This window comes from Perca fluviatilis, chromosome 14, assembly GCF_010015445.1.
Source record: "Perca fluviatilis chromosome 14, GENO_Pfluv_1.0, whole genome shotgun sequence".
Classification (NCBI taxonomy): Eukaryota; Metazoa; Chordata; class Actinopteri; order Perciformes; family Percidae; genus Perca; species Perca fluviatilis.
In genome coordinates, this window is record NC_053125.1 from 8,562,691 (window position 1) to 8,702,965 (window position 140,275).

General features: G+C 40.1%; 8 protein-coding genes, 3 long non-coding RNA genes and 2 pseudogenes across 12 annotated transcripts; 11 read left to right on the forward strand and 2 right to left on the reverse strand.

Moving 5' to 3' along the window:
• Nucleotides 1-1,149: 1,149 nt before the first annotated feature.
• Nucleotides 1,150-3,667, reverse strand: LOC120572413. Its single transcript, XR_005641446.1, has 3 exons — nt 3,326-3,667; nt 2,652-2,796; nt 1,150-1,528 (listed from the first exon to the last, which is right to left on the reverse strand). It is a non-coding gene; the product is annotated as an uncharacterized LOC120572413 (long non-coding RNA).
• Nucleotides 3,668-7,387: 3,720 nt separating this feature from the next.
• Nucleotides 7,388-8,801, forward strand: LOC120573551 (WW domain-binding protein 11-like). Its single transcript, XM_039823340.1, has 5 exons — nt 7,388-7,438; nt 7,571-8,248; nt 8,323-8,385; nt 8,487-8,540; nt 8,625-8,801. The coding sequence occupies exons 2-5, from the start codon at nt 7,571-7,573 to the stop codon at nt 8,799-8,801; spliced, it is 972 nt and encodes a 323-aa protein (XP_039679274.1). The 5' UTR covers nt 7,388-7,438.
• A 25,186-nt stretch (nt 8,802-33,987) lies between these two features.
• Nucleotides 33,988-38,898, reverse strand: LOC120572407. The gene is made up of 3 exons (XR_005641440.1): nt 38,867-38,898; nt 35,504-35,662; nt 33,988-34,295 (listed from the first exon to the last, which is right to left on the reverse strand). It is a non-coding gene; the product is annotated as an uncharacterized LOC120572407 (long non-coding RNA).
• A 5,376-nt stretch (nt 38,899-44,274) lies between these two features.
• Nucleotides 44,275-48,509, forward strand: LOC120572362 (signal-regulatory protein beta-2-like). Its single transcript, XM_039821645.1, has 6 exons — nt 44,275-44,639; nt 44,724-45,059; nt 45,149-45,484; nt 46,238-46,369; nt 46,473-46,504; nt 48,172-48,509. The coding sequence occupies exons 1-6, from the start codon at nt 44,597-44,599 to the stop codon at nt 48,331-48,333; spliced, it is 1,041 nt and encodes a 346-aa protein (XP_039677579.1). The 5' UTR covers nt 44,275-44,596; the 3' UTR covers nt 48,334-48,509.
• Nucleotides 48,510-51,599: 3,090 nt separating this feature from the next.
• On the forward strand, nt 51,600-53,501 carry LOC120572401. The gene is made up of 5 exons (XM_039821705.1): nt 51,600-51,780; nt 51,919-52,608; nt 52,840-52,962; nt 53,052-53,095; nt 53,202-53,501. Exons 1-5 carry the CDS (start codon nt 51,726-51,728, stop codon nt 53,319-53,321), a joined length of 1,032 nt encoding a protein of 343 aa, XP_039677639.1. The 5' UTR covers nt 51,600-51,725; the 3' UTR covers nt 53,322-53,501.
• Nucleotides 53,502-57,156: 3,655 nt separating this feature from the next.
• On the forward strand, nt 57,157-60,962 carry LOC120572364 (annotated as a pseudogene).
• A 9,127-nt stretch (nt 60,963-70,089) lies between these two features.
• On the forward strand, nt 70,090-73,620 carry LOC120572378. The gene is made up of 6 exons (XM_039821676.1): nt 70,090-70,226; nt 70,393-70,734; nt 70,880-70,921; nt 71,012-71,128; nt 71,231-71,265; nt 73,378-73,620. The coding sequence occupies exons 1-6, from the start codon at nt 70,181-70,183 to the stop codon at nt 73,498-73,500; spliced, it is 705 nt and encodes a 234-aa protein (XP_039677610.1). The 5' UTR covers nt 70,090-70,180; the 3' UTR covers nt 73,501-73,620.
• An 8,330-nt stretch (nt 73,621-81,950) lies between these two features.
• LOC120572393 lies at nt 81,951-83,609 on the forward strand (annotated as a pseudogene).
• A 2,924-nt stretch (nt 83,610-86,533) lies between these two features.
• On the forward strand, nt 86,534-88,576 carry LOC120572371. Its single transcript, XM_039821665.1, has 5 exons — nt 86,534-86,589; nt 86,756-87,097; nt 87,347-87,472; nt 87,574-87,608; nt 87,982-88,576. Exons 1-5 carry the CDS (start codon nt 86,544-86,546, stop codon nt 88,159-88,161), a joined length of 729 nt encoding a protein of 242 aa, XP_039677599.1. The 5' UTR covers nt 86,534-86,543; the 3' UTR covers nt 88,162-88,576.
• An 8,466-nt stretch (nt 88,577-97,042) lies between these two features.
• On the forward strand, nt 97,043-99,715 carry LOC120572373. 2 transcript variants are annotated; one of them, XM_039821670.1, is made up of 7 exons: nt 97,043-97,263; nt 97,384-97,731; nt 97,874-97,915; nt 98,182-98,226; nt 98,316-98,423; nt 99,231-99,265; nt 99,370-99,715. In XM_039821670.1, the coding sequence occupies exons 1-7, from the start codon at nt 97,221-97,223 to the stop codon at nt 99,472-99,474; spliced, it is 726 nt and encodes a 241-aa protein (XP_039677604.1). In that variant the 5' UTR covers nt 97,043-97,220; the 3' UTR covers nt 99,475-99,715. The 2 variants fall into 2 exon arrangements, with proteins under 2 accessions (XP_039677604.1, XP_039677605.1); XM_039821671.1 differs by lacking the exon at nt 97,874-97,915 and having other exon boundaries at nt 98,313-98,423.
• Nucleotides 99,716-102,811: 3,096 nt separating this feature from the next.
• LOC120572399 lies at nt 102,812-112,617 on the forward strand. The gene is made up of 5 exons (XM_039821701.1): nt 102,812-102,857; nt 103,039-103,380; nt 111,783-111,893; nt 112,058-112,092; nt 112,198-112,617. The coding sequence occupies exons 1-5, from the start codon at nt 102,812-102,814 to the stop codon at nt 112,300-112,302; spliced, it is 639 nt and encodes a 212-aa protein (XP_039677635.1). The 3' UTR covers nt 112,303-112,617.
• A 10,041-nt stretch (nt 112,618-122,658) lies between these two features.
• On the forward strand, nt 122,659-124,525 carry LOC120572398. Its single transcript, XM_039821700.1, has 5 exons — nt 122,659-122,704; nt 122,867-123,208; nt 123,449-123,550; nt 123,646-123,705; nt 124,104-124,525. The coding sequence occupies exons 1-5, from the start codon at nt 122,659-122,661 to the stop codon at nt 124,211-124,213; spliced, it is 660 nt and encodes a 219-aa protein (XP_039677634.1). The 3' UTR covers nt 124,214-124,525.
• A 1,751-nt stretch (nt 124,526-126,276) lies between these two features.
• Nucleotides 126,277-126,988, forward strand: LOC120572403. Its single transcript, XR_005641435.1, has 3 exons — nt 126,277-126,479; nt 126,570-126,604; nt 126,753-126,988. It is a non-coding gene; the product is annotated as an uncharacterized LOC120572403 (long non-coding RNA).
• Nucleotides 126,989-140,275: the final 13,287 nt, after the last annotated feature.

A 140,275-nucleotide genomic window follows, 5' to 3' on the forward strand; every position in this document is an offset into this window, starting at 1 on the left:
ACCCGAGTATACAGATGAAGAACTAGCCTCAAGAGTTGGAAAGAACGAGACAAACAGAGGGGCAACAGGCAGATGAACTTGCTGCTCCAAGCGCAAGCTAACGCTAGCCTTCAGTAACTGGAAGACATAGCCACACCACCGCCGCTCCATGGATTGTTATTGGGATGATTATCACAGAAGCCTGGCTGACTACACTCACCACCCGACAGCTAACGGCTAACGGCTAGCGGGGCAAGCTAGCTACCGGCAGGATCGAGACAGGGACCAGGGTAGGTGAATTTAAACAATGTCGGAAGAAGCCATGAAGAAGAAGATAGTATTATTATTATTACAGTTTATTTAGTGTTATTTATTTGAAACTAATGAAACTTTCCGCTCGTCTACTACACTGTTTAGCTTGTGTTTCCGGTGATTCTGCCGTCCGTCATGGCGTCGTCACGTGGTCGTGGTCACGTGTTTGCAAAGGGTCTATAAACATGGCAGCGGGATCTGCAAGACCTTCCCAGTTAGAGCCTGAATTTAAATACTCAAGTTCAGAGGATTCAGGCGAAGAGGACCAATTCATTTCTTTTAGAAGAGGTCAGCAAGATGTTTCAGAGTGGTAAGTTGATTGTGTTTCTTCAGTGATGTGGCTATTCGGGGCTAAGGCTAACGTATGGTGGCTGTGTATTTTGGCGTCTTTTGGGTTTTAAACCTTTGAAAGTCACAGAAACCACTTAGAGTGAATGATGTGTTTTCATGTTATTATATACTGTCGGTGATGTGTCTATGTTTATGTTCCGGTGCACGGCACATAGCGTTACCTAACACACGCCCACCTACTGTTATCCCCGGCTCTCTGTGCACCGCTGTTGCCTGGAAAAGGCAACGGTGTCAGCAGCATGGAGGTCCCCTGCCACCGCCGGTAGACAATATAGTACAACCTTATTTGTAGTTTCATAAAATGTACCAGAATTTACGAATATAAAAGGAAATTACTACAGATATTAATGTTGTTACCTCGGTCTTCACAATGTCGTTCATATGTAATGTTCAAACATAACGTTCATATACATTCTCCAGTCAGTACTAAATATTTGAAAACACCCAGATCAAGTATTAAAGTGAATTTTTGTTTACAATTGCATTCAAATTGTTTTCAGTGAATTAAACCAATTGACGTGCTTTTCCTGTTTCATGCTTCAGTTGATGTTTAGTGTTACTACAGGTGACGTGTGAGGGCCACAGCAGAGAAACAATTGGCAACAGAAGATTACAAATGTTCAATTCAATTTTATTTAAAGAGACCCAACAATTCCCCCAAAAGGAAGCATTTGGTGTGACAGTGGCGAGGAAAAACTTCCTTTTAACAGGCAGAAACCTGGGACAGAACCTACTGTTCAGTAGTGATATGAACTGTAGTAGAAATAGTCTGATAATAACAGTTGCAACAACCTGAGCTCTGACTGGCTCAGCGCTAAGATCCTCTGGAATGGTGATCTTCTGCAGCTCTTCAGTAAAAGGTGCTGGGTCAGGGACAACACATAGCCTGTGGAATGAAATATATTTATTTATTAACATGTAATGTTTAATAGCAATTTACTAAATGTATGTGTGACCCAGTGTGTTGTACAAGACAGACAAATATTAGCCCCCGTTTTAATAATTGAACTGATTAGAACCCAAGGACTCAAAACATAAATAAACTATTTTATTACTTCTCTGTATCTCTGTCTGGTCACAGGGTCATTTGAGTACATGTGATTGAATGGGTGAGGTTGTTCCTGCTAAGCTCAGCATGTCAGCAGAGGGTGCTCTAGGCTTTACAATACACTCGGCATCAGTAGCTAATGCTGACAGTAGAAGTAATCGCCAGTACGTGATCAACGAGTTTAAGTGTGTACGCTACAGAGAGCGATCCTGACCTGAACTGTATCTGTATTTTTACAGAAATAAATGTTTAATGTAAAATCATTTTAAGTGTAACATATGAATTAATTATTTTGCAGAGAGAAACTTTCATCAACAAGAAAGGAAGAGATAATAATATAAATATGACTAATAAAAACAATATCAATACGACGCAAGATTTGGCATTAACGAGGTAACTTCAGGTTCAACCCAGGGTTTTGTGTATCACGACTGTGGATCAGTTGTTATGAAAGATATAGATTTTCAGCGGAGGTAATTACGTACAGGGCTATTTGTCGGCTTCTTGAGCCGTGTGTTGCGGTTTGAATTATGTTGTTATATAATTTATTTGCTCTCACGATATCTTACCACTGTTGGGGTTGCAACTAAAATAATAGTCTAAAGCAGTTTATGGAAAGCACAGTGTAAATATTGTTCAGATCTTGGTCCTGACTGATGGAGAAGTGATATTAATAAGCGTTGTGATTTGCGTGTTTACAGCATCTGCTGTTTTTTTGCCAGCTGTCCTCCTGTTTTAGGAAAAAGCGACTGTATTGTGTTTTGCCTGTAAAACCATGTCTGTGTTCTTCATATTTATGTAGAATTATAGTTCTTCTGATGTAAAATATGCGGCTCTGGCAGATGTGTGTGATTGTACCTGCTCTACATGAAGTGCCCTGAGAAAACATCTGTTACGATTTGACACTATCAATAAAATAAAATTTAATTAATGTTGCATGTTGTTGTGATAATTTACTTACAGAATGTCGGCTCAATTTTCCCTCATTTGAGGCTGTATCCCCCTTTCTTTGCTTTAGGGAAGGCCAGTTTAAAGGCAGGATCTCCCAGAGCACTTGTTGACTGTGGCCGGTTGGCATTCTCATTTAAGTGGGATGCTGAGAGAGTCTGCAACAACAACAATGCAAATTATGTAATGGGTGTGTATTTTATTACTCCAATACATTGTACAAAGAAAGAGAAGTCTACATACTGTGCTAAGCTACCTGAGGAAATGGCACAGATCAAAACTTATTTTTGTAGTTTTTTTAAATAATCTGGTCAGATAATATGTAGACTGTGGCTCATTTGAAATAGCAGTAATAACAAACATAAAATACTATCATGATCCATAAATACATATCATGTAGTGCATAGGACAATATATATGTATACAGTCTCTAAGATCAATGTTATATGTCTGCCCACATTATGTACTGTCTCATTGATAAGGTTCCCATATTTGTTTCCTCTTTTTTTTCCTCTCTTTCAACTGCAATGGGAATATACTGTAAGGTCCATAGATATATAATTTGGGAATAACTATTACCAGTAATCATTCAAATGATTACTTTTGACTTATCAGCTTATAAATACAAATGTAAATAAAATACAACAACAGGTAAACTAACATTTACAAAAATTCAATTTCACAAACCTCTGCTTCTGACGAGAGTCTTAGTGTCCTTGGATAGTTGGGTTCCAACAGATCTTTTAGGAAGGGGGTCAGTCAGGCAGAGGTACTGGCCTGGGAAACAGGTGCAATAAATTCAGATATGTTAGGAAATGGGAAGGAGACAGTGTCAGTGATAGTATTGCAAGTCATAAGATATTTCATTGTTCATTGTAGGCATACAACAAAAAGTGTGGTAACTCAGAGACCAGCAGCAATAGAACACAAGAAAAAAACATATATGATGAGGTAGCGTCCTCTATCTACTATAACATAAATGACAAATAAAGGCACTTGCATGAGGCAAATAACACTAAACAGTGGCAGTGAACACAGTGCAGTATAAGAAGGTATTTAACAAGTTAGATGCAATACATATATATGTGAATATAATAAATAATAGGTAACTACCTAGGTTAATCACACGTAGAGCTTATAACATATATTGCAATATATACTGTGTAACCTCATCTGTCTGTCAAGGAAGACAGAAGGGAGAGAGAAATGAAAATCAAAAGGGTTGGCAAGCAGGGGACGCATTGCACAGAATCGGTCATGTATATCAATAAGGTAATCATTTATTTATATCGTTTATAACATATTATTAGTGTACTTTCTTGCCAGATTCCCCCGCCAAGAAAATACTGTATATCAGACGCTGCAAATGGCGAGCCGCGGCGCGTCCCGTCTCACAGCAGGGTGGAGCAAAAAAAGCTGCTGGCGCCTCCAGGGGAATTCGGGGCGCTTTTACCCCTAAAAAACGGACTTGAACCCGGCGAGAGCACCACGCTGAGGATACGCGCTCCGCCAGCTTGCTAAAAGACGATGCGATGCACTCACACAATCAGTCCCAGACTATCTCTAGTTTCCTCTTGGCCCGAGATTAACAATATTACAAACAAACTATAATAGTAGGCGACATCACTGTTGTTTGCTGTAGCAAACGTTACTATACAGTTAACTTAGCTACAGTACTAACTTTAGTTAGTTCAGTAGCCAACTAGGTTATATAGTTATAATGTGCACAGTCACCACCCCCCCCCCACACACACACAGGGATAAACCGTATGTTAGCTAGCGGTGCCAAAGCCCGCTAGCTAACCAGCCAGCTAGCGTCACTGTGTCCACGTTCGGACACCACTTGCTGCTATTGGCCATATCCGGACACTTCCGACGTGACGCACTTTCCAGTCTTTTCGCGGTACTTTGAATTTGCGATCATCGCCCAAAAATGTATGTATAATTGATTTATACCCATCAAACAATCTATGTATGAAATTTCGTATATATGTACACGGACATTTACATGTCTATTTAGTATATGAAAGTGACTTTGATGAGGGAAAGTAGTAAAAACGCTTGGGCGACGATCTTTCGCTCTACAAAGTTTATTATTTTTACTGTACTGCTGATATGATTTAGCGTTAGCATGAGTATGCATTTTTTTGCTAGCTTTAACACGACTGTCTAGGCAGTACGCTTGTTCATAAGCCCAGCAACATCACGTTTATTCATGTATTAGCTATCATCTAACTGCATGTGAGTGAGAGAGAGGGGATATTGTGTTAAAAGCCAGTAGTGGCTCTTGCTATTGGTAAATGTGGTTATAACGTTATAGCTAGATTAACCTCCAATACAATGCATTTATTAGCTAGCTAGGTTGACAAAGATTGAATGTGTTTTGGCTCTCAACGTTTGTAACTTTGTTATTCTTGTGTGGTTTATGTGCTTGACTGAAAAGATAACGAAAGTGAGTCAGAAAAGAATAAGGAATAAGAGAGACAGAAGCAGAGAAGATAAAAAAGAGGAACAGTAGAAAACAAGGTAGGCAGTGTGTATGTGTGTGTGTGTGTGTGTGTGTGTGTGTGTGTGTCTCTCTGTGTGTGTGTGTGTGTGTGTGTGTGTCTCTCTCTGTGTTTATTTGTTTATTTAAAAGGATCCCCATTAGCTGCCGCCGAGACGACAGCTAGTCTTCCTGGGGTCCAAACAATACATACAAAACGTGTATGTGAGTAATTACAATCACAATTACTCACAAAAATATCATATAATAATAGACATAAAAGAACAAGAAAAAATAACAATACAAAAAGTACTGATTAGAATAATAGTAAAATAATACAAAACAACATAGCACATGATACAACCTCTCTCAGCCAATCCAGACGATATTACGATGTTGAAAACAAATACAGTCTTAGTCTTTTTAAAAACCAATTTTTCCTTAATTTCCACCCCAACTGGAAGATTGTTCCAAAACACAATTGACCTATAAAACACGGTCCTCTTCATAGAGTCAGATTTAGGTAGGGGTAAAGAAATCTGTCGACTATTGCCCCTCTTGTGTAATGTGAATGCATATCTGAATAGTAAATTATATTGTGTAGAAATTTTGGAATCAGTGTTAATAATTCTATGAAAATATTAAATATTAGCAGATAGTCTATGTTGACCACCAGCCAAGCAAGACGTTCATGCATCTCTGCAACACTAGTTCTCAAAGAACAACCAAGAACCAGTCTTGCAGCCTTATTTTGAGCCACTTGTAATTTCTTTAAATGACTGCATGATGCAGCAGACCATACAACAGACAGTTCAATGACACAAAACCAATGTACAAACAACACGACTAAACAACTGTGAATTTAAAATTGTGCACATTTACGCATTACTGCAACAGCTCTGCCCATTTTAGCAACAACTTTGTTGATGTGATCAGACCATGACAATGTAGAATCGAGCCAAAGTCCAAGAAGCTTCACCTTTTTACTTGCTGTACATTTTGACCATTAACTTGTATATTAATTTTAGGTTGACAGATAATCTATACTTAGAACCAAATATTATACTCATAGTTTTGAATATTTAGTACAAGTTTATTTGTTTTGATCAATTATACAATTTGCTAATCTCACAAGACAAACCTTTAAGCTCTGTTGTAGGGGCTGCATAATAAAGAGTAGAATCATCGCAAACATAGTATTAGCCTTACTAAGTATATCGCATATATTTGTGAAATTATACAAAGGTCGAGCAACTTCCTGGACACCACAATCCAGACTTCTACAAGATAATGCACCATTAAAATAACTCTTGCGACCTCTCCACTAGCTTTCCACTGTGAGGGTACTAACTAATAAGTTTAGATAAATGTGATTCAATCACATGAAGGCAGCACAAGTGTAGTAGTGTACCCACCAGCATTGAGTATAATTTGTAAGCCAGCTATCCACATTTGTGTATTGCAGTGAGGTGAATACCATACCTATAACTTGCATAGTGGTAAGTGTTGTTAGTAAAGTAATCTTGCACTTGCTCAATACATCTTTCAATAATTATTAATAGAAAATGCTATAGGCCTACTATTTGGGCCACAAATTTTTTGTGTTTTGTAAGATTATCTTACCCTCCTTCAAATTTTCACACACCACTAACCACTATTAATGTCAGTTGTTTAGAGATATGTCAGTGTAACTTCCACCCTATCAATTGTTTACCACACCCCCAACATCAATTCACAACATTCCACCTTAACAACATTAACCTGAAATTCAAACTACACATTTATCTTCTTACACCTCAGCGGTACATGTATTCTTTTACTTATTAACAAATTCATTAAATAATGCATTTGTTAATAACTCCATTCAATTCACAAATACAAGTAATTTTTTCCCCATATTTCTTATACATCATTTTACTACTGTACCACTTCTTCAATTCTTCTAAAATATTTTTCTTTTTCACTCTGTCTCCTTGTACCTATTTAATAAATAACATTTCTTTCCAAGAGTTAGAAAGAACCGCACTTTTTGCCTCTCCTTCAGCATTATGTCTTTAACCAGTATAACCCAAGACACTTTGGCTTTACTGTAAATTTTTAATGGCTATTGTTAACATTTAATTTCATATCATAAAAATATATTTCAGGTCTAGGTGTGTGTGTGTGTGTGTGTGTGTGTGTGTGTGTGTGTGTGTGTGTGTGTGTGTGTGTGTGTGTGTGTGTGTGTGTGTGTGTGTGTGTGAGAGAATTGTATTTCCTTTACGGCATCAAGCCCAAAGAAAAAGTGGATATAGAAATTGCCACTTTGGTTGAAGGTAAGTATTTTTGTGTCCATGTAATGTGGCAATTTATAGATTTTGTCAACCTTATTAAACAAGACATGACATGCCTAACCTAATTTTGAATTTTAATGTATTTCTAACAAGAAAATGTATGTGCATTTGCAGATGCCCAACATCAGGCAGATGAGGAAGAGGAAGACCAAAAAATGGACCCAAGAGGCAATGGACCAGGCCAAGCAGGAGGTGGAAGCAGGCAGGCTCTCTCTACGGCAGGCAGCCATGAGGTTTGGGGTCCCTAAGTCAAGCCTGAGTGACCCAGTCAGCGGAAGAGTGGCCTCCGATTTTTCCATCTGTTGGAGGTCACTCCTCACCCATGCAGACGAAGACTCCCTGGTGGAGTACTGTCTGTACTCTGCTCTGCATGGGTTTCCGCTCCTGGCCGAAATAAACTACAACAAAAGCACTGGCAAGGTCAGGAGGAATGTCACCAAGGCCAGGATACTGACAGCCCAGGAGATGTCCGACACCATCGAGGAGGTGGAGGACCGTGCTGCAAGGCAGGAGGCCCAAGCTCTGGCCAGAAGAGACCGAGAGCAGCAGCGGGCCAGAGACACCAGCCCGGCAGCCACTTCCTCTACCCTGCCTAGCGGCTCCCGCCCCAGCCACAGAAAACTTGGCCCCTCGGGGCTGCGCCAGCAACCAGCTCCGGCATTTCCATCGCCGGTCCCTCAGCACCCTCTGCCCCCTCTTGTGCCTCCCACGATCCCCAGCTGCCTGCCACCAGCGGCAGACCATCCGGGACAAGCCTGCCTGCAGAGGGACACCACCATCCTCCATCTCCTGGTCAGCAAATTATATCAATCAGTCAAAATACTTGTATTAAACCCTGTTATAATAATAAAATATTATTCTTTTAGAGCCTTCCACATCGGGCGCAGGATTGGGCCGCCGAGGGTCCACTTCTTCCTCTCCCTCCCACTGTAAATAGTTAATATAATCTGTTAAATACAAGCAACATTTATATTTAGGTTAGTGACATTAGCCATGGTGAAAAGTAAACAAAACATTTTTATTTATACAGCAGAAAGAACCAGCTCCTCCTCCTCCCTGTCTGTTGGGCCCACGACATCCACCGGTAGTGTACTCAATGTTAAGTCTTTGCATGCCAATTATTATTATATTATATATATTCTTAAAACACTTTTCTTTTTGTGAGTAGGTCACACCGCTGCAAAGAGGAGACTGGAGCCGACAGTCTGGTGGCCGGTGCAGGGAACCCGAACCTCCAGAGGCTCCAGAGGGATTGGTGTCGTGGTTTCACACCACTTGTGTCAGCTGGGAGGAGGATGAGCTGAGCAACAATGAATTTTGGTGTTTTTGGTGCTCAGATGTTTAATTTATTTGTATTTATTTATTTATTTTTTTTAAATGTTTTGTCTGTTTTTTTGTTATTAAATATAATTTTTGAACAATTATGAACACTTTTTTTTTACTATAAATCTTAGTATAATAATAGTATTTTATTGCATATATATATATATATATATATGTATGTATGTTGCTTATTTTCATGCAATAGTTGTAAGATATCAAAAATGAGAATTGGTAGTTTAACAAAACATCCAGTAGGTGGTGCTATAGGCTAAAAATGGAAATTAAGATGCTTTTATTGCACAATTCAGAGTTGTAAATTTATTGTGAAGGACGGAAGTATCATCCCGGAAGTTTTGACAGCACTGCAGCAACTTAAAACCTCCGAAAACCCAGCAGCGCCCATTGTTTACAGCGAGGAGATATGGGTGTCCGGTTATGGCCAAGGGTAGCGTACGGCTAATTCAGCGGTGTTAGCGGACTTTAGCCAACTCTTATGAATTAAAAGCTTAAGTAAATTGTTAAAACAATATACCGTTAGAAAGGTAAGAACTTACACTTTAGTTTAACACCATTAAATTAACTGAAAACATTAATAGATCATTTATATTCGTATCATAACAGATATTGTGATAGAACGTTAGCCAAAAAGTGTCCGAACGTGGACACAGTGACACTAAACAACCATTAGGAAAAACGAAATTATCAACTCTGTTAGTAATCTACGTTATGAAATAGTTTTTTACTCACCATTTCAATGCTTGGGAGAGGGTCCTGAATAGTGGGAATGGATCCTTTCATCAACAGTAGTTTTGATACGACATCATATAGCCCCTGATTCAGTAGGACTGCGGTGAGAAATGTGCAGTTCAGTAGCTAGGTAGCTACATACAGTAGCTAGCCAAAAAGCCTGACTCGGCACAGGTTGAGGCAAGTCTCCAAAAAAAAAAATCCATCCACCTGTCAGCGACATCTTTTACTTTTGGAAGGCAGTGCAGTGATGTATTTGATACTCCCACCCTGGAATGATGCATTTCTCATGGCCGGTTTTCTGGGAAGACATGACTCCCGCATCTTCTCGGATTCTTCTCAGAAGCACGAAGCGAACGTTAGAAAAGGGGGCGGGTCTAAGTCGATTTTGGAACACGACACCCATTGGTTACCCGGTTTCTACGTAGCAAATACATGAAATTCTAACTGGCCCATTCAGCTGGGAGGCGGTCTAGTTCTGTGGGGGGTGGAGAAATGGCGGCAGTGAGCGATTTCACATTTTCACAGCTTTTAATTTACACCCCCGAGCCTATATGACACACAGAATCCCATAAAAAAACATTTTCACCATATGGGACCTTTAACTTAAGGGGCCGTGTTTATTTAACGGAATTCTTCCGTGGACCATCACGGAATTTTCGGTGATCTGTGTTCATTTCACAGAATTAGCCTTTCGCCAAGCCCCGCCCCCCTTAGTTACTGTTGCTACGTCCGACAAACAAATGGTCAAACACAACCAGCGCGACAGATTGCCATGACGGGAAGAGGTATTCCCGTGCGTGTCAGTGACCTTTTTTGGAGCAATACCTCCGCGATATCCTCCAGATCGAGGCAAAAGGGGTTACAGTATGCAGTGGAGGGATATATTCAAATGTTCGACTTTGTTGTAAACTGACGAAAAATAAAGTTGGGGAGCTCAAAGACCCAACACAACAGCAGCTAATGTAGCAATGATATCCATGGTAATCATAACTTTGGTCCAATTTGTGTTCTTGCCTCTAGTTAGTAGATCTAGACAACACAGTAACTAGTTAGCTGTTAGCCTTACCTTTGAGCAGACGTATTTATGCTTCGTAATGTTCAACACATTTAACTGGGAGCGGGGCCGTCCACACTGTTTTATCCACTGTAGGCACCGCTCACGTTGGCCCTCATTTATGAAACGTTTTCTCTTGAACGTGAACAATTTATTTGTACCATTGACCGAGTTATTTCGGCTTGTTTTTCCAGCCCCTCTGCTGTCAGGAGACAGGGTCCAGCACGGGGGGGCGGAGGACACGAGCTCTCCCTCAGCTGTTGCCTCGTTCTGACTCATGAAAAAAACATGAGTAAAATAAAAGACACTGCATAAACTCAGCTACTGTGTGTTTATTTAAATATAAGTACACCTACATGTAGGCCTAAGAGATTGCAATAAAAGCCTGTATATTACTATTTGGACTATAGAATATATGTGTCAAGGATGTAAGCTATAAACTTCAGCTGGAGTCCGATTTACTACGGAAACACTGTTGACTGCATGATCTCTTTTCATTCCGCATTCTTTCTACAGCCTTTAATACCAGTTTTCAGGCTGCCAAATAGTAAACACGTTAGTGCAAATGAATCCTCCAGACAATCGGGGTATCTAGTGTCCGATTTACAAACGCCGTGTGCGCACCGCTTCACCATCTTGCTTGGAGTCAGTGTTTGTCGGACCTGCTCACATAGTAACGGTTGCTACGATGTGTGATTGGACAATTGCCGTTTTGGGGGAGGGGCCGGCGAGAGGTCAATTTTCTGTGTGCCCATCACGGAATGTTTTGCGATTCCGTGAAACTGCCAAAGATTTTGAGTTAAGGGGCCATGTTCATTTCACAGAATTCTGTGAGATCTAGTTGTTGCTATGGATACTTCCATGGATTATATCGGTTTGCATGGAAAGGTAGGATGCCTGTGTATTTAATTATTGGTTTTCGGCGGGACATTCGAAAACCCTTTACGTGAAAAAGTTTAATGTGGTTTAATGTACCTAAACAATGATCAATCATCACCATATTTCTCATGACCATATCTTGTCATGAACACTTAAGCCTGTCAATAAAACTAAACCAAAATCCAACGATTATTGAAGTTATCTCACATTAACGTTTTCCTCTTCATTGGTGCCTATGGCAAGGAAAAATCTTAACGTGGTGTTGGGACCATCAGAAAGTAAGAGTTATTATTTTCTGTGAATGTACTCCGATCACGATACGGTTGGTATATGTTGTGCTTGACTAATGCAGCCTGGTCAAAACTGTAAATGCTACATTGCTTTTCTCCCGCTGGGAAGAGGTTAGGTACTGTACTTAATGAGAGGGTGATCACGGTCAGAACCCACAGAGATCAAGACTCAAGGAGCCTTTTCTTTATTCCAAGTGTGTTTTCCCTTCATTTCCTCTCTCTCTCTCTCTCTCTCTCTCTCTCTTTACACCCACACCCACACACACACACACACACCTGCGTTGAATATCTACACAGCTAGCACATGGCGAAGTAGCAGGCTAACGTCTTACAGACTAAAGGAACACACTTATTTGGTCTGTAAGACGTTAGCCTGAAAGCTAACCTGCTAGCCCTAGCTACCCGGCTCTACACCTAGCACCACTACCGCCCTCGTGAGGCTAAATAGTTTTGTGCAGCTCACAGGAGTAGCCATTTTTTGTAGTCTTTGGGCTAGACTACATCTCAAATACCTTGAATACCCATATTCATAACTTTATTAATATTGATAAAACATCTTTGATTTACTAATAATTGGATCTGTACCCTACGAATTCCCAACAGTGGTTGAATGTACCTAAACAATGATCAATCATCACCATATTTCTCTCTCATATTGCTCCTCATAACCACTGAAAACTGTCAAAAAATCTAACCCTAAGTCCAATTATTATGGGCGTTATGTGACATTAAAGCCCATTTTGCAGGATTTATTTTCTAACAAATTTGCTTGTTGGTAATAAACATTTAAACTGTTACCCAACAACATCAAATACAAAGGATATCACAAAATGGAATAAAATACGAAAAAGTACTATTTTACAGTGGTTTGCAATTTTTCTCCTTTCCCCCACAATGCATTGCATAACGTCACCTTGGGGAGACGACAGACGAAAGCCCTGTCTCGGTTTATATCTATGGTCACGGTCTGTGCCACTGGTCTAGTGTTAATTTCGTCAGACGAGACGAGACTAAATGTTAGTCAACGACCTTTTTTTCCATAACTAAGACGAGACGATGACGAGACTGCGCCAATGTCCAAAAACGCTGACTAAGACTAAATTAACATGCATTATTGTTGACGAAAAAAGAAGAGACTAAAATGTTTTGCATAAAATAAAAACTAAGATAAAATCTCTCTTCATTTTCGTCTACAATCGTCTCTACTTTTTCATCATGAGATAGAATATTCAGCTGTTACCGAGACCCGGTGCTACAGCACCGACAGGTGCCCTAACGACCGTTATCTACCGGACCGAATAGCAACGCAGATTTTGGTGCCACTTAAATGCCTGCGCTTCTCTCTGATGCTCCTAAACGGACGTTAGAGTCAACCGAAACATCGCTGCATGGGGCGCTAGTTAACACTACATTTGGCAGCAGGTAACGTTAGCATACAGTTAGCTAGCAGTTGGAGTAAACACGGTTACAATCATTGACATATATAAAAGGGTTACAATGCTGACAGCTAAACGGTGTAAAGGGTTGTCTCTATTTCACTATGTAGGATTCCAACACGAGACGTACGACAGTCTGTAGCTGCCGTTGTCTTAAAACACATATGTTGCGTTCACTTGAAATACGCCTCGCCAGTTTCGTGCTGCATTTATTTTATTGTAAAATATCCTTTTCCAATGCAGTGGTTGTTTTTTTCGTTTACTGGTGAAATAAGGAAGAGGCTCAATATTTATATAACTTTATATGATTTATTTATTTTTATAACTATTTGACTGAAATGGTTATCAGAAATAATTTATTTAAAAAAAAGACTAAAATGTTTTGACTAAAACTTGACTAAAATGGCGAGACTTTTAGTCGACTAAAACTCGACTAAGATACCTTGAGTTCTCTTTTGACTAAAACTAGACTAAAATGACGAGACTTTTAGTCGACTAAAACTTGACTAACAAAAATGTTTGGCACAAGACAGACTAAAGTAAAAATAGGTGACAAAATTAACACTACACTGGTCTTGCAAAATATGGCTTTTGGTCTCGACCGAGTCCATGTGTCTTTATTATGTTTATAATAATATTGGAGGGAAAGTGAAACACAGCTTAGACGGGGATGCTGTTCGTTTTTTAGATCGGCTAGCTAGGCCGACGTTTGCATAGTTAGCGCAACAGCGTTAGCCTAGACTGCTAGGTAAATATTACAACTGCATTCAGAGTTTCCTATATCTACGTCCACATCGTCAACATAAGACATGTGACGTTAGTGCTCCTTTTGTACCATAATTTTATTGAATGAAATGTTAAGCTTAGCTCCTACGAGATAGGTGTTTTTTGTTACGTTACACACAAAGCTAACTGGCTATAGACCCTTTGCACATGACGTCACGCTCTACTCGCACAAATTATGAACGCCATGACGGATGGTGGAAGAACTATGCTGTTACTGTAGAAAGATGTCAAGTCAAACGTGTACGTATTCACTCATATAATGAAATGGTTATTTCTTGTTGTGCGGTGGGCTTCTGTAGGCTTTGTGTTATGTCTGGTTTGAGTCATTGTGTTAACAATGGGAACACACTTCTAAGGTTCCTTCAATATTTAAAGCGTAACTCTCGCCAAAATGCATCCTAGTGTATTTTTGTGAATGTACGTGAGTCAAACTTTAGTTTAAAAGCATATTTAGGACCAAATCGCCACTTTTAAGATTCACCATATTCTCGTTTTTGGGTCATATGGCCTTTTGAAAGGGAGAGCTAGGGGCACTCTCATGCTAGTCTCAAAATAGCTATTTTCGAAATACTAAGAAGGCTCGTCATAACATGAAACTTTGCTTCAAGTATCACCAGGAGCTCTACACCTGAACGCAAGCATTGACAACATTCTTTGTGTACACAGATTTACTAAAAAGAAAGCAACTCACTGCAGCTGTTGTTGTTTCCGGCCACTACCACCTCGGCAGTCAAAACGAGTCGATATCCGAATGCGAATGAACAGACTCCATATAAGGCTCCTTTTTCAACTACAAGGTCAATATTGTTTTTCAATAACGACAAGACAACGACTTATCCGTGCATTTATATGGAACTAAGCTTTAGGAGCTTTCCGTCTTCACTCTCCTCCCTGTTAACGTTGCATTCGGAAATCGATTATTTTTGACTGATAAAATGGCTGCGGCCGGAAACAAGAGCTACGGTGAGTTGTTCAAAACCTCTCTTTTTAGTAAACTCTGGGTATACAAACAATGTTGTCAATGCTTTTGTTAAGGTGTAGAGCCCCTGGTGATACTTGGAGCATAGTTTCATGTTGTGTCGAGCCTTCTTAGTGTTTTAAAAATAGCTATGTTGATCATCACTCCCATTCAAAAGGCCATTTGACCGAAAAACGAAAATACGGTAAATCTTAAAAGTGGCGCTTCCGTCCTAAATATGCTTTTAAACAAAAGTTTGACTCAGGTACATTCACAAAAAGACCCTAGGTTGCATTTTGGCGAGAGTTACGCTTTAATGTATCACAAACTGGCCCATATTAAATCACTCTTAACGTAGAGCTAGCTAACTATTAGCCACGTAATGCTAGCATGTTAGCCTGCCTAAACCGCTTCTATTTAGTTCGGTTAGTTAAGTTTAATTAACTTAAAGTGATAACAACAGACCACACCAACTCTGTTTGTCTTCGTATTTGAATGGTGCACAACTTCCCTTCAGTTTTACTTTATGTGGCTCTTTTGGGAGTTTGTCTTTGCTGCTGGCTGCAGACTTTGCATGGAGCTCAACAGGTGATTGCTAGCTAACGTTAGCTTCCAGGATAACTTGTGACTCTGGAAATACACTAGCCTGTTCAGAGGTTGCCTTTAATACGAAGGGAAATTCAAATGTTAGTACAAGGTATTTACATTTACAGTTTGATCGTGATCTGTCGGGTGAGTCAAAGCTGTGTTATACAGTAGTTGGCTCGGTTCAGAGGGCAGCTAAGTGGCTCGGTATTATGAAACGCCATAATCCTCGATGTGTTTAAAGCTTTGAGATCAGCACCAGTGTATGGGGATACCCCATTTACCACATAGTGGTACAGATCGTGTGGACTGAAGTTGGGCAGATTCGGCGATTTAATGAGGTACCTGAAAATGGAGGGAGGAAGAAGGTAAGGGTCGGTATCCAATCCTGCGATCTCCAACTTCTTGAAATACCTTTGTGAGCACCTATCAGATGCCCTACCTCGACTGATAACGTCACAGCAACTTGTTGTTCAATAGAAGCACTCATAAAGAAGAAGATAGTATTATTATTACAGTTTATTAATTGTTATTTATTTTAAACTGATTGAAACTAATGAAACTTTCCGCTCGTCTACTACACGGTTTAGCTTGTGCTTCCGGTGATTCTGCCGTCCGTCATGGCGTTGTCACATGTGGTGTGTCTCAAATCGCGCACTTCTGTACTTATACTAACTATTTGAGTACACTCAAAATGTCACTCGTCGAAGTGTGGTAAATGCAGTGCACTACAAGTACCCGGATGGTGCACTCATAACGGTAAAAAGTTGAGTGTGGATCGATGGACACTTTCCACACTCAACGGTCGCCATCTTGGCTACATAAAAGCGAAAAAAAGAAAAGGCGGAGCTAACAAAAGGTGAAAAACTTTCGATAATGGCGGCCGAATACGCGACAGCGAGACCCAAATGTAAATTCAACATTAGTCTTTTTGCTATACTTGTTTAACATGTACGCAACCTGTTTATGTATGTGTGGTTAATTTTGCAGTCAGTGATGATTTTTTTACCGCGAATTATAATGTTTATTTGTACCGTAATTTGACGTGCTATTAAGCTAGCTTTAGCTAACCTTAGCTAGCTAACAGCGGCGAAGTTACCGGTACTTCTCTACTCTTTGGTTTAACCACTGGCAAATAAGTTATAACCTAGCTAACGTTACATGTGTTGTGGTATACGGTTGTTGTTTTTAAACTATCGTCCTCACTGTAGACGATTTTAGCGTTAGATGTGTGATCTGGTGAATATACATTAAGCTGCGAGCGTTAGTAGTAATGTTACAGTACGTTAATGTATGCTATGTTATATCGTATTAACAGTGCTGTTTCTGTCCTGATCTGACTTATATAATCGTTAGGGATACGGACAATGCTGCCAACTTGAGGGAAGTCCTCGTCTGCTGGAAGGCGAACGACCTGGGGGAGGAGAGAGAGGATTTCCCTGCTTGATTTCTTGTGGACAGCACAGTGCACTGTCAGTGTGCAAAGGCTCTGGCTAAACCGATCACGATGGATACCGCTGGCGAGCCAAAAGAGGAAGACAAGGGCCTCGATGACGGGTCCTACGCCGTACCGAGGATGTACCGTTAAAGGATCCCCCTGGAGAGTCTGAAGTCCACCCTCATATCACTTTCCCCATCAAAATACAGGGCCAGCAATGAATAGAACAATAGGATCTATTTAAATGTCTATTGGATTGCCTCTGCTTTCACTCTTGTATTGTCACTGTAATTGATAGCTATTGCAATAAACACCCTTTATATAAACATATAATATGACTATTTTCTATATTAACATTATGTCAGTTGGACACCATTTTAATTGCTCCAATTTCTTTTTTACAATGAATTAAGAGCAAAAGTATGAATATCATCATACCTGGATGTTTACGGTTGCATAAAACAGAGGGCAAAAACAAGCAACAATAAAAACCATCACATTCATTTTGATGAACAAGGCAGAAATGTGTGGTGAGAATGCTCTGCCCTGGGTATAATTCACAATTTCACAGAAGAAGAAGGAGGAGGACTGAGATGTTTTGATCGTCACTTCCGGTAAGTACATATATGGGATTAGTTTTGTGACTTTAATTCCAATCAAAACTTCTCAAGTATCAAACAAAAAACACTAACTCAAGCAAAAAAATTGTCACCTCAAAGGTAAAACTTAAAACTTGCAAACAAAACATTTGTGCAGTTGTAAACTATTGGTCTTTTATTTGTTTGATATTATGTCGTTTTGTTTACAGTTCCCTATGCTTCTTTCTCAATGATCAGTCTTTTGCTCTCTCCATCACGTTTGCAGTCATGCTCCCAGCTTTCTTCTTTGCGCTCCCTGACTTTTTGCTTGCGATTCTGACACAAACATCTCGCATTGGGTGGGTCTTACAGGGGTGCGTCCCCATTGGCTAATGAGTGTTAAGGGGAAAGTTTGAGTGACAGCTCAGCCTCAGTGCAGGTAAACTAACGTTAGAGACTCAGAGTCTGGTCTGGAGGACACACAAGCCATTCCACAGGAGATTACTACAAGATTAATAAAGTGCAAGTATTATTAATATATATATTATGTGATCTATGTTGCAAGCATGGTTACTAGACATTTGTTGTTTTGTTGTGTTAAGTTACTAGCTAGCTAGCTAGCTAGTAAAGCTTTTTTAAGTTAGCATTTAACGTTAGCTATACTGCTAACGTTATCTAAAACTTGTAGCCACCGGCTACCTTACTGAGCTAATTTACCATGGGAATCATGTATTCTTCGTGAGGCCTTATTCAATGGAGCTGTATTAATTATCGTCTTCTCTCTGTAGAGACCTGCAGGACCCGAGCAGAGCTACGATGCTCTCCCAGGTAACCTTAGGTTATAACGTAGCTATATTATGGTCTATTAGGAAAAATTATTATCCAGCTAACTACTAATTGTTGTGGTTGTTTGGCCTGATAATACACAATGCTAGGGTATTGGTTAAGTTGTACAATGTAGAAGCTGTGAATGTAATGTATTATATCTAGAGGTCGACACATACTGTACAGTACAAATGCAGTGTTAGCACTGCTTAACTGGTTCATCTTTATAGTTTTGTGCTCATCTGTACTTTCCTAGTTATGACAAAGACTGGCTATCCTAACTCTAATTACATGTCTTCTGTTGCATTTGCAAGCAGGTCAGCATAAGGAAAATGTTCAGTGTTTTTAAAGGCTACACATTTGCTAATGGCTACTTAAAAGCAAGTTATTTTAATTGTAAATCACACAAACTTGGAAGCCTCAGTTATCAGTAAGAACTTTACCATTTGATTTGTGTAAGAAACTTTGTTATAATTTTCTATCACAGCTCACATCAGGCAGCAGGCAGACCAACCAGGAGGATGTGGGAGCAGCAGAGGGAGAGGAGCCTTCAGTCTCTCTGTGGAGGAAACACTGTGTGCGAAGGCTTCAAACAGCCAGGGTATAGACCAGTAGCGTATGTATTGATCATATTTTGCTCAGATACTCAATTAACACTTACAATAACCTTTTTCTTAAGTTTTCATTGGTGTACTTGTAGTTTCTTAGTCCATTGTATGTCAATATCTCCTACTACAGTATACTGTCCTGTAATTTAATTTGTGTTTACATTGTCTTACTGTAATTATATTTTAAAATGCACATAATATATTAAAACATTTTTTTACATTCACCCTTGTCTGTTTGGTTCATTATATAAAACAGGAAATAAGGTTGAGACTATTATAATGCTTTATTTTTAGTCCAATATAAAACTTCACATACATAATGGATATTTGAACATATTTTGCTGGGGCCCTGGTGGTAGAAGAAGCTGGAACTCAGTGTCAGTCATTATTTGCAGTACATCACAGGTCAGGGTCAGTTTTTCATCACCAACAATACACAAACATACTGAGTAATTGGGTTATGTATATATTTCACATATTCAGTTTCACCTAAGGCAAGCTGTATTTCTCTGCTGACTTGTGTCTGCAACAACACATCTGAGGGTGGTGCAGGAATATCACACAACTCCTGGACGCCTGGGATCATCTGAGCTCACTGATGGCCCACCGCTCCAGTCTGGACGACAGCCTTTTCTGCAGGACAGTTCTCTGAAGGGCTGGGATGTGGCTGTAGTCCTTCACTTCCTTGACTTCTTATTGTAAAGCTTGAAGTACCTTATTGGATGATAAAAAAGTGTTTGAAATTAGCTCAATAATAAATAATTGTAATAAAGCCTGCACTCTAGAAACATTTTTCTAGGTTTTCTGAACACTACTGTAACACTTATTTCTGGAATAATTATTGATCACACTTTCTAGATTCCTACCTCCACATTGACTACATGTGTAAAGTAAGATATGGCCAGCCACCAGGACACATGCACATCACATCAAACCATAAGGATCACTAAGCAAAGTATTTGTCAAGGGCCTGGTGTGTTAGTTAAAGTACATAGTTTGGACAGTAGTAACGCTATGCATTAATTCTAAATATTGTTGACATTTACAGCGCTAAAAAATACAAAAAAATACGTCCGTTATCTGCCATCTTAAGGTAGTGCAAAGAAAGAAGAAACAGTGTGTACAGATGGAACATTATCTAATGTATGTGTCGAACTCTATATATATTACATTCACAGCTTCTACATTGTACAACTTAACCAATACCCTAGCATTGTGTATTATCAGGCCAATCAACCACAACAATTAGTAGTTAGCTGGATAATAATTTTTCCTAATAGACCATAATATAGCTACGTTATAACCTAAGGTTACCTGGGAGAGCATCGTAGCTCTGCTCGGGTCCTGCAGGTCTCTACAGAGAGAAGACGATAATTAATACAGCTCCATTGAGTAAGGCCTCACGAAGAATACATGATTCCCATGGTAAATTAGCTCAGAAGGTAGCTGGTGGCTACAAGTTTTAGATAACGTTAGCAGTATAGCTAACGTTAAATGCTAACTTAAAAAAGCTTTACTAGCTAGCTAGCTAGTAACTTAACACAACAAAACAACAAATGTCTAGTAACCATGCTTGCAACGTAGATCACAGATAATATATATATGATCAATACTTAACACTTTATTAATCTTGTAGTAATCTCCTGTGGAGTGGCTTGTGTGTCCTCCAGACCAGACTCTGAGTCTCTAACGTTAGTTTACCTGCGCTGAGGCTGAGCTGTCACTCAAACTTTCCCCTTAACACTCATTAGGCAATGGGGACGCACCCCTGTAAGACCCACCCAATGCGAGATGTTTGTGTCAGAATCGCAAGCAAAAACTCAGGGAGCGCAAAGAAGAAAGCTGGGAGCATGACTGCAAACGTGATGGAGAGAGCAAAAGACTGATCATTGAGAAAGAAGCAGAGGGAACTGTAAACAAAAGGACATCATATCAAACAAATAAAAGACCAATAGTTTACAACTACACAAATGTTTTGTTTGCAAGTTTTAAGTTTTACCTTTGAGGTGACAATTTTTTTGCTTGAGTTAGTGTTTTTTGTTTGATACTTGAGAAGTTTTGCTTGGAATTGAAGTCACAAAACTAATCCCATATACATAAGGCAGTGCGCGATTTGAGACAATACTCCCCCGTCAAATTTTACGCACTATGCAAGTAAGTACATAGTGTACGAAGTGCACTTCCCTTAGTGCACTACGGGAAGTGCGCGATTTGAGACACACGAATGGTTTTGGTCACGTGTTTGCAAAGGGTCTATTAGTCTATACATATGCTAGCGGAATTAGCTAAAGTTGCGTAGCCAGCCAGCAACTTTGGCAATCGGCAGTAGTTTCGGCGAGCTAACCACGACAGTATTTTTGCCCACAATCAACCTCTGCTGCTAAAAGCAGTCAATCTGCAGTGATGTTTGAAATGGAAACACGTGGATGGGTTAGGTGTCGTGGTTAGCTCACCAAAACTACTGCCGAAGCTGCTGGCTGGCTACGCAACGTTAGCTAATTCCACTAGCATACGTACAGTCTAACTATAGCCAGTTAGCTTTGTGTGTAACGTAACAAAAACCCATCCATCTCGTTGGAGTGAAGCTTAACATTTCATTCAATAAAATTATGGTACAAACGCCACAGTTCTTATGTTGACAACGTGGACGCAGATATAGGAAACTCCGAAGGCAGTCGTAATATTTACCTAGCAGTCTAGGCTAACGCTGTTGCACTAACATTAGCAAAACATCGGCATAGCGTTATCTAGCTGTCTAAATTTGTGAAAAGCTGAACAGCATCCCATCCAAGTAATAAATAAACACTAGGCAAATATGTTGTTACTGGAGCTAGGCTACCATCAAAACGTGAGATATCTAATCGAAAATGTGTTTTACAACCGTTGGGGGATTTCACAGGTGGGACTGGCAAACATAGCCCATAGCTAGCATGATGCCTTCTATTTTCTAGATCTAGATCGTTTACACCCTTATCTAAATAAACGATGGATGGTATTTAGACAACCAAGGAGATGTAATCATTATGTCGTGCTACTAGCTAGCTACTAGCTAGCGCTAGCTACTAAGGTTAGCCTGCAGTTTTGTGAACAGAGCTTCTCTCCATGGCTTCATCTCTCATCCACGTTATAGGCTTTACAGCATACAGCCCTCGGATGTATCATAAGATAATAAGGGTGTGACGAGATCTCGTTTTACGAGATCTCGCGAGATCCCGCGTGACGAGATTTCTCGTCGAGGTGAAAAGAGTGAAAGAGTGACAGACAAGACGAACACAATATGTAAACATTGTAAGAAAGAAATGCCGTACTACTAACTACTGCACCCGGGAGTCGCGGGTGCAGTAGTTAGTAGAGAGCTGTGGTGGTGCTGTAAGTGTTTTTGCATAGTGCTCGTGTTAGCCGCGGTATACGGCATTTTTTTCTTACAATGTTTACATATTGTGTTCGTCTTGTCTGTCACTCTTCGTGTTATTATTTCCGCAGGAAAACCAAAATGTTGCCACACAAATGATTTAAAAGTGGCAGGGGGATTTTCAATAGTAATTCCACGCTCCATCATGCTGACATCACATCGCCTCACGAGACAACTTTTCACCGCGACGAGAAATCTCGTCTCGTTCTCATGAACCCAATCTCGTGATGTGTTTCGTCTCGTGGAGTAAGCGTCTCGTCACACACCTAGCTTGTAACCTTGGTTCTCTGAGTAAAGACTATTTTTCCCAGTCATATTTCTTAACTGAAGTTTTCTTTAAATTAGTGTTAAAATCGCGTCTCGCTCTCGTGACCCCAATCTCGTGTCTCGTCTTGTCTCGTGAGCGAGTGTCTCGTCACACCCCTATAAGATAATACCATGGATGTATTAATAGAACACATGGTGAATTACAACCATTAGCTATATCAATTATTACAGCTACAGGACCTCGGGAGAACAGTCATGAGCATGCGCAGTGCAGGCAGGCGCAGTCCCACGGGTCTGCTCGCATCCATTATGCACGTTCATCATGCCTAGTTTAATAACTCTGGATTCGGCAACTAGTAAATGTTAAAAATGTTAAAAACTTGATGTTTTAAGTGTTCAGGCTGGTAACTTGATGTACCCCAAAAAAAAAATTTGCCGCTGAAATACAGAAGTTTCTTTCGCCATGCAAAGTCTACGGGAAGTCTTTCTGGGCCAAAGCAACCTGGTCTCACAGAATTCCATGAAATGAACACGGTCCCTTAACTCAAAATCTGTGGCAGTTTAACGGAATCGCTGAAAATTCCGTGACGGGCCCACGGATGCAATGCCCATGTAAGTCAATGACAGACATCATCCATGGTCTACGCACAGATTCCATGAACGAAATTCCAGCATGTTTCTTTCTGCCAGTCAGGCTGCCGCAAAGAAGCTGTATAGCTTTGCTATTATTGGTATTTTTAGCCCAATAACTGCTGTTTTAGTCAACATTTATTCACCAGATCTTATCATGGTTTATTTGTATTTCTTTTAATATTATTTCGGTCTATTTCGGCTAGGGAAGCTGGATTGCTTTGTTGTTTGATATTTTTAAAACGATAACGCTACATCTAGCAATATATATTTAGATATAGTATGCATTTCTTTATTTTAATAATATTTTGGTCTTATTATCGGTGAAATATTACAAGCCAGTATCGCTTCAATGTACATATATAATCAGTGGTTTAGTCACCAGCAACAACACATTGCTCGGTTTTGTTATATTAAGTTATGCACCGTAATAACGTTTAAAACAATCAGCTGAAGACTCCGGAAGTGACAAGGTAATTAATTAATTATTTTTTGATCCCGTTTGAATTGAGCCATGGATTACAAATATGATGCACCACTGTTAGAAATTTAGGAGTTATCTTTGATCAGGATATATCCTTTAATGCCAATCTAAAACAAACCTCAAGAACAGCCTTTTTTCATCTTCGTAACATTGCCAAAATTAGGAATATCCTGTCTCAAAACGACGCTGAAAAACTAGTCCATGCATTTGTTACTTCCAGGCTGGACTATTGTAATTCCCTACTGTCAGGTTGCTCAAATAAGTCCCTTAAGACTCTCCAGCTGATCCAGAATGCTGCAGCGCGTGTTCTCACAAGAACTAAGAAAAGAGATCATATTTCTCCTGTATTAGCTTCTCTGCATTGGCTTCCTGTTGAATCCAGGATTGAGTTTAAAGTCCTTCTCTTGACCTACAAAGCTCTAAATGGTCTAGCACCATCATATCTAGAAGAGCTCCTAATACCCTATTGTCCCACTAGAACACTGCGCTCCCAGAATGCAGAGTTACTGGTGGTACCTAGAGTCTCTAAAAGTAGAATGGGAGCTAGAGCCTTCAGTTATCAGGCTCCTCTCCTATGGAACCAGCTCCCGATCTGGGTTCGGGGGGCAGAAACTGTCACCTCATTCAAGAATGAACTTAAAACTCTCCTATTTGATAAAGCTTATAGTTAGGGAGTGAGGAGTTGCAGTGTTCACCTAACTGGCCCAACTGCTTCTCTTCATAATTGTTAGATTAATAATACATAACAAAGTAGAGGGAGGCAGGCCAGCCAAGCCAGATCCGGCAGGGGGAGAGTTCTAAGCCCGAAAAAGCTACCTCTCCTTATGACCTGTCTGTCTTAGTTACCTGTTATAGTTACGCTGTTATAGTCCTAGACTGCCGGGGGACTTCCTTCCTTTGACACACTGAGCTGCTCTCTCCTCTCCCTTTCTATTACTGTTTCTATTACTGTTACTATTACTATTACTATTTGTGTGCAGCCCGTCCCAGAAATGCTTGTTACTAATCCTAGCTTCTGGGGAGTTTACTCCCCGGAGTCCTTATGCTTTTTTTTCCCCCAGCGTATTTCCTTGGAGAACGTTGGCACCAAGACCCTGGTTGCAGCTGTCGCCGTGGTCCTGCTGCACTCCCTGCTGAGCTCAGCGATGCCCTGCAATGTCATGCTGCGTCCTGCTGAACCCTGCAGCTTCCCGCTACATCCAGTCACTGTTCCATTATTAATGTGACTACTATCGCCACTGTTCATCACACCCCCAACCGGCTCGTCAGACACCGCCCACCAAGAGCCTGGGTCTGTCCGAGGTTTCTTCCCAAGAGGGAGTTTTTCCTCGCCACTGTCGCACTGCTTGCTCTTGAGGGAATTACTGGAATTGTTGGAATTGTTGGGGCTTTGTAAATTATAGAGTGTGGTCTAGACCTACTCTATCTGTAAAGTGTCTCGAGATAACTTATGTTATGATTTGATACTATAAATAAAATTGAATTGAATTGAATTGAATTGAATTGAATGTTCGTCAATTTAAAACATAATTTTTCAACCGAAGAAAGTCTCAGTTTATTGTTAAACTGTTTAAGTATAAGACTAAGAAAATACGTAATTAGAAAGACTACAAACTTAATGGATGACGTCTCGCTGAAGCTACGATGTCTGTGTGTATCGTACCGGGAATGTAACGTGACTCAAATGAGCAGAGGATCTTGCTTGTTCTTTTACTTATCTGCTGAGAACACTTGAATGGATAAAACACAGCAGTTAAGATAACGTTACATGTGTTGTGGAACAGAGCTAAGCTAGCTAGCTAGCGAGCAAGCCGAGCATCAAGCTAGTTGAGGTAGGTTGTGTGAGACGGGAGATGTAGTCCACTGAGCGGTTTCACACAAAACTAAGTGGTACTATGACAAACCTACGGCTAACAGACTTTCTTCGGTTGAAAAATTCTCTTTTAAATTGACGACCATCATATTTGTAATCCATGGCTCAATTCAAACGGGATCAAAAAATAATTTGCTTCTCCCCGTTCACTAACGTTCATATTTTTTCTGAGTTTAGGTCCCATGAGGTCCACCGGAAGGGGCGGGACTTCGGCTCTCTATAGCCTACGTGAGAATTTGTACAATAAATATACCAATAATGAAAAAAATAGTGTTTTATGCTTATGTTTGACTTATTTGCATTTGACTTGTTCTGTTGTTAAAAACTAAAAATAAACTACTTACAAAGAGAAGCATTTTTTTTTATCTTGTTTTCCATGCATCGTTATTTAAAAACGCAATTTACTAACTTTGTGGTTGATGAATGTTAATAGCAAAGACTAAAGGGAAAAAAGACATGAGCATATGTATGTATGGGACTTAGTTTGATTTAACATCACACTGCATTATTAGTCGTTTTAAATGAATGACTTTTTTTTAGTTCAATTTTTTATTAGCACCATTTATCATTCAGACATACAGAACATATTCCACAATTTGAACCTGGTAATATTGGATGGTGCACAGAACAGAGAAACACAAAATGAGCAAATAACTGACTTTTTTGAAATATCAATTTATGGAAGGCCTAACATATTAATTATTATATTCAGAAGATGATCCTCCTATCAATCACCGTGGTTACAGCTTGTAGCCAATTAAGAAGGGACTAGTTTAAGGAAGCATTTCAGGAAATTAAAAGGATAAGCAGATTGTTGCTGAGGTTTTTGTTCACAGAGATGTATATAGCTTTGTTTGGGTATGTGTACACATACAAAATGTGTTTTGGCATTTTTTTCACAAACTGAGGAGTTGGTTGTGACATGGGTCAGAGGGTATCAGAGATCATAAATGATGAACCAATCAATCGGCTCTGCTCCTATAGGCACCTTGGTGTTCATGTGGACAACACCTGGCTGGAAGGCCCGTGTTCAAAGTGTGTGTTATCATTTAAAGCAGACACGGTGAATCAGAGGGTTTATGTTATACAAGGCTGCATTACAGAGCATATTCATATGTCAGAAACCATGGCAATACCTAAAAACATCTCATTTAAAGTTTGGTTGTTAGGTGACTGTCATGAAGGTTGTGGAGAGGAATAGAAACCAGTCTCTCCAGGCAAGCACAGAGAATATGGTCTAATCTTTATTCTCCATGCCAAGTAGCTCTTATCCTCTGCTGGCACCCCAATGCAAACTAAATATGTCTAAACTATAGGCCTAATTTGGACCTACATTTAAATAATGTTACTTAAGGCTGGTTGTGGAATAGCTTCATGATATAATGCATATAGGGTTGTGTGTTGGTCTTGTCACTGTTTGTGAAAGATGAGCAGACAGGGTTCATACGTTTTGAAAAAAAACTGGAAAAGTAATGGAATTTGAAAAATGCAAATTCCAGGCCTGGAAAGGTTTTGGAAAAATACAAAGACCCAGAAAGTTAGTGGAGTCAAGTCATGGAATTTGTTAGCCTGGATGCCAGCCGAACTTAGCCTCGCCCACAAAATTCGAGGTCGGGAAGTTCGGTTTGGAGTCGCTCCGTTGAGAAGCAATTATTGCCCGAACAGGATCTGTTCGGACCAATCAGATTGTCGGACAGATGATCAACAGTAACAGAATCAACCACGTCACCAAAGAACGCTTGGGTTGAATTTGTTGAGATGTGTAGATTCCACCATCGCGTCTGTTACAGAAGATATCGACAGCGCATTCATTTTAAAATCCTCAGCAGAGGAGCCTCAACAACTGCCCGAAAGCACAGTAGCGTTATATGGTGGAGCGAGAGATAGAGAGAGACTGAAGAGAGAGAGCGTTATATGGTGGAGAGACATAGAGAGAGACTGAAGAGAGGGAGCGCCCAGCGGCGCTAGAACAAAGCCGTGAATCAGAGAAATAAAACGTGTTTTCGCCGATTCATCTCTAGAAATGCGACTGTAGCGAGCATGTCACTATCACTAACAAGTGAACAACAAGCGGGATCTCCGATCGTAATCACTCCTTCACTGACCAATCAGCATTCATTAGCAGAATGCTAGCGTGTTATGGGCTACAACGACTCACCCTGTAAGAAATCAAAAGGACATAAGTACTCGTTCATTCAACTTTCGACCTATAACCCATGTTGAACTTGCAAAAACTAGAATCAAATCTGAGGTTTCTCAACGACAATCAGGGGAAAGAGACAAATTTAGCCGTCTAGCTCCATAGAGTCCCATTCATTTTGCAGTGGACCGCGATCACCCACAGTGAAACTCGGGTGGAACTGCAACCAAAATCCGGTACAATGAGGCTGGATAGGGAGTGGAATGGCTTTCCGTAGACCGGCTTTGGTTCCGTTGACAGTTGAGTTGAGTTCCGTTGCTCTGATTGGATGTAGGTCTATCCAATGAATGCAGAGGCATTTTCTTTCCTGGTTCGGTTGGAACACGCCCCATAATCACAGCCCAATGGAGCGGTTTCAGACTCATATTCTGACTAGAATCTGAGTATGACCACGTCAGGCTAGGAATTTGTATTAACACAGCATAATAATATGCGTTTAATTTATAAATCCCACTATGAACCACATACATTATCATTAATGTTATAGTTAAACCTCTGAGGGTAAACTTTAACACAGATTTGTATTCTTATTGTATAATGTCGACTGACATTTTCAGGAACACAGTCATGGACATTTGCCAAAAAGTCATGGAAAAGTCATGAAAAAGTCATGGAAAGGTATTGGTTAAAATACGTATGAACCCTGAATAGATTGTGGCTGATAATGTGCTTCAGTCTGGCTGCATATCACTTTGTTTAGTTTTTTTTTTATTGTAAGTACAGGTCAGCTGTATGATGAAACAATATGTCAAGTGTTACGTGTGAGGAATTTGAAATCAAGGCAGATATTCCTCTGGGGACAATAAAGTATCATCTGCAAAGTGGTCTCCATGATATGTAAAAATTAAAACGTCGTAGTAGCAAAGACATCATGGGAAACTTCTCAACCTGGAGAGTAACAAATGTCAGTCTGAAGAGGATACATTACTCCTGCTTTGAAATATTGACCTCTGAACCTTGTCTGCTGTGAATGGGCTTCATTCCATTTCAGATTGCTGCCGCCGGCCGAGCACTCAATACATGAGACAAATACATGAAACTGTATTATTATTATTAATATCTTCATTGTTTACATCCTCAAATACAACATTAGACAAAAATGTCAATATCACAAATATTATGCTTTACTGCTCTGCGGATAAGAAGATTTTTTTAAACAGTATTACAGTGCATAACCTACTGGAACAAAGCTGAGCAATGTGTTGTTGCTGGTGACTAAACCACTGATTATATATATGTACATTGAAGCGATACTGGCGTTAAAGACCAGCTGATCATTGTCTGATGCTCTGAAATGAATGCCCGCATTGCATTGTGGGAAATCGGCTTTGCCCAGCTCGGATCATATCGTGTTCTGTCTTACAGCATACTGTAATATTTCACTGGCAATAATACCAAAATATAATTATTAAAATAAAGAAATGTATACATGATAACATCTAAATAAATGTTGATAGATGTAGTGTTAGTTTTAAAAATATCAATAAAAAACAAAGTAATCCAGCTTCCCTGGCCGAAATAGACCGAAATAACAACATTAAAAGAAATACAAATTAACCATGATAAGATCTGGTGAATAAATGTTGATTTAAACAGCGGTTATTGGGCTAAAAATACCAATAATAGCAAAGCTCTACAGCTTCTCTGCGGCAGCCCGACTGGCAGAAAGAAACGTGCTGTGATCAGGGAATCTGTGCGTAGACCATGGATGATGCCGGTCATTGACTTACATAGGCATCGCATCCGTGGGCCCGTCACGGAATTTTCGGCGATTCCGTGAAACTGCCACAGATTTTGAGTTAAGGTGCTGTGTTCATTTCATGGAATTCTGTGAGACCAGGTTGGCCAGAGGGTGCAATTCCACCCTTATCCGCCAAGCCCATGGTGGCTTTAAGACATGGCGCTCTTCCTGGGGGCTCCGCCCAGAGTCGTAGAGAGTGCTGGCTCCGCTTATCTAGAATGCCGTTAGTGAATATTAGTAACTCCTCTAGCCAAAGCATACTGATGTCTATTGTTATTTGCATAACAGCTCTAGGAATTTACTTTTTGGCCCGTACCAAAGACCACCACGATATTATGTTACTTTGTTGAGAATTGCTCTCTAAACAAGGGTTAATACAGCACCTTAGTTCTTGTTTGTACAGCATTTTGGTCAGCTTAAACTGTGTTTAAATGTGTTCTAAATAAACTTTACTTACTTACTTTACAAGAAACCGGGTTTAGAGAGCAATTCTCAACAAAGTAAACGGAAGTACATAATCCTTGTGTTGTCCTTCGGGTCACTGGGACCCGAAGGACAACACAAGGGTTAACACACTGTCAGCAGCACAGACCTTCACTTGTATAATTCATAGCAGCGTGGAGCTTCAGTTTATTCAGTAGCCTTCCTATTGCATTGAGGTTAGTTCTTACTCTAAATCCAACAGCCTTTTTGAAGGCTATTTAATCAATCTTTTATAGCAGCTTATTTTATAGAATAGCCTAGTATAGTATAAGGCCTATATAATTACAGGTAAAGGGGTGATAGAATGCAAAACCGATTTTACCTTGTCATAGTTGAATAATGACAGTTCAGTGGGTAACTAGGACATACATAGAACCTCAAAATCCCATTGACCCCTCTTTCCTCTGCAAATCTCACAATTTGAAACTGCCTCTGAAAACGGGCAAATCTCAACGAGTCGCCTAGTTGACGTCAACTCGGCGGCTCCTCCTCATTCGGCTCTAGTCTCTCTCTTTGACACGCCCCAACATTTACATAGGCTACACAACTGACCTGAGATCAGCTTAGTCTTCTGAATCTAGGTTGTGCAGATCTCAGAAATTGTATACATTGGTCATCTGCTATTTTACCATTAAATTCACTTCTGAGACTTTTTTTATGCGAGAAATCAACTATGTAGAGGTCAAATATGGGCTGTTTTACGAAATTGTATGTCTAATTGCAAATTTTGGCCGACTTGGGGTAGAGGTTATATAAGTGGCGTGACGAAATTCAAACTGTAAATATAGCTACTCTAGTTATGCCGGCAGCTGGCAGCCAGCCAGCCCCGAGTATTCCAGTAGTCCAGTACCACAGACTGTGTGGAGCTCCTAGCTAAAGTCCGACACGTCTTACCAAATTTGCAATTAGCCATCAATTTTCGTAAAACGGCCCATATTTGAGCTTTATATAGTTGATTTCTTGCTTAAAAAAGTCTCAGAAGTAATTAATAACGAAATAGCCCGACAAACAATGTATAACTTTGCAGTGTCTGAAATATGAGACCTGCTGTCGAGTCTCCAATGTGTTTCTATGTGGTTCGCTCAAACCAATCAGCGCGCAGCCAGGGCATGAAATTAACACCCTCCAAATGCGGGTGAATTTTGCAATTGGCGGGTAACACTGTCAATCTACCTGCCACTTTGGCAGGTAGCCAATGAGAATTTAGTGATTCAGATGCGTAACTATCGGTAAGCAGGGTACGCGGTCGCTTACGGGCCTGATCCAATCAGGGGCCCGCATCGCTGGAAGACATTGATTGACAGCCGGGGCTCCCTATCGCATTTTCATTACTAACACAATCCCGGCAGTCCCACGTGCAGCCACTGACCAAGCGGGAGTGAGAACGGGTAAAATTAATTTCCTTGTTTCTGTTATGAAGACGAGACGTGTGGGACTCGAACATCTCACATTTACCAAAAAAACGTACAACGAAAGACCGTGCAAAACATTTCAGACCGTCCTGCCAACATGTATACAACGATTTTTCACTCTAAAGTTGCTGCTGTTTCAATCTTGTCAGCTGTCTGCAGCGGGCAGGGCTGTTGCTCCGTTTCCCCCGCAACTGACAAGCACCCACACACACCCCACACACACACACACACACACACCCACCCACCCACCCACACGGTGGCTGCAGGAAAAAACGGAGAGGAGACCTACAGGATGACCTAAATTGAGGACAGCTACGCTCGTTATTGTAAGTGCAATGATAAGTTAAAGTCCAATAAGTACTTTATTAAACCGTATGAATGTGTGTCCCAGCCCAGGATAGGAAATTAACCAACAATGTAAAGATCAATAAGCCACTGACAGATATCTTCATATTTGATTCATTCAATAAATTATTATTTTGTGTCTTAAATCCACCAGCCATTTTCATATTACACCAACATCATCATCCTGAGCCTTTTTGGTAAGGTTTCTAGAAAATCTCAGCCCAGAGTAATTAATTAATAGTAATAATTATTATTCTCCCCAAAACAAGTTTCCTTTATTTATTTTTTTTTAAGAACTATACAAAAAAAGTTGCAACCTTTTGGCAACAACTCATGTGTTATGGTCCACATTCACCAGTGTTTTGTTGTTGTTGTGGTGCGCGTAGGCTACTCCTGATTTTGTCAGTCATCTCATCTCTTATATGCAGTGGCATAACGAGCCAACACCAGACCCCTATGCAGTATTATCAAGGCGGGACCCCCTACTACAGCACGTGATGACGACGCAATGTCCATGAGTAAGCTACCATGAATAGGACAGGATAGGATCATAGAGACACAGCAAGTCCTGTTTTTCACCTTTATGAGGCAAAAAAAAAAGTGGCTGGTAAAAAGTCACTTTGGCAGGTGGATTTAAAAATCCACCCGCCAAAGTGGCTGATGGTCAAAAAAGTTAACTTCATGCTCTGTGTGCAGCTCATCTAAATATTCATGAGCATACCATATTTGGAAGAAAAGCTCTTGTTCCAAATAGAGCCATATTCACAGGGTACACTGTAAAACTTTTTACTGTAAATTTACAGTAATATACTGGCAGCAGCTTCGCCAGTAAACTACTGTTTATTTACAGTAAGCATACTGTATTTTAAAACTACAGTACTTAACTGTAAACAGGTATACAGTTAAGTACTGTATTATATGAATTTACAGTAATATACTGGCAGCAGCTTCGCCAGTAAATTACTGTTTATTTACAGTAGGCATACTGTATTTTAAAACTACAGTACTTAACTGTAAACAGGAATACAGTTACTAACTGTATTTGAATTTACAGTAATATACTGGCAGCAGCTTCGCCAGTAAACTACTGTTTATTTACAGTAGGCATACTGTATTTTAAATTTAAGGTATTTTACTGTAAATAGACATACAGTTTCTTACTGTATTATTTTAATTTACTAGTATTTTACTGGCAGCTACTTCGCCAATATTACACTGTAAATCTAAAATATCCTTTTATGTTCATGTCTTTTTTTATTTACTGTAAATAAATATATTATTTAATTTGTTTTACATGTATACACTTGTGTTGGCAGCATAAAGTAATACTATTATAAAAATCTCAGAATACTGATGCAGAAAAAGAAATTCTGCAGCTTTAAATTCTACCTTAGGGAAGACTGCAATAAATAATCAGTCCTAAATAACAATGAAAAAAGGCAAGATTCAAAATCTAATTAACTCTTTATTTATACTGTATAGTAAATATCATGTGAGTATACAGCACGTTTAAAGAAAGGTACAGCAGTTTGCAGTTTTGTGAACTGTATCAATGCCGTAGCAGAAAAAGTTAACACCCGTTTTGGCGTGTGTTTGTGACATCCAACATACGCCTCGTCTGCATACAATAGAAAATGTGTCTATCATTAGCAATCTAAATCATCCGAGGCAGACTGACCCCCGGCTAGCACAAGGTTGTAAAAGCAGAGGTCCGTATGAAATCAAACTTGCATTAAGAAAAACATGTTTTATGTGTGATCTTATGGAGAGAAATTACACTACCCACAATCCTAAGTGTAACAGTAATGTCTCTGATTGGCCCAACTCGTTACCATAGACACGTTTACCGTATCCACAAAACGCGTGAACGGCTAGAGCGCGAGCCTCTACCATTGAACATCTATGATAGTTTCTCTACACAGTATTGTAACTTGTTTTCAAAATGTTTTTAGTGCTGAATCAAATGTTTTATAATCACCAAAACTAGTAACTCATCTTGTAGCTGGTTGGCTCAGTTTCAGGGTTAAACCTATATATGAGCAATTTTTGAAATGTCAATGAAACACTTCTGGAACCACCGTAAAAAAAAAAAAAGTGAGAAGTCCCTGTTGAGCTCCATGGAGTCACACACCATTATATAGCCAGTCACGCATCCCAATAAACGCACAGGGAAACTGGCCAATACAATAATACAGCTCTATCAGCTGCAATAACTAAACTAAACAACACAAAATCGATCAGTATTTATCGGCATATATTGTTCATTGATAATTGACAAATGGTATCTGCACCTAAACAATACAATGCTATGAGAGAAGATCAAACAAAGTCCCACTTGAAGTCGTTGAGCTTCCTGATTAGGGTGCAGACATGCAGGTTCACTGTTGGTGGTTTCTTCTGGACCATCTTTCCAGTTTTTCTGCTGGGTGCCTGTCCACTGTATGCCTTTGATCCTCTCTCAGGATTAATCCCCATGCAGATTCTAAATGACAATGTAACACAAATGCTATAGGTTAGTGAAGAAACGGTTAATTTTGGAGAACATATAGTCTTTCAGTGTTAAAGGAGCTACAGCTTAATTTGTGTTTTCTTATACAAGTAGTATTCAGCTACTGTTTAAAAACAGTATAATATTTATACCAATGTATAAGTACACATTCCAAAGGAAATAAATACAGTTACCAATAATTAAGAAATCTCCATAAGTATGTCATTTCTGCGAAAAAACATATTTTAAAGCCTAATACAATTATTAAGTAGACTTTTTTCCTCCTGCATTTGTGGAGAATATTTCATGAACATTAGAGCTGTGTTTTTACAGTATTATTTTAGAAAACTTGAATGAGGAAAAAACATTCTATTATTTTGAAATGTCACAAAATGTAACAATGCTGCTTAATGGTAGGTAGTTACTAGAGATGCACCGATTACAACTTTCTAGGCCGATTCTAATTTTTCATTGAGTTTGATCTGCCGATACCAATTTTAGGCGTATCCGATAAAACTAATTCTAACCACTTTAAAGCACACGCAAATATTTATTTTCTATCTTTTTCTTTTATAGAACATGTTTTGAACAGATAATGGATCACTATAAAATAGAACTATATAATTACTCCTGGTGTGGGGTAATCCACACACATCTAAAGTTAGTAAATGTTAGAACCATTTCCTTCTTTTCACATCCAATATTCAACTAAAAATATGTGATTTATTAGCAGGGAAAACAGGTAATGGCTATACAATAATATATAAATAACAAAGAGAGTGAGAGTGCATGTCGGAGAATAGAGGCGACACGCGCTTCAACAACCGCGAACCGGCGGACACGCGCGTAATCGCCCAATTCGGCAGGTCACCAGCCGGTCAATCGGTGCATCTCTAGTACAGAGCTGCTGCTACAGCGTGACGGGTGACGATAGGTACTTACAGCCTATTGTGTGCTGCACATTGTACACCAAATGAGCTGTGCACAAGCAGACCTATAGTTTTGGTTTGGTTTCACCCGATCCAGATTTGGTGTCGCGAAATGACGTCAAACCCCTAAGTATTTTTATTATTTTTTTACATTTTAGTAAATGTATTTGCTTGTAGTACATCAGCAGCTTTAGCTACTGAAATTCTAATCTCGGAGAACTTAATCAATAAAAAGTCAATCCAGGTGTGTAATATGTGTGGGAAATCTCCTACCTCTGAATGAACTCCAACGACCATGCAGCATAGTCCTGGTATTGCAGGTTAAAGTTGTAGAAAGTTGACATTAGACCAGCAAGCCCCAGCACAAAGGACACTCCATCACTGACAACCTAGCCCTCCACGCTCACAAACCACCGCTGAGCAAAGCTGGACCTGAAAAAAATATGAATAGTTAATCGAAATGGCAACAATATGATTTCACTGTTCAAATTAATTTGATCTGAATTTATTTATATCCACACAATTTGATTGTATGTCTTCATATGTATGGCCAGGGGTTAAATTGCGATTTGTTATGTGAGGGTGCTCTCACTAGGGGGGTCCGGGGGTATGCCGAGAAATTGAGTCTTACATGATATGTGCAAAACTGTAATGTTAAAGCCCATGTTGCAAGTTTAATTTTCCAACGAATTTGTGGTAATTGCTTGTTGGTAATAAACATTTAAACTGGTATTCATGTATTTGATGTTGTTAGGTATCACAAAACAGAATATAACACGAAAAAAGTAGGTACTATTTTACAGCGGTTTGTCTTTCCCCACCAAATGCATTGCATGACGTCACGTTGGGGAGACGATATGCGAAAAGCCCCGTCTCGGTTCACTGTCCCGGTCACGGTTGCTGCCACTGATCTGGCAAAATATGGCTTTTGGTCTCGACCGAGTCAATGTGTCTTTATTATGTGAATATTAAGTGAAGGGGACGGGGATGCTATTCGGCTTTTCACTAGTTTAAACAGCTAGCTAACGATACGCCGACGTTTTGCGTTAACGCAGCACAACAGCGTTAGCTTAGACTGCTAGTTAAATACCGGTATTACAGCTGCTGAGCGCGTCCACGTTGTCAACCGCAGACGTGGGGCGTTAGTGCTCCTTTTGTATCATACTTTTATTGAATGAAATATTAAGCTTCGCCCTACGAAATAGGTGGTTTTTTGTAACATTACAAACAAAGCTAACTGGCTATAGTTAGCCTGTACGTATATACGCGGGATTAGCTAACGTTATGCAGCGCCAGCCAGCAACCTCGGCAATCGGCAGTAGTTTCGGGGAGCTAACCGCGACAGTATGTTGCCCACAATCAACCTCTGCTGTTAAAAGCAGTCAATCTGCAGCGATGTTTGAAATGGAGACACATGGATGTGTTAGCTGTCGAGGTTAGCTCGCCGAAGCTGCTTGCTGGCTATGCAACGTTAGCTAATGTCCGCTAGCATACGTACAGGCTAACTATAGCCAGTTAGCTTTGTGTGTAACTAACTAACTAACAAAAACCATCTCGTAGGAGCGAAGTTTAACGTTTCATTCAATAAAGTTATGGTACAAAAGGAGCACTAACGCCACAAGTCTTATGTTGACAACGTGGACGCAGATATAGGAAACTCCGAAGGCAGTCGTAATATTTACCTAGCCGAGCTAATGCTGTTGCGCTTAACGTTAGCGGTACCGGGCGTGAAGCGCGTAGCTGTCTAAACTTGTGAGAAGCTGAACAGCATCCCCGTCCAAGTAATAAATAAACACCAGGCAAATATGTTGCTAGTAGGCTACCATCAAAACGTGAGATATGTAATCATGATATCAATCATATCTATGTGTTTACAACCATCGGGGGGATTTCACAGGTGGGACTGGCAAGTTAGCACATAGCTAGCATGATGCCTTGTATTTTCTAGATCTAGATAAGTTTAGCGGTACTTATCTGAACTAACGACATGATCACTGTCACTAGATATAAATAAAACATTGACTTTCACTTGGTGCTATTCACGGACAGTAAAAAACCCTCTTCCTCATCCCAGTCAGTCCCCATAGTTCTAGTACTAGGCTGATACACGCCTCCCAACGTGACGCTATCACCGAATTGCGAAAAAACACTTAATACCAAAAACGACAAAACCTGCACAAAAATGGCCTTTAACACTATTTGGAGACATTTTTAACAATGATATACATATATTGAGTGCTATATGTACCTATTAATCAACAGTGGTGGTTAACTTGCAACATGGGCTTTAAGAGCCTATACTATACTCTGCATTGTTGTAGTATCAACAGGTATTAGGGCATTTAGCATTTACATTACTGTTAATCAGTCATCACTAATGATTACACACTGTATTACCTTGTTATGATATAAGAAGTGACCCATACAATGTGCCAAACATAATGTGCCACATGAAGAGACAGTGCAGCTTATGACAGTAGCAACAGCTGAGAAAAAAGGAGAAGGCATTTTATCTGTTAATCCTACCAACGTAGACACGTTGGCGTTATGTAGTTGACCCGCAGTGGTGAATTGTCTGCAGTTCTGGGCAGCAATATCATGTTGTCAAAAGCATCACTTTCATCAAATTGTATGTGACATATTTAGATGGTATGTGCCGCGGCTGAGCCCCGGATCCCCGGCCCAATGTAAACCCCTGCGTATGGCTATGGTAGAATTAGACTTTGGTGACTAGAAATATAAAACAAAATATTAGGCATTGTGGCTTTATCCAACAAATACAAAAAAAGAAGAAAAAAATGCCTGTTAACTAAAGTTAGTTTTAGATGGGAAAAGGAGCAAATATGAAGCCACTGAGTTTACAATAGAACAGTTTCAAATGTTCGTTAACAAAAAAAGTCCGCCAAATGTGTTTTTGAAAAAAAATTACAAATATGAAGCCACAAAATTGACAATAAAACCGTTTGAGAATAGATAACACGTCAATATTATATCTTCGTTTGCACAAAAAAAGTCTGTAATCTAAAGTTATAGCTAGTTTTAGAAGTAAAACTAAGCAAATATGACTAAACAATGTTCATTAGCAAAAAAAGTCCGCCTAAAGTATAAAAAAAATTACAAAGATGAAGCCACAAAATTGACAATGAAACCGTCCGAAAATAGATAGAGACACGTCAATATTATAACGTTCTCTTCTTTTGCACAAAAAGTCCGTTATCTAGCTAAAGTTATAGTTTTAGGAGTAAATATGAGAACACAAAAAAGTCTGTAAGGTTACAGTAAATTTAGTTTAAGAAGAAAAAAAAGAGCAAATATGAGATTCAGCAGTGTTGAGGATTTTTTTGTTTTATTTTTAAAGATCACGCTCCAAAATGTCTGTACAGTCTAACGTTAGGCTCCTTGAGGAAATCTTCTAACGATAACTAATTGTGTTAGCTAGTGGTAACGTTAGTGACCGTGACCTGTCAGCTAACGTTAGCCAACATTAACTGATGCTTAACTTTACTAGCTAGCTAGCTAGCTTAACGTTAATGTTACTGAGTGATCTGCTGCCATATCTGACAACAAATAAATCGATAAAACTATCCTTAATAACATTTCAAGGCATGCAGGCAAATAAAAGATTTTGAAACTTACATGAATGTTGAAAAATCGCGTCCTCTTGATGCGAGCTGCTACTGTCCATGCGTTTTCCTTCAGAGACTGAATGATGATACGCATCACCGAACCGAGTCCGAGCCAGTCACCGTGGAGAAAAGTTCTTCCCCCCCCCTCCCACACGAATACACATACAAATAATAGACACACTCTTTGCTATAAGATATAGTCCTGTTATACTAAATATTTTCTCACTAATTATTAGCTGCTAATCACACTTTTTTCCCTTAAAGCATAATTTGGAAAGAGTAGCAACAGTGAAATGTGCTGCATGTCTTAAAATAGACTGGTCAGAAAAATAAATATGTTCAAATTCAAAGTGTAATTCCCGCTTTTTTCTTCATTATTTTCTCCCAGAATGCATTGCCACTTACAGTATGATCCTGTATAACATTAAAACAGTAAGATACTGTGAGATTTTAGCTGTAAATTTACATCAAAGGGTTACAGTGTAGTTAAGGGCCTAATAAAATAGCATTCGGGCAATTTTCAGCCCAACCAATGTCACATACCCTATTAGGAGACCTTAAGGAACAGTGTAAAATTCCCTATATAATCATTCTATCATCCCTTTAAGCCTATAGGCTACTGTATCAAAAAACACAAACCTTTTACTTTTATACTCAACTTTTATACAATACTCCTTAATTTAAGGGGTGATAGAATGATTATATACGGCATTTCAGACTGTTCCTTAAGGTCTCCTAATAGGGTATGTAACATTGGTTGGGCTGAAAATGGCCAAAGTGCTTTTCTGTGGGCCATTAACTACCCTGTGAATATGGCCCTATTTTGAACAAGAGCTTTTCTTCCAAACATGGTAAGCTCATAAATATTTAGATCAGCTGCACGCTGATTGGTTGAGCAACCCACATACACATACATTGGAGATGAGACAGCAGACCTCATATTTCAGACACTGCAGTAGTTTATAATATACATTGTCTGGTATTTTGTTATTAAATTCACTTATGAGACTTTTGACTGAAACGCTTTTACAGCAGAATGAGAATAAACCCAAAGTTATATTTATTCCAAAGCATAAAACCTATCTGCTTTATTTTGTCTTGTGAAGTAGTTTTAATCAGGCAGTCCTGCATTATTTCCTGACTCTTAATTTTCTGTGTTTGACCTGGAGAAAGTTAGCAGTCTATTGACTCTCTATTAATTGATATTCTAATGTCACCTTAAAAAAAAAAAAAAATACTTGTTGGCTTTTCATTGTGTCAAACATGTTCTTAAGCCTTACTGTAAGTATTCTGCTGTTTGTGACATACATACTGTATGTTTTCTCATTCAGTTCAATTTTATTTATAGTATCAAATCATAACCAGAGTTATCTCAAGGCACTTTACAGATAGCAGTATATAGATATAGTATATATAGATATAGCATCTATCATATCAGCATCTAGAGGGATTGAAATTATACTATGGATATTGATACATATTTGAAGTTTTGTTGTTGTTTGCAGTTCAATGTATTAAATATTAGAAAATTAAAAAACTAATTCAATACAATATCAACTGATGTTTGTTTTTTGAATGACATTCTATAGTTCCACCCCATTTTGAAAAATACAATTCGAAATACAATTCTTGCAAAGAACTTTAGAAAATGGAAAACAAGGGGCGTGTCATGAGCGGGGGGCGTGGCGTGAGCGGCTACAGGCCACAGCTGGACCATATTGGTTTACAGACCTATTTTACCCATAATGCAACTCAGTTCATTGTTACCAAGGCAACAGCTGTTTACAGACTTATGTTTCCCATTATGCAACTCAGTTCCTTGTCACCAATGCAACAGGTTGCATCATAGAAACAGAATGCAGTGATGTCACATCCTGTGCATGTGCCTTTCATATCAACATTGTAAGTGAAACATTCTACCTTTACCAGGATCAGAGTTATGTGTCAGAAGGTTGGTTGACAGGCGATCACTCACTGAGTACTGAGAATCTAATCACTGTTTTACTGTGATACTGCGCAGATTAGCATCTCTTCAACACCGACAATACAGCTTGCTTCTATATTTCTGTGCTAAACAGAGAAGTAATTTTCATCGACAAGCTTTAAGAGAGCAGAACATAAGTTGGAAACCAAAACATTGTCCTTCCTCTGGAGTCCTTTAAGAACGACACCATGGCCCTCCGCCAGGAACCGGCAGTTATGGGTAGCAACCAGGATGAAATGAGGGTGAGCCTACAGGCCATCACCCAACAGCTGAAGACCCTGCGCCACCAAATTCACAAGCGCCAGAGACAGTTCGACGGCTGGGAAAATTTGGAGGAAATGTTCACCGCAGGGAAGGCAGAGGAAAACGCTGCAAAGAAGAAATGTGACTACCTTCTAAAAGAAGTGAGGGAGCTCAGCGACAAGGTCCAAAATTACAGCACTATTGAGGCTTTGTATAAAGAAACCAAAGCTTCAAATGTGGCGATGGACCTGCAGCGTCAAACTCTGCAACAAACAGTAGGTGATCTCAAAAACCGGCTCAACAACTTTGATGAAGTGAAAGAAGAATATGAGGCCGTGAGGCAAGAGCACGAGGAGCTGCAGAGTGAGATTCACTACCTACAGGATAAACTCCAAAATGAGACTAGTGTGGACATAATGTGTGCTGCATTAAAACGGCAGACAGAGGCGATGAGCCAGCAAAATGCCGCCCTGCAAAGACAACTCCTGGAGCTCAAGGAGAGGCATCAGCAATCCTACAACGATGCAAAAGCCGAGAAAGAGGCGATTAGCCAGCAGAATGAGGCTTTGAGACATCAGATTCAGGAGATGCATGAAGAGATTGAGAATGATAACGATTTGGAGGAAGAGATCGAGGCCGTGAAGACATTAAATCAACACATGAGCTGTGAAAACGACTCCTTGCTGCAGGAACTCCAGGCTCTCAAAAATAAATCGGACAATTTAAACATCTGGCGTGACATGTACAAGGAAACCTTGGACCGCATGGACGTTTTGAAGAAAGACAATGACAATTTGAATCAGCAAATCCAAGTCGTAAACGACCAGCTCATGATTAAAAGACATTTAAAGGACAATTACGTAGAACTGGAAGATGAAGAGAAGGTTCTGCAGGCACAAAACAGAGCCCTGGGTAAAACCCATTCTGATGTTTTTAAGAAGCTTCTGAATGAAGAAGACTGGAAGCACAAATACGACGTTCTGAAACAACAGACAGACGCCTTGACGCTCCAGAACAACATAGCCACGGAGGAAATCCAAAATTTCAATGAAAACCTCACAGTTTTGAATGCCTTTAAGGTGAATTACAAAGCACTGAAGGCAGAGAAAAAAGTTCTCACGAACCAGAACAACACTCTGCAGAAAGAACTTCAGAAGCTGGAGAAAAAGTTCTCCAAAGAAGAAACTCTGGAGGAAAGAACCAACGAGTTGAAGTCAGAGAACGAAGCTGTGAGCCAAGAGAACAGCGCTCTGCAGCTTAAAGTTCAGGAGCTCGGTGACACACTCCGAGGTGAGAGCGTTTGGGCCAACACATACGACTCCCTGAAAGTGGAAAAAAACACCTTGAACCGGCTGAATAAAAACCTTCATAAAGAACTAGAGAAGGTTACTAAAAAGGCCGACAAAGAAAAAGCTCTGGAGGGGAAGTGTACGGCGATGAGGTGGAAGACAGAGAACAAACGCAGACAACAGGACTCCCTGACAGAACAAATCAGCACCCAGATGTGATACTGTGGTGTCATATTTTAGTAGCATGGAGTCCCCCACCTCATACACACTTTCTTAATTTGGCAAATATTCCATGCAGTGATTGCATGGATTTACTCCAAGTCCTCTGGTTCCCTCCCACACAAAAAAACTTTCCTAAAGTGGCCTCCATTCCTAAAAAGTTTATCAATTCCTGCAGTGACTGCGTGGGTTTACACCCAGTTTCCTCCCTCAACAATTTTCTTAATTTGGCAAATACTCCATGCAGTGATTGCATGTCCAAGTCCATTGGTATTTCAATTCCTGCAGTGACTGCATGGGTTTAGACCCAGTTTGTTCCCTCAACAATCTTCTTAATTTGGCTATTTATGATAATAAAAAAAAAATGTAAAAATCAATATACAGTTGTTGTGTCATGTGTAAATATAAATTAAGTTTCTTAAGTTTTGATCTGTCTCTCCTTATGTACTGTCAGAGGTCGACTTTAACAGCTCAGAAACACACTTTACATTGTTTTATCATCTTCATACTTTGTGACTGTCTTCTGTTTGGGGTTTTCTAGTCCCCAGCTGTAAAAATTAAATAAAAATTAAATGAATACATAAAAAGTCTAATTGCATTAACGGTATTGGGGTTTTACGACAGTATGTTTTCACATAGGTCAGAAGAAAATAGACCTAACCACAACCAAAGGCTGTTTTCTCAAAATGTTTTGTTTCTCATAATCATATGAGCGAGAAGTCTACTTTAGTAGCACTAACATATGATGCTGCTAGCCTGGTTGACACCACCAGACCCTCCAACATAGCCTAAAAACCTTTGACTAATGTGTCAACAACATGAAACAAGAATTCATCCAATGATCACATTGTGGTTTTTGAAATTTATGCAAATGATCACATATTTAATTAGACAATGCTTAATGTGCATATTAAAGACTACAATTTCAAAAAACTTGTTATAATAAAAATGTTATTAATGCAAGTAATCAACTGGGAAAGTTGAATGGTGATATGTAATTATCTTTACCCTATTCTTGTGTAGTGCCTTGCCTTATGGAGGTTCTAAAAACCCTGACAATAAAGTAAAATAGTACAGGTCATATAGACAAGAGAGTGGTATTAATCTTCTCAATTAATTGTCAACAAAAAAGCAAATACACATCTTTTTCAAATTTTCCACGTTTCTTCAAGCAGTCTGTTATCAGAAATTGCATTTATTAGGAGTGAGTCCACACAAATTACAAATGGTATCTACCATGTAGATGAATAGATGTGTCCCAGTTTTGCAATATTACTGTCTTGAGATTTATGCCTTCCCCGCAATGCAATAAGGGGGAAAAAGAATAATTTATAAAAAAAAAAAAAAATCAGCAGATGTATTTAAAAAAATTGTTCCTGTTACAGGTTTAAGTGTAAGTAATTTGTACTGAAAAATAGTCCCTCTAAAAGAACTAAGGTCACAGTTTCTGGTAAAAAAGAGATGCAGCGGGGGGTTTTCTAAAAGGTTTTATTTCTCCCCTTGTCTCACCACATTCAGGTCAGTGCAGCCAAGTACTATGGTACAGCCACTGTTACATAAGTATAAGATATCTTGATCTGTTACATTTTCTTTCTTACCAGCCTTTTGCATGTAGACACACTTTCAGTTCCCTCCATTCTTCTGGAAAGTATGTATCTAAATTGCAGTTTCCATTTTGCCAACCTCATTGTGGTTTACCTGCTTTCATTTAATATCAAAACAGGCCATGCCTTATTGTCTCTATAGACAGAGCAAGCAGACTGTAGAGACAGTGTGCCAACACATCTTGATGTAAAACAGGCCATGATGGTGATGATTTTTTTGTTTTTGCTTTGATGTGAACTAGCAAATCCTGTTCCGTAAGGTGAGGATGATGAACCAATCAGACCTGACGGAGGTGGCAGAATGTAGGACAAGTGGTGAATCTGGTAAGTGTGCTGCTGCTCTTGCTTCAGTCAGTCAGAACTGCTGAGGAGGAGAAGCCGGACCAGTGAAGCCGACGAAGATGAGGCTTTACTTTGTGAATGTTCTCCTGCTCTGGCCTTTGTGTAAGTAACAGACATCCACCTGTGTAATCTTTTCCTGAGCGTCCACACACAGACACACACTTATATCCTGTCTGTATATTTCAGGTGCGGTAGAAATTTCTCAGCCTGTTCCTTTCCAAACAGTGAAGCTCGGAGACTCGGCTACTATTGAATGTCACATAAAGAGTGACCTGTACAAAAGAGTGTGGTACAAATTCACCACAGGGAAGGGACTGCAGCTTGTGGCAGCATTCAATCATTTCTTTAATCGGAGTATATTTCCTGACGATTCTCAGCGCCATTATTCAGTCAAATTTGACATAATCAACAGCCATCTGAGCATTTCTACAACAACATGGGAAGACGTTGGAACATACTTCTGTGGAGTCATGCAGTTAAACGAGATTCAGTTTGGATCGGGAACCTTTTTGATGCTAAAAGGTATTCCTTCTCTCTCCTGACAGCACCATGATTTCAGCTGAATGTGAACATAATGCTGATGATGTTAGTTCTTTGATTTCTTCCCCAAGGTGCGAACCCGATCAGTGACTCTGGCGTCCAGCAGCGGGAGTCTGAACCCGTCCAGCCAGGAGACTCTGTGACTCTCAGCTGTTCTGTTCACACTGGCCGCTGTGCAGCAGAACACATTAGTGTCACGTGGCTGAAAAACTCTCATCACTCTGCTTCGCAAATGATCTACTACTCTGGAAATAAGAGCTGCTGGAGGACTGAGAGTGGAGAGACTAGCTGTGTGTACGAGCTTCTCCTGAGGAACCTCAGCTCTGATGATGCTGGAACCTTCTACTGTGTCCTGACTTCATGTGGACAGACGCTGTTTGGAAACGGGACCAGGATTATTGTTCACAGTAAGACAGGAACCCTCAATATACATGTAGAGTTGTAGTCCAAAGTACTTCCAATTCCTAGCAAATAATATTAATCATAAACACAGAAGAAATGTACGTCAATATGGAGTCCAAAGCCAGCTAGAGTTGAAATAATTGGCCGATTGTCGATCCTTAAAATCGATCGACAGAATAATAATCAGCAACTTTTTTGATAATCGATTCATTGTTGGTCATTTTTCAAGCACAAATACGAAACATTTGTCAACACTATTTCCTGATATTTAATTGACCAAATGATTAATCCAGAAAATAATCAGCAGATTAATCAATGATGAAAAGTGTTTTTATGGTATGGTTAAGGTTCGGGAAAAATTGGGGTTATGGCAAATACACTATGGGTAATGAATGGTCAGGGTAAGGCAACAATAACACAGTTAAATTGAAATATTCAAGATTACTTATAAAAAAAAACATAAGTCTCTTGTGACGGAATGCAATCTTTTGGAATACTATGCTGCTGTATTGACATGAGGTGAAAGCTATCCTAAATAAACCAAAACCTTTTTTTATGGCTATATACCATATGTTTAGGGGAATGTTTTCTGCACTTTGGGTAAACTGACCCTTTATATATTGAATACTGCAGGATATTGTCAACAGTAAGTGACCTAAAGAGAATATGTAACTCAAATGTCAAATTTCTTTAAATGGAGAATATTGCACTGCTAGTTATTTGTGTTCAAACTAAGCACTGTTTATTTTCTTCTGCAGAAAATGCTGTCACCAAACTATCTGAACTGAGTCCCACTGTGATTGCTCTGATGCTGTCAAACATCATTCTGGGGACTGTGACACTCCTCCTTAAATGGAAACTTTGCAAGAGTCAGAGGAAAGATTCCACAGGTATTTCAAACCGTACTGATGAGCTGTATCTCTGCAGCAGAATCACAAACTCATTCGGTTACATTCTGCAGTAACTGAAATTTACTTCTCTTTGTTTCTTCAGAGGCAACGGATGGATCTTCTGAAGGCAATCAGGTAATTCATCAGCTGTGTGTAACCTTTGTGTTTGATCAAGCCTTCCTCACTCCCAACTCCTCAAATACTGACGCCTGGGCAGTGGCCCTCAGAGTCAGATACCGATGCACAATTCCCGTATGAGGCGGAGGCCCGTTCATTCCTATGAGAGTTGCTCAGTGGCGCATAAAGCCTTCATCGAGTCCAAAATTAACGGGATGATCGGCGCCACTTTCACACTGTGTGGACTATAGAGCAGGTGCACTAGAGACCTCCACCGGCAGAGTCAGCTACTTCTGGTTTAGCACTACGCTAACTTGAATGAGGATTAAATCATTTAATGATGCGGCTCTTATAGACATTACAAATGCTATCAGACCAAATGGATCAAATTAATAATCAATAATAGTGATACGAGTCACTTCGTTGGGGTTATGACGCTCCAAAAAAAAAAAAAAAAAAAATGGATCTTCTGATTTACAGATGCATCTGTTGCCAAGTATCAGTGAAAACACACTGGAGCGTCTGTGGATTTCTTGCCTGAGACGCCAGCGTATGTGTCAAGCCAGGCAGGTAATCACACACAGGAAGACCACAGTACAGCCGGATACTTTACAACTAATTTACATTTAAATTAAAACACCTAGGTTCATGGTGATTTTGGCTGTCTTGACTTCTCACAGCAAGACACACGATCAGGCACACAGGCTACAATTACCACAGTTTTCCCCAAAACATCCTGTCTCTTTTCTATCAGAGAGAGCGAGAGAAAGAGAGAGAGAGAGAGAGAGAGAGAGAGAGGAATCGCTTTGTGACGGTTTGAATGGCCAGGCGTGCGATCAGGCACGAATGTATGCCAAAAATATTTTTTGGCCTCATGTGACAGACCAGAGTTGCAATTCCACCGTTGGTCCACTATTGTTCAATTTGCTTCAAAGCCCAGCACACTTCCTGGGGGCCTCAGGCATAGCAGCATCTTGACCGCAGTGACTTAAGATGATGTAGGATGAGAGCGCCAATGATAGGGGGTAGTTTTAAATACTTCAAAATCTGCACAGTTGGGGTATAGATCAAACAACATAGGGACCTTCACCCAGGTGACCGGGGTTCTTGTCCCTACTTGTCCCACGTGTTACTTCAAATTACACGTTTTAACCCAAACAAACACAGGAGACTGGGGTTCGTTTCCCGTTCTTGTCTCTTAAACGTAGATGTTTTAACCTAAACAAACACAGGACTATCACAGAGGAGACTGGGGTTCTTGTCCCTACTGGTCCTACGTGCCACTTTAAAGTACATGTTTTAACCCAAACAACACAGGACTATCACCCAGGAGACTGGGGTTCGTGTCCCATTCTTATCTTGCGTGTCCTTAAACCAACATGTTTTAACCCCACCCACGACCTTTACTTACCCTAAGTGGCTTTACCCTGCACGTCAACAAGTGACGCCAAGGAGTCCAGACCCAGAGAGTTCAAAAGCTATGCCAAAAGTTCTTGTCCAAGCGCTTTGAAAAATGACAGCAAGGGGTTCTGACGAAGCGCATTGAAAAATGATGCCAAAGGGCTTCTCAGAAAGTGAAATAGTAATGCCAAGAATGATTTGGGATCGAGAAAATGTTGGTTTGATTTGCACCACGTCTTTCTATGACCAGTCTCAAGTGTTTTTCTTTTTTTTTTTTCCCACAGACTACTGATACAGTAACCTATGCAGCTGTGTGTTCGGCCCCTAGATGCCTCCCCACCAGACAAGCTAGAGGGAACTACTGTGGAGACTCTGTAGTTTATTCTAACATCAGATACTGTCAACAGAACCGACAGGTGGGAAGACAGACAAACCAGGGAGAATGAAGACTGAAGGAGTAGGAATGCCTAAATGTATATATTTACACAAGTTCGAAATATGACCAAAGACCACTTTATCTGTATGAAATATAAAGTAGTCTGCCACTGGAGCTTCTTCATGACTATAGTTAATGCTGCACTCAGCCCAGAGCCGGCGCAGGTGGGGTGCGCGTGGTGCGAGGCCCTGTTCGAACTTAACGTGCGAGGCCCTACTTGTTGACATATACCATGCATGCACAAGAATCACTGTCAACCCACACGGGAACAACCCATAATTACAGCTATATAGTCATATCCTGTGTGTGTGTGTGTGTGTGTGTGTGTGTGTGTGTGTGTGTGTGTGTTCCCATGTGCCTTGCTGTGTTAAATGTGGACGTACGTCCTCTGTCCATGGTGCTGAAATAAGTACCAAAATAGATGAAAGGCATTGTCAAAGATAGTTGTATTTGTATTCTGGTGTTAAGAGAGATTCCAGACTATTTAGCTGTCAAAATAATAAGCCGTCTGATCTATGGAATGGCAGCCCAGCTACAGGTCACTTCATGTTCTTTCTACAGCTTTATATAGCGTCCGACGTACCATGCTGGATTTGCAGCACTTATGATACAGGATCACGGGACGTTTCGTTTAGTTTCACCAGAGTAGCTAAATATTTCCAATAAATATTGCCCTCATTAGCAAGTTATTGTTTTTTATGTGTTTTTTTCTTAACACCCGATCATGTTTGCAAAATCTGTCTTTTTCCTGCTCGCGCACTCGCTGGGTTGATATAACCATGTTACCATGGTTGATAATAAATTCATAAATGAAAAAGATTTGAAAACGGCATAAAAAATTATTGAATGTACAAACAAATCTTCATGATTGCATACCAGGGAGACACAAGGCCCCCAGGGGCATGCTTTCCCTGAAGAAATAACTAAATCAATTGCAGAAGCCAAATTTGTCAGGCAGGAATATGGAATGAAAGCTGTACTGTATTGTAATAAAGAAAATTATTTGGGCTTTAATGACTTTTTAATCAACCATCAGCACGTTCATGAAACTTTCCATAGAGACAATTTTTAGTGTAAAAAAAGTTCCAATAAAGTTGTTAACAACTAGATCTGTGGAATAACAAAACTAATGTTTCAAAGCTTTTAGCAACACAAAAAAAATTATATTTCCCCTTCACATGTAGGATCGACGGTGGCACCATGAATCATAGATCCGTGTAATTTAAAGTCCAAGCAGATAAAACCCAAACTACATTGCATACTGTTGGGGTGGCTGGAAGAATATGTGATTGTAATTTAAGCAAGCTGGCCCTTTAATGTAGCATAGCATAGTATAAACAGAAGTAGACAAAAGACGACAGAAGGGAACATGTTCGATTATTCCAGCACCCCTTGCACTCTGCTCTATTGCACAACAGTCTTACAAATGCCATTGTTGTATGTAAGGCAACCTTTGTCCAGCTTTGGTCTTATTTTATGTACATTCAAAGCAGCGAAAATCATATTCCTTGTATGTATACACATAGGTCATACCAATAAATCTGATTCTGACTGTGACAGCTTTTTTTTAAATATTAGTGCTTCACTGAATAAGTGAGGACGTCACCAGGGGCGAGTTTGTCTAAAGAAAGACAAAAGTAAACAGTTACTATTTATGCTAGCAACAGAATAAAGTAAGTGAGAAGTTGCAAAGTCACTTTGCTCGACATTACTCTGGAGTTAGAGAGCCTTTCATTCACCCACTGGAAGCTTCTCAAAAGACATCAAACAGAAAGAGCAGAGCTTACAACACAAAAGAATCAAACTACAGTACTGTATGTGAAGAAAAAAAGAGGTTCAGCTGGACACTTTGGTGTCAAACGTGCAGTCTAGGCTGCAAAAGGAATTGAGTGTGTGCCAAAAGAAAAGCAAACAAACTGTAATACACAGCATTGCAGACACAGGTAGAACATGCTCAGAAATCCCCTCTGGTCTATTTATACCCTTAAGCGGAGGGTGCAACCTTTAAAGTTGCCAGCTCTCTGCATTTGACTGTTGTTCTGACTCCTGTGGTGCATCATGTTTGAACTAGTGAGAACAGGTTTCCGCTGGTGGAAACTTCAGTCCTATACTTGAACACAGGAAGAGCGGCCTGTGGCCAGCGGGCCACAGCGTGTAGCGGCTCAGACAGAAGCCAAGAGCCAACGAGAATTCAGCTGTGTGAAATGAGACTCGTGTCTTAAATGCAGATAATCACACAAAGAAAAGAGGGAGTGGTTCACGCTGCAATGATGCAATGGGAAGTAAAATAGCAGAGTAGCATCTTATGTTAACTTGTACTCCCCCTGAGAGTGAAGCTTTCCTTAATTCATTGCCTGCAGGAGTTCACACCTAAAAAAAAGACACACATATGTGTAGCGTACTTCCTTAACTGTCAACGGTCAGCCAATCAGCAATGTCTCTGTGTGGTTACTTACATAGTCACCAAGGAAGACATTGCAAACAAGTTGGGATGAACATTATGCACCTTTATGTACATTGCTTAGTTTATTATTTTATACATTTATTTCTTCTTGTTTCTTTTGGGGTTATTTTTCTTTTTGTCAGTTTTGATTTATTTATTTTGCGGATTTTACATTTTCAACTATATGTTGCCAAATCACAAAAGTGATCCTTTCTTCTACGGGTTGCGGTGTGGATTGGATCTCATAACGGGTTGGGTGAGAGGGGTAAAGAACTTAACTGATAAACTACCCGTGCGCATCACTAGTATGTACCTATCTATGTGAACACACTTCCACGTGTCAAACCCTGCATGCTGTACATTTTTAGTAGACTCCAATGTAGAATATTGAACAGTCATCGTCTATTTCTAGTTGTAAATGACCGGTAAGCCTTTCATTTGTTGCTAAATGGTCTCTTCCAACACCAGTGATTACTGACTTTGGGTTTGGACCATGGAAAAAGCCACTACCTGTGGATCAAACAGCAGAATGTCAGAGGAATAACATTTGAAATATGGGGTAAATGTTCTTGAATAACTTGAAAATTGTTCCCTCCAATGCTGTATGCCTATGTTTATGTGGCAAGTAGTTACCAGTAAGCAATGATAAGCAATTACGTAACGGTACCGTAGTATGTCCCCCAGGAGAAATCAGTCACAATATCTTTAAATGCTAGTAGACATGGGCCTCATTGTATATACACAGTATGTGATTTATGTTTCAATGATCAAGGTCAGGTTCAAGCATCATGTTGTCATTACTGTTGTTGTGGATGAGAACACCATTGCCAATGTGGGGGGGGGCCAATGAACTTGTGTTCACTGTTTCCAAATCTAATTGGCCAATCAAACACCGCCTTCTCTGTGAAGAGTGGAGAACGTACAGAGTTCAAGTCATTCCGCACAGCATTTGAAGCACGATGACACCTCCGAACTTTGCTTTGTATTTCACATGTCTGTTCGTGGCGAATATGGGTAAGTTGTTTTTCTATTGCCTGTGGTTTACTTTAAACTATAACCATATGTTTCCATGCATTCTGCAATACAGATCACAACAGCATTACATTTCAAATGAACTTGTGTATTTGCTTTGTCTCATTTTCTCTCGCTCAGCACTGACAACTTCCAAACCATCTTCATTACATTTTTACTCACCTAATGCTGGGGAAAGTGTGAATTTGTCATGCGTCTGTGACAATGATGCAATGGCAGTGATGTATCACTGGTATAAGCAAACTCTGGGACAGAAACCAAAGCTGATGTCTACATTCTATAGGCATAACGATATTGGAACCTTTCAAGATGAATTCAACAACAGTACACGCTTCTCACTGGCCAAAGTAAAGGATAAATATCACTTGAAGATTTCAGATCTGCAAATTTCAGACTCAGCGACTTACTACTGCGTTGGGAGCAACTTATATGACTTTGAATTTTGTGAGGGTACTACAGTCAGCGTAAAAGGTTCAGGTTTAAACGTCCCAGCTACGGTCCATCAGTCTTCATCTGAGAGCATCCAGCCAGGAGGCTCTGTGACTCTCAACTGTACAGTACACACTGGGACCTGTGATGGAGAACACAGTGTTTACTGGTTCAAGAACTCTGAAGAATCTCAGCCAGGACTCATTTACACCCATGGAGGCAGGACTGATCAGTGTGAGAGGAAACCCAACACACAAACACACACCTGTGTCTACAACCTGCCGATGAAGAGTCTGAATCTTTCTCATGAGACTTACTACTGTGCGGTTGCCTCATGTGGACACATTCTGTTTGGACACAGGACCAAGCTGGACTTAGAAGGTAAGGAACTTTCTATTTTTTTTTTTTTTTTTTTTTTTTTTTTTTTTTTTTTTTTTTTTTTTTTTTTTTTTTTTTTTTTTTTTTTTTTTTTTTTTAATTTTTTTTTAAAAAAAAAAATTAAAAAAAATGCAAGCAAGGTTATCTATTTTAAAAAATGCACACCTATCCTATAGTCAACTTTGAGAAGACATCTAAAAGCTCTAATATCTCCTGGTGTCCGTCTCTCTACAGATGAGGTGGACTCTCCTGTCTGGGTTTATTTATTGAGTGCAGCTTTAGCATTCACCACCATCCTGAGTGTTTTGCTGGCTTTCTCAGTGTACAAGGTGAACAAAAGAAGCTGCCAATGTACAGGTAACTGTTACTCTTTAAATCTGACTGCAAGTATTGGAGTGCATATTTCATTTAAATAACATGGCTTTCATTTTGTGTATCACAACCAGAATGTAATGTCACATTTTCAGCGACTTCTACTCCCAACATAGCGGTAAGTATCATTTTCTATCCATTCATGACACCTGCCGTGTTTCACACATCCCTCTTGGGCTGTATCTTTAATAATAGTGATGAACCATTTTATATTTTGTCACCAGTTACGCGAAGACGCAGACAACCTTCATTACGCTGCTTTAAGGGATCACAGCGGCAACACATCAAGAAGACAGAGGGACAGCACCATGACTGAATGCGTGTACTCCAGTGTAAAGCAGTAGAGCTGGACACGTGTCTGTACTTTGTTTCTGTGTACCAAGACATTTGACAAAAGGGTCATTTGAATTTTCCCGAAACTTTAAAGCTTATGATTTCAGCAAATTAAATAATTATAAAGCCTTGCCTTGAAAAAGCTCAGCTCTTCCACTGAAAAAAATGAAAATAAAACACTTGTCTTCTGACTGCCGGAGAGATTCACTGATTTCCACTGTCATACCACTTGTTGCACAACTTGAAAGAACTACACTCACACCTCTGCTGTGCTGCTTGGCTTAGCTACTCTGAGACTTTCCATTATTCTAACCAGCCCTGCACCTTTGACATCACATGTCCAGTACATACAGAAGGCCAAAGTTACCACAGAACATTCTTTGTAGGTTGTTGTTTTTTTCGTACATGCTGCCACAAACCCCAGAGATGTAAGAAGCTCTCTGCAGGTAACGGTAAAGAGAGATGTCAGGCGTCTGTGCGGTTTCAGGCAGGATGTCTTTACATCAGTACTTCTCAGTTCGCACCTACAGTATAGACTAAGGTGTGTTTGCTCCACTAGTGCAGTGCCCCGGCCGATTGCTTGGCCTCCTGTATTGCTGCTTGCAGCTTTCTCCAGAGCCACTGTACCCTGAAATAACTCACACAAGGCGCTCATAGCACGTAATATGCAACTCACCTACTCAGATCCTTTACTTATGTAAAAAGTACTAATACCACACTGTAAAAAATACTTTGATACAAGTAAAAGTCCTGCATTGAAAATGTTACTTAAGTAAAAGTATGCGAGTATCATCAGGAAAATGTACCTAAAGTACTCAATGCAGAAAAATCCTCCCAATTTAGAAACTGGAAACAATCCAAACTGTTCTGTGTTTAATCAGCTAATTATTTCAGCTGGACTTGTAGGCTGTTATATTGTTGGGTAGTTTAATTCATAAGATTTTATAAACTACATGTGTTTTGTGTGCAAAATCCTAATTTGTAAAGTAACTAAAGCTGTCAGGTTAATGTAGTGGAGTCAAAAGTACAATATTTATCTCTGAAATGTAGCGCAGTAGAAGTAGAAAGTGGTTTGAAAAGAAAAGTTGAGTAAAGTACCTCAACATTTGTACTTAAGTACAGTATTTGAGTCAATGCACTGTACTACTAATGACTTACTTTGTACTTGTACTTTAGAAGAGAACATTTTACTACTATGTAAGTTTACCTGGCAGAGAAATGTTACTGGTTACATTGATTTACAGATTTTACTCAGAAAATATTACATTTTCAAATATGATGCATTATTATTTATGAAACTATCTAGCATTCTATTAGACTTGAAAGCTTCACCTTGAACAGCCTTTAAGTAAATGTCCTTAAACATTTAAATCACCGTTGAGGGAAGGAAGAAAAGTCGTAATACAACTTAAATATGTAATCGGCACCTCTCCCTGCAGCTTAAAGCTGCAAGCTTCTTGTGCCATCACTTAGTTTCATTCATATTTATTAATATTCAACGCTGTCCAAACTGCTCCAAATTCCAAACAACAAGTTCCTTTGGGTACCCAGCAATATACCCTCCAAGTATAAAGTAGATTGGATGAACGGTGGACACACACACACACACACACACACACACACACACACACACACACACACACACACACACACACACACACACACACACACACAAAAAACACACACACACACCCTTTGCTTTCCAGCGGTTTCATAGACGCATACTTAAACAATTTATGCAATATGAAAATACTCTATAATAGTTAGAACACAAGCCCTGCTCCATAATGTGATCATGTTGTCTCCTGCCCTGACATAATATAACATGATGGAAATGTTCAGAAAATAACGCAGTTCAGATTAGGTCAGTCCAAAAAGGAAAACATCAGGTTGAGGAGCAGTGTAAACACAGATGGAATTTGGCCGAGGGTAGAACATGAGGGCTAATGCACATTAACAGAAGAGGCAGTAGAATATGAGAAGCCAAGAAAGTTGCAAGAGATGAGACTTATCTTGACTTGGGTAGGTCCAACCGAATCAAGGAAGTCCACGATCCCATCTGGAGATTTCATCCAAACCCGCTTCAAAGGATCAGCACACTTCCAGCACCACATTGTTGCCCAGGAAAAGTCTGATAAATCCAGCCGGTTCTTGGAATATCTGCCACTCCATTTATAAACTATGTCATTGTTTTTCCTTTTCTTCTTCTTTTTTTCAGAAAAAATATCCAAAACTGGATTCAACTTTTAGTGATTTCATTCTTTTGCCACTCTCATTCCTCTGTCTGTTCTCCTCCATGCTTCCCCCAGCTCACAGGTGTGTCTCATTAATCACTTTCCCCACCTTCATTTCCTGTTAAGGTTGAAAAGGGCTATTTCGTACTTTTTCTTTCTCCCCTTTCTACTACAGCCGTCCTACGCCACGCGTGCTGGGTCACATTTTATTTAAGCAACACCCAACTGTGACCCACAGTGTAATTTCAAACTTTGAGTCTATTTTCTTCTACTTTTATTGTCTTATGGCTCCTACACTGCCAATGTGCAGGTGACCCACACTCAAAACTGTGTCTGAATGCACCGTTTGCAACACTTACAGCTTGAAGCTGCTGCTGACACATTTAAACATTCTTTTTATTTCCCAATTCCTGACACACTTGTCACCTCTGCATTGTATATTTGGTTGTTTCGGTCACAAGGACCTTTCCCAAGATAAGACAGTGGTTTATTTATTGCCTTTAGTTGACAGTAGTGCAGACGTAGGCAGGAAACAAGGGCAGAGATGGATGTGACATGCAACAAAGGTCCCCGGCTTGAATCAAACTGTGGCTTGGTAACCATACAGCTACTAAAGGGCTCCAACTAGAGAGAGAATATCTGCTACATTTGATCTACGTTCTCCATCTTTGGACTGCAGGCCAGACCAGTAACACTTACAATTATCTCCAGTCCATGACAAAATAATAAGGAACATCACGATTACTGTAAGCAGCAGGGGGACCAGCTAGATGTCTGCACAGCAGGGGTGGAGCTAGAAGGGGGGCACCGCCCCCCCCACCTTAAATATGACTGATTATTGGTCCCCACTGTGCCACCCCAATTTTAAAAACAATTCTGGAATCGCCCTTGGTACACAGGTCCAATCAGTTTTAAGGAAGACTTGATCCAGGACCTGAGTCAGACTGGGACTAAATTATAGTCTACTAGTCTAGTCTTGTTTCACTACCACAGGTCTCAGGTCTGTGTGTAAAAATGTCTAATACCCGAATCGATCCAGGTATTAGACATATAACTTGGTATGTCATGATTACTGCTGGAGAAAATCAGAAGCCTAATGCTGCTGCCACAGTTGTTACAGTCATTATCCTCATGTCTATCCAGATCTGTAAAGATGTCTCACAGAGACAGACTTTTCAAGTAGACTGATGATGGACAGGTGCTTTTTTTTTAAAATAGATGTAGTATGAAAAGGATGTGGTTGTATAGTAACCTTCTGTTCTTCCTGTTTCAGGACATATGAGAAGAAAAGCAGCTGAACTTACTACAGCAACAGCACTGGGGCAAAGCAACTGTTTTCTCTTATTTAATATTATTGTATTTCCTAATTTTGTCACTTAAATTGTATGGATTACCTTTCCTCGTTTATGGATACGAATGGAGATAGATAGATACAGTAAACAGACAGATAGATTACATTTTGATTTTGAGCACAGCTAAAGATGACACTAAAATAAAAAAATATGAATGGTTACTGCTATATTGATGACATGAATCTAATGTCTAGTGGAGCTTTTACCGCTGCTTTGTGACCAACCTTATTTGATTTCCCAAGCAGCCAATCAGGTGAATGTAGATGAATCTATTGAACCAATCAGACAACAGTCAGCAGCGTATGTTCCTGCATGGTGAGAGTGTTGACACTGCTGGTACTTTGTCAGACCTGATGTGTGAAGGATGGGGATGCAAGCTGAGAAGATGACCGTGTGCCTTCTACATATTTCCCTGCTCTGGTCTGTGTGTAAGTAACTCAAATTCCACCTGTTGGGTCTTTTTCTAATGAGGATTTCCATACATCAAAGTGACTTGAGTTGCTTTTCTGTATCTTTCAGGTGAAGCACGGCTTGACGTCTCTCAGCCGGATACTTTCCAAGCAGTAGAGCTAGGACACACAGTTACTTTTACATGTAACATTAAAAGCGCTGCAAGAACCAGGGTGTGGTACACACTAAACACTGAGAGGAGACTTCAGCTGCTGGCCTCCACGGATACTTTATATAATCTGACAATATTTAAAGAGAAATCACACCGTTATGAAGTCCAATCGGACCACATCAGCAGTTTTCTGACTATCCCGAGGACAACGTGGCAAGACGTTGGCACATATTACTGTGGAGTGATGGACTTAAGAGACATTCAGTTTGGACAAGGAACGTTTTTGATGATAACAGGTATTTATTCTCCACAGTTTAAGATTAAAACATTTTTTGATAAGTTTAGCTGAATGCAGTGGTGGAATGTAACTCAGTACATTCACTGAAGTCCTTGTACTTTATTTGAGTCCTTCCTTTTCATGCCACTTTCTACTGCTACTCCACTACATTTCAGAGGGAAATAATGTACTTTTTACTCCACTACATTCATTTGAAAGCTTTAGTTACTTTACAAATTGAAACAGGAAGTTTTTCCGCCCCGCACAAAATGCTTACTGCGGGAATTGTTGAGTCTTTGTAAAATGATAGTGGTCTATACCTACTCTATCTGTAAAGTTTCTAAAATGTGAGGATTTTTCTGCATTGAGTACTTTTACTTTTAATACCTTAATAACATTTTCCTGATGTCACATAGTTTTACAACAGCAACATTTACATTAGTACTTTTACTTAAGTAAAGGATCTGAATACGTCTTCCACCACTGGCTGAATGTGAGCTAAATGGTTCTTTGATTTCTTCCCCAAGGTACGAACCCGATCAGTGACTCTGGCGTCCAGCAGCGGGAGTCTGAACCCGGTCCAGCCAGGAGACTCTGTGACTCTCAGCTGTTCTGTTCACACTGGCCGCGCGCAGCAGAACACATTAGTGTCGCGGGCGCTGAAAAATCTCTCATCACTCTGCTCCGCAAATGATCTACTACTCTGGAAATAAGAGCTGCCGGAGGACTGAGAGTGGAGAGACTAGCTGTGTGTACGAAGCTTCTCCTGAGGAACCTCAGCTCTGATGATGCTGGAACCTTCTACTGTGTCCTGACTTCATGTGGACAGACGCTGTTTGGAAACGGGACCAGGATTATTGTTCACAGTAAGACAGGAAGTAATAAAAAAATAATTAATTAATTTCAACACCCTACTATACATGTAGCTTTGTATTGGCAAAAGAAAATGTTAGGTCCATATTGAACAATGCTGTAAAACCCCAAATTAAGTCCAAAGCCAGCTAGATCTGAAAGGAAGAACGATTCCTTCAATTGATCGACAGAAATATAATGAGCAACTATTTTGATAATCGATTCATTGTTGGTCCTTTTCCAAGCAAACATACTAAACATTTGTCACCATTTCCTGATATTGTATAGATCAAATTAATTAAAAATCTCAGTACTCAGCAGAAAATAATTGCTACTGGCTGTCCTAAAGCTAATGTTTTCAAGTTTTAGTTTACGATGACTAGGTTCGAGAAATATTGTGGTTAGAAGTTGAAGAAAATGGAAGGTTTCAGTCCAAGAAAATCTTGCTCTTATGAATGTTGTCATTTAAGAAAGTAAGATTTGTGTTCATGTTTGCAGCCATTTATAGAGGCTATTATTGAATACTGTTAATTCTCATATGTTTCAAAGGAGACGTTGCCTTCACCGAAACAGTTGATCTGAGTCCAACTGTTATTGCACTGATGCTGTCAAACACCGTTCTTGGGATTGGGACACTTGTGCTTGTATGGACACTTTGCAAAAACCACAAGAAAGATCCCACAGGTATGAACAACTATGTATTCTATGAAATATCTAAAGCAAAAGCAGATATGTTCTGTTATATTCTGCAGTAGCAGTGACAGAAGTCATCTTTGTTTTAGCTGCATCCGGATCCAGGGATGGATCTCTTGAAGCCAATCAGGTAATCAATTTTTTCAATGCATTCTCATCAACGGGTTTGTATGATATTGTACAAAAAAATACAGTGACATCTGGCTGGTCACATGTCGACCGGTCACGACTGTTAAGTTAAGCAGTCTTACGGTTAAATTTAGCCGAGAAAAGGTTACTGGTAGTTGGATACGGGGTACCAGGAGATGACGGTTCTTGCAGGGGCCGTTGCAGTTGAGTTTAACTGACAAAAGGTGACTGTCCTGCAGCGACAACAAAAGGTGGCTGTTGTGTGACAACTAGTCTTTATCAAAGACGTTCCACTCCTGGGATTGATCTGGTGCCGCCCGAAATTCCGCCGGATGTCCCTAATCTTCCTCATTCTTTGTGCTGGCATTCTAAACCCCGGTGGATTTATGAGGACTATCGTTAACTGCTCCTCAGATCTCTGCAGGGTAAATACAGACAACTAGCTAGACTATCTGTCCAATCTGAGTTTTCTGTTGCAAAACAGCCTTCCGAGACTATTTTGCAGAGGCACCATGGCTCCGTCCGGTGCTTAGCACCGCCCAAGATGATTGTGATTGGTTTAAAGAAATGCCAATAAACCAGAGCACATTTTTCTCCCATCCCAAAATTCTGCTTGGACTAGCCAGACTAGCTCCTACACAGCGCTGTGAAGGGAGGTCTGGCAATTCAAGACTAGATGTGACAACAGTTAAGTTTCGACACCAAATGACTAGTTAAGATTAGATAAAAGATCGTGGTTTGGGTTTAAACATAAACACACGTATCCTGGGTGAAAGTCTTGGTTTCATCCCAGGACATAAACTGCGCTCCCCGGCTTGAAAGTGCTGTGTTTTATGACCGAACCGTCCACCCCGACCTCCTCTACGCGGAGAACGGCAGTCTTACACAGCAGCAGTTACTGTGGTACATACAGCAATAAATGCGTGTAATAAATACAATTTATAGGAAATTATTTTCCGTAGCTATACCTACAAATGGTTCATGAGAACAGCATGATTTCTTCTAGCTCAGTTTCTGGTTACAATTTCAGTTGTATGCCTTTAAAAGGTTCCAATGTGGTAAATACAGTATTTCTCAGTCACTGTTAAATGGCAACTTAATGCGGTCTAAGTCTCCTCTCCTAAATCTGAGTCCAAATGTTCAGAACTATTCAGAACACTGTCATTGTCTTTCAGCCTGGAGATGCAGTGATGTACGCAGCAGTGTGTTCTGCTCCCAGAGGCTCCTCCTGCAGAACAGCTCCAGTGGAATACAGTAGCGACGCCGTAGTTTATTCTCATGTGAAGTACTCTCAACAGGACTGACAGACTTGCAAGTAAAAGGAAAAACAGGAAGCATTACAACTGGACTTGTGATCTGGCAGGGATATATACAGTGAGGACCTGCATGGGACATTAAACAGGCAAGCCAAGCAGGCTGCATGGGAGATACGTATTCTCCCCCCCTGGTGAGAATACGTGAGAATCCATTGGGCTACAGTGCTGTCAATCTGACAATTATTATTTTTTAATTGGATCAGAGTATTGTCACTTGGCTAACTGTTCTGCCAATCTTCCCAGCCCTTGCCACATGACCAAATCATGTTTCCATGATGACCATCCAAAATTCTGATGGAACCAGCACTGGAATTGTTTTTTTTTTTTAAGTGGCAGACTGAGCCTATAGGAAATGTGTATTGTATTTGGATCATAGAAATAAAATGGATAGAAAGGCCATTGACCTTTTTCCTGTTAGTATACATTGTATATACAACAACATAATTGTTAACATGCGTCAGTAGGGCTGTAAACTGTGTCACAGCTCGCTGGGAGGAGAGCCGCCTGATGCAGCTCAGGATACGTTCTCGGAGTTGCAGGGTGTGAGGAGGGACAGTTAGAGCCAGCGGCAGTGGGTCAGCAGACCGCTAACGTTAGACCCAGCCTGCTGTTCAGCTCATTCTAATAATATATTTAATTTATATAGCGCTTTTCACAAACCTAACGTCGCTTTACAGGGCAGGTAGATAATAAAAACAATGCACAACAAAGCAAAGCAAAACAAAACAAGATTTAGGCACAGATGAAAAGGGAGGGGGCGTGGGGCTATGGATAGGCAGAGGTGAAGAGATTGGTCTTGAAGCTGGACTGGACGATGGTGAGGGACTCAGAGGTGCGGATCTCTAAGGAGAGGGAGTTCCAGAGCCTGGGAGCTGTCCTGGAGAAGGCTCTTTCCCCAAAACTGTGGAGGTTGGACTTGTGGATGCAGAGGAGACCGGCTGAGGTGGAGCTGAGGGACCGTGAGGGTTGGTACGGGGAGAGGTCAGTGAGGTGTGAGGGGGCCAGATGGTGGAGGGCTTTGTAGGTGAGGACCAGGATTTTGTAGGCTATCCGGTGGAAGATAGGAAGCCAGTGGAGTTGTTTTAGGACTGGAGTGACGTGGTACCAGGATTTGGAGTGGGTGATGAGGCGGGCGGCTGCGTTCTGGACCAGTTGGAGTCGGTTGATGTTGGTAGAACTGATGCCAAGGAGAAGTGAGTTGCAATAGTCCAGTCAGGAGGAGATGAAGGCGTGAGTGAGACTTTCAGCAGCAGGGGGTGTGAGAGAGGGTCTGATTTTGGTGATGTTGCGGAGGTGAAAGAAGGAGATTTTAATGACATGACGGATGTGGGGCTCAAGGGAGAGGGTGGAATCAAAGATCACACCAAGGTTGCGGGCCTGGGGAGATGGGGAGACAATGGTGCCATTGATGGAGTGGGGTTATTGATTTTGCTGAGTGTAGATTTGGAGCCTATAATGAGGAATTCTGTTTTATCGCTGTTGAGTTTGAGGAAATTGTGATGCATCCAGGTTTTAATAGCTGACAGACAGGAGTTGATGTGGGAGAGGGGAGGATTGTGGGTGGATTTGGTGCTGACGTATATCTTGGTGTCATCGGCGTAACACTGGAAGTCCAAGTTGAAATGGCGGAGTATCTGACCAGGGGGGAGGACGTAGATGATGAAGAGGAGGGAGCCGAGTACAGAGCCTTGGGGAGTCCATGTGGATGTTTAAGAGATGAGGCTAATGTGAGGAGTTCAGTCAAATCAGAGAGGATGGAGGGATTTGGTTTAGGTGGCCGGTAAATGAGGATGACAGTCATGGAGTTGGAGTTGGTGTTGCATTCTCTGTAACCGATGCAGCATAAAAGTACGGCGGAACCAGCAAGTCAGCCAGCCGACGTTAGTTGGCTAACGTTAGCTTGTTAACTCCTGCTTAACATTACCCCCTTGACACAGAAATAGTGTGGTCGTCAGTAATAGAAGAGAACTTTCTATACATATGTAGAGTTTGCTCATGTGCCTATTTAAGAGCCGGTGCTCTCTCTGTGTCTGTATGTTGGTGGTTTCAAGCAGGATGTCCTCATTCTGTTGCAAGGAACCCATGTAACTCCACCACTGAGACTTTCAGGGGATCACAGGAACCTATTTTTGTGATCAAACTGTGTGTTTAGAAGCAGAAGTTCATTGATGTCTTTCTGTGCGGGTAAACCGCACACAGCTCATGAGCAAAACAAATCACAGAAGTTATGTAGCGATGTGGTTAGAAAAACACAAACAAAGGTTATGGGTTGATCAGACAATACATTCAAAGTATTCTCACTGCTTTACCAGTTGGCTTTAATTATATCTCCACAAAAAATAGCTTTGTCAAAGTTTATGGTAACACTTTATAATAATGGTACATGAATTGTCATTAATTCACGTATGACTTCATGCATGAAAGGGCATGCATTAATTAATGTAGTACTTCATGAACTATCAGTAATACCAAAACTGGCAAGACATTTCTGGTCTTCAGACACTTACAGAAGTTAGTAAAAAGTATATTATATATATCCTACTTGGCTGAGCATTGTTCTTAGACATAACTCTTTAAGTGCCTTATGTTGTTGTGAATAAAGCAACTATAAAAATCTGCAGTATACTGTATTTTGTGTAAATGTAGTAACCTCAGTATCATTTTGCCAACCCACTCCTCCACTGCTTTAATTCTTAATACAATTAATTGTATGCCAACATTAATCATATGTTATTTTATCAATGTTAGAGATGGACCAGGTCAGCACTTTATTTGAAGGGCCACAAACATGATGAAGTAATGTAGTAGTAATGTTTAGTTAACAATAATTAGATTTTTTGTAGAATACATTTACACTCAAAAATCAATAAAATGTGTTAAACATTAAAAAAAACAGTACGGCCAAGATTTGAACTGCTTTTTGTTCAGAATTTTTTTTTCAGTTTTTCCTGGCAAAAATCAATAAAATATGTTAAACACAGAATACATTTACACTGATGACTGGTCAGTTTTTTTGAAGAACACATGAACATCATTAAAGTGATGGTTCGGAGTCATTCACCCTAGGGTCCTTTGCACCATGACCTCGAGCCAAACACCCCCCCAGAAGCTTTTTTCACCTGGGTCTAACATTGGACGAGTTAGCGTAGAGTAGCGTTATCAGCTGAATAGCTTAGCGCAGGGGCTAACGGACCCACGTTTGTATCTCTTAAATGACCCCACTAATAATGCCCGAAATGATACCAAAGGTCTACACTAGTATATATAGGTTATGCACTCATAAAACGATGGATTGGAAAGTTTGTAAGTACACCAGAAGTTTATGTAAATAACACTTGCCTGCTGGCTTCTGCTCTCTGCTGTTGTTGTTGCTGCTGTGAGACGAGTGCTTAGGGACATCTACAAATTACAACACGGAAAAGAGATGCAACAAAAATATTTTTTAATTTAACTTATTTTTTAAAGTAAGTGCTGTAATATAACTAGCAGGAGACAAGTAATAATTGAGGTAAGTTTGGAGACATTACCTTATTTAATCATTAAATTAATACATATTTTTATTGTATCTCTTTTCGGTGTAGTAATTTATAGACGGCCCTAAGCACTCGTCTAACTGCAGGTAGCAGCAGCAGCAGCAGCAGCAACAGCAACAGAGAGCAGAAGAGAGCAGGCAAGTGTTCATAAACTTCTGGTGTACTTACAAACTTTCCAATCCATCATTTTATGAGAGCATAACCTATATAGTGTAGACCTTTGGTATCATTTCGGGCATTATTAGTGGGGTCATTTAAGAGATACAAACGTGGGTCCATTAGCCCCGCGCTAAGCTACTCAGTGGCTAACGCTACTCTACGCTAACTCACCCAATGTTCGACCCAGGTGAAAAAAGCTTCTGGGGGGGTGTTTGGCTCGAGGTCATGGTGCAAAGGACCCTAGGGTAAATTACTCCGAACCATCACTTTAATAAATCAGAAATCATGATGAATGAAATCCCTTAATTGATGCATTAATTAACGTATTGTTCCTGCTCCAGTATGTCCAAAACTCTGCCGCCAGGGTCCTCATCCACAGTAAGACCTGGCAGCACATCACCCCAACCCTCATCCACCTTCACTGGCTCCCAATTAAGTCCCGCATCACATAAAAAATCCTCCTTCTCACCTACAAATCCCTACATTCCATGACATGTAATGTCATGTAATGTAATGTAATGAAGTCAATGGTCGCAGCGCTGCGTTGAAGTCGACGTTGGGGGCTTAAAACACCATCAAGCTCCTTAGACGCTGGCCTGTTCTCCATTCCCCCCACCAGACTCTGTACCTTCGGAGACAGAGCCTTTGGCGTTGCAGCCCCATTCCTCTAGCAGACATCCGAAATGCTACATCCCTGGACATTTTTAAAAAACTCCTGAAAGACCACCTGTTTACCACAGCCTACAACCTCCCTTAGCTTAGCCACAGTAATTCTGTAAAGTGTGCATCAATGAATTCATGCTTTTTCATGCATGAAGTCATGTACCATTATTATAGTGTGTTACCAAGTTTATTTTATTGAGAAAAGTGTTATACAGCCAAACAACAAAATGATATGTATCTAACATGCATTCTTTTTGTGATAACATACTTTAACTGTAACAGAGATTCTAAGTAGTGATGTGCGATACCACTTAATTCCTATTCGATCCGATACCAAGTAATACACAGGCTGGTATTGCCAATACCGATACCAATACTTTTTACATATTTTATTTGTAGTGTGATGTGACAACTAGTTTAAAGTAAAAATAGCTGCATAATGACAAGACAATAAACTACTCTCATATTGTTTAATTATAAAGAAAATCTCAGAGACTTGTACAGTAAAACAGGTTGAAAATTACACACAAATAAAACATTTTTGACTCTTAACCTTGTCTCTTAACAGACGTGAATAACTTTCCCACAGTCAGTGATAACGCGACTATCACGCTATCTCCCTGTACCGCGATACCTTTTCCCCTGCTGCAACACTGACTCACTGATTGAAGTCTGTCTTGCCGTAGCACCTTGCGTCTTCTCGCCCTGGACCTCCTCCTCAGACCGCGCTTCATCATATCATCATATTCACTCTTATGACTTAACCTCAGATGTTTAGCGAGGTTTCTAGTGTTAACTGTATTTCACTGTCTTTCCACACACATCACACACAGCGTCACTGCTGTCTTTACAGCTAAAATACAGCCAGACATGAATCCTTTTGCAGTCAGCCATAGTCACTCTGCAGCCTGCAGTCTTTGTAGCGGGAAATTAAAGAAGGGCTGCAGCAGCGGCCGGCTCCATCACAGAGCCGCAGTGCACACACAACTGACCGGCGGAAGGAGAAGTAGTTCCTTCCCCTAACCGGATATAATTAGACTTTTCTGGTGACAACAAGTTACTTATGATAACATAAACACTCACTCCAAATTACTGAGTTTAAATATCGATCTTTTTATACGAGAATCGATACTAGAGCAGGAGACGTTGGGATCGTAAATATCGATACTTTAGTAAGAACATTTTGAGCGGGGGCTTTCTCTGCGTAGTTATTGAACTGGTTTTGGGGAAATGAGCCCAGCACAAGCAGGAGTTTTTGTGGACTACTCAACCATGGCTCACCAAAAATGATTGATTTGAATTATATATTATAGTATTGATTAAAGAAACCGACCGGATCTTACACGATCCGACACGGCACCTCCGATAAATATTTATATTATTTAATGAAAGTTTAATCGATTTTCTTACCGTTTTTTCAGCCGAAAGCTAACGAGTTAGCCATCACGGCCGTGTCTTTGGTGTCTTTGTAGCCTTTACAGAAGGTTTTATATCCAGCCTGGAAGTTGTGCCTCTTTACGGAGTTGTTCAGCAATAAATCCACACTCTTACATCCAAGATTTATCCACTTGATGTCCGTAATTTATCTCGTTTTCGGTCAGTTTTTCCGCTAGCTGTTAGCCGATTTCAACAGCTAATAGCTAATAAGCTAATGATCACAGTCATGTCTTTTCTGTCTTCGTAGCCTTTACAGAAGGTTTTATATCCAGCCTGGAGCTCGTGCGTCTTTTCGGAGTTGTTCAGCAATAAATCCAAACGGTTACATCCAAGATTTATCCACTCGATGTCCATAATTTCTCACGTTTTCGGTCATTTCATCAGCTAGGTCTATGTTGCCGTCTAATATAAATCTCCCATGATGCTTTGCAAGTGTGTTTACGTTTTTCATCAATGGGAATCCATGTCCGTCCGTCACACAAAGTGGAAAGGTGTGTTCAAAGACCGCAGGAAATGCGAAAACCAAGCGAGAACAAACAGTAAAGTGAAAAAGAGAGATAATGGCGTCACTGTTTAGATATTTGGGATACATTTGGGCCTTTTTTTGAAGAAATGTAAATAGTTTGTCATTTATATGAGTTATAACGTTCATACTGTTTATTTTTGCACTGGATGACTCCAAATATATAGGAGAACTGTTTTAGACAACACAAATTCTTGTGTACCATTTCTCTGTGTGTGATATCAATACATTTGAACATTATTATTTTGATTATTGGCAAAAGCGTCTGGACTTTTTTTGAAAAAATGTATATATTTTGTCAACTTTATAAGTTATAATGTTTATTTCTTCACAGTTTGACACCCAAGACATATGGGAACTGATTTAGACAGGAGATTGGCTTAGCTTTTATTGTTCTGTGTGTGATATCAATAAATATCTGTGAGATTCATTTTCCGTTTTATTTATTTATTTGTTTTTAAGGTCATACAACCTTTTTTACATTCAATTGACCTCACTACAGCACAAATATTCTAAAAGCCCAGTTTTTCCTGAAAAAAATGATGTACATTGATTGAATGTGGACAACAGGGTTGATGTTTTACAAGCTTTTTTAGAAAATAAAACCAGACGGAAAAGTAATTGTAAAAATGGCCTTAGGTTCCTGAGGGTTAATATAACATTATATTGAGCCATTTACCTTTGAGGAAGTTAGAGAAATTTGTAAAACCCACATATGGACATAAAGGTTGAGCAATAGCACTGATTTATGAAAACAAATTAAAATGACAATACGGACATACAAGGTTTCTGCCCGACAGCGACGATATCAAAACTGATAAGCTTCATGAACAAAGTGATGAGTGTTGATTGGAGAGTTCATATGCCTAAAACTATCACTTGCTATATAACCTCTGGGCATATTTACTTAAACTCACTCTAAGCAAATGAACCCTGGTGATTTTGCTAATTTTTAACGTGATCATCATTATTTGCAATGAAAATCTCCAACAACATCTGCATTTCTTTGGAAGTCAAAACCAAAGAAAAAGAGAAGCACAATACCTTTGACACTTAGAGAGACCCCCCTCTCCAAACTCCACCATGTTGGAGTGTGAGCTTCTTCAGAAGTACGCAGCCCAATCTGAAAAGTAGACGTCAGAGATGTGTAAATGATTCATCGGTTCCTTCCTCTGCACAGAAAAACGAGGGTTCTTCTCCATCCAGTGGAACACTTTGGATGCTGAATCATACTTGTAAACAGAAGAGAGCAGCTCAGGTCCCCCTCCTAAGGTCTGTCGGTAGCAGGAGAATTGCAGCGCCACTTGGCTGTCGTAGAAGCAATGTAAAGTCCCATTGTCCCCAACACTGGCCGAGATAACCCCAGTGTCCCGTCAGGCTGCTGCCTCCTGGATCACTGCTGGCAGATGGACTAGGTCAAGAAGAGACAATGTTAGAGAAACACAAGCTGAGATTTCATTATTCCACTGAAAATATCTCATATCAATACAATTACATACTCCACAGAGGATCATATACAGGTGCATCGTCTCGGCTGTTTTTAGAACTGAACGCTTTGAGCAATAGAGCTGACACCAGGTTAAAAATGAGGTTACATTTGATTGGTTGCTAAGAGGGTCAAACTGTGGGATGCTTTAAACATCCGTCTTTGCCTTCAGTCTGACAATCCCACTGTGTGTTTTACAAATATGGCAGCAGATTAGAATCTGCTGAAGAACTAACGCGTTCTTTTCCTGCCATGTGGTTTCAAAAAGCTTCATTATGAACTTGTTTAACTTCCTTATAGAACAGAGATACCACGAACACAGGACAGACCGCGGGCTTGAAAACGTACCCAAACATTGGGGAAGAGTTATAAATAAAAGGACAGGGCGTTTACGGTAAGAGGGCTTTATAGAGTGTATGTTAAGGCTTACTTAATCAGTTTGCTTTCGTTACAATTATCTTACGTGTTTATAATTTATTTCTTATGATTTTTATGTTTTGTTCATTACTGGATACTAATCCCCTTTAGACATGTTTTATGATATATACTGTAAAAATAATTTTCTCTGAAAAAAAAATGTGTCTGATATGTTTTTTGTCCAACAAAAAAACATTCAATACCTTTAGTTTAAAGGACTAAAGTTGCATCTAGTTGCTATGAATGTGCCGATATTTTACATTTTAAAAAGGTGTAACTGCTGGACACAGGATGTCTCCTACTTCACTGAAAAGTCCATACAGTGTACATACGTATGATGCATATGATCCATCATACTGGATCATGATTGGCTTCCAAACTGTGATGTCACAATACCCTGCTCGCACATACACGTTTAACAGTAAACTGAAAGAGAGATTTAAGGTCAGTGCAGAGAAACTTTCCTCCCTCAGTAAATGAATGTGAAAACAACCTCTAGTATCAACAGTGAAGCTCAAACATCAAACTCAGGTAACAATAACCCCCCCCAAAAAAATGACCACATTGGCTCCTAGAGGGGGCAAGTGGAACATATGTGGTTGGCAGGAGTCAACTGATTATACGAGATTAGGGAGAATGGCGGTGTGTGCATGCACACTGGATCTCTGATCTGATAAAAGAAGCGCTGGGGAACTTAAAGTGTCACACTTTGTTCTACATACTGTATGTGGTCAACGCCCCGCACTGTCAGTTTGGGGAAATACATCTCGGCTCTGTCAACGCTGACTACTTTTCACACCCAGCAGCTTCAGAAATGTCAAAAAGTCAGCCAACGACGCAGTAATGGTAGACTGACTCTTAATGTGGACTGGACAAAAGACATGGCCGTGGGCTGCAGGATGGGTCAGATACATTTGCTTTACTGTGCACCTTGGCGTTTAACTGCATTCTTCAATATGCATGGATCACAACGTGCATGTCTGACCATCTGAGCTGCTGTATCCGACTGTGACAGATGAGGTGATTCCTTCCACAAAAACAAAGAGCATCAGAAGAATAGTAACTTATGCCATCTGAAATTATTTGAGGCATGCTTTGACTGATATTGTCTCTGGTACAGATATCAGGTGGGGAAAGATTTGAGCTTCCTTGCATGAACTAATACTCCGCCCCTTAACAATAAAAGCCCCTTTACACTGATTTAGAGCGCCATTGCTGTTGCAGCGTTATACGCACAATGAGGAGCTTCACCTTAATATCAGCTTTACTTCTCTGCAGCCTCAGTAAGTCCTGGTAATGAATTTTTCTGAGCAGCAAATATAATTCTAATCTGTCTTTTATCCAGTAACCCACCATTATTTTTAACACTCAGATGACTTAGTATTGTACACATTTAGAAGTGTCTTTATTGAGGAGTAAAGCTCTTTCTGTCTCTGCTGTTTGTTTCAGGCTGGATCTCTGTCTCAGCTTCTGAGTCTCACACTGTGGAGGTCCAGTCTGGTGGAGACGTCACTCTGATGTGCTCCAACATTTCCAGCGTTCCAACTACAACAGAATGGTTCAGAGTGATCAACAGAACAAAGCCCAGCTGCATCTCCTCTATGTACGGGTCTGATGGCAAACCTTCGTTCTGTGATGGATTTCAAAATGGATTTGAGATGAGCTCCAACATCTCTACGGTCTTTCTTAAAATCAAGAGAGTGGATTTATCTGACTCTGGACTGTATTTCTGTGGATTTTACATAGAAGGACATACAGTCATCGCTGGTGCAACATATTTAAAAGTTCAAGGTAAGATTGTAGTTAAGCCTCAGAGATCTGTTTCCATCATATTTACAGTTTATCTCACATTTATTGTCACAGTCATATGAAAACAGCATAAAGACAAACAAGAAACCAATATGTTTCAAATTATTTCATTTTTGTCTTTTTAAAGGTAACAGTGAATCTGATTTTGGAGTGGATTTAAATACTGAAAGTAAGGTTCTCCTTTTTCACTGTGCAAGTTTCCACAGAGCCAGTCATTTAAATCTTAACCATCTTAAAAACTCTTTCATTTGTCTTGTAGAGGAGTCTGATGGAATGACAAACGTGATGATTGTGATCCTTGGTTCTCTGACTGTTCTGACTGTTCTCACTATAGTGGTCATTGTTCTGACTGTTAAAATCAGGAAACTTCAGACAGGTACAGCTGATCTATAATTTGATGCACATGATGGATAAATCCAAAGCAAAATATATGGTCAATAGTAATAAACTAATAAAACTTGATGATTTTTCCATTTAGCTGTGATTGAAGAACCGCAGCCAGAAAGAAACAAGGTGAACCCAGCATTAACTTATATAAACTGTGTGTGTGTGTGTGTGTGTGTGTGTGTGTGTGTGTGTGTGTGTGTGTTGTTTTTTTTTTTTTTTTTTTTTTTTTTTTTTTTTTTTTTTTTTTTTTTTTTTTTAAAAATGCTTTCAAATACATAACAAATCTGTTAATGGTCTGTGTTCGAGCTGCTGCAAACAGCGTAAATTCAGGCATGCAGGAAGTCATCATATTCAAAGTAAAATGATCTTCAATAATTCCTAATGTTAAACTCTAATTTCAGCTGTGATCTTTAAAGTGACAGTTTAGGTTCTTTAAGCCAAATTACTGGTTTTGCCAGCATTTGCTAGACCAGCTGAACCCAGCCCCTCCTCACCCAGAAAAAGATAGTATAGGTTGATTATGCAAGCAGCTCATAACGACCCACAGTTAGGTTTCTTGTTAGGCGGCCACCTCATGGCTGAAGTAACTATCACCAGAGCAAACGAGGAAGTAAGGTTACAAAGTATAGGAGCGCAAAATTCTGTGTGAGTACGAGGCAGCCTGGGGGGGTGGATGGGTCGAACAAACACAGTCCCGTGTGAAACCAAAAGCTGTCATTTTGAAATTAACAGAGTTTTAGTCCTTTGCGCAATGAAATCCGTGTTATGTCACATTGTTATTTTAGTAGTTTTAAGTGACTTATTTTAAACCAATCCCTGATATTCTACTAACCCTAACTAAGTATTTGCGCTGCCTATTAACTACATATAACTACTCACTTTTCACAATGTTTACTATGTGTTTAAAACTGCACCTGTTACAGTAAAGACCTCATATTATGCTCAGTTTTAAGGCTCATCATTGTATTTACAGGTTGTACCAGAATAGGTTTACATGGTTTAATAAAATAAAAACACCATATATTTGTTGTACTACACATTGCTGCAGCTCCTCTTTTCACCCTGTGTGTTGAGCTCTCTGTTTTAGCTACAGAGTGAGGCATCTCACTTCTGTTCCATCTTTGTTGGGAGTCAAACATTCACCGTAGCTAAGTAAGGACTACTAGCCAGTCAGAAGCAGAGTAGGGCGGGGCCTGACAAGCAAGCTAGCTTGGTTTGAGGGCGTGCCACGCTAGGAGCTAGCCAAGCATTATAACTTGTGTTACAAAGTGACGCAAAATGATGCGTGTTCATCACTGGACTACAATAGAGCTGTTTGGAGCAGTTGGTGAACAGTGTTTTCTGTTGGAGATGGTAAGTCCCTTTGGGGTGGACTTTGGACTTTTTCACTTTGTAAACCTATAACATGCACAAAAAAGATATATAACACAATAAAGGAAAGGGGAAAAGCCAAAAAGCATAATATGAGCACTATAAATAGAACAGTCACATGATTAATCCGCCACTGTGCGGCAGTAAATAGAACGGTTCTACTGTATGTGTCGTTTTGGGAGTCTTTGGCAATCTACCTTTTCTGTTTGAGGACGTGTAGTCCGAAACAAATGAAAATACCCCATCAGCTCAATCTGAAGATATTTTGTAAAGAAGGAGAACGTATGGCCTTTTTGCCAAGCAAGTTGCATGAATTACAATCAACCAACTGTTACAAAATCAAGTCAAAACTATTTTGAAATTAAAATATAACCACTGTAAGGTGTAGCAATTTTAGATCTGTGACCTATGTCCTATGAGTTTCAACAATCAGTTTTTTTTAGTTTCAATTTAAAGAGTCCCTATTATGCTTTTTTTGGATTTTTCCTGTCTTTTAGTGTGTTAGATAGTTTTTTGTGTATGTAATAGATGTATAAAATACCAAAAAACACGTCACTCTAAATAGAGCTTTCTCTTCCACAGACAGCACTTTTTCTCAACTGCCTTAAACGCCTCGACCACATTCCCGTTTGTAATTCCTCAATAAGTGATGTCACAGATTGAGAATGCCAGCCCAGTTTGTGCTGCCCATAGGTGCTGCCGGAGCAAGCACAGCACACCCAGTGGCTTGTGAATTTGGTTGACCAATCACAACAGAGAGGGCCAGCTGACCAATCAGATTCCTTTGTTGTACTACAAAAAACTTGGCTAACTCAGCTACAGAGTGTGTGTGATTCATTGTGTTACTCTGAATATTCTGATTTACAGGATCTGGGCTCAGATGAACTGAACTACGCAGCTCTAAATTTCCAGGTGAAACCCAAAAGAAGCCGCAGGCCTGCATCAGAGAGAGAGATGGAGACACATGTTGTGTATGCTGCCACCAGATAGACTCAGGAAACATCTGGAACTGCAGCTCAGAGTGGAACCAATGCTTCATTATGTTAATCTGCTGATGTGTTTTTATATGTGGGAGGAGTCTACTGCCAAAAAATAAATTTGGGGAATTTACGGTCTCATGTGTCTCTCTCTAGGTCAAAGTGTCCGTCTTTCTTATTTGTCTGAGAGGAAACAGAGCATGCTTAATGTGTGATGGAGGAAAAGGCAGAAAAGACACTGATGGCTGCTACTAGACTTATTGTTTGACAGGAAGAGACAGCGAGGTGTGGTCTGAACACAACTGAGGTGAAGACCGTGAGGTGTCTGAGGTCAAAGCTCTGTGCAAAGTAAAAAAAAAGAAGAAATGAAACTAGCCTACTTGTTTTGCAAAATGAAACTGCTGTACAGGACTGCGGTTCTCACAGAACACGATGAATGTTCCCTTAAAACATATCAATCACTCATCACCTTACACAAACTCACTTAACTACTTTACCTTCGTACGCTACGTCAACATTTGCATTCAAAACTGAACAGAAAGGCCTGATGCAGCTGCTTCATTTTCTATTTTGCACATGCTCATCTATCAGGTTCCTGATTTTGAGAGCTGTTAACTGAAATAGTTTCACTAGAGTGCAGGGAAGTACGCTGGAATTAGTAAGTGGTATTCTCATCATCAAGAGCACAACCAGCAGCATAAAGGAGAATGGTAATAATATCAAACAATACTACGAGTCCACAGCCATGTTAGTGTCTCTGTGAGGCTATATTTAGACTCTGAGATGCTTTAAGTTACTGTAAGTACATTAGCATGCTAACATGGTCAAAGCATCAATGATAGGGGACATAACTAAGTCCCTTAAGACTCTCCAGCTGCTCCAGCGTGTTCTGACAAGAACTAAGAAAAGAGATCATATTTCTCCTGTATGAGCTTCTCTGCATTGGCTTCCTGTAAAATCTAGGATTGAATTTAAAATCCTTCTCCTGACCTACAAAGCTCTAAATGGTCAAGCGCCATCATATGTTGAGAGAGTACCTTATTGTCCCACTAGAGCACTATGCTCCTAGCCTGGGTAAACCCTGACGGACTTCAGGCAAATTTGAGATTTGCTCTGCAAGTCAGTCTGGCCAAGAGCCCATTCAAACACATTTCCAATGTCCCCAAAATCAAGGCACCAATCACAACCGTTGAGGCAGGCTTTACACGATGACAATAGTACAGCAACAGCAAGCAGTTTTTTTGTTTACATTCAACATGATGGCCACCAAAGCGCAGCAACCCATTGATGCCGCTGTCGCTGCTACGTCACCCGGATCATTGGTCTGATTGTTTGAAGGACTATCCAATTGCGCCCAGAGGCATTTGAGCAGCGTCCGTTGGTGACGCCCCTTTGGAAATGAGCTGTGAACAAGCCTTTCCCAGACCCACTCTCAGCTACAACTGAGAAGGGTCTGGTGTCAACCAGGCTACTACGCTCCCAGAATGCAGAGTTACTTGTGGTTCCTAGAGTCTCTAAAAGTAAAATGCTATCAGGCTCCTCTCCGGTGCAACCAGCCCCCGGTCTGGGTTCGGGGGGGCAGGCACAATCACCACATTTAAGAGTAAACTTAAAACTCTCCTCTTTGATAAAGCTTATAGTTCGGGAGTGAGGAGTTGCAGCGTTCGCCTAAGCCGGCGGGGGAGGGTGTGTACAATCACGGCGCACCCCCTCCCTATCTCTGCTTCTCTGTAGCTCTTAGCTATGCGGTTATAGTTTTAGACTGCCAGGGGACTTCCTTTGACACACTGAGCTCCTCTCTGCTCTCTCTTTCCATCTGTGTGCATCCATGTCCCAGAAATGCTTTTTACTAACCTAGCTCTGGGGAGCTTATTCTGCGGAGTCCTTACGTTTTTTTTATCGCCCAGGATGTTTCCTTGGATTAGGGTGGCACCGAAATCATGGTTGCAGCTGTCGCCGTGGTCCTACTGCACTCCCTGCTACACTCTGCGATGCCCTGCTACGTCCTGTAATGCCCTGCAGTGCCCTGCTATGCCATGAACTACTACCACTACTGTTATTGCCACTGTTCATCACACCCCCAACCGGCACTGTCAGACACTGCCTACCAAGAGCCTGGGTCTGTCTGAGGTTTTTTCCTAAAAAGAGAGTTTTTCCTTGCCACTGTCTGCTTGCTCTTGGGGGAATTACTGGAATTGTTGGTTCTTTGTAAATTATAGTGTGTGGTCTAGACCTACTCTGTCAAGTGTCTTGAGATAACTCTTGTTATGATTTGATACTATAAATAAAATTGAATTGAATTGAAATCACATATCACAGAAATCCATCTACTAACAATGGCTAACCTGGCTAGCGCTAACCCACAATGATAATCCACCTTGTAAAGTCCCATTATGCACTATAAATAGTCCACAGCCATGTTAGTGACTCTGTGTTGCCGTACGTTAGCATGCTAACATGGTCACAGTATCCATGTTAGCGGACATCACATTTCATAGCAATCCATCCAACAGTTGCTGAGATATCTCAGTTAAAACCACATATGTCAACCTCACAGTGGTGCTGGAGGAAGAGTCAGGGGATCTCTAAAGTCATTAGGCTTCATCCTCTGAGGACCATGAATATCTGTACAAGATGTCACGACACTCCATATTTCATGATATACTGTAGTCTAGACCCAAGAGGTGGACCTTTGACTGACTGACTGGCATTGCCATCGCTCTAGTGGAAAAAAGAAAATGTGAATTGGATGCCCTGGTGACCTAGTGGTAGAGCGCACGCCCATGCATAGAGGCTCAGTTCTTGACACAGAGAATGTGGGTTTGATTTCGACCTTTCCGACCTGCATGTCATTCCCCCCCTCTCTCCCCTTTCATGTGGAAGCTGTCACAAAAAGGCCTAAATGAAAAAAAAAAAGTTTAATTAATGCACATCTTCAGTTACTATTGTGAATATTAAGAATTGGTTCATGGAGAGTTGGTGCTGCAAATTCTCTAGTCGGGTGCCATTAAATCATTGCAGATGATGTCATTATAAAGAGTGACGATCAAATCGTGGGAAACAATATATTAAACATGAAATATTACATTTATGTTTATTTCAGGTATTAATTGGGGGAGATGTTTTCATCTGCCGCCGTAGCGAAGCGTAAAAACTTTTTGCGATATCAAAATATTTTAAGTTTCCACAATTGCTTTTCATGTACTGTAAATAGAAGTGGAGAATGGTACTGAAATCTAAAAAAGGCAACTTGATACATGACAACCTTTAGAATGAACCCAAACACTGTATCCAGAGATTGCAGCATCAAAATATGATTCCACAGGTCCCTCGCTTTTATTCTTGTCATATTTTAAATGTCATACCAGACTGTTCTGGGTTAGGTGAGGGTTTTCAGTGATGGCTGTATAAACCTCCAGGAGTCACTGAGGAGTTCTTCTTCATGTATCCACAATTCTTAGTGATGTTTGTCTCAAATTGGATCTGACACAAATATAAAATGTTATCATCAGATGTTGAGTCTCCAAGAACAAAACGTTTCTGAGCTTAACTATGTGCAAAAAGTCGCTGTGAGCGGCAAGATAAAAATCTAAAAACACCCCGCCTCTCTAAACTCCTTTATAAGAGCTCAGCGGTAGAAACTATTCTTGCAGTGAAACGATTAAACACAGAATGAGGAACTTCACCTTGATAACAGCTTTGCTTCTCTGCAGCATCAGTAAGTACTGACACTTGGTTATTCTCAGCACCAAATCATGTGGCAAATAACCCACAAATAAGAACAGAATTGTTGTTGTTGTTGTTGTTGTTGTTGCCTTAATACAGTAACTGCTGCATTATACACTGAGACATTATACACTCTGTCTCTGCGGTTTGTTTCAGGCTGGGTCTCTGTGTACGGGTCTACTAGCAATGCTTCCTTCTGTGATGGATTTCAAAATAGAATTGAGATGAGCTCCAACATCTCTACTGTCTTTTTTAAAATCAAGATACTGAATTCCTCTGACTTTGGACTGTATATCTGTGGATTTAATCAAAGCAACCATACAGTCCTTGTCAATGCAAAATATCCACAAATCCAAGGTAAGATTGTAGTTAATCCTCATATCTGTGTTTCTCATCATATTTACAGTTTCTCACATTTATTTTCACAGTAGTATAAAAAACAGCATGAAGACAAATAAGAAACAAATGTGTCAAATTATGTAATTTATATATGTTTTAAAGGTGACGGTGTATCTGATATTGGAGTGAATTCAAAGACTGAAAGTAAAGTTCTCCTTTTTCACTGTGCGAGTTTCCACACAGCCAGTAATTTCAGTCTCAACCATGTCTTCTAAAAACAGACTCTAATTCTGTCATTTGTCTTGTAGAGGAGTCTGACCAAATGACAAACGTCAAGAGTTTTATCCTGGGTGCTCTGACTGTTCTGACTATTTTCCTCACAATAGTCATCATTGTTCTGGCTGTTAAAATCAGGAAACTTCAGACAGGTACAGCTGATCTATAATATGATGCACATGATGGATAAATCCAAAGCAAAGTATAAGGTTATTAATAATTAACTGATTCAACTTTTATCTTTTTTTCCCCTTTAGCTGTGAATGAAGAACTGCAGCCAGAAAGAAACAAGGTGGTGTTTGAACAACCTAGGTTTAATTTTTGTAGCTTTATTCATAGTTTTAATTTAAATTGTGCTACGCAGCTGGGATTCTATTCAAGATGATTTTTGTTCTTAGCTAAACTACAACTACTAAAAAAAGGTTCCTTTGTAGAACTACCAACAAATCCACCAATTTTACAGATTTTTTGCTAACTCATCAACAGTATGTGTGTGATTCAGTGTGCGACTCTGATTTACAGGATCTGGGTTCAGATGAACTGAACTACGCAGCTCTAAATTTCCAGGCAAAACCCAAAAGAAGCCGCAGGCCTGCATCAGAGAGAGAGCTGGAGACACATGTTGTGTATGCTGCCACCAGATAAGACTCAGGAAATATCTGGAACTGCAGCTCAGAGTGGAACCGATGCTTCATTATGTTAATCTGCTGATGTGTGTTTGTGTGTGGATAATGTGTGGGAGGAGTCTACTGGCAAAAAATAAATTTAGAATGTTTCTGTCGGTCAGAGTGTTCGTCTTATTTTGTCTGAGAGGAAAAAGAGCATGTTCAATGTGTGATGAGGAAGAGAACTAAAGGACACTGATGGCTGCCAAAGTTATTTTAGGGCGAGTGAAATGGTGTGATGGTGTGTGGAGGAAGGAGGGAGTGATACACATCATTTGTTTGACAGGAAGAGACAGCACAGTGTGGTCTGACAACAACTGAGGTAAAGATCATGAGGTGTCTGAGGTCAACACTCTGTGGAAAGTATAAAAGTATAAAAAGTAAGCAGCTTACTGGTTAATGACAACATGAAACAATTGCTATTCTCACAGAACACGGACAATGCTCCCTCAAAACATGTATATCAATCTCTGACACTGTTAAATCACTCCACTCATCATCACTTCACATTTACTCACTTAAATAGTTTACCTTCATACATTATGTCGACATTTGCATTCAAAACTAAACAGAGAGGCCTGATGCAACAGCTTCATTTTCCATTTCTTTTCTTCATTTTGAACATACTCAGCCATAGGGCGTTTTCACACATGAAAGTCCGAACCAAGGTCCGGACCAAGGTTCATGTTTTTGTTACATTGTATACATTTGATCTGGTAAGTTTTGGTTTCACACTGCAGTTTTGCAAGCGCGCTAAAGATCTCTACGTGACAAAACTACGTCCTGTCGTCATCACATACGTGAGCTGCGTCTCCAGATAATTATAATTGATTGGTTTGTAGGCGGGCATCCCCGTCCCTCTCTCTGTGTCGGAGTTTTTTCCAACTGACTGCTGCTCTCCCCTTTTGTTGTGATGTTGAGATGCAAGATACGGGAACTTTCTTTCTGGAGCATTTATTCAGAGACAAACTGAAACCTACACTGTACATTTACTACCACTTAACAAATAAACTGCTGATGTATTCTCTGCTCTGATAGCTGACAGCTGTCTGCTCTGAGCGCATTCACCGTCTCTCTCTCTCTCTCTCTCTCTCTCTAAGCACCGAGCTGTTCCTTAAGGGAGCTTCCCCGGTCTTGTAACACAAGGGGAGCCTGCCAGAGCTTCTTGTATTTGGTCCGAAAGTCCGAACCATCCAAAAAATTCTTTCACACTACAAACGAACCGGACCATGGTTCAGTTTGGTCCGGACCGAGACCACCTCTTTTTATCGGACCAAAATTTGGTCTTTTGATCCGGACCATGGTCCGGGGGAGGTTTCACACCTGTAATTTTGGTTCGGATCAAACTAAAAAGTCTGAAAGTCCGGACCAAACGAGGTATGTGTGAAAACGCCCATAGTCTACACTATCAGGTTCCTGATGTTGAGAGCTGTTCACTGAAATAGTTTCACTAGAGTGCAGGAAAGTGAGCTGGAATACCTATTCTCATAATCAAGAACTCAAACAGCAGCATAAAGCAGAATGGGGATGTTAAACTAGATTATATGGTATTTTTCCATTACATGGTACCTGCTCGACTCGCCTCGACTCCACTCGTCTTTTTTGGTTTTCCATTATGAAATAAAGTACCTGGTACTAGCTGACAGGTACTTTTTTTTAGTATCCCCTCCGTCGAGGTTCCAAGCGGGCTGAGGCGATACCAAAAGGTGACGTGAAAACCTGCTGACTACTGATTGGTCGGAGAGAATCGTCACTAATCACTGCATCATCATTGTTAGCGACAGATGGGGGTGTCCTGAACAAACCCGCCAGCGGTGTTTTTTTTGCTGCCTCCAGCTTCTTTTGAAACAAAATGTGTCTTCTGGCAGTGGCAAACAGCAGAGAAAAACACACCTACGACATTCTGTGTGTCGCGTTAGGTCACGGCAGTTTCCTGCCACGTCGCTATGACGACCAGCCACGCTCGCTTCAAGCATGAGGCGGTACTGAATCTGCAATGGAAAATGGAGGACGGGGCACCGCGGCCGAGACGAGTAGAGCTAGTACTAGCAGTGGGTAAGCGCCAATAGTGCGTCCGGAAGTCGGATTTTCCAAGGTCAAAGTCGGAAACACACCCCCTGACCTCATATTTCCAAGCTCGGAACTCAGACAATCTTGCAATACCCTGAGCACAAAATCCAACATGGCTGCTCTGTGCATCAACAGTTGTGAAAGCTGTAGTAACATGAGGTTGTTAGCACTTCTGTCTTATTTGTGTCTCACTAAATCAGGCGTACACACATTCCTGTCCAACTTCTATCTGTGGACATGTTGTTACGCTTTTTGCATGCACCAAAAACAGTGTTATCCATTGTTAACTGTTGGTATTACTAACAATGGTTAACCTGACTAGAGCTAACACACAATGATAAATCTGCTTTGTAAAGTACCATTATACACTATGAAGAGTCCACAGCCATGTTAGTGACTCTGTGTGGCTGTATTTAGACTCTAAGATGCTTTGAGCTATAGCATGCTAACATGGTCACAGTATTCATGTTAGCAGACATCACATTGTATAGCAATCCATCCAACAGTGGCTAAGATATCTCACTTAAAACCAAGAAAGTCAACCTTACAGTGGTGCTAGAGAAGAGTCTCTACAGTCACAAGTCTTCATCCTCTGGGGACCACGAATATCTGTACAAAATATCATGACAATAATAGTTGAGATATTTCAGTCTGGACTCAAGGTAATGGACATTGCTTCGGTGGAGAAAAAAAATGTCCATCCAAATGTAGCTCAAATTTCCAAAACAAAAAATGCAAATTTATGCAAATTCCCATCCATCTATTGTTAGGTACATATTAAGAGTTGGTTCATGGAGAGTTGGTGCTGCAAATTGTCCAGTTGTTTGCCATTAAATCATTGCAGATGATGTAATTAAATCATTGCCAATCAAATCTCAGAGAATGGAAAACATGAAATATTGTGTTTATGTTTATTTCAGGTATTAATGTGGGAAACCTTACAGTCTCATTGATCAGTACATATCTGATGTTTTCATCTGCCACCACAGCCAAGCGTAAAAACATTTTTGCAGTATTTCGACTTCTTTCAAGTTTCAACATATTATTTTTATGTAAATTGAAAAAAAGGAAATGGCTTCAATAGAGGTGGAGAATGGTTCAGAAATCTGTAAAGGCATGTTGGTGGTCATGAAGGTGTCTTAAAATGATGGCTGTATATAACTGCAGGAGTCAATGAAATTGTTTGTGAAAACTTATCTCATATTGGATCTGACAGATATAAAATGTTAAAATAAGATGTTCCAAGAACCAAATGTTCCAGAACTTGAAAAAGGCATTGCATTGGTAGTTCGCTATGAGCGGCAAGATGAAAAAAAGACAGCCCGCCTCTCTAAACTCCTTTATAAGAGCTCAGCGGTACAAACTATCCTTGCAGTGACACGTTTAAATGCACAATGAGGAACTTCACCTTTGTAACAGCTTTACTTCTCTGCAGCCTCAGTAAGTACTGATACTCGGTTATTCTCAGCATTGAGATATTGTTGTCATTGCAGTAGGCTAAGTGCTGCATGATACACTCAGGGGTAACTCTCTTTCTGTCTCTGCTGTTTGTTTCAGGCTGGATCTCTGGCTCAGCTTCTGAGTCTCACACTGTGGAGGTCCAGTCTGGTGGAGACGTCACTCTGATGTGCTCCAACAATTCTAGCACTCCAACTCTGACAGAATGGTTCAGACTGATCAACAGAACCAAGCTCAGCTGCATCTCCTCTATGTACCCTGATAAAAATGCTTCGTTGTGTGATGGATTTCAAAATAGATTTGAGATGAGCACCTACGACTCTGCTGTCTTTCTTAAAATCAAGAGAGTGGATTTATCTGACTCTGGACTGTATTTCTGTGGAATTTACAGGAAAAAACATAGTCATTTCCAATGCAATACATTTAAAAGTTGAAGGTAAGATATAAGTTAAGTATTAGAGATCTATTTTTCTCATCATATTCACAGTACACATCTCACATTTATTGTCGCAGTTGTATGAAAACAGCATGAAGACAAAAAAGAAACCAATATGTGTCAAATTATGTCATTTATTTATTTATTTATTTATTTTTCAGTTTTAAAGGTGATGGTGAATCTGATATTGAAAGAAAGCCTGAAAGTAAGGTTTCCACTTTTCCACTGTGCAAGTAACCACAGAGCCAGTCATTTAAATCTTAACCATCTCTTTTAAAAACTGACTCTAATTCTGTCATTTGTCTTGTAGAGGAGTATGATGGAATGACAAACGTCATGATTGTGATCCTGGGTGCTCTGACTGTTTTGACTGTTTTCCTCACAATAGTCGTCACTGTTCTGGCTGTTAAAAACAGGAAACTTCAGACAGGTACAGTTGATCTAATTCCATGCACATGATGGATAAATCCAAAGCAAAGTATATAATTAACTGATGAAACTTTTGTCTTTTTTTCCCTTTAGCTGTGAATGAAGAACAGCAGCCAGAAAGAAACAAGGTGAACCCAGCATTAACTTATATAAACTGTGTGTTATGGTTTTAAAGATGCTCAACCAGAAGACATCTTGTCAGGAAAGAGAACGTGTAGCCTTCCTGTTAGTTACAATTGTTATTTAAAACTAAAATATAACCTGTATGATGCAGTAATTTGAGTTATGTCATACAATGTGGCCTATGTCAAAATGGTGTTTGAACAACCTAGGTTTAATTTTTGTAGGTTTTTCATAGTTTTGTTCTTCGCTAAACTAAAACTGCTAAAAAACTCTCTCTCTGTGAAACTACCAACAAATCCACCAATTTCACAGATTTTTTGCTAACTCAGCTACAGAGTGTGTGTGATTCAGTGTGTGACTCTGAATACTCTGATTTACAGGATCTGGGCTCAGATGAACTGAACTACGCAGCTCTAAATGTCCAGGCAAAACCCAAAAGAACCCGCAGGCCTGCATCAGAGAGAGAGCTGGAGCCACATGTTGTGTATGCTGCCACCAGATAGACTCAGGAAACATCTGGAACTGCAGCTCAGAGTGGCCCTGATGCTTCTTTAGCCTATGTTAATCTGCTGATGTGTTTTTGTGTGTGGGTGGCAGGTGGAAGGATTCATTGGCATTAAATAAATTTGACATCGGTTTTTACTGGCTCATGTGTCTCTCTCGGTAAAATTGTGTATTTTTTTTATTTTCTATGAGAGGAAGAAGGGCATGCTAAATGTGTGATGGAGGAAGACACAGACAGGACACAGACGGCTGCCAGACTAATTTATAGGGCGAGTGAAATGGTGTGGTGGTCTGTGGAGGGAGGAGTGAGTGATCACTTGTTTGACAGGAAGAGACAGCACAGTGTGGTCTGAGAACAACTGAGGTAAAGTTCATGAGGTGTCTGAAGTCAACACTCTGTGGAAAGTATCAAAGGAAGCATTGATACTAGCTTACATATTTATGATAAAATTAAACTGCTATATTTAGACTTCAACATCTGCAAAGAGGCCTGATGCAATTGCTTAATTTTTGCCAGAGTACACTGCTCTCCATTTTATCCATACTCAGCTATAATCTCAGGTTACACTCTCAACTATCAGGTTCCTGACATGTGTGCACTGAAACAGTTTCACTAGAGTACAGGGAAGTAAGCTGGAAAAAGAAAGTCATTTAGGCAATTATTTGTGCTAGGTCGTTCAGCACGCTAACATGGTCACAGTATCTATGTTAGGGCTCATACAATTTAATTGCGATCCATCCAGCAGCTGCTGTGATATTGGGATTCATCCTCTGGGCACTATTATCACTAATTTTGACCAGGCACGCCTACGCCACGAATGGCGCCAGCCATCTCGGCCATTCAAGATAATGCTCATTATGGTACGTGTCCATATAGGCGTTTTTTTTTTTTACAGAAGGTATCACCCACACTTTCCAGCATTGCATGCTAGTGGGCTTGCCATTAGCAGTTTATCTTCAATGACCACTGACAAGCAAAGAAAACAGGCCACACCCTCCTACAACCGCGATGGCTGCACCTGATTGGACAAACGCTTCATGCTGGACTGTCTGCTTCTGAATTTTACAACACACCATAGTGGCGGCTCGTTTGGAAAACTATTGATTATTTTACGAAAATAGTTCTCTGAAATGTGTTTCTGTAAACAGTTTATGCGAAAAATAGACTATGCAGTTGATGAATCTGACTTCATTTCAGATCGACAACAGTTAGTTTGAAAAGATCTTCATGACTTTTTGAGAGGCATTTGCATAAAGTAGCCTGGATTCAATTTTATACAAATGAGGAGTGGGCAACTCCACACCCCGCTTCTTCAAAGTCCCCGCGACGTTACCAGAATGCATTGCATGGCTGCTCCCATTAAAAATGAATGGGAAGCGGGAAAAGGTCGCATGACAGTGGATATGTACTATTATTCCACCAACCACGAGGCAGCACATTCAAGGAGTGAGAAGAGGCTCTCCACTCCGCTAAAAATATACACCATGTCTATTCTTCATGCTAGGCGCTGGCTGTTCAACAGTCGGGCCAAGAAGTGAAAGGATGAGAGCAGTCGAGTTACCAAAAGAAATCCCAATATCGTATATGTCTCCTCTACAACACCGTGGATGACAAGAGATTCATCTTGGAGGTGGAAAAACACATATTAACGTTATACGACACCACAGATCCTTTTTAAGGACAACACCGGAAAAGATAAGGCATAGACTTTAAATGTAGGAGTGTTTGGAGTGGAAGGTAGATACTAGCTTAATAAACGTATGATTGTTCTTTCAAGTACTTGTAGAGCCTTTCAGTGAGTCGGGCAGCAAGACCCTCCACTTCTGAAACACTCCTGGGGTGGTTTGGTGCGTGGAGGAGGACGGAACAAAACCGTGTCGCAGCCAGAACACGTCACTTCTGCACTAGTGGAATTTCGCGGTTAGAGTAGCACTCAATTTAATAGTTGATGGGATCAGGCTGTTCTCATTAACTATTTGTACATATAGCCATGAAAAGTAATGTACTGTAATTTATATGTATTCCACGTATTTATTACTGTTTGCACCACATTCACTGCTAATGTATAAGGGTGCTTTGGTCTGCATAGGGAGGTCAGAGTGTAGGGGTCATAAAACACAGGGCTTTTAAGCAGGGCACAGAGGGGAACGTGTGTGTGTGTCTCTGTGTGTGTGTGTGTATGTGTGTGTGTGTGTGTGTGTGTGTTGTGCGTGCTAAGCTCAACCAATCAGCGTGCAGCTCATCTAAATATTCATGAGCAGACCATATAAGGCAGAAAAGCTCTCATTTCAGTCCAGTCCCATTTAACAGGGTAGCATTAGGGCCAAAAAACAGCAAAAGAGACATTTTCAGCCCAACCAATGTTACATACCTTATTAGGAGACCTTAAGGAACAGCGTGAAATACCGTATATAATCATTCTATCACCCCTATAAGTCACATACTTGCACGTGATGATTCATTAGCCGAGTTGATTTCCAGTGGACTAAGTGGCATTTTGTTATTATTGATACAGCATCTTTTTCCATTTCAGCCAAGCATAAAAACTTTTCATTTCATGTTTCAACAATTGCTATCATGTTAATCAACTGAAAGGTTTCAATGTATGTGGAGAATGTTACAGAAATCTAAGAAAAAGGCACGTTGGACAGATATGTGCATCAACAGAAAAACTCCATTTAAACACAAAGATGCAGAGTGAATGAATCCTTTACCAACATTCTTATATATTCTTTATATAGGAGCAGGTCTCTGGTAGAAGATCATAACTTGACCAATGGAAACCTTTAGAATGAACCCAAACACTATCCAGAGATTGCAGCATGCACCAAATGACAAAGATATGTGTTATCATAAGAGACTTTGAGAACCAAACGTTCTGAGCCTAAATATGTGCAAAGGCATCGCATTGCATTGAGAGGTCGCTGTGAGCAACAAGATGAAAAGAAAAAGACAGCCCGCCTCTCTAAACTCCTTTATAAGAGCTCAGCGCTACAAACTATCTTTGCAGTGACACAATTAAACGCAGAATGAGGAACTTCATCTTGATAACAGCTTTACTTCTCTGTAGCCTCAGTAAGTACTGACAGTTGGTTATTCTCAGCACCAAATCATGTGACTCCGCACCAGCATTTCAACTTACAAAAAAGAACCAAATTATTGTTGTTGTTGCCTTAATACAGTAAGTGCTGCATGATACGCTCAGGGATGAATCTCTTCCTGTCTCTGCTGTTTGTTTCAGGCTGGATCTCTGTCTCACCTTCTGAGTCTCACACTGTGGAGGTCCAGTCTGGTGGAGACGTCACTCTGATGTGCGCCAACATTTCCAGAGTTATAACTACAACAGAATGGTTCAGAGTGATCAACAGAAAGAAGCCCAGCTGTGTCTCCTTTATGAACCCAAATGATAGCAATGCTTCCTTCTGTGGTGAATTTCAAAATAGATTTGAGATGAGTTCCAACATCTCTACGGTCTTTCTTAAAATCAAGAGAGTGGATCTATCTGACTCTGGACTGTATTTCTGTGGATTTTACATAGAAAGACATACAGTCATCGTCAATGCAACATATCTAAAAGTTCAAGGTAAGATTGTAGATCTCCTTTTCTCATTATATTAACAGTGTATCTCACATGTATTGTCACAGTTGTATGAAAACAGCATTAAGACGAACAAGAAATCAATGTGTCAAATTATTTCCTTTATACTGTATGTTTTAAAGATAACAGTTATGTAACAGATCTGATGGAAAATACTGAAAGTAAGGTTCTCTTTTTTCGCTGTGCAAGTAACCACAGAGTCATTTCAATCTCAACAATCTCTTTTAAAAACAGACAGCCATTCTACCATTAACCTAGAGGAGTCTGATGGAATAACAAACGTCATGATTGTGATCCTGGGTGTTTTCCTCAATATAGTCATCATTGTTCTGGCTGTTAAAATCAGGACACTCCAGACAGGTACAGCTGATCTATAATTTGATGCATATGATGGATAAATCCAAAGCAAAGTATATGGTCAGTAATAATAAACTGATGAGACTTGTTGTTTTTCCATTTAGCTGCGAATGAAGAACTGAAGCCAGAAAGAAACCAGGTAAACCCAGCATTAACTTATATAAACTGTGTTATAGTTTTAAAGAACATAAAGCCTTCCTACCAGTTAGAAAATGGTTTTAAAACAAAAGAGAACCACTATTGAGGCCATTTGAGTTTGTCATATAATGTGGCCTACAGTATGTCCTAAAGTAGTTTGAATAACCTCGGCATATTCATTTAACTGAGTTTTTCTTAGTTTTAATTTAAATTGTGCAACACAGCTGGGATTTTACTCCTAAGCATGTTTGTTCTTAGCTAAGCTAACACTCAATTTAGTTTAAACAATTCCTTTGTGAAACTACAAAGACATTTTACGGATTTTTGGCGAACTCAGCTACAGTGTGTGTGACTCTGAATATTCTGATTTACAGGATCTGGGCTCAGATGAACTGAACTACACAGCTCTAAATTTCCAGGCAAAACCCAAAAGAAGCGGCAGGCCTGCATCAGAGAGAGAGCTGGAGCCACATGTTGTGTATGCTGCCACCAGAAAGACTCAGGAAACATCTGGAACTGCAGCTCAGACTGGAACCGATGCTTCATTATGTTAATCTGCTGATGTGTTTTTATGTGGATAGTGTGTGGGAGGAGTCTACTGCCAAAAAATAAATTTAGAATAATGTTTCTCTATTTGCTGTTTGTTGTTTCTTTCTGTCTCTCTTTCGTCAGTGTCCATCTGTCTTATTTTGTCTGAGAGAAAAAGAGCATGCTTAATGTGTGATGGAGGAAGAGGCAGAAAGGACACTGATGACTGCCAGATTTATTTACAGGGTGAGTGAAATGGTGTGATGGTTTGTGAAGGGAGGAGGGAGTGATAAACATAACTTGTTTGACAGGAAGAGACAGCACAGTGTGGTCTGAGAAGAACTGAGGTAAAGATCATGACGTGTCTGAGGTCAATGCTCTGTGGAAAGTGTAAAAATAAAGCTGTGAAACTAGCCTACTTGTTTTATGTAAACAATTAAACTAGCTGTACAATTAATAAAATTGCTCATCCCTTCAAATAAACTCCCTTAACTACTTTATCTTTGTAAATTATGTCATCATTTGCATTCAAAACTGTACAGTATTCTGTAGGCAAGTACACTGGAATAAGTAAGTGGAAGTCTCTTAATCTAAATCTCTCCGAGCTAGGTACGTTAGCATGCTAACATGGTCACAGTATCAATGTTAGCGGACATCACATTGCATAGCAATCCATCCAACAGTTGCTGAGATATTGGACTTAAAACCACGAATGTCAACCTCACAGTGGTGCTGGAGGAAGAGTCAGGGGATCTCTAAAGTCATTAGGCTACTTCCTCTGGGGACCATGAATATCTCTACAAGATGTCATGACAATAATAGTTGTTGAGATATTTCAGTCTAGACCCAGGAGGTGGACTGCTTGACCGGCTGACTGGCCTTGCCATCACTCATGTCATGTCACCAGAGGCCTATACTACGAATTAACATGCCCTGGATTTATTTGAGTTACCACAGCTTCACCAAACCTAACCACCACGGTCCCGCACAAGCTGTGTCACGACAGTGGTTAACAACTAGTTCAATCAACCCAGGGTTTCCCAATCCAGCGACCCACGCGTTCACATAAAAGAGGCGGTGTTTACCATAATTACACTTCTATCTAGTCACGTTAGTCTAGACTCTCCCCGTTACTAATATCTGTGCCAAAGCACCGACTAAGTGAGTATCTACTGCGCATGGGCGACTCCCAACAAAGATGGTACAGAAATGAGATGACTCACTCTGTAGCTAAAACAGAGACCTGAACACAGGGTGAAAAGAGGAGCTGCAGCAATGTGCAGTACAACACAAATATGGTGTTTTTTGAAAATTGAACCACATAAACCTATTCTGGTACAACCTCTAAATACAATTATGAACCTGAAAATGAGCATAATATGGGCACTTTAACAACATTATATGGGAGCCGGTCCTTGGTAGAAGATCTTGTCATATTTCATGTCATACCAGACTGTTATGGATTAGGTAAGGCTGCTTTAACGTGTATGACATAAGATCCAAGAACCAAATGTTTCTGAGCTTAAATATGTGCCAAGGCATTGCATTGGCAGGTCGCTGTGCGGAAAAAAAAGAAACCCCGCCTCTCTAAACTCTTTTATAAGAGATCAGCGGTACAAACAATAAGGATCTTTACCTTGATAACAGCTTTACTTCTCTGCAGCTTCAGTAAGTACTGACACTTGGTTATTCTCAGCACCAAATAATGTCACAAATAACCCGCCAGAATTCAACTTTCAAATAAGAACTGAATTATTGTTGTCATTGCATTAATACATTAAGTGCTGCATTATACGCTCAAGGATAACTCTCTTTCTGTCTCTGCTGTTTGTTTCAGGCTGGATCTCTGTCTCAGCTTCTGAGTCTCACACTGTGGAGGTCCATCTCTTTCCAACATATTTACAGAATCTCACATTTATTGTCACAGTGGTATGAAAACAGCATAAAGAAAAAACAGTAAATCAATGTGTGTCAAATTTCGTCACTTTGTTTTTTCAAAGCTACCGGTGAATCTCATTTTGGAGTGGATTTAAAGACTGAACGTAAGGTTCTGCTTTTTCACTGTGCAAGTGTCCACAGAGCCAGTCATTTCAATCTCAAACATCTCTTTTAAAAACAGACTCTAATTCTGTCTTTTCTCTTGTAGAGGAGTCTGATGGAATAATTGTGATCCTGGGTGTTCAGACGGTTTTCTTCATGATAGCTGTCATTGTTCTGTCTGTTAAAAACAGGAAACTTCAGAAAGGTACAGGTACGTGTTGCACATTCAGTTGTATTAAGTTTTAACAGACAAATCCACTGCTAAGTATTTGGTCAGTTAACTAATCAGGCTTATGTTTTGTCACATAGCTGCTAAAGAAGAACGGCATCCTGAAATCAATCAACGTTTTTATTCCAGACTCAAGGTCCATTCAAAAGACACAGACATGACATACAACATACCTTAAAAAAAAATAAAAACATATACAAAAAAAAATAAAAGCCAGAAGAAACAACAATACTACATTTCTATAAAAGACACTTATATCAGTGTTTCCATAGTGATGATTGGTATCGTATGGCACTAAACCTAGGATTTACTAATAGCATAAAAATGCTATTTTGGGAGACGTTCAGGCGACAAATAAATTTGTAGATGAGACAATGCCTGGAAGGTGCTGACCCCCGCTTTACAGAACAGGTCACTTGCACTAGAGCACCTGGGTTTTTTGAGCAGTATCCTCATACAGTCATTATAAGCAACCTTGAGCTTCTGTATGCTTGCCTTTTTGAACTTAGTCCATAAGGGAGCAGTATACAGAGGAGTACAATAAGCTTTAAACAGACTCATTTTGACGTCATCCGTGCACATGTGGAATTTTCTTACCAACATGTTAGCTTGGGCATATAATATGACATATAATACATTGAGAATAATAAGATCTTTATTTTTAAATTTCAATTGTACAGCACCAGTCAACCCCAGTCCTGATGACATTTATCACTAAGTCTAGCTTCTTGTGCCATAGGACAGCCACACCCCCTGATATCAGTCCTCTCACTATACCCATAGTAAGGTCCGCTGTGGATTCCCCAGCTCCATGGAAACTGTCATTAAAAAAAGTTCAATTTTCCTAGATCCTGCTTAGATAAAAAAGTTTCTTGCAGATGTGGTGTAATCGGTAGCGATGCTGTAATGCTATGTGGAGAGGAATCCGCTGACACTGTTTCTTGATCATAAAGGTTTATTTACATCCAAGAAATCAGCATCATGTACAAGCTCTGCAGAGCTCGGAGAGGACCTGTTTTCCCAATTCTCCAGTGGTCCTCTGGCTTTCTTTGTTTGAACATGGTATATATTCTATAACATATGTAACATAGATGGGGGAGGAAACAATACTTTGACCAATGACTACAAGCCAACTGGCTCTATCTCGGAAGGCCATTGATAATGCATCCCAGATGTTTCCAAAGAGGTGTCTTCTGAAAGTAAAGTTCATACGAGGTCTCCTGTCGAATCTTAGATACCAGTCCTAAATGTTCAGATAAAGCTCAAATACATGTAGCCGGGTGGTGAATTTGAACACCATCACATTTATTTCTGGTTTGTTTCAATATGTATTTTGCGTTCAAAAAAAATGAAAGAAATGTGCATTTGTTTGTTTGTTGGCAGAGGATACATTTTTAGTTAGTTATTCCAGCCACTAGGTGGCGGTGTCACACGCCAAGAGTTGCGCGGTGCCTCTTGGTCGCTCTCTTTTTCCTTTCGGGCCGATCAGGAAACAACCGCGGTGGAGAATCCTGAGTACATTGTGTGAAATAAAAGGGTAAATATTGCGTTGAAAACATGTATGTACAAAAGGCTAAAATGATATCTGTATTCATCTTTTAACTGGATGATATGTTATAGATGAGATTGACTTTGGATGGATGTCGATGGATTTTGTGTGTAGCTGCCAACGCCAGTGTTTCCATGTGTTAGCGAGGTATTGTTAGCATGCATTAAGCCTCACCTATGCTAGTTTATATGGTTATTGGTAAAGTATTAGTGTATTTAGACATCAGAGTGACAAGTGTGTGACGTTGTGCGCTCCCTGGTGAAGCCCGTTTTTCAGAGTCTGTATTCTGGGAAATGTAAGTGCTTTCTAAGTCAAACTGTACATTTAAGAATCAACTGGAGTTTATTTTGAAGGTATATTAATATTGTTTTATTTTTGGTTTCTGTCAGTGTCCTTAGCCACTGCCGTATGTTTCGGGTAATTTTGTGTTAATTATTTTATTTATTTTTTGGTTTAGGCCTTTCTGCCAAATTGAAAATACTGCCAATGTTGCAGAAATAAACTAACCCCGAAGAAGTTATTGTGTCCTGTGTGGGTCTTAGTTCAGCAGGCTACATACATGTTATATAGAATGATCAGATAAAATAGGATGAAAATACACCTCACAGACGTACAATGTCGCATTTTTGCAGCAGGTTATCCACAACCATACGCCGAACCATATCTCCAGCAGTATTGCCAACACGCAGCCCACGACAGTTATAGGATGCAACACGCTTGTTTGTAGATTAAGATAGCGGGGCCGCAGCTCCAACGGGCCCCATTGCAACCGGTGTAGAGATGGTCGTGTTGGACCCTTTAACTCTCGCTGTGCGTGGCTCATAATATCGCCGCACAATAGAGCCTTCAGGCCATAGCTCCGGATTATACACCGTCGCAACATCCTCACACTCAACAGTCACAATGAACATCCCGGCTGAGTTTTTCTTTAAGATATGTACACAGCACCTCTGCATGAAGATCCAGTGAGAATTTTGTAGCAAACACACTAACCTGTTTTGTTCGCACCACTTTTATGTTACTTTGCGCACTCGTGCCAATAACAGGCTTTGGCCTCTTGCGCGCAGGTTTGTCAGTGCGCTGCTTTACCGGGGCAGACCGGTTCTCAACCCTGTTTTCGGGCTTGCTTCACCACAAGGCTCCATTTAGGTGAGTTTGACGTAGCACCAGTCTCTTTGCTTCCATTCGCCTCCGCACACATCCCAGCGCCGACTACCCCAGCTGCCTCCATAGAGACTGCTGGAGCCGAGACATCGGACGTGGAATGTCCTGTATCAGGAGACCCAAGGGTGCTTACATCCGCATACAACTCCCCGCCTGAGAAGTCCACAGAAGAAGCCCCAACCATTAGGCCTACATTGGCACTGGAGATTCCAACTGCACTCAACATATCCTGGGTATGCTTCTTACTAACACACGGCACCAGATGCCGCTCCATTTTAGCTACTCTGCGATTAATAATGGAGGTGACAGACCGCAGATCCTCGCCAACATCAGCCTGGAATTTTACTGAATGCCTCAGCGCGCAGATCTCACTGCGCAGACGCTCCATCTAGCAGAGTAGATTGGAAACAGATTCGACCCAGGAAACCCGAGGAAAAAAGAGAGAGGAGGCGGCAAAAACAGAAAAAAAATGAAGAACCGGACCAAAGGCAGGGAGCAGAGAGAAGAGAGAGATGATGGGAAGAGCAAAAACAGGACGAGGGGGAGGCGTGTGTGTGTGTGTGTGTGTGTGTGTGTGTGTGTGTGTGTGTGGTGGGGGGTGGCAACAGTTGGGAGTCCATGTTGTTAAACGTCACGGGGCAATTCATCCAGGTAATGGGAAACACCGTGGGATGTTTTCCACACACTCGTTAATACTTTAAGGCAACTTTTGATGTTGTTTACATCCTTCTGGTTACCTTTTAAAAGTCACTACGTTGCTTCGCGTGTTTGGACAAAGTTCAAACAACACTTTCTTTGAGGACTCAATCCACTCAGATTCAAAGTTGTTTGACGCTAGAAGGACTAGTTCATCCTGACTCAAAGTCTTTATTTTAACCGCGAGGAAGTTAAGAAACTCATCCTCTACGATAGTTTTCCCATCAACAGTCTCATAGATCAACAGTTTTATTCGAGGCTGACTAACACCATGATCAGCAGAAGGAGCAGCTGCCCCTCTGCTGTTACCTTCCGCCATCTTTGTGAAAGAAACAAGGTGAAGTATTACAGTAGTTAATAATATATGTTGGTATATTTAAGGTTTAAATCATTAACCAGGGCCAGTACAGATTCTGCACTGCCTTCTGAAAAAAGTAGTTCCAGTGTGTGAGATATGTGATACTAAATACTGTATTGATCTACAGAATGTGGGCTCTGATGATCTGAACTCTGCAGCTCTGAGGTTCCTTCCAAACACAATAAGGAACAGGAGGCCTGATCAGAGAGAGAAGTGGAGACTCAGGTTCTTTATAGCAGATAGACACAAGCAGCAATAGGACTGCAACTCTCAGTGGAACTGATGCTCTATATTCATCTGCTGCCAGAGTCAATGGCAACATTCTTTTATTAAATAAAGTTCCTATACTCATGGTCAGTTTGCATTTCCTTCCTTGTGTTTCTTTCCGTCTCTCTCTCAGCAAAAAGTCTGTCTTTCTTATTGTGTCTGCCTCCGATCTTTATCTGAGAGGAACAGCAACATATCTGATGTTTGATGAGGAGGAGCCAGAAAGACACCGATGATGATGATGATGATAAAGTCAAACTTGCATCTCTTCACAGGAAGAGACAGCACAGTGTGGTCTGAGCACACCTGACATCATAGTGACGAGGCCAGGCTAGCAAAGTATAAAATGAAACAAAATCATAACAGCTTCTGTCTTTTGTACAGATTGGAAGTATAGGAAATAAATAAATTGACATAGCGATAGAATGAACCAGCGCCCTGCAGTAACAAACATGTTCTGTATGAGTTCCATCACAGGAAGTCTTCAGCCATGACCACAAACACCAAATGACTAATGCTGCTTCGAAGCCATGTAGTACAGTTTACTGTTACCTTGTTTTAGAGTAACCCCTGGATTCTATGCCAACATGTTGTGTAGTCTGCATTCGACTTTAGCTTAAAGGATCCTTACTGATCCTCTCTTTGTATTTGTATAAATACCCAGTGTATTAAGCATAGGGCATTAAGATCACTTTTTTTTAAATCTAACTGTGGAAAGAAATTAAATATTAAAGTAAATATATTATTCTTCCAACTGTTTGGATTCAATTCTCACATGCATCTTTCTCTCAGTCTTTGTCTTTTGTTTATTATCTTTGTATTCTCCTTGATTGTAATCTGAAGATGAAAATAAAACATATTTGAGGTTTTGTGGAGGAGGAGCCAGTGAAGGAAACTGATCTCTGTCAAATGTCCTTATAGGGAGAGTCTGCAGGGAGGTACACTGTACTGTTTCTCTATTTGGATTTACTGACTTTTATTTTTTAATTGTCTCTATTGTACAGTATGCTGACATAGTGAATGTGTATATGAAAAATATTAAGGGGTAGCTTCCTGACCTGGCTGTGTTTGCATGCACATACAGTATGGGCAACAACAAGTGTTGTGCCCCCACCTCGTTATTTTCCACTGTGGTTTTAACACTTTGTGTATCGGTTAAAGCGAAAGCAAAAGGAAGACTGGCCTTCAGCTCTCTGCAATAAAACCACAAGCATCAAAAGTTGTACTACTTCTCACACAAAAGCTTTACTGCTTTCATTCAAATGTAAAGATATTTTTGTTATAAAAAAAGCAATCACCTTCTTCACAGATGACACTGTCCAATTTATTCACACTCATTTTACTCTTTTACCTTCAAACATCTGCACCCTGCGTGCAGAAAATATGCCTTGTGCAGCCTCATACCTGCACAGCCAGATGACAGTGTTATTAAACTGAGAGCTAGGAGTCTCCCACTGGTATGTGGACAACATACTCATACACACTTGTGACGACCCTTCCAAATCTTCCAGTATTTATGTAAAATGTACATATTTCTGTTAATGATGACTTCCTATTGTTTCTTTATTGTTCCTTTCAAACTCTTCCTGTCACTTTGCCCATTGGACACAGATGACTGTGGGACAGAGTGGAGCAGTGAGTGAGGTACACATCACTTGTTTCACAGGAAGAGACCGCAGTGGTGTCTGAGCACGCTTTTAAAGTTGATAATGTGTCTAAAAATATAAATTAACCACTGCTTAGATTCTGTCATGTAGAGAAAAAAGAATCTGTGGCTAGATGTTTTGGAAAGACGCCAACCTGCAGGCAACAAATAGTAACAGTAAAGTCTCAACCACAGGAAGACTAGTGATCACACATAACCACACACATCAAAAGCCTAGCAGTTGTTATAAGATCAAGAATGATGCTACCTAATGAGTTTCCAGTATTTATCAACCCCATCTGACACTGTTTCAACATCAATATCTGATTTCAGACTTGTGGAAAGCTCCAAACTCACACATGCACAACCAGATATGAGAGCATTTACTGTGTGCATCTTAAAAGAACAAAGAAGACAATGAAGCTGCATTTTGGCAATCGGAGAGATAATGATGATGATGATAATGAATGATGATACGCATCACAGATCGACCGCTGCAGTTGTAGGCTGCTACGTACGGTGGCCGACGGGCAAACACACTGCAACTTAATGAAATAGACAAAACAAGCAAATTGAGAAAACCTCTTCATTAATTTGACAACACATGCGCAGCATTAAGCAAATGCGCTGCAAATACACACAACACAACCAGAAATAAAGAAACACGCTGCAAATACAGAAACGATGCAAAAAGAAAAGCACACAAACTCAGAAAAAAGAAACGATGCAAAAAGAAAAGCACACAATCCCCGAAAACAAATGCAACAAAAAAAAACGCTGCATCCAGATTACACAACAGAAGTTCTCCAGGCCTCTAGGGGGAGCACTAAGTGGAACAGCTTGATTTTCAAGCCCTCTAGCGTGCAATGCTGGGAAGCGAGGTGACCCCTTCTGTACAAAAACACCACAGTGGACACGTACCATGAGTGTGAATTTGGTCACCAGTCAGATGGTGTACAGTGGGCATACAGCCATTAGTGACTTGCTGCTTAACTTAATAGGAATTGACCTCAAGAATAACTTGGTCTGGTATCTGTTGAGGCGATCATTTGTTGTCAAAGACTCCACCTCTGAAGTTGAGAGCAGCCTTCCTGGAGCACAGTTAGACATCACAGAGCTGTGATCATACGCACCACGATGAAACGGAGCCTGATAACAGCTTTAATTCTCTGCAGCATCAGTAAGTACTGACAATACTTTTCTCTCAACTTGATAACTTCCAGCATTAATAAATATAATAATAAGCAAAAAAGTTTTAAGAGGTATTGTTTACCTAACAAGTCTCTGCTGTTTGTTTCAGGCTGGATCTCTGTCTCAGGTTCTGAGTCTCACACTGAGACTGTGGAGGGTCGGCCGGGTGGAGAAGTCACACTCACATGCTCTAACCCGTCCAACCGAGACGCTACAACACTCTGGTTTAGAGTGGTCAACAGAACCAAGGCCAGCTGGATCTCCATGATGGCCAGCTCTACAGTAAAACCTTTATACAGCAATGGAATTCAAAATGGAAGATTCAACATGAGTACCAACATCTCCACTCTCTTTCTCCAAATCAAACATGTGGATGTATCTGACTCTGGACTGTATTTCTGTGGATTTTACATCGGAGGACGTTTTAATTTCAGTGCAATACACTTCAATGTTAAAGGTAAGATTATAAAAATCCTTTGTTCTCTTTTTTGTTATATATGCTAATATCATAATTGGCAAAAAAAAGCACATTTCAAGAGAGAGGGATACAATTTTTCAAGGTAAAATCAGACATGAACTTATCTTGATTTTGTTTAAAGACAGTGATGATTCTCATGATGACGCTGACAGGAAGTCTGAAAGTAAGATTCTCTTTCACATTTCTTTAGTTGTGCCGAGTGACTGCTAGTCCTTTTAAGATAAAACAATGTGTCTATCCTAACTTTGGTTAATGTTCTCACAGTTAGCCCGTAAATGAAAAACAGTCATAAACGTCTTTCTAGGTTTGCTAATTTATGAAGTGCCCCAAAAGAACACATGTGACTATTTGAAAAGATTCCAAATAAGAGAGTGATACAATTTTTTAAAGTAAAATCAAAAGTAAATGTAGCTTTTCTTTTGTTAAAAGGCAGCGATGAATCTCATGATGACAACGACGACAGGAAGTGTGAAAGTAAGATTCAACATAAAAGATTGAATGTTCTCACAGTTCCTGAGCCAGTAAATGAAAACAGAGTAATTCTATTCTCTTTCTTTCAGCAGAGTCTGATGGAACAGCAAAGCTGATGAGTTTGATCCTGGGAGCTCTGACTGTTCTCCTCTTAATGGTCATCATTGGTCTGGTTGTTAAAAACCAGAAACTTCAGAAAGGTACTTCCTGAAAGCTACACTTTCTATCTTGTGTTCTATTTTTATTTCTTCACTACTTCTGTGCAACGTGAGAAAACTTTTTTGCACACCTCTTTTGTCGGGCAGGTGCGTAGGATATGATAAAGAGTAGCAGATCAACATTTTTTAGAGAAATTCCCGCACACTGACCATTACGCAAGCAATAATTTATTAGAAAAATACAACGTGTCGGTCTCAGACCTTCATCAGTTAAATTCACACATTTACCTCAACCATAGCCTTAAATAGATTGGTTGACTAATCAGGACCAATCAGGTCCAGCTCTTGAATGACGTCATTCATTCATTCACAAAAGTGGCACTCCCATCACGGACTGTGAATAGGAAAAAGGCAGAAAAAATACCACTCAATACATTTTAAAAAACAATGGATGATCAGTGCATTGTCATTAGCCCAATATTTTTCTATACTTAATCAAAGAAGACACAGTCCATTCAAAAGTAGATCATCACATTGGTTAAATTACATTGTAGCAGTCCACATTCACATGTACAATGAACAGTTACTGAGGATAAACTAGTGAGGAAAAAATAAGGAAAAAACTAGTAAGGAAAAAAGAAGGAAAAATGTCACATTAGTACAACATAATGTTGAGATTAAATTCATCATTAAGGCCTTTTGGCGATAGCGTCTGCAAAGTAAACTTCTCACTACTTCTCTAAAATTGTGTGAATATGTTGAAAGAAAAATGTTTGCTGAATAAGAGCAAAGTAACGATGAATAATGATTGTCAGTGACCTGATTGGATGTTTTGTCTCTTTCATTCAGCTGCCAATGAAGAACAGAATCCACAACAGCCTGAGGTGAATCAACTTTTATCATTTACTTTTATTTGTTTTATCATTTTAAATTGTGTCAAGTCATTATATCATTCAAGATAAGTGAGTGTAAATATTCTCTTTGACAGAACCGGGCCTCTGAAGAGCTGAACTACGCAGCTGTGGCTTTCCGTCCAAAAACAAGAAAAACAAGAGAAGTGGAGCCCAATGTTGTGTATGCTTCTACTAGATAGACTCAGGATGAAACCAGAGAAGAGGTTCAGAATAAAACTGATGCTTTATCATATTCATCTGCAGATGGTGGACAGGAGGACTGACCATCACAAAAGGACAAAAGATGTGCAAGCTTCTTCCTAGTGCAGAGTTTGAATTTGAATCTCTTTTAAAGATGTAATTAGTGCACATCAATACAGAAAGAAGATTTTGTAAATGCTGACTTGACATCAGTGTGTCTATGCTGGTAGGGGAATACAATTCAAGAGATACAGCAGCAATCCAGTTTTACATTGGACTTAAAAAAAATAAACTCTTTTCTTGTTTATTTTCTTTCACTACTTGTCTCCGTTTCATCGGTAGTTTCACTTCCCCATTTTTTACTTTAATTAATAATCGGATCTGATTATCTACAGTATGGACCTATTGGGTTTGTGTCTGTGTACGTAAATGTTTTTGTAAAACTATTCCTGTAATATTTTATAGAATTTGTATGCAGTGCTTGCTTTGTAAAATACCAATACATAGACATTTAAAAAAAAGAAAGGTGCAAATACATATAAAACAAATGTTACGTATAAAACGTATTTTTATTATTATAGTATTACTGCTTCATACAAATCACCATAAATGCATCATTTCAATGAGCTGTATGAGATTCTGATTTAAAAAGATGAAGAGTTTAACTTCTGAGAGCAAATAATTATCTCCAATTCTACCATCAGTTGCATGACATGATGCGGCAATGCTGATGTTGCTATTAGACAAGACACTTTGCGGAAGTCACTGATGTAGTCAAACAACTCCACAGTGGCAAAGCCTCGGGGATTGATGAGATCCGTCCAGAAATGTTCTTAGCTAAGAACAAATCCAAGTTAAGAAAACATTAGTGAATGCCAGAATCTTCGTAAAAAGTTCGTAAGAAGGGTTTAAGGACACATTTCTGAGGAAATGTGGCCTAATGTGTGAATGAGGCCCAATGCTTGTTATGGTACGTGTCCATATAGGCGTTTTTATTTATTTATTTTTTTAATTTTTTACACAGAAGGTATCGCCCCGCTTTCCAGCACTGCATGCTAGTGGGTTTGCCACCACCAGTTTCTCTTCACTGACCACTGACAAGCAAAGAAAACAGGCCACACCCACCGCGATGGCTGCACCTGATTGGACAAACACCTCACTCGAGGGGCTGTCTGCTCCCGGATTTCAAAACCGACCATAATGGCGGCTCGTTTGGAAAACGAGAAATAGTTCTCCCCTAATATGTTTCTGAAAACATTTTATGCAAAAAATAGACTGTGATGAATCTGTTTTCATTTCAGATAAACAACGGTCAGTTTGAAAATATTTTAATTTTTGAGAGGCATTTGCATAAAGTAGCCTGGATTCAATTTTATGCAAATGAGGAGTGGGCAACTCAACGCCCCGCTTCTTCAAAGTCCCCGCGACGTTACCAGAATGCATTGCATGGCTGCTCCCATTAAAAATTAATGGGATCAACTGCGATGCAGTACATTCCAGGACTGAGAAGAGGCTCTCTGCTCCACTAAAAATACACACCATGTCTATTCTTCATTTGAGTCGCTGGACGCTCGACAGCTGGGGCAAGAAGTGGAAGGATGAGAGCATACAGTCAAGTTACCAAAAGGAATCCTAATAACATATATATGTGTCCTCTACTTTCAGTGAGTCGTGCAGCAAGACCCTCCACTTCTGAGACTCTCTCGGTGTGGTATGGCGCGTAGCAGAGAAGGGACAAAACCGTGGCGGGGCAGGAATGCGCCACTTCCGCATCTTGTGGAATTTCGGGGTTAGAGTAGCAAATAATTTAATAGTTGATGAGATCAGGCTGTTATCAAGAACTATTCAAAAATATAGCCATGAAAAGTAATGCATTGTAACTCAAATGTATTACACATACTTACTGCCGTTTGCACCACATTGACTGCTACTGTATAAGGATGCTTTGGTCTGCATAGTGTGGAGGTCAGAGTGTATGAGGGAGGGGGGGGTGGGGCGGGGGGTCATAAAACATAGGGCTTTCAAGCAGGGGAGCGGAGTTCATGTCCTGGGAGAAGTTAAGGGGAAAGCACCTTAACCTTAACCCTCAATTTAACTGTAAAGTCTGCTAAACCTTCGTGTCACAAAGAAGTTAACAAGAAAACACATGACTTTGACCCAGGAATTGTGTTTGTGTCCCAGGAGTATTACATAAGGGGCCCTGTGTTTTAACCCAAACCACAATCTTTTTTTGAATCTTAACTAGGTGTTTAGGGGTCTTAACTTAACTGTTGTCACCGCGTGACGCTCACCTTTTGTCAGAAAAATTCGACGGCAACAGCCTTTGAAAGGACCGGCACCTCATGGTGCTCTGTACCCGGCTCACAGTCACCTTTTCTCTGTTAAATTCAACTGTAAAAGAACTCTAAACTTAACTTTGATGTGACTGGTCGTCACTGGACCAGGCCGCGTTTGCTGTAATTTTGTAGGATATCATACGAATTGTTGTGCATTGTTGTAATGATATACAAACCCCTTCATGAAAATGCGTTGCGGTAATTCAGTCTGTAATAAAGTGGTGGACCAATTGAAATTAAAAACACATCCCCTTGTCAAGTTCCATTTACAGTAATACAAATTGTAACTGAATTTTCTAAAGATTAGTGCACATCCACTAATCCACTAATGTTAATATAAGTGAACAGGGATATATTCATTAATCATTGCAGATTAAAAGAGTGCCAATCAAATCCCGACATTTCTAACGAGTGATGTTTAAGTCACATACTTGATGCACGTGATGATTCATTAGCCGAGTTGGTTTCCAGTGGACTAAGTGGCATTTCATTATTATTGATACACCATCTTTTTCCATCTCAGCAAGGCATAAAAACTGTTTATTTTCAAGTTTATTTTCAAGTTGCTATCATGTTAAGCAACTGAAAGGGTTTCAACGTATGTGGAGAATGGTACAGAAATCTAAAAAGACATGTTGGACAGATTTGTGCATCAACAGGAAAACTCCATTTAAACAAAGCAGAGTGAATGAATCCTTTACCAACATTATAATATAGGAGCAGGTCTCTGGTAGAAGATCATAACTTGACCCATGGAAACCTTTAGAATGAACCCAAACACTATGCAGAGATTGCAGCATGCACCAAATGACACAGATATAACGTGTTATCATAAGAGACTTAAAGAACCAAACGTTCTGAGCTTAATTATGTGCAAAGGCATTACATTGGCAGGTTGTGTGAGTGGCAAGATGAAAAAAAAGACACCCCGCCTCTCTAAACTCCTTTATAAGAGCTCAACAGTACAAACTATCATTGCAGTGAAACGTTTAAATGCAGAATGAGGAACTTCACCTTGATAACAGCTTTACTTCTCTGCAGCCTCAGTAAGTACTGATACTTATTTAGTAATAACTTATAGGTTATTCTCAGCACCAGATCATATGGCAACGCACCAGCATTTCAACTTTCAAATAAAAACGGAATTATTGTTGTTGTTGTTGCATTAATACAGTAAGTGCTGCATTATACACTCAGGGATAACTCTCTGTCTGCTGTTTGTTTCAGGCTGGATGTCTGTCTCAGCTTCTGAGTCTCACACTGTGGAGGTCCAGTCTGGTGCAGACGTCACTCTGATGTGCTCAAACATTTCCAGCGTTACATCTACAACAGAATGGTTCAGAGTGATCAACAGAAAGAAGCCCAGCTGTGTCTCCTCCATGAACCCATATGATAGCAATTCTTCCTTCTGTGATGGATTTCAAAATGGATTTGAGATGAGCTCCAACATCTCTACTGTTTTTCTTAAAATCAAGAGAGTGGATTTATCTGACTCTGGACTGTATTTCTGTGGAATTTACATAGGCAGACATACAGTCATTGTCAATGCAACATATCTAAAAGTTCAAGGTAAGATTGGAGATCTCTTTTTCTTATCATATTAACAGTGTATCTCACATGTATTGTCACAGTCGTATGAAAACAGCATAAAGCAGCCCGGTCTCATGGAAGTTCGTGTAAATGTGACGTTATTTGAATCTATTGATACATGTTCACGGAGACGTTTGTCGGTTTTTACGTGGTGGCTAACACAAAAATGTAAAGTAATGTATTTCAATGGGAAGCATATTTTGTGGCCACAGCACGAAATGGTGGTGAGTGATATAAGAAGCCGAAAATCCGCGTAGGGAGGTTGGTCAGGGTGGTGGATGGGTCAAACAACACAGGACTTTCACCCGGGCGAGCGGGGATCGCGTCCCACGTGCGGCGCTTTGTTTCCCGGGGATGGCGTCCCTGCGTGTGGCGTTTTGTCCCTAATATGTAAAGCTATCCTGCAGGTTCACACATTGCACAACTACAAGCTTAGCGCTGCGCCATATCAACCATAAATAACACACTCTAGCCAGTTCACATGATTTAACTTAACTACCAAGACTTCAAAACTTACAATAATATCAAACAGGTTTGATTTTGTCGGAACGTCAAGACGTGAAAAAAGACTGACTCGGACTGAGTTTGATGACCACCTTACACCAAACGATTGAGACGACGGCAGCGCGCCCCAACTCTAACAAGACTCATGATTTCATTCCAATAATGGAAATAGTCTGCGACATTGGAACCGCTTGAAAAGTTGTTTGGTGTAAGATCAGCATTAGGCACCCAGGCATTGCTAGTGTGCCATACTCCGGATTTCCACTTGATGCAGAATGGCTGCGGACCGGCTACGCTGCGTGTCTGCTGCATGCTCCGCTGTCCGTCAATACCCACTAGGTCCGGATTTGTTGCGGCACGGCTGCGGCCATGACAGCTGTAGTCACGAGGACCCACAAGTTCTAGAACTCAAGATATTGGTTGATAGTGTGCCATGCAGAGTTTTTTGGAAATGTTCCAGTCCACTTGCAAAATTACCTCTTTTACAGCCATTTGCAGGAGAACGGACTTATTTACGGTAGTTTGACTTCTTTTTCCCAATCCGCATTCAGCGAAGTCCCACCCTACTCTGCCTCTGATTGGCCAGTACTTGTTGTCTTCTTTACAGAATGCGGTGTGAGGTGAAAAAAAGTGTAACACTGCAGGCTGATGGCAGGCTTTATGCTGATATGGCACAATGATTAACATTATTTTAAAATGGCACTTCATATTACCAAGGTTGCTGACTTCTGAGTTAGATTAAGGAAGGAGTGTATATCAGTATATGCAAGTCAATTTGGAATCATGTGTATAACAGTGTGTTAAATGTAATTTGTATCATTAATAAATACTAAGGCCTTCATGTTCCCAAAGAGGGTATTTCACACTGTTCCTTAAGGTCTCCTAATAGGGTATGTAACATTGGTTGGGCTGAAAATGGCCTGGTTGATATTTTATTGGCCCTTATGCATCCCTGTGTTTTGGCCCTAATTCTAACAAGAGCTTTTCTTCCATATATGGTATGCTCATGAATATTTAGATGAGCTGCGCGCTGATTGGTTGAGCAAATCCCCATACACACACATTGGAGACCAGACAGTAGGTCTCATATTTCAGACACTGCAATGTTTCATTACCAAATTCACTTCTGACCCAGGGCAAAGTCACCGTTTGTGGATTACTGCTCTACCGGGGCTCTGCGGAGCTGGGCGGCTGCCGGCATAACTATGATATATTCACGGTTTGAATTTCGTCACAGTACTTATATCACAGCTACCCCAAGGTCTTAGAAAGCTAACAGTTGTGTCCGATTTCAATCTAAGGCATTTTTGTGGACGTGAGGGGTCTTGTTAGGAGGAGAGCAATATGAGAGGTTTCGTTAGCTGCTAGTGTCCCTTCAATCCATGGGTAAAGATAGTGGCTAGCTAGCTACACTTTCGGCATAACTATAGTATATTTACACTTTAAATTTCGTCACGGCATGTATATCACAGCTACCAAAAGGTCTTACAAAGCTTAGCTAACACTTGTCCAATTTCAATTTAATGCATTTTTGTGAATTTCAGAGGTCTCGTTAGGAGGAGGCTAGCTAGCTCTCATTGATGGACTCCAGCTCACCGCGGGCTCTATCAATGAGACTCGCGGACAAGAGGTGTTTATTTCCACGATCGTTTGTTTAAATAACTCAACACATATCCATTATAAGATTAACTGGAACCTGCAGTAAGAGAGTGCGGGCGTAACAAGCTCGCTGACCGAGCACAGTCACACACCGGCCATTTAGCAGGAAGTGGTGAGAGAGCTGCAGGCCCTGGAGCTCTGTCAGGGCAGCGGTGTTTGGTAGTCAGATGTAGCAACCCAGGCAGCACCGGCCGCTGAACTCCATCACATTGCAATTAGCCATCAATTTTCGTAAAACGGCCCATATCTGAGCTTTACATAGTTGATTTTTCGCATAAAAAAGTTTCAGAAGTGAATTTTGTAATGGAATAGCAGAGATCTGCGCAACCTAGATTCAGAAGACTACCTGATCTCAGGTCAGTTGTGTAGCCTATGTAAATGTTGGGGCGTGACAAAGAGAGAGACTAGAGCCAAATGAGGAGGAGCCGCCAAGTTGACCGCAACTAGGCGGCTTGTTGAGATTTGCCCGTTTTCAGAGGCAGTTTCAAATTGTGAGATCTGCAGAGGAAAGAGATGTCAATGGGATTTAGAGGTTCTATGTATGTCCAATTTACCCACCAAACTGTCATTTTTCAACTATGACAAGGTAAAATCGGTTTTGCATTCTATCACCCCTTTAACCTGTTAGCTGTAAATAATTGTTAAACTTTTCACCACTTCCCTCTTCTTTAAACTCACATGCCCTGCTATACCTTCACATAGTGTCTCTGTGTCTATTAACAGGTGTCTGAAGCAGTATGACAGTTGGACAGTCAGATATAAAAGCTTTACTCTGCCTATTAGTGTTAAATGATCATACATTATTACTGGATGAATCATTCTAATGCATGCATCAAAACAGTTTAACAATGTACTACTGAGAACGGAGTCACTTTAACTTAGCAACAGCCACAAAACACAAAACATAGTAAGTGGTAGGACGTTTGGTCTAAATTTCACTTTGGTTGGTGGGGATTGTAATTTTGCAGCTCTTGTAGAGAACGAAAGATTCAGTAAGATTGTTGTTGCATTTGTTTCCTGTCCGCTTTCAACTTTGACTCAAAATTCATAAAACCACAGAATCTGTAGTCTGTTCTTAAAATTTGAATAATGTGTGCGTTACGTTCCGTAGAGTGGCAGACCCAAAAGCAGAGGCTGCAGGCAGATTAGAACTTGAATATTTAATGAATAAATGTCCAGCAACACAGCAGGCAGAGAAAAATCCAAAATTCATGAAAGGAAAAACGGGAATTAACAGGGACCAAAACTAAAGAGACTAAACGGGTAACTAATAAACAGACACTCCAAAATAGAAAAACAATACAATGATCTGACACAAGACAAGGGGAACACAAAGACTAAATACACAGGGTAACCAGGTAACACGAGACAGGTGGCACAAGGGCAGGGAAACAGGTGAAACACATTAGGGCTGGGCAGAACAATCAAAAAAGGTGGGAAAACACAGGACAGGAAGTAAAACCAGACAAGACAGAAAACCAGACTACCAAAATAAAACAGGAAACATAAACAAACAACCATAACAGTGTGTGGGCCAGAGCCAGACTGGCCACCATTGAACATCCCTATGATGATAATCATCAGCTCAGAGACCCACTACTGGGAGTACGTATGGCTATTTAATGATAACAGAGCTTCACATTCACACACTGCAGCATGTTGCGGAGAATAACAGCTATTCTATTAGATACTTAAAGGGATATTTCACCGCTGTAAAGATAAATATGTATTTAAATTGGGTAATTTTTGTAGTAGAAATGTGATTTTTTTTTCTCGAAGTTGGTGCCTTCTAGACCGAGAAAAGCCAGAAAATATATTTTTGGCTCATGTGGATGAAAGACAACTCCCAGAATGCACTTGCTTCACTTCCCTATGAGGCCACTCCCAAGCACCGGTTACAGAGGGCAGTCAAGTCAAGTCAAGTGGGTTTTATTGTCATTTCAACCATATACGCTGTATATAGTGAAACGAAACAACGTTTCACTGTGGCTCAAGTGGTGTTACACATTTAAAATATATAAAAAGGACATTATATAAAACCGACATAAAACCGACATTAAAAACATTATATAAAAAAAACGACACAGTACAGGCCAAAAGTTTGGACACACCTCATTCAATGAGTTTCCTTTTTATTTTCATGACTATTTACATTGTAGATTCTCACTGAAGGCATCAAAACTATGAATGAACACATATGGAATTATGTACTTAACAAAAAAGTAAAATAGCTTCAGGCTAATTTATCACAGCCACTAGGGATGGGCATTTTATGTCATTTCAACATTTGTGTACTCACATTGAATTATATAGCTAGAGTACCCGAGTTGGTTACTTGCAAAAACAATTGAGACATAGCCAGTAAAGTGATCTTGACTGGTCCTGGCTAACGCCACCATGCTAACCCTGTTAACTGCTAACGTTACCGGGAGGACCAGGCAAGCGGGCCATGGCTGTTTACAACGTGTAGTTCAGCAGCTGGAGCCGACAACGGTGAGTTATTTTAAGCCACGAGAGGGGGGCTGTAAATCGGGAAGAGAGGACTGTGAGTTTGCAGTGTGTTTAGCGATTGTTGCCGTAATTCTAAGCCAATGAAGTGTGTTCCGTCGGCAAGGTAGTGGTATTTTTAGCGTTTCGTATTGTAATTCTAAGCCGAGGAAGTGTGCCTGATTGGCGTGTGGAGAGGACGGTGATGTTGTTGTGTTTTTAGCGGTTCATACTGTAATTTTAAGCCGAAAAAGTGTGTCTGTCAGTTGGTTACAGAGCTCTGCATGAGCACGGGCTTTTATGACTGTCAATATAGCCAGCATATAACCAACGTTAGCTACTCCGCTGTGCTGTGGAGTAATGTCTGGCAATGTGAGACTAGCATCTAACGTTAGCTACTCTGCTATGCTGTGGAGTAATGTCTGGCTATGTGAGACTAGCATCTAACGTTAGCTACTCCGCTGTGCTGTGAAGTAATGTCTGGCTATGTGAGACTAGCATCTAACGTTAGCTACTCTGCTGTGCTGTGAAGTAATGTCTAGCTATGTGAGAAAAGCGTCTAGCAACATTGTTGTGAATGCTGCGGTCTCAGCCTGGCAACCCCCGTGAACTTCGAGTCTGGGCAGGAGGGGGCGGGGGAAACGACTCTCCAGTATTTTGAATTGGTAGTGCAGTAACTATTTTAACCGCTAGCTGCCAGTATTATGTACAATATTACATATTGCACCTTTAAAAGTATAGCATTTAAGACAGTTTGTAAATTGATTGTTGTAAATTAGGTTCACTGTGAGGTGAAGGTAGAATATAAGAACTTCCTTGAGATTTGCGTGGTTGAAGTCACCAGCAACAATAAATAGTCCATCTGGATGTGCGCTTTGGAACTCACTGATAGCTCCTTAAAGTTCAGCTAACGCATTGGTAGCATTAGCGCTTGGTGGAATGTAAACAGAGTATGAACACAGCCGTGAATTTGCATGGAATGTAGAATGGTCAGCATTTAACGGTCACAAACTCCACCAGCAGTTAGCAGTAATTGGATACAAGCACAGCATTTCTGCACCAGTCCGTGTTAACATATGCACAGCCTACCTCCATGAGTCTTACCCGACAGAGCAGCATCTCTATGTGCTCGGAAGGCAAGCAGGCCTGGTAGCTGGATAGCAGAGTCTGGTACACTGTTGTTCAGCCATGTTTCCACAAAAACAAAAACACCGAAGTCTCTGAACTCGCTTTGGGAGTTTCGTTGAAGTTGGATGTAGTCCAGTTTGTTGTCTAATGAGCGGACATTTGCAAGCAGGATGGATGGGACAGGTGGCCGGCTAGGGTTAGTTTTCCACCTAGCTCGAACTCCTGCCCTCGTTCCACGAGCATCGGATTTGCGCACCAGATCTTCAAAATCCTCTTCTGCCATATCATTTTCAAAACTACCTTCCGCCATTGTGGTTAGCCTACCAAAGTTTGAATTAATTTACTCAGCTTTCTCCATAGAGAAATAGCTTGTTAGCTTAGCTTCAAGATGGCTGACACTATTTGGAAATTCTGGGAGTGAGGTCCCATCCCCTATGGGTGGGTTGAAAACATGCAGAACTAGCTGCTACTGGCTGTAGTTTATAGCCTCTGGCCAAAAAAAGCCTCCAATTACGCAAAATGACGATTGTTGCGTCAAGAGTTTTTTTCCCCAGACACACAATACAGAGATCTCTCGTCTCAAGGGGACATGATGGAGGGAAGCAAAGTCATTCTAAAATACTACCGTGTTACAGAGCATGAAATGTTAAGTTTAAAATACAGACTGTCTGCTAAAGTCATTTCATGGTCGAGATCAACCAAGGTTATGTGAATCTTATTTTGTATTAATGGATTTCTTCACATAGTGCCTCTGTGTCTATTAACAGGTGTCTGAAGCAGTGTGACAGTTGGACAGTCAGATATTAAAGCTTTACTCTGCCTATTATGATCATATCAATGATCATACCTTATTACTGGATGAATCATTCTAATGCATGCATCAAACAACAGTTACAGTTTAACAATGTACTACTGAGAAAGGAGTCACTTTAACTTAGCAACAGCCACAAAACATAATAATTAAAGAGGTAATCCTTTTGGTCTGTATTTCACTTTGGTTGGTGGTGACTGTAACGTTGCAGCTCTTGGAGACACAGTTACAAGATTCAGTAAGATTGTTGTTGCATTTGTTTCCTGTCCGCTTTCAACTTCGACTCAATAAAATCCATAAAATCACAGAATCTGTTGTCTGTCCTTAAAATTTTAATAATGTCTGTGGGCCAGAACCAGACTGGCCACCATCCTTACGCTTACAGAGCGTGAAAATGTTAAGTTTAAATAGAGACGGTCTGCTAAAGTCATTTTATGGTCAATCAAGGTTATATGAATGTTATTTTGTATTAGTGGATTTTTTTTGAACGTCTTACATAAAGGCCTTGATGTATCTGTTGTAAATTGGTTTCAATTGGTTTGAACATTACTCTGGTAACTTAATAGGAAATAACCTCAAGAATAACTTGGTCTGGTATCTGTTGAGGCGATCATTTGTTGTCAAAGACTCCACCTCTGAAGTTGAGAGCAGCCTTCCTGGAGCACAGTTAGACATCACAGAGCTGTGATCATACGCACCACGATGAAACGGAGCCTGATAACAGCTTTACTTCTCTGCAGCTTCAGTAAGTATTGACAATACTTTTCTCTCAACTTGATAACTTCCAGCATTAAAACTTATTATATTTATTAAGAGGTATTGTTTACCTTCCTATAACAAGTCTCTGCTGTTAGTTTCAGGCTGGATCTCTGTCTCAGGTTCTGAGTCTCACACTGAGACTGTGGAGGGTCGGCCGGGTGAAGAAGTCACACTCACATGCTCTAACCCGTCAATCCGAGTCACTCCAACACTCTGGTTGAGAGTGTTACACAGAACCAAGGCCAGTTTTATCTCCGCCATGTTCAGCTCTACAGGAAAACCTTTTTACAGTGATGGAATTCAAAATGGAAGATTCAAAGATCATACCAACTATCATTTTCTCCAAATCAAACATGTGGATGTATCTGACTCTGGACTGTATTTATGTGGATTTTACATCGGAGGACCTTTTCATTTCAGCGCAATACACTTCATTGTTAATGGTAAAATTATAAAAATCTTTTGTTCTGTAGTCTTTTTATATATGCTAATATCATAATTGGCAAAAAAGAGCACATTTCATTATTTTAAAACAAGAGAGTGATACCATTCAAGGTAAAAATCAGACATGAACTTATCTTGATTTTGTTTAAAGACAGTGATGATTCTCATGACGACGCTGACAGGAAGTCTGAAAGTAAGATTCTCTTTCACATTTCTTTAGTTGTGCAGAGTGACTGCTAGTCCTTTTAAGATAAAAACAATGTGTCTATCCTAACTTTGGTTAATGTTCTCACAGTTCTCAAGCCCGCAAATGAAAAACAGTCAAACGTCTTTCTATATTTGTTAATTTATTAATTGTCCAAAAAGAACACATGTGGCTATTTAAAAAGATTCCAAATAAGAGTGATACAATATTTCAAAAGTAAAATCAAAAGTAAATGTATCTTTTATTTTGTTAAAAGGCAGCGATGAATCTCGTGACGACGACGACAGGAAGTCTGAAAGTAAGATTCAACATAAAAGATGTAATGTTCTCACAGTTCCTGAGCCAGTAAATGAAAACAGAGTAATTCTATTCTCTTTCTTTCAGCAGAGTCTGATGGAACAGCAACGCTGATGATTTTGATCCTGGGAGCTCTGACTGTTCTCCTCTTAATGGTCATCATTGGTCTGGTTGTTAAAATCATGAAACTACAGAAAGGTACTTCCTGAAAGTTCCTCTTTCTATTTTTGTGTTCTTTTTTATTTTTTCAGTACTTGTGAATATGTTGAAAGGAAAAGGTTTGCTGAATCAGAGTAAGAGCAAAGTATCGATGAATAATGATTGTCAGTGACCTGATTGGATGTTTTGTCTCTTTCATTCAGCTGCCAATGAAGAACAGAATCCACAACAGCCTGAGGTGAATCAACTTGTATCATTTACTTTTATTTGTTTTATCATTTTAAATTCAAGTCCAGTCATTATTTCGTTCAAGATAAGGGAGTGTAAATATTCTCTTTGACAGAACCGGGCCTCTGAAGAGCTGAACTACGCAGCTGTGGCTTTCCATCCAAAAACAAGAAAAACAAGAGAAGTGGAGCCCAATGTTGTGTATGCTTCTACTAGATAGACTCAGGATGAAACCAGAGAAGTGGTTCAGAATAACACTGATTCTTTCTCATATGACCATATGATAGAGCATCAGAATATGACCATCACTTTGTCAACAGAAGGACAAAAGATGTGCAGTGTGTCTATGTCTGTCTATGCTGGTATGGGGAATACAATTCAGGAGATAAAGCAGCAATCCAGTTCTACATTTGACTTTAAAAAAAATTAACTACTCACTTTTCTTTTTTCTTTCCTTTCACTGCTTGTCTCTATTAAACTCTGACACGGTTTCATCGGTAGTTCCACTTCCCCTCAGATAATACAAAGCAGCATAAGTCAGAGGGAGGCTGTTTCTGTTAATGTCATGCACCTCATTGGAAAGTACTGCTTGCTGCATTACTTGTAAGAAAGGTGCTATAATATTTCGAGACACGTGGTTCAACCCAACACAGTGTTGGCGGTATTTGGAGTACCGGGAGAGGACCGTCCTCTTACAGGACCCCTTCTCTCGGTAGCAAGATTCATAACCCTTCTAGCACCCACATTGATTCTATTGAACTGGAAACAGACACCACCTCCCACTTTCACTATGTTGATCAAAGACATTATGCAGCACCTTAGCTCTGAGAACTACCTGAGGTCTGATGTCAATAAGTATGTGGAGCAGCTTTGTACTTATTATCCAATCTGATTATCTACAGTACAGAGGGCTATTTCACAAAACCAAGATAAGGGATTAAGCCGGGATTTCCCAGTTATCCTGGCTCAATTTAGCCTTGACTCAGTTTCACAAAAGCAGAGGTACCTAAATTACCATGGAGATTTATTCTGTACTGCTAGCCTGCTCCTGACCAGGCTAACAGCCAGGATTTATTAATCCTCGAGTCTTTTCTGTTCACTCAGCAGTGGTTTTCCCTTATTGTTATCAGCCTGCATTAAAATAAAATAGGTGCATATTGCTGTTCATCCAAGTACTGATATTATTTAAAGTTGTGACCATTATTTTTTATAATTATTCATGTGACATTGTTACTGTTATATTGCTGTTCATATAGTTGTTTGAAGTTTGGTGTATTACGGCAGTTGTTGAGATATTTAGAAAAGGCTGATAAAGTTGCCAAATGTGTTTTAAATGAAGTCTGTTACTAAGGGCACTATATATAAAGTGCTTTACATGTGTGTTTCAATAGTGGACCAATGCACCTTAAATTATTTTAGTTGTATAATTTGGGATGATTGTACAATTTTAAGAACCTATCGTAATTTTAAAATTTAACAAAAATTATAGACTTAGTTCACTAGACCAGTAACTATCTAGTGTTGTAGGCTACTGTACATTCATGTTACAGGGAGAGGACACCTCAATGGTTTTTGACCTTATATTTTGCTGTGGGTAAATAACTGATGCATATACTCTGTTACATTCATGTTTACAATGTGTATGAAATAGATTTTAGAGTCCAATTTCTTCAGTGTCTTTCTTTTCTATGTCCATATATATGAGGGAACAAAGCATATAATATGTAAAGAAGGAACCTCGTCCTCTATAAAAAAATAAATGAATAAATAAAAACACATGAGAAAAAGTGTGGCAGATAGCGGCCCGACTGAATGATAGTCCAAAAATATACATTTACAAACTACTGCTCTTAACTGAAACCATTCAATGCGTCATTTGCAAAAATGAACATTTGTACACTTTGCTTTAAAAGTGAGCAGTGAACGTTAATATGACTTAATTTAATTTATATTTTAGCCCGTGAAAAAAAGAAAGATATTTATACATCATATTCTAGCATTGTAGAAAATTGATCTTCATGGTAAATTTCCTGAGTAACATTATCTTCTGCTTACCTTTAAGGCAAAGAGTACAATGGTTAATTTGTGCAAATGATTAGTAGCCTAATCCTTCAATGGTATGATTATGACGGTTTCAATTCAGAGCAGTCATCAGTTAATGTATATTTTTTGGCTACATACGCATTCAGTCGGTCCGTGATCGACTGCCAGGCTTTCTCTCGCTGTTTCATTACAGCGGTCATGTTTCTTTTTTTTAGAAATAATGTGTTTCATATTATCATACTTCCACAAGAAGCTGCTGCTCACTCTGTATAAAGTATGAACAATGCGTATTCTCCATTTTAGCCTCAGTAAATCTGTTATCGACCTTGCGGTCTGTTAAGGAAAGCCGTGAACCCGCATCTATCCAAATTACTTCAGCCTGGCTCGACCTATTTGCTCCTCCTCAGCCTGGCTTGGCCTTCGTGAAATGCACCAAGCCAGGCTGCACAGATTAGACTAGGTCAAGCCTCGCTTTATCGGTTATCCTGGATTTTTAATTCTGCTTTTGTGAAACAACCCCCAGGTTGTGTTTGTGTCTGTGTATGTTAAAGGGGTGATAGAATGCAAAACCGATTTTACCCTGTCATAGTTGAATAACAACAGTTCGGTGGGTAAATAGGACATACATAGAAGCTCAAAATCCCATTGACACCCTTTTACTATGAAAATTTCATATTTTGAAACTGCCGCTGAAAACGGGCGAATCCCAACAAAGCTGGAAGTTGACGTCAACCTCCCAAAAACCGGAACCTTTGTCAGCCCATGGGTGTATTAAGAGAACGGTCACGCCCCAACATTTACATAGGCTACACAACTGACCTGAGATCAGTTAGTCTTCTGAATCTAGGTCGCGCAGATCTCAGAAAATGTATACATTGTTCATATGCTATTTTACCATTAAATTCACTTCTGAGAATTTTTATGCGGAAATCAACTACTTAGAGGTCAAATATGGGCCGTTTTACGAAAACTGATGTCTAATTGCAAATTTTGTCCGACTGTGGCGGACTTCAGAGGCTGGTGCTGCCTGTGTTGCGCCTGCCGCCGCCTGGCCTGCCTTCCTCCACAGACCCGGTGTAACACCGGCTTGCTGTGAGCCCGATTGAGCTCCGCACGGCTACGTGCAGCCAACAGCACCTCATACCCGCGAGAAAGTCACCGTTTGGGCTGGTGGACTACTACCAAACGCCGCTGCTCTGACAGAGCTCCAGGGCCTGCAACTCCTCTTCCTGCTAGCTAGCTAAATGCCCGGTGTATGTGAGTGAAAGCGCGGTCAGCGAGCTTGTTACGCCAGCATTCTCTTACCACAGATTCTAGTTAATCTTATAATGTGTGTAATTATAATGTGTTGAGTTATTTAAACAAACGATTGGGAAAATAAACGCTGCTTCCATAAGTCTCATTGATAGAGCTCGCGGCTGGATGGAGCTCTATCAATGAGAGCTAGCTAGCTCCTCTTAGAATTCCTCTGGAATTCACAAATATTCATTAACTTGAAATCGGACACGATTATAGTTAGAAATATAGTTAGATGTTGTATAAGTGGCGGACGTAAATTCAAACTGTAAATATACCGAATTACGACCAAAAATGAAGCTAACTAGCCGCAAATCTGTACACATAGGATTGAAGGGACAGTCGCAGCTAACGAAACCCTTACAGCTCACAAATATTCATTAACTTGAAATTCGTACTTTTATAAAAATATAGTTATATGTTGTATAAGTGGCGTGACGAAATTCAAACTGTAAATATACTCGAATTACGACCAAAAATGAAGCTAACTAGCCGCAATCTGTACACATAGGATTGAAGGCACAGCGCAATCGAAACCCTTACAGCTCACAAATATTCATTAACTTGAAATCGGACCGTTGTTAGCTTTATAAAACATATAGTTATATGTTGTATAAGTGGCGGGACGAAATTCAAACTGTAAATATACTCGAATTACGACCAAAAATGAAGCTAACTAGCCGCAATCTGTACACATAGGATTGAAGGGACAGTCGCAGCTAACGAAACCCTTACAGCTCACAAATATTCATTAACTTGAAATCGGACACAGTTGTTAGCTTTATAAAACATATAGTTAGATGTTGTATAAGTGGCGGACGTAAATTCAAACTGTAAATATACTCAAATTACGACCAAAAATGAAGCTAACTAGCCGCAATCTGTACACATAGGATTGCAGGGACAGTCGCAGCTAACGAAAACCCCAACAGCTCACAAATATTCATTAACTTGAAATCGGACACCGTTGTTAGCTTTATAAAACATATAGTTATATGTTGTATAGCTAAGTGGCGTGACATGTGTGTAACATTTGGTAAGAGATTGCTGGTGTAACAAGCTCGCTGACCGCGCTCTCACACACGGGCCATTTAGCTAGCAGGAAGAGAGGAGATGCAGGCCCTGGCGCTTTGTCAGGGCAGCGGCGTTTGGTAGTAGTCCACCAGCCCAAACGGTGACTTTGCGCGGGTATGAGGTGCTGTGGGCTGTGGAGGAAGGCAGGCCAGGCGGCGAGCCCTAACACAGGCAGCTGAACTCCGACACACAGTTTTACCAAATTTGCAATTAGCCATCCATTTTCGTAAAACGGCCCATATTTGAGCTTTATATCGTTGATTTCTCGCATAAAAAAGTCTCAGAAGTGAATTTGGTAAGGAAACATTGCAGTGTCTGGAATATGAGATTCTGTCGCGTTTCTAATGTATGTGTATTGGAGATTCGCTCAACCAATCAGCACACGAACCCTAATGCGTGTGTATGGCGAAGTCGCTCAACCAATCAGCGCGTGTCTCTATGTGTGTGTACGGGGCTAAGGCTCAACCAAGCAGCGCGCAGCTCATCTAAATATTCATGACCATACCATATTTGGAAGAAAAGCTCTTGTTACAAATAGGGCCAAAACACAGGGATGCATAAGGGCCAATAAAATATCAACCAGGCCATTTTCAGCCCAACTAATGTTACATACCCCATTAGGAGACCATAAGGAACAGTGTGAAATACCCTATATAATCATTCTATCACCCCTTTAATGTTTTTGTAACACTATTTCTGTAATATTTTATAGAATTTGTATGCAATGTTTGCTTTCTAAAATACCAATAAATAGACATTTACAAAAAAAAGGAAGGTGAAATACAAATGGTATTTATAAAACGTATTGTTATTATAGTATTACTGCTTCATACAAATCATCATTAATACATAATTTCAATGAGGCTTGGTAATCGGCTGCATGAGATTCTGATTTAAAGATGAAGAGTTTAACTTCTGAGCGCAAACAATTATCTCTAATTCTACCATCAGTTGCATAACAAGATGCGGCAATGCTGATGTTGCTATTAGATAAGACACTTTGCTACCTGCAGGCAGTGAATGCTATTTTCTTTCATTGTTTTCTTTTCATTGGAAGTCCTCAGTACTGTAAAAAAAATCTCATATTTTAATAAAGATTCTAAACTTAGCACAAAAAGTAAGGAAATGTGTGTTTGGTATATTATTTCTCTGTGGTAACAATGTTTTTTGGCAATAAATCTTATACCATTGTATAAGATTTCCTTTCAAATGGTGCCCCATTTGTAAGGAACATGCATTTATGGGATGAGCAGCATTGCTGAGTATGTGGGTTGCGCCCATGAAAAATTTGCCAAATCTTCTGCCATTGCCCTTCACCGTCAGGCCCATTTGCTCTGGTGTTGGCAACACGTGCACTGGAACATGTGCAGGAACGTTATGTTCAGTGATGAGTCCAGATTCTGCCTACGGCAGTTGGATCATAAGGTCAAAGTGTGGAGAAGACGCAGAGAACGCTATGCTGATTGCTGCACGAGTAACACCTTTTGGGGGAGGCAGTGTGATGGTGTGGGGCGGCATCTCCCTCCCTGGAAAAACAAGGCTTGTCATCATTGGAGGCAATCTCAATGCAGAGAGATATAAAGATGAGATTCTGCAACCAGTGGCAATCCCATATCTCCACAGTCTGGGACAGAACTCTATCCTCCAAGATGACAACGCTCACCCCCACAGGACGGGGTTTATCAGAGACTCCAGAATGTGGGAGTGGAGAGGATGGAATGGCCTGCCCAGCAGTCCTGACCTCAACCCCATTGAACACTTCTGGGATCAGCTTGGGCATGCGGTTCATGCCAGAGTGACCAACACAACCACGTTGGCTGACTTGCGACAAATGCTGGATGAAGATTGGAATGCCGTCCCACAGCAGTGTGTGACCAGGCTGGTGACCAGCATGAGGAGGAGGTGCCAGGCTGTTGTGGCTGTGTATGGTTCTTCCACACGCTACTGAGGCTCCTCTTTGTGAAATTAATAAATTGTTAAATTGCCAATATGTCTTGTTCCAATACACCTACAATGGACACAATACAAAACATAAAAAGGAGCACAAAACAACAGTCTGTGACACCAAAGAACGGTCCGTCCATCACCAAAACCAAACGATCGATCAACAATGCAATGACAACAACGGCCCCGCCCCCCCATGTCGGCAGCCGCGGAGCGCAGACTGCCACATCCTGGTGCCGGAATACCCCACAGGGAAACACCGCCACACTCCACACCGCCCAACGCAAGCTGCCAGCACACCAACCACTGCATCCAATCCAGCCAACAGCCAACAGCAACGCAGTGCCCCTCCGCGCAGCGACGCCGAAACGAGGAACCGAAACCCCCGCTCCCACTTGGCCCCACCATCATCCACGCCGGCACCCAACCCCATCCCCCACACATGTCGGTGCACCCCGGAGCACCCCCGGGCCATCACGGCAGGTACCCCCCCCCCACAAGGGGGCAGGCCCCTGGACGATAGGAACCCCGCTTGGGGATCGAGCGGCCCCGCGGCCCCACGGCCCCCAGGGCCCAGACCCGCAGCCCCGCCGCACCCTGTAGGCAAGGCCACCCAGCACAGGCCAGATGCCCGCATCCCCCAACCCCCCGCAGCCCTCCCTTCCCAGCAGCGAAGCAGCACCCCACACACACACCCCCGCCACCCCCCAAAGGAAAGGGACAGCAGTCACCCCACAACAGCTGCAACAGCCCCCCAACCCCAGGGGGTCAACAGATGCACCCAGCCCCTATGAGCCACCCACTGACCGCATGAAACCCAGAGCAGCGAGGCCGCAAAAACCCACCCTGACTAAGTGATAGAGTTGATCAAGGAGGACCAGAATGACTAGAATTTTGTCAATTAATTTTTTTTGAAAGAGCTTTACCTTGGTAACAGCTTTACTTCTCTGCAGCCTCAGTAAGTACTGATACTTGGTTATTGTCAACACTTTTGGTTATTGTGTGTTATGCTTTTAAAAGATGCTTAACCAGAAGATATCTTGTCAGGAAAGAGAACATGTATCCTTCCTGCAAGTTAGAAAATGGTAATTTAAAAACAAATATAACCACTGTAGGATGCAGCAATTTGAGTTATGTTAATGAGCATTTGTCATAAAATGTGCACTATGTCCCAATTATTTCAAAGTTTTAATTTAACAACAAATTTTGTTTGGAAAACTATTGATTATTTTGCGAAAATAGTTCTCCGAAATGGGTTTCTGTAAACAGTTTATGCGAAAAATAGGCTATGCAGTTTATGAATCCGTCTTCATTTCAGATCGACAATGGTCAGTTTGAAAAGATCTTCATGACTTTTTGAGAGGCATTTGCATAAAGCCTGGATTAAATTTTATGCAAATGAGGAGTGGGCAACTCAACGCCCCACTTCTTCAAAGTCCCTGCGACGTTGCACGTTGTTTTTGTATTGATATTACACAAACCCCTTCATGAAAATGTGTTGAGGTAATACTCTGTAATAAAGTGGTGGGCCAATTGACTGACCAATCACCATCACTCTATTAAAAACACATCCCCTTGTGAAGTTTCCACTTAAAAGCTACATTGTGTAAGAATTATTCCCATCTAGCGTTGAGATCATATATCGCAATCAATTCTCTCTCGCCACGCAGTATTGCAGCTACGGTAGCCTTCACGCTTCAAAAAGTGAAGGTGTACAAAAGGCCGTCTATCAGCCATCATTGTTGGAGTTCATGCGTTCTCTTAATACATCCATGAGTTCATGTCGGAGAGTGGCGCGGACACCACGAGCGGGCATGAGCGGCCACGCGGGCCACCCGACGGAAAGGAGAGAGAAAGAAAAGGAGACTGCAGCGGTCCAGAGGATAATTAACTAGTTGGGATTTGGTGTGTGCCTCCAAAGCAGGCCAATGTTCACTCTTTTTCCGGTCTGTTGCTCTTTTCAATATCAGTTTTCTTTTTCTGGGTGAAGAAGAAAAAAAATTTGGATTTTGAATACGTGTGGTCCTCCATGTTTCCTTCTTCAAACTTGCCGGGCCCGGGAAGCGATGATACCAATTAGCAACAGCCGTGAGTCGAAAACGCGAAAGGCGGAGCAGTATAGCCTGTATGTCCCTTACCGGCTAACGTATTTCAAGATGGCACATCATTATGGAGCGTCTACCCCAGTTCATGCAAGCACAAATGTAAAATTCCAAGCTAATAGGAATACTTGAAATTGATGGGGGTGTTTAAATATTCATGAAAAAGGATAAGTTTGTGAAGGGCAATACAGATTTTTGATAATGAACAACTACAAACACACTGGGGCTTTAAATTAGCACAAATTGTAACAGAATTTTCTGAAAATGTGTGCACATTCCCATCCACTAATGTTAATATAAGTGAACTGGGATATATTCATTAATCATTGCAGATTAAAAGAGAGCCAATCAAATCCCGACATTTCTAACGAGTGATGTTTAAGTCACATACTTGATGCACGTGATGATTCATTAGCCGAGTTGGTTTCCAGTGGACTAAGTGGCATTTTGTTATTATTGATACACCATCTTTTTCCATTTCAGCCAAGCATAAAAACTGTTAATTTTCAAGTTTACAATTGCTATCATGTCAAGCAACTGAAAGGGCTTCAACGTATGTGGAGAATGGTACAGAAATCTAAGAAAAAGGCATGTTGGATAGATTTGTGCATCAACAGGAAAACTCCATTTAAACACAAAGATGCAGAGTGAATGAACCCTTTACCAACATTATAATATAGGAGCAGGTCTCTGGTAGAAGATCATAACTTGACCAATGGAAACCTTTAGAATGAACCCAAACACTATCCAGAGATTGCAGCATGCAACAAATGACAAAGATATAACGTGTTATCATAAGAGTCTTGGAGAACCAAACGTTCTAAGCCTAACAGTGTTGTATAAAGTACTAGAAAGCAATACTTGAGTAAAAGTACAAGTATCGTGCTAGAAAAAGACTTTGGTAGAAGTGAAAGTTACCTTTCAGAATATTACTTAAGTAAAAGTCTTAAAGTATCTGATATGTACTGTACTTAAGTATCAAAAGTAATTTTCTGATATTTAATGTACGTAAGTATTTGAAGTAAAAGTTTTTTTTGTTTTTTTTTAAAAGCAAGCGGTTAGAACTTTTATTGTGAACTTTATTGTGGCTTTCTTATAGTAAAGCATAAAGCATATTTAGGGTTCCCATATCTTCTTAATCTCACTCATCAAATCAAAATCGCATTATTTTCTAGGACTTTTCAGGCACAATTATCTTAAGTTCAAAGAACAAACAGCATATTTTTAGAGCTGACATCAATGTACAGAAACATTTCTTGCAAATACGGCCACGGGTGTATGACGTTATCTTCACCACTACCCTGTTCACCGAGTTCACCACTATCGTCGGGGTGGTCACAGGGCTCAACATAAAAAAAAAATTCCGATCAGAGTTTTGCTTACATGGAAAAAAACATGTAAGCAACATGGAAAATCCATAATGATTACTAGATAGGCTACTTAACTAGAAAATGATCTCAGATTAGTCCTGTATGCCTAATTTGAAATAAGACAATTCTGTTGCTAAATAATACAACCGGCAACATCATCAAGATTGACGAACGCATCATTCACGTGCATATTAAGTAGCCACATGTATTTGTTTTGGTCTTATAATACATCCATAGGTTTACCGCTCCAGCGGAGAGGATGGCTCGTTTAGACGGTATCTATATATATCGGTTTCTACATGTTTCTGCCTGTAGAACAGGTAAGTATTGCCTCTTTAATCATGGAGGTTTTATTGTAGGCTACCTACTTACAGTAACGAGTGTAGCGTTAGTTCATCTGCGCCATCGGCGGTAAATAATCCTCGGTAACGTTTCCAGTCAGTACATGTGCTGCGTGAAGTAACGCACACACCTCGGCGTTTTTACTGGCCCCGGGCCATCGGGCCATTGCTTATGTCGAGCCTTGGGTGGTCGTCTACAATAACGGGAGGTCCTCCAGTAGGTGCTCATGCTTCCATGGCGGTTTCAGTTGTGCATCCTCCTCCTCCTTTAGCAACAAACAAGCGCTGAAATAGAGCGCACGGCGTGCGGAGCGTGCGTAATGCAATCTAGGAGCAGTGATTCGCCAAACCTCCCTCATTGCTGTCGCACACATTTCTATCTTTGCAGTGAAACGTTGAACACAGAATGAGGAACTTCACCTTGATAACAGCTTTACTTCTCTGCAGCCTCAGTAAGTACTGATACTTGGTTATTCTCAGCACCAAATCATCTAACAAATTACCCACCAGAATTTCAACTTTCAAATAAGAATTATTGTTGTTGCATTAATACAGTAAGTGCTGCATTATACGCTCAGGGATAACTCTCTTTCTGTCTCTGCTGTTTGTTTCAGGCTGGATCTCTGTCTCAGCTTCTGAGTCTCACACTGTGGAGGTCCAGTCTGGTGGAGGCGTCACTCTGATGTGCTCCAACATTTCCAGCGTTATAACTCAGACAGAATGGTTCAGAGTGATCAACAGAAAGAAGCCCAGCTGTGTCTCCTCTATGAACCCATATGATAGCAATGCTTCCTTCTGTGATGGATTTCAAAATAGATTTGAGATGAGTTCCAACATCTCTACTGTCTTTCTTAAAATCAAGAGAGTGGATTCATTTGACTCTGGACTGTATTTCTGTGGAATTAACATAGACAAACATACAGTCATTGTAAATGCAACATATCTAAAAGTTCAAGGTAAGATTGTAGATCTCTTTTTCTCATCATATTATGTCGTATGGAAACAGCATTAAGACGAACAAATCAATGTGTGTCAAATTATTTCCTTCATACTGTATATGTTTTAAAGATAACAGATGATCTGATGGAAAATACTGAAAATAAGGTTCTCCTTTTTCGCTGTGCAAGTAACCACAGAGCCAGTCATTTCAATCTCATCCATCTCTTTTAAAAACAGCCATTCTACCATTAACCTAGAGGAGTCTGATGGAATAACAAACGTCATGATTGTGATCCTGGGTGTTTTCCTCAATATACTCATCATTGTTCTGGCTGTTAAAATCAGGAAACTTCAGACAGGTACAGTTGAGCTATAATATGATGGATAAATCCAAAGCAAAGTATACGGTCAGTAATAATAAACTGATGAAACTTTTGTCTTTTTTTCCACTGAGCTGCGAATGAAGAACTGAAGCCAGAAAGAAACAAGGTAGACCCAGCATTAACTATAAACTGTGTTATAGTTTTAAAGATGCTCAACCAGAAGATATCTTGTCATGAGAGAGAACATAAAGCCTTCCTGCCAGTTAGAAAATGGTTTTAAAACAAAAGAGAACCACTATTGAGGCCATTTGAGTTTGTCATATAATGTGGCCTACAGTATGTCCTAAAGTAGTTTGAACAACCTCTGCATATTCATTTAACTGAGTTTTTCTTAGTTTTAATTTAAATTGTGCAACACAGCTGGGATTCTACTCCTAAGCATGTTTGTTCTTAGCTAAGCTAACACTCAATTTAGTTTAAACAATTCCTTTGTGAAAGTACTGTACAAAGACATTTTACGTATTTTTTGGCAAACTCCGCTACAGTGTGTGTGACTCTGAATACTCTGATTTACAGGATCTGGGCTCAGATGACCTGAACTACACAGCTCTAAATTTCCAGGTGAAACCCAAAAGAAGCCGCAGGCCTGCATCAGAGAGAGAGCTGGAGCCACATGTTGTGTATGCTGCCACCAGATAGACTCAGGAAACATCTGGAACTGCAGATCAGAGTGAAACTGATGCTTCATTAGGCCATATTAATCTGCTGTTGTGTTTTTATGTGTGGGTTTTTACCAGAGTACACTGCTCTCCATTTTATACATCAGCCATAATCTCAGCGACGATTCAAGACAATGCTTGTTATGGTACGTGTCCATATAGGCGTTTTTTCTTTTTTTACAGAAGGTATCGTCCCACTTTTCAGCATTGCATGCTAGTGGGTTTGCCACCACCAGTTTCGCTTCACTGACCACTGACAAGCAAAGAAAACAGGCCACACCCTCCTACAACCACGATGGCTGCACCTGATTGGACAAACGCTTCACACTGGACTGTCTGCTCCTGAATTTTACAACACACCATAGTGGCGGCTCGCTTGGAAAACTATCGATTATTTTACGAAAATAGTTCTCTGAAATAGGGCTTTGACTTTTGCCCAAAAATCCTATTCGAAGTTCGTTTGTATATTAATATTCGAATATATTCGAATATTTATTAATAATATTTTGACCATTAAATGCCTTCAGTTTAAAAAAAAATTAAGTCAAACCCTGGATTAAACACAGTGTGCTTTCGACAGGAAGTTCGGAGCTTTCACCGTAGCCTACGTAAGCGGTCTGATGTTTATACTCATGTGTGTCGAGCCAGTGTGTGTGGGCGGTGTTGCCAACTTAGCGACTTTTTTTCACAAAAGCGACTAGCGACAAATCTGGCGACTTTCTGTAGAAAAGACAGCAACTTTCTGTAAAATAAAAAGAGTCGCCAGTATTGTCCAGCGAGCACGCAATGTATTTCTCTCCTGTGGCCGCCGAAACAGTCCTTTCTCTTCTGTTGAGTGACTGAGGAGCAGCCCCGCCCTCCCCTCTGTGCTCCCTCATGTGCAGCAGCACTGAGCAGGCAGGTAGGAAGGGGAGAAGGGACAGGGTACGGCGCCGGTGTAGGTAGGAGAGACAGCGGAACGCGACGGGAGAAAGACGCCGCTGAGCTGGCCTGGCCCTGGGCAAGCCAGCTTTCTTTGAGAATTAGGGGGGAATGCAACGCTACCGAGCCACGGCCGAGAGACGTGCGTCGCCGCGACGTGTAGTTACATTTTGAAATGAGTGAAAAAGCCTCGGAATCTGAACTGAAAACATTTACAAGCAAACGCATTTACAAAAAACAATGCCCATAACAGGTTCGAATATTAAGTGCTAGCTAATATTCGTTCGAATATCATAATTGTTTTTAATATTCGAATGATATTCGAATAACGAAGTTCGGAGTCAAAGCCCTACTCTGAAATTGCAGTGAAACGTTTAAACAGAATGAGGAGCTTCACCTTGATAACAGCTTTACTTCTCTGCAGCCTCAGTAAGTACTGATACTTGGTTATTCTCAGCACCAAATCATCTAACAAATAACCCACCAGAATTTCAACTTTCAAATAAGAACTTAATTATTGTTGTTGTTGCCTTAATACAGTAAGTGCTGCATGATACACTCAGGGATAACTCTCTTTCTGTCTCTGCTGTTTGTTTCAGGCTGGATCTCTGTCTCAGCTTCTGAGTCTCACACTGTGGAGGTCCAGTCTGGTGGAGACGTCACTCTGATGTGCTCCAACATTTCCAGCGTTCTAACTACAGACAGAATGGTTCAGAGTGATCAACAGAACCAAGCCCAGCTGTGTCTCCTCTATGTACGGGTCTGATGGCAAACCTTCGTTCTGTGATGGATTTCAAAATAGATTTGAGATGAGCTCCAACATCTCTACGGTCTTTCTTAAAATCAAGAGAGTGGATTTATCTGACTCTGGACTGTATTTCTGTGGATTTTACATAGAAGGACATACAGTCATCGCTGGTGCAACACATTTAAAAGTTCAAGGTAAGATTGTAGTTAAGCCTCAGAGATCTGTTTCCATCATATTAACAGTGTATATCACATTTATTGTCACGTCATATAAAAACAGCATAAAGACAAACAAGAAATCAATATGTGTCAAATTATGTAACATTTTGTTTTTTAGCTAACGAATCAGAGTTTGGAGTGGATGTAAAGACTGAAGGTAAGGTTCTCCTTTTTCACTGTGCAAGTGTCCACAGAGCCATTCATTTCAATCTCAAACATCTCTTTTAAAACAGACTCTAATTCTGTCTTTTCTCTTGTAGAGGAGTCTGATGGAATAATTGTGATCTTGGGTGTTCTGACTGTTTTCTTCATGATAGCTGTCATTGTTCTGTCTGTTAAAAACAGGAAACTTCAGAAAGGTACAGACGTATCACTTGTTGCACATTCAGTTGTATTAAGTTTTAAGTTTTTTGTCAGTTAACTAATCAGGCGTATGTTTTGTCACATAGCTGCTAAAGAAGAACTGCATCCTGAAAGAAACAAGGTGAAGTATTACAGTAGTTAATAATATATGTTGGTATATTTAAGGTTTAAATCATTAACCAGGGCCAGTACAGATTCTGCACTGCCTTCTGAAAAAAGTAGTTCCAGTGTGTGAGATATGTGATACTAAATACTTTATTGATCTACAGAATGTGGGCTCTGATGATCTGAACTCTGCAGCTCTGAGGTTCCTTCCAAACACAATAAGGAACAGGAGGCCTGATCAGAGAGAGAAGTGGAGACTCAGGTTCTTTATAGCGCCAGCAGATAGACACAAGCAGCAATAGGACTGTAACTCTCACTGGAACTGATGCTCTATATTCATCTGCTGCCAGAGTCAATGGCAACATTCTTTTATTAAATAAAGTTCCTATACTCATGGTCAGTTTGCATTTCCTTCCTTGTGTTTCTTTCCGTGTCTCTCTCAGCAAAAAGTCTGTGTCTTTCTTATGGTGTCTGTCTCCGATCTTTATCTGAGAGGAACAGCAACATATCTGATGTTTGATGAGGAGGAGCCACAAAGACACCAATGATGATGATGAAGTCAAACTTACTCATATGTAGAGTCTAATGGTCTGTTGGAGGTGGGGGGGTATGAATCTCTTCACAGGAAGAGACCGCACAGTGTGGTCTGAGCACACCTGACACCAGAGTGATGAGGCCAGGCTAGCAAAGTATATAAAGAAATAAAATCATATCAGCTTCTGTATTTGTACAGACTGGAAGTATAGTACATAAATCAATAAATAAATAAATAGCAATAGAATGAACCAGCGCCCTGCAGTAACAAACATGTTCAGTATGAGTTCCATCACAGGAAGTCTTCAGCCATGACCACAAACACCAAATGACTCGCTGCTTTAAAAAAACCCGTCATCACACCACTGGTGCCTAGTTTCACTGTCTTTGAAGCCATGTTGTACAGTTTACTGTTACCTTGTTTTAGAGTAACCTCTGGATTCTATGCCAACATGTTGTGTAGTCTGCATTCAACTTTAGCTTTAAGGATCCTTACTGATCCTCTTTGTATTGGTATAAATACCCAGTGTATTAAGCATAGGGCATTAAGATCACTTTTTTTAAATCTAATTTTATGGAAAGAAATTAAATATTAAAGTAAATATATTATTCTTCCAACTGTTTGGATTCAATTCTCACATGAGTCTCTCATTCTCGGTCTTTTTTATTATCTTTGTATTCTCCTTGAACGTAATCTGAAGATGAAAATAAAACATATTTGAGGTTTGGTGGAGGAGGAGCCAGTGAAGGAAACTGATCTCTGTCAAATGTTCTTATATGGAGAGTCTGCAGGGAGGTACACTGTACTGTTTCTCTATCTGGTTATACTGACTTTTAAAAAAGAAATTTTAACTGTCTCTATTGTACAGTATGCTGACATAGTGAATGTGTATATGAGAAATACAAAGGGGTAGCTTCCTGACCTGACTGTGTTCGCATGCACATACAGTATGGGCAACAACAAGTGTTGTGCCCCCACCTCGTTATTTTCCACTGTGGTTTTAACACTTTGTGTATCGGCTAAAGCGAAAGCCACAGGAAGACTGGCCTTCAGCTCTCTGCAATAAAAACACAAGCATCAAAAGCTGCACTACTTTTCACACAAAAGCTTTACTGCTTTCTCTTCAAATGTAAAGATATTTTGTTTAAAAAAAATGCAATCACCTTCTTCACAGATGACACTGTCCAATTTATTCACACTCATTTTACTCTTTTACCTTCATACATCTGCACCCTGTGTGCAGAAAATATGCCTCTTGCAGCCTCATACCTGCACAGCCAGATGACAGTGTCATTAAACTGAGACCTAGGAGCCTCCCACTGATAAGTTGACAATATACTCATACACACTATTTGGTGATTCCCAAACAGCTGAGTCATTAAAGAAACCAACTTACTGGATGGTAGGGTGGGTGCTATGAGCAACAGTGGCTCACCAGAACCAATGTGATTTTGTGGTAATATTCCAGTATTTATGTAAAATGTACATCATTAATGATGACTTCCTATTGTTTCTTTATTGTTCCTTTCAAACTCTTCCTGTCACTTTGCCCATTGGACACAGATGACTGTGGGACAGAGTGGAGCAGTGAGTGAGGTACACATCACTTGTTTCACAGGAAGAGACCACAGTGGTGTCTGAGCACGCTTTTAAAGTTGATAATGTGTCTAAAAATATAAATTAACCACTGGCCTAGATTCTGTCATGTAGAGAAAAAACAACTATCTGCGGCTAGATGTTTTGGAAAGACACTAACCAGCAGGCAACAAATAACAACAGTAAAGTCTCAACCACAGGAAGACTAGTGATCACACATAACCACACATCAAAAGTCTAGCAGTTGTTATAAGATCAAGAATGATGCTACCTAATGAGTTTCCAGTATTTATCAACCCCATCTGACACCGTTTCAATCAATATCTGATTTCAGACTTGTGGAAAGCTCCAAACTCACACGTGCACAACCAGATATGAGAGCATTTACTGTGTGCATCTTAGAAGACAATGAAGCTGCATTATGGTAATCTAAGAGCTACAAAGTGAATGAATCGGGGCCCACCCACTGAGTCACCTGTGCAAGTCCTAGAACACACACACACACACACACACACACACGGTAGTGACAAACTCAACCAATCACATGTTTAGAGTCCAGTCTAGCTCTTATAGGCTCCCCTCTGCTGCTTTTTTTAACCCACAAGTTTCCCCAACAATAGCTGCCACCTTCCTCCAAACAGTAATTCTGGGGCTTCTTTTTCCTGTTGCTCCGCCAGCTTGGTCCATGTCTCCAGGTATCCCAGCATGCTTTGTGCAGCGAAATATTTGCTTCCCATAGATAATGAATGATGATACTCGTCAAAAATCGACCGCTGCAGTTGTAAGCTGGTATGTATGGTGGCCGACAGGGGCAAACACACTGCAACTTAAAGGGAAACTTCACCGATTAGCATTAAGCTTTGTATCAGTAGAAACCCGGTAGTATTTTTGAATGACCATGCTTCCCTCCCTCATGTCCCCCTGAGAGGGGAGATCTCTGTATTGTGGGTCTGGAAAAAAGCCTCAGATGACGCAAAATGTTTTTTGCCCAGAGGCAAAAGACTACAGCCTGTATTAGGAGCCACTTCCGCGCCCAAAGGGGGTTGGACTGTCGGCTTTTTCCGGAGATTGCCGAGGGAAAAACGAGTGTCAGCCATCTTGAATCCTCGCCTTAGCTTCTCAGCAGGAACAGAAACTGTTCATCCCGACGGAAATTTTAGAACAACAATTATGTGCATTCAAACTACCACACGCACGTGTACCACCGGGATACATTGGAACACATCGGAGAATATGCAGGACACTTTATTACAGACGCAATACTCCACACAACGCAAGCCCTCCGCGCACGGAGACCAGCGGTAGTGCTCGATTCCTGTGGCCGGTAAAGTGACCTCATCAGGGGGGCGTGGCTGAATGGAGTGTGCCGGTGGAAAGCTAGCGCAGCTAGCCATCTTGTTCACCAATCCTGCTTGCAAGTGTCCGCTCATTAAACAAACTGGACTACATCCAACTTTAACGAAACTCCCAACGTGAGTTCAGAGACTGCTGTGCTGTGTTTTTGTTGTTGTGGAAATATTGCTGTGGACAATCCAGCCTGCTCTCTGTCACCAGGTAAGACTACTAGTGGAGGTGGGCTGTGTTACCCCGGACTGCCTGTTGCAGAAATGGGGTGATTTGCATCCAACTAACTGCTAACTGCTGGTGGAGTTTGTGACTGTAAAATGCCAACAATTCTAGCTACATCCCACACAAATGTACGGCTGTGTTTATACTCTATGCTTATACCACAACCCACCAAGAGCTAATGCTAGTAGCTATGTGTTAGCCTTCTTTTATTACATGGCTTGGTTGAATTCTAATGTAGAATGCGGTCTGTTATTTCTTGATAACAGACCGTTGCTAAGGATAACACACCGTTGCCATGCATAGCAGAGCATTGCCATGGACACAGTTCTGTTCACTCTGGAGCTATAGATCAATCCGCTGAAAGAAGTGCAGATAATGTATCAGCTGTGGCCAAAGAAAAAGCATGTTTTAAATGTGTAACACCACTTGAGCCACGGTGAAACGTTTTTTCGTGTATATGGTTGAAATGACAATAAAACACACTTGTTGAGTTGATCGTCTCACTGTCTGTCTGTAAAGGGTAGGCGTGGCTTGGGAGTGGCCTCATACAGCAGCAAAGGAAGTGCATTCTGGGATTTGGTGTCTTTCATCCATATGAGCCAAAAACACATTTTTTGGCTTATCTCGGCCTAGAAGGCACCAATTTCAATTTTCTTTTCACATTTCTACTACATTAGTGACCCAATTTAAAGATATATTCAGCTTTCCAGCGGTGAAATTTCCCTTTAATGAAACACACGCAAATAGACAAAACAAGCAAATTGAGAAAACATCTTCATTAATTTGACAACCCATGCGCAGCATTTAGCAAACATGATGCAAATACACAAACGCGCTGCAAATACAGAAACGATGCAGAAGTAAAGTAGAACTGACGTAACAGCTGTTATATACGTTAACGTTTATTTTCAAGTTTTATTTTGAGGGTCTTTTAAAATTTACATACTGTCTCAGCTAGCGGTTAGCCAAATTATCTGTTTGCTAAACTAACGTTAGCTTGCTTCTGGAGGCTAATGGCAGACTGCTACAATCAGCTAGTGGTTAGCCGAATTAGCCGTTAGCTAAACTAACGTTAGCTTCCTGGTGGAGGCTAGCGTGGAACAGATCGTGCAGTGTCGTAAATCCCAAGAGGGTCTGGCTGCAGACCTCCAGTGTCAGGCTGCTTCTGTTGCAGGCTCCACTCTCAGGCTGCCTCCAGTGTCAGGACCGGAAATAAACTTTTTGTGCGTGTTTTAAAAAGGAGTCCGGCGTATATATTGCGACTAAAAACAACGAAAAAGTAGGAGAAGAAGATTTATTGCTGCAAATTGACTACCGTTGGGACAACAGTAAGTAACAAATATGTATATATAGATATAGACATAACACACCATATGTTTGCTGTTTTACTAGCCACCTTACGCACGCAAATTACCGAATGTTACTAACGTGGATGGGTTGTAATGTTTTACGCTAACGGTGGCTAACGGTTGACTGACGTTCAGGTTATTTGTTGTCTAAATGAAAATGACATGAGGATACGTTTTTAAGTTTTTCTATCCTTCATTCCACTCGTTTTATACTTTTACCAATTGAAATACATATATTTTAACAGCACTTATACTTTTAACAGTGTTATGTAGATGCATCGTTCAATCTATGAAGAGGGTAAAGGGTTTAAAGTGGAACGCTGCACAGCATGTTGTAAGCTGTTGTTATTGGCTAATTTAAACTTTTCTTTACTTGCTCTTAGACAAAAAGATCTGCAAGTGCAATTTGAACTGCAGAAATACAGGGCACTTTCATTGCCCTATATGCAACAAATCTATTATAAGAAGAACAGACATTGAGAGACACCTGGAGGCTTGCCAAGGTGCTACAGAAGCTGCTGCCCCATCCAAACAAAATGCAGACTTACCTGCCACACCCTCTCCCCGTCTTTCACCATCCACCATTCCACCTGTCTCCTCCATTTCAATTGTTCCTCCTCCCCAACCAGATATAAAAAGGTGCATGCTGCTACCTCTACCTCCACACCTTCTTCCAACCCTTCCTCTGGAGAGACACATTTATGTACTGCCCAGGAGACAGATTTATCCAGAAGAAGGTGCAATGTCCTCATTGTAAACTGGTCTGCCATAAAAAGAATTTGGCTAAACATATACAGAGGAAGCACAGTAATAAGAGGGATATAACAGTGAGCACATTGAAGAGTAGGGTAGCACTTTATAATAACTATCCATAATTCATCATTTATTAAGCATTAGTTAACTATTAGTTAATGGTTTGTTCATTATCACTTATTAATTGTTCATACATAGTTCATCATGAGTAAAGTATTTGTTCACACAGTTATAAATGGTTTGTTCATAGTAAACAAGCCTATTGGTTAATGGTTTGTTCATCATTATTAATTAATTGTTCTTACATAACTAATCATCAGTAAAGCATTTGTTCACATAGTTATAAATGGCTTGTTCATAGTAAATAAGCCTATCTTGAAAAATATGTTTGTAAGTACATGATTTATACTTAAATAATGAAATAACCATTTGTAAATGAAATCATTTTCCCATTATAAACCAGTTAGTAACTATTGCTAAATGCTTTGTTCATCATTTGTAAAGCACTGCTCCTATGTTAATTCTCATGAATTAAGCATTTGTATACACACTCATAAATGGTTTGTTCATAGTAAATAAGGCTCTCGAAAATTATGTTTATAAATAGAAGTTTGACACTTTCTAAGTATTGCAAAAAAACATTGGTAAATTAAATAATGTTCCCTTTATAAACTATCTCCAAACTAGTATTAATTTATTTGTTTATCATTTGTAAAGCATAGTTCCTACATTCTTTCTAATCAATAAAGCATTTGTAAATACACAGGGTGGCTACAGGTATAAACAAGTTAAATTTAAGACTTTTTAAGACCACTTCTAAATTAAATTTAAGACTTGAATGCGGTGCGTTTGTAATTATGTTCAACGAGACACTGAAGCAGACAACCAAAAGCAATTATTGGTTAAATGACCATGTCCAGTCAAGAATATATGGAGCAGTTCATGGGCCATGCAACAGCACAGGATCTACTTCAGCATTTCAAAGTAAGTGTGCCATAAATATATTTATTAACTAACCTCTTGTATGTTGTGTATCATATAGTTAAGCTTTACTGATTTGTCAAGTGAATAACAACTATGGATAGGGCACTATATGTTAATTAGACAAATTAAAATGAATGAATTAAAAACAGCCAAATTGAGTTTTAGAATGGTATTAGAGTCTGCTGTTTACCTGCCAATATGTATAAATAGTATACAGTGCTGCTCATAAAAACAGCCCCACATCATCACATACCCTTCACCATACCTAGAGATTGGCATGGTTTTATTTCAGTTAGCCTCATAGCTGGTTTGATTGATTGAGAGATGATTTTATTGAAAGTGCCCCATCTCCAGGTATGGTGAAGGGTATGTCAGGATGTGGGGCCATTTTAATTCTAAAGGCCAAGGGAACTTTATCAGGATGCATTGTATCTGTAGCCCCCTATATTTTAAGGAAGGGCATTTATTTATTTACGATGCATTATTTATTCACAAAGAAAATTGGTGTCCTTAAAGGTTGGACTTTTCCTACTTTTTTCAATTAAGGAATTAAGATCAATTTCCAAAAGATGATTTTTGTATTCCTCTTTTTAGTCAACTTATCATGGGTTCATAAACTTATGAGCACCACTTGCCATTTAACCAATAAAGCACATGCAAGTCCAGTTGTTTGCTTTTGGTTGTCTGGTTAAGTGTCTTGTCGAACATAATTACAAACGCACCGCATTTTTGGACTAAGGTGATGAGTTATTTTTTGAGATGGCGCCAGTCCAAATTTAGCGTAACGTATCTGGTCTTGTCCTTTCCACAGGTAAATGACTGTACAAGCCCCGAATCTGGAAACATTGCTTTGAACACTTCTTCAATCCCGTCATACCTGTAGGAATTGTGGCTTGTCACAGTCCTCAGCACCCAAATCACCTCTGCTCAGAGTGTTTGCATAGAACCACAAATTGCTCAGCGGTCAGCTGGCATTGTTGGCTGTGGATTTCCCATCATAACATCCAGCGTTGTAGCGTTGACGCCATTGCTAGCGGTAGAAATGGTGTAACAGAAACTAGCAATTACGGGCTGCTGGCGAGCCTTTACGTAGTACGTAGTTTACCAAGTTTGAAATTCTTCCGACGCATAACGCAGTTCACTTCATAAACATTCCCAGGCACAGACCTTAACCAATAATACTCGTTCTTTTCAAGCAATTTGTAATTGAACTTCCATTTCCCCATCTTTCTAGGTGGCTATCAACCATTGCTGTATTACCTGTATGCGGCGAAATTGCAAATCCCACTGACAATGGCCACGCCAAGACCCGCCCACGAAGCAGCTCGATTGGTAGGGGTAAGGCATTTGACCTCGGTTAAGGTTAAGGTTAGGATAGCCGATTGGTCAGGGGATACCCCTTCATGTACAAATGGGGTTACCTTGCGTAAAAAATATTCGACCTGGCTGGCAGAACAGACTGCCTGCATTTTCGCGGTTGCATGACACAAACATATTTAAGACCTATCCAATCTGAATTTAAGACAATTTAATACTTTTTAAGGCCTTATTTTTAGGAAAAGTGATTTAAGACTTTTTAAGGACCCGCGGCCACCCTGATACATTTAGTAAATGGTTGGTCCATAGTAAGTAAGCCCATGTAAAATGTTTATCAGTATATTCTTTAATAATTCCTACATGATGCATTAACCATTTGTAAATTAAGTATTTTTTACCATTATCAACTAGGTATTCAGGAACGTAAAAGGTTGTTTATAGCTAGGAAGTTAATGATTAACAGACTATCTAGACCTACATTTGTTCATGTCTTAAATAAAATGTTATGATTTAGAAAAAAGCCTAAACTAATAGCTGGGGTGTTAGCACATCTGTTACAAATACTTACCAATAATGTAATCCATGATTAACTCATGAGTTACTACTGGTTAGTTAAGTATACTGTGTGAGCCCATCTAAAGGGAGTACTTTCTATGCTTTACAAAGCATTTATAAATGAGTTCCAAAGGCTAACAGAACCTGGACACACATGTATTGCTCTATTTGGACATGCCTTCAGAAATATGCCTACGGATAGTTAGTGTTAATACATCTTTAACAAGCACTTACCAACACATCAATCCATGATTAACTCATGAGTTACGACTGATTAGTTGACTACATGATGTGAGCCCATCTAAAGTGAGGACTTGCTATGCTTTACAAAGCATTTATTAATGAGTTGCAAAGGCCAGCAAATACAACAGAAACACAAGTAAAAAAAAGTATTTGTAACCCTTATTACGATGTAGTAATGTAAGTACATTTATGAAATAGCTCGTAGTAGTGTTATTAGTTGATATCACTAGTAATTTGATACCAGAGTAAACATAGAATTTTTTAATAAAAGAGACTAGGTTACCAGGATTAAAGTTATGAGAAGTGTATTAATATACACAGAAACATGGCATACACATACAGATAAAACACAGGTATGAAAAATAATAACTAAAATAATAAAGTGCGCTCATAAAAGAAACCCTTTTCAGTTCTATGAGCTCAATTGTTCTTTGATGACAAGAGTTCAGAGATGTTCAACGTTGGGGCCCATATGAGTTTGGTTTCTGTTTGTCCTACCACCATGAAGAAGGAATCCAGGGCAATCCGTATAAGTTATTTTAATATTATTTTAGTTGTTATTTTTCATTCCTATATTTTATCTGTATATGCCATATTTCTGTGTATATTAATACACTTCTCAAACTTTATCCTGGTTTCCTAGTCTCTTTATTGATGTTAAATTCTCTGGCTCTTAACAATCTAGTTTTCTTCTGGTTCTGGTTCAAATTCACAACACTTCCTAACACTACTACGAGCTATTTCATAAATGTACATTCTTACTACATCGTAATAAGGGTTACAAATACTTTTTTAACTTGTGTTTCTGTTGTATCTGCTAGCCTTTGCAACTCATTTATAAATGCTTTGTAAAGCATAGCAAGTCCTCACTTTAGATGGGCTCACATCATGTAGTCAACTAATCAGTCGTAACTCATGAGTTAATCATGGATTGATGTGTTGGTAAGTGCTTGTTAAAGATGCATTAACACTAATTATCCGTAGGCATATTTCTGAAGGCATGTCCAAATAGAACAATACATGTGTGTGTCCAGGTTATGTTAGCCTTTGGAACTCATTTATAAATGCTTTGTAAAGCATAGAAAGTACTCACTTTAGATGGGCTCACACAGTATACTTAACTAACCAGTAGTAACTCATGAGTTAATCATGGATTACATTATTGGTAAGTATTTGTAACAGATGTGTTAACACCCCAGCTATTAGTTTAGGCCTTTTTCTAAATCATAACATTTTATTTAAGACATGAACAAATGTAGGTCTAGATAGTCTGTTAATCATTAACTTCCTAGCTATAAACAACCTTTTACGTTCCTGAGTACCTAGTTGGTAATGGTAAAATTACTTAATTTACAAATGGTTAATGCATCATGTAGGAATTATTAAAAAATATACTGATAAACATTTTACATGGGCTTACTTACTATGGACCAACCATTTACTAACTGTATTTACAAATGCTTTACTGATTAGAAAGAATGTAGGAACTATGCTTTACAAATGATAAACAAATAAATTAATACTAGTTTGGATATAGTTTATAAAGGGAAAATTATTTAATTTACCAATGTTTTTTGCAATACTTAGAAAGTGTCAAACTTCTATTTATAAACATAATTTTCGAGAGCCTTATTTACTATGAACAAACCATTTATGAGTGTGTATACAAATGCTTTATTCATGAGAATTAACATAGGAGCAGTGCTTTACAAATGATGAACAAAGCATTTAGCAATAGTTACTAACTGGTTTATAATGGGAAAATTATTTCATTTACAAATGGTTGTTTCATTATTTGTTAAGTATAAATCATGTACTTACAAACATATTTTTCAAGATAGGCTTATTTACTATGAACAAGCCATTTATAACTATGTGAACAAATGCTTTACTGATGATGAGTTATTTAAGAACAATTAATTAATAATGATGAACAAACCATTAACTAATAGGCTTATTTACTATGAACAAGCCATTTATAACTATGTGAACAAATACTTTACTCATGATGAACTATGTATGAACAATTAATAAGTAATAATGAACAAACCATTAACTAATAGTTAACTAATGCTTAATAAATGATGAATTATGGCTAGTTATTATAAAGTGCTAGAAAGTCAGCAGAGTGGGTGGAAACAAACCAACTTTTGTTTTCATCCAAGGTAGAGTTGCCCAGTGCAGTCAGAATGGGAGAGGAGAAATGGAAGAAGCTGCAAAGCAGTATGCCAGACTTTGGTCTGAGGAGGAAAGTTCCAAGCTTGAGGAACTAGAGAAAGATGACATCCGGGAACCATTTAAGTTCAAATTCTCCACAATCGAGGACGGATGTGGCTGTTTTGTGATGAGATTTGTGACAAACGAGGATACTTGGCATATTGTGAATGTAAAATGAAGTAGTAACAGTCAATAAAAGCTTAGCTGCAACCACCAGCCTACTTTTTACATTCACAGGACTGATTGGGGACATTGTTTTTGGGGGATTTTTTTTCCTATGTGCCAGTTAGTGTCCAAAACCAGCTGTAAGTTCAAAGATTACCTCTAGTTTTTTGTGTATTGTGATATCACAATGTTTCTAGTTCTACACCCTTTTCTGCAGGTGTAGTTTTTGATATTTTGAATTTCTCTAAAGAAGATTGCAGTGCCAATTTGTCATTTTATTTTCATTATTTGTAAATAATCCGTCTGTTGAAAACGTACAAACCGGTGTCTCGGGTTTACTCTGTGGCTTGGGGCATAACAGCTGAGATTACTTCAGTATGTATAACACTCTGAGCAGACATTAACTTGTGTCAATAAATACATTTTCCATGAGGAAATGCATATTCCATTAAGCTCAACGTTTTTACATGACTAACCCATAAACTATAGGCTATGAATGGCGTTTATTTTGACACTTGATGTAGGCTAATGCGATAATAATGCTGGTAGACTTATAATGCAACGTATAAATTCATGTTTTTGTGTTAGTGTTGATTAATTTAAAATTAATTAAAAATAAATCAACAACAAAGCGGCTTCTTCCAAAAGTGTGTATACAGTTATATTATAAAGTTTCTTGCGCATAAGAGATTGTCAGACAACCTGATCGTCAGTCAACCGTTAACCACCGTTAGCGTAACTTATTTATTACAAACCATCCACATTCGGTATTATCATTTGGCAATTTGCAAATGTAACCCGTGGATTCAGGGTGTTCAGTCCTTTAAGAGACGCACAAAAAGTTTGTTTTTTCCGGTCCTGACACTGGAGGCAGCCTGAGAGTGGAGCCTGCAACGGAAGCAGCCTGACACTGGAGGTCTGCAGCCAGACCCCCCCTCGTAAATCCTCGTACAACAGCGCATGAGCGAACATTTTGCGCATGTGCAGAACGGATCGTGCAGGCAGCACGGATCGTGTAACGACAGTGACCCCTTCTGTACAAAAAACGCCACAGTGGACACGTACCATGAGCGTGAATTTGGTCGCCAGTCAGATCGTGTACAGCGGGCATACGGCCATTAGTGACTTGCTGCTCAGAGTTAACTCAGTCAGCGGTTCCTCTGTCAGCATCACAGCTTCTCTCCCTCCCTCCTGGGGCCAGAGTACACAAAAAAAAAAAAAATAAAATAAAAGAGTGATATTGTGACAGACTGTCCCGGTTTCCATTTCTTTTCTCTAGCTGCACTTTCCTCCAGGGGTTTTATTTCCTTTTAATGCCCTCCCTCTCAGCTCCATCTTTTCCCTTTCTCTCGTTCTCTCTTTACCTGCGCCATTTTGTCTCCACCCTTCTCTGCCACGTGTACTAACACTCTGGTTACTGAAAGCATGTGGTCCATCAGAAAGACCAAAACCTCACGCTACAAAACCCCTCAGCAGTAAGCCTCACCAACAACACTGGTACTGCCTATTTTTCTGCATGGAGAACTTTTACTTTTAATACTTTTAATACTTCTTTGATGATACTTTTTACTTAAACATTTTTTATTCTTACAGTGTGGTATTAGTACTTTTACTTAAGTAAAGGATCTCAATACTTCTTCCACCACTGGCAACGTGAGATGTTGTTCAGCGTCAAACGGATACTTAATTTATACTAATCTGCAGACGGTGGACAGGAGTGACCATCACTTTGTCAAAAGGACAAAAATGTGCAACCTTCTTCTTCTTCTTTATAGTGCTGCGTGTTAATTCTTATCTCTTTTAAAAGATGTAATTAGAGTATACGTATGACAATTTGACATCATAGCATGTGTATAACAGTGTATTGAATGTTCTTCAATACTATACAAATATATAAATATATTGTTTCAAATATACAAATATATTGTCACCTGGCCTTACACAACAAAGACCTGCATGTTCCCAAACACTAATAGTTGATCATGACTTTTTAAAAGTCTTCTAAATAATTGTTAAACTTCTCACCACTTCCCTTTAGCAACAGCCACAGAATGTTAAGTTTAACCAAAGAATTTCTAATATAGGAAGAAGTTCCACTCCCTCATGACTTCCGGCTTCTGAACTGGTTGCAGTTCCATATAGGGGGCGCTCACAGGCCAGTGCAGAATGAATGGGGCTCTATGGAGCTATACCCAAGGGGGTAAGCTTCGCTTCAGAACTCGAGCCATCATGGCGCTATTTTGTTGCTAACTGGCCATCACCTCCTGTTAGCATTCCGCTGACCGCCATTTTTTTTTACGTCACTTGACTGAGAATAACTTTACATCCGAAGCGTTTAAAGACTCTATTCGTCCGTTGTTTATTTCTAAAGAAACACAACAACGTATAAAAGGCTCCATTACCT

Coding starts and splice junctions, on each gene's coding strand:
- LOC120572371 (XM_039821665.1), top strand. CDS start 86,544: ATGAGGAACTTCATCTTGATAACAGCTTTACTTCTCTGTAGCCTCA. Junction 86,590..86,755: donor TTTACTTCTCTGTAGCCTCA/GTAAGTACTGAC, acceptor TGTTTGTTTCAG/GCTGGATCTCTGTCTCACCT. Junction 87,473..87,573: donor AATCAGGACACTCCAGACAG/GTACAGCTGATC, acceptor TTTTCCATTTAG/CTGCGAATGAAGAACTGAAG.
- LOC120572399 (XM_039821701.1), top strand. CDS start 102,812: ATGAGGAACTTCACCTTGATAACAGCTTTACTTCTCTGCAGCCTCA. Junction 102,858..103,038: donor TTTACTTCTCTGCAGCCTCA/GTAAGTACTGAT, acceptor TGTTTGTTTCAG/GCTGGATGTCTGTCTCAGCT. Junction 111,894..112,057: donor AATCATGAAACTACAGAAAG/GTACTTCCTGAA, acceptor TCTTTCATTCAG/CTGCCAATGAAGAACAGAAT.
- LOC120572401 (XM_039821705.1), top strand. CDS start 51,726: ATGACACCTCCGAACTTTGCTTTGTATTTCACATGTCTGTTCGTGGCG. Junction 51,781..51,918: donor TCTGTTCGTGGCGAATATGG/GTAAGTTGTTTT, acceptor TCTCTCGCTCAG/CACTGACAACTTCCAAACCA. Junction 53,096..53,201: donor CTTCTACTCCCAACATAGCG/GTAAGTATCATT, acceptor TTTTGTCACCAG/TTACGCGAAGACGCAGACAA.
- LOC120572362 (XM_039821645.1), top strand. CDS start 44,597: ATGAGGCTTTACTTTGTGAATGTTCTCCTGCTCTGGCCTTTGT. Junction 44,640..44,723: donor TCTCCTGCTCTGGCCTTTGT/GTAAGTAACAGA, acceptor TGTATATTTCAG/GTGCGGTAGAAATTTCTCAG. Junction 46,370..46,472: donor TCAGAGGAAAGATTCCACAG/GTATTTCAAACC, acceptor TTGTTTCTTCAG/AGGCAACGGATGGATCTTCT.
- LOC120572373 (XM_039821670.1), top strand. CDS start 97,221: ATGAAACGGAGCCTGATAACAGCTTTAATTCTCTGCAGCATCA. Junction 97,916..98,181: donor CGCTGACAGGAAGTCTGAAA/GTAAGATTCTCT, acceptor TTTTGTTAAAAG/GCAGCGATGAATCTCATGAT. Junction 99,266..99,369: donor AGAATCCACAACAGCCTGAG/GTGAATCAACTT, acceptor TCTCTTTGACAG/AACCGGGCCTCTGAAGAGCT.
- LOC120572378 (XM_039821676.1), top strand. CDS start 70,181: ATGAGGAGCTTCACCTTAATATCAGCTTTACTTCTCTGCAGCCTCA. Junction 70,922..71,011: donor AGTGGATTTAAATACTGAAA/GTAAGGTTCTCC, acceptor TTTGTCTTGTAG/AGGAGTCTGATGGAATGACA. Junction 71,266..73,377: donor CGCAGCCAGAAAGAAACAAG/GTGAACCCAGCA, acceptor TCTGATTTACAG/GATCTGGGCTCAGATGAACT.
- LOC120572398 (XM_039821700.1), top strand. CDS start 122,659: ATGAGGAACTTCACCTTGATAACAGCTTTACTTCTCTGCAGCCTCA. Junction 122,705..122,866: donor TTTACTTCTCTGCAGCCTCA/GTAAGTACTGAT, acceptor TGTTTGTTTCAG/GCTGGATCTCTGTCTCAGCT. Junction 123,209..123,448: donor AACATATCTAAAAGTTCAAG/GTAAGATTGTAG, acceptor CCATTAACCTAG/AGGAGTCTGATGGAATAACA.
- LOC120573551 (XM_039823340.1), top strand. CDS start 7,571: ATGCCCAACATCAGGCAGATGAGGAAGAGGAAGACCAAAAAATGGACC. Junction 8,386..8,486: donor TTCTTCCTCTCCCTCCCACT/GTAAATAGTTAA, acceptor TTATTTATACAG/CAGAAAGAACCAGCTCCTCC. Junction 8,541..8,624: donor TGGGCCCACGACATCCACCG/GTAGTGTACTCA, acceptor TTTTGTGAGTAG/GTCACACCGCTGCAAAGAGG.